Source organism: Mustela putorius, unplaced genomic scaffold (genome assembly GCF_011764305.1).
Source record: "Mustela putorius furo isolate JIRA1106 unplaced genomic scaffold, ASM1176430v1.1 tig00003853_pilon_pilon_pilon, whole genome shotgun sequence".
Taxonomy (NCBI): Eukaryota; Metazoa; Chordata; class Mammalia; order Carnivora; family Mustelidae; genus Mustela; species Mustela putorius.
The window spans coordinates 36,827,148-36,971,326 of record NW_025422005.1 but is presented as its reverse complement, the minus strand read 5'-3'; the positions used below and the strand labels follow the sequence as shown (position 1 = coordinate 36,971,326).

The 144,179-nt window shown below is 39.3% G+C and overlaps 2 protein-coding genes across 4 annotated transcripts; one reads left to right on the top strand and one right to left on the bottom strand.

Annotated features, from left to right (window-relative positions):
• Positions 1 to 21,327: 21,327 nt before the first annotated feature.
• CMPK1 (cytidine/uridine monophosphate kinase 1) lies at positions 21,328 to 57,977 on the bottom strand. Its single transcript, XM_004740361.3, has 6 exons — positions 57,721 to 57,977; positions 30,750 to 30,896; positions 26,267 to 26,419; positions 24,894 to 24,970; positions 24,562 to 24,658; positions 21,328 to 23,626 (listed from the first exon to the last, which is right to left on the bottom strand). Exons 1-6 carry the CDS (start codon positions 57,889 to 57,891, stop codon positions 23,585 to 23,587), a joined length of 687 nt encoding a protein of 228 aa, XP_004740418.1. The 5' UTR covers positions 57,892 to 57,977; the 3' UTR covers positions 21,328 to 23,584.
• An 11,777-nt stretch (positions 57,978 to 69,754) lies between these two features.
• STIL (STIL centriolar assembly protein) lies at positions 69,755 to 142,817 on the top strand. 3 transcript variants are annotated; one of them, XM_045064484.1, is made up of 17 exons: positions 69,755 to 70,311; positions 72,330 to 72,416; positions 76,511 to 76,618; positions 79,642 to 79,754; positions 80,078 to 80,265; positions 81,235 to 81,482; positions 84,717 to 84,800; positions 86,297 to 86,383; positions 92,517 to 92,667; positions 95,060 to 95,169; positions 99,985 to 100,087; positions 101,219 to 102,154; positions 108,851 to 109,016; positions 112,280 to 112,508; positions 123,461 to 123,671; positions 125,122 to 125,372; positions 140,653 to 142,817. In XM_045064484.1, exons 2-17 carry the CDS (start codon positions 72,373 to 72,375, stop codon positions 141,437 to 141,439), a joined length of 3,816 nt encoding a protein of 1,271 aa, XP_044920419.1. In that variant the 5' UTR covers positions 69,755 to 70,311; positions 72,330 to 72,372; the 3' UTR covers positions 141,440 to 142,817. The 3 variants fall into 3 exon arrangements, with proteins under 3 accessions (XP_044920419.1, XP_004740421.1, XP_004740420.1); XM_004740364.3 differs by having other exon boundaries at positions 69,909 to 70,117; positions 99,985 to 100,099; XM_004740363.3 differs by having other exon boundaries at positions 69,909 to 70,311; positions 99,985 to 100,099.
• The last annotated feature ends 1,362 nt before the right edge of the window (positions 142,818 to 144,179 follow it).

The window sequence follows — 144,179 nt, the reverse complement described above, 5'->3', positions numbered from 1 at the left end:
AAGGACTGGAATGAGTCCTTATGACATGAGGAAGCCATGTCATAAGATTCCCGTTGTTTGCAGTGTGGAAGCTGGACGGGTAGTAGTTTCTCTTTTAGGATGTTTTTGGCGGCAAGTAACAGAAAATATCAACTCAAAGTGATTTAGGCTGGAAGGAAATCTGTTTTCTCCCTGACAAGAAGGTCAGAGGGAGGATGTGGTTAGGGCTCTGGCTCCCCTTCTTTTCTGTGATTCTCTTGGCTCTCCTATCCCTCATGGGCCGACTCCATCTTCAGGCTGGTGGCAAGATTATGACAACGTCCAGAACTACAACACTGAGTTCCAAGTGTCCGGAAGAGGAGAGGTCGTCTCTTTTTACGCAGGGTCCCTTGCCCCCTCACGCCCCCACCCTGTGTCCCCTCAGTGCTCATTGGCCAGAATTGGATCACTTCCTGTTCTTAAACAACTTCTGGCATAGAGGAATAAATGAGAGTTTTGACCAAGGCCGATTAGAAACCTACCTTCTCCCATAGCTGGGAACGGCTGACTGACCCATGAGACAGGTTGCTGCATGAAGGCAGTAGATACTGAGAGAAAAATGGGTTCTCTGAGGAAAAAGAGAAGTCCTCAACAATGTCTGCTACCAGGAGAGAAGAGAGAAGCGTGGAAGCCCAGACAGGAGTCGTTTGACAGAAGTTGTGTGTCTGCCTCCCCACTTGGCTCTCAGCTCCTGGAGGACAAGGCCTGGGACTCATGCTCTGTGGATCTGGACATAGGAGTCCCCAAAGAGGAAGAAGAAGAAGAGGAGTGTTGGAAAAGGCAGTGTGTTTCCACAATAGGAAGCACGGACTCCCATCTGAGACACATCCCCAGCAGCGAGCAGGGAGGAACATCCCCGTGGAAAGTCGTTGGGCTGGGCAACCGGGGCAATCATCTGGACCCCCTGGAGCCTCAGTTTCCCCTTCAGGGAACTGGGAGAGGATGTTCTCATTCTTCAGTAACATCCACCTCCCTGCAGAATATTCAATCCCTATTGCTTTGGATGAGCCTCAGGGAGGGTGATGAATGTGGACGAGGAAGAAGGGGAACAAGAGGGAGCCACAGGCAGGTAAAAAGGTAAATCAGCTCTGACCAGCCTGTGAGATTAGGTGCATCTCATCCCAGCTCTGCTTTCCATGACAGGCTGGTGATTTGAAATTGATCACAGTGGGAGGTTTTACACCACAGAAATGGGCAAATGCCACCAACCAGAACCTACCCCCCAACCCCAGCCAGCTGTTAAACATTCACCAGCCCACCCTTCGGCAAGTCTCTAGGGATTAAAATAATAAAGCTCAGACAAGACTGATATGCTCCTTTGTGGCTGTCAGGAAACTCCAGGGATGGAGGGCCTAGCTCACACTCATGGAGCCCTGTGTCTGTGCCCGGCAGGACAGAGCCCTACATAAAAGCTCTAACACAGCCTTGGGCCTGACCCTCCATACTTTCTCCTGAGTTGTAATGCTGTCTTCTCACTGGTTGATTCAGTGAGGCCCCTGCCGGGACTTCATCCAGAGGGATGGGCTCCGTGATGCATGTTCAAGGATGGTCATCACTGGGTTATTTAGGATAGGGGAAAGTTGAACCTGAAGCCCTACAGGAAGGTGGGGATCCATTCCTCGAAACAGCAGGCAAACACTGAAAGAAAATTGGGGGGAGATTTTAATGACATGAGGAAATGTCTGTAACATAAGTTCAACATAAAAAACAGGGTACACGAGTATGCAGCATGATTCTGACATTTATGTATACATACATGCATAAAAATGGAAGAGGCAGAAAATACACCAAAATATCAATAGGTTTTTTCTGTAGTTGATGAATTTTGGGTGATTTTTCCTTTTTTTCCCTTTAGGAATTATAACTATAATATTATTCACCAAGTTGGGTTTTGAGACATATTCACTTGGCTGTGTGTGTATGTGTTAAAACTGCAACAGAAGTTCTTTTAACTTATACAAATTGAGTACACCAGAAACCCATAGCAATGATTGTCTCCGTGGAAGACAATGGTGCGGTTATGGGACAGGAGTGAGAAGGACTATCTCTGTACCATTTGCACCTTTTGAACTTGGAATACTGTGAGTGTATCATCTGTTCAAAGACGAGTTGATGAAACTTTTTTTTTTTTTAAATAGGCATGAAGCTTGTATGAGTTCTTTAACAGAGGGTTTCTTTAACCAGAAACCAACCCCAATTCACAGATGAAGGAACGGAGGGCCACACAGGTGGAGGGAGCTGCCCGGAGGCACCCAGCCGGAAGACAGGCCCCAGCTGCAGGGCTCTCCAGCTGTCTCCATCCCCAAGTGCATTCGACACTTGGCGTTTTCAAAGTATTGCTTCCCTGCAGATTCATTACCACTTGGTAGATGCAGAAACTGAACACACTCAGGCTCAGAACCCCCTGCCTCACCCAGAGATCCTAGAGCACTGGCTCCCGGCTTCCCATTGGGTCCCCTTCTCACACTGCCCTCCCCACCTCCATCAGTCAGGTCAACCTAGTCATCCTGTAGAATGACCCAATGAGGCCCAGAGAGTGTGATCACTAACCCCAAGCCCCTCAGCTGTTCTGTGTCTCCCAAAGGACTAGAACCCAAGGAAGAGAGAGCCCAGAACCTCAGGCTGGGAGAAAGAAGGGCTCTCACAGAGGCAAGAAGTAGCATCTGGAATGGTTTATGCCTTTGGAGCCGGCGTGCAGTCATTAGTCGAGTTTTGGCATATGTTTGGGGGCAATAACTGCATTTTTCCCCCCAGGATGCATTGTGAACCGCCTTTGCTCTGAATGTAATGAGTACGTCTCCTAGGAGGGGGGTGTTTGCGCTCTTCTGCCGTCTGCTTGGCGTTAGGCTCCCTGCCTTCCTATTTTTAGACAGGTCCAACAGCCCCAGGACCAGCCTCGGGAAGCAACTGCACGCCTGGCCTCCCGGAGGGACCAAGGGCCAGTGGGGCGGCCTGCAAGGGAAAGGACCATTTGCTCCAGGGTTTTACTGTGGTCAAGAGGCACTTCTTTTCTTCCCCATTCAAAGACTTCAACCTGGGGATTTTCCTAGCTTCAAAAATGGAGGTCTTATTGTTTTCGGTTTTGTTTTTTTCTCCCCTGCAGAAGTTACATGGGTGGAAAATACACATAAATCCATCCCTTGTGTCCCTTCCCTCCAGCCCCAGGCTGCCACTTTCTCTCACTCTCCTTCGGGCTCCTAAGAGTTAGCTTCTTCTGCCTACAATACCATTCCTCCTCTCTCTCTGCTCCCACCCCATCTGAAAAACTCAGCTCAGGCCACCTCCTCTAGGAAGCATTCCATATGGCCCTGAGCTCCTTTTCTGTCCTGCCTACAGCTCCTAAGCTTCCTCCAGCACAGCCATGACCACACTCAGTAGGGAATGCTTGGTCAGGGGGCCCCCTCCTGACTTTGGAAGTCTCGGGAATTGGCCTTGTGTTATTCCTCTAGCGAGACTACCAGCGTCCAATAGAGGGCCAGGGACAGAACAGATGCCACGTGGATGCTCACAAACCAACTGACGGATGAAATGAAGAAATTGATGGATGCAGTGACAGAGCATTGGAGATGAAGGTGGGGCGCACAGACTTGGCATCTTATAGGTCTGGATTCTGAGATGAGACGCAGGGAAGGCGAAGTATTATCGGGAGTCGTTGCTTGCAAGCAACAGAACCCCAACTCAAACCAACTTAATAAAAAGGAGGAGGGTGCACTGGCTCGTAAATTATGGTTAGGATGAAGCAGGATTTAGGGATGTCTGGAACCAAGTACTTGAACATCCTCTTCACGCTGGCTTCAATTTCACAGACCACTTCCTCCATGAGTTTGGGGACCTGGCTGTTGGCAGCTTTATGGCCCTGTCCTTACAGTTCTGCAAACTGAGACAGAGCTGCAGTTGGGAGAGGGGGAAAAAAGCCCCAGAAAAGCACTCCAAGGGATCTGATTTGGGACAAGCCTTCCGCTTGACAAATCATTGTCGGAGGGTGGCAGATCACAGCTAGAGGAGAAACAGTTCCCTCAAACATCCGGGGTAGCACGGCCATGACCATGGGGAAATCCCTGTGAGCTGGGAGGCTACCCCAGTGTAAACCCACTAGGGCCCCTAGCATTTCTGGAGCATCTCAGTACCCAGCCCATGTTAGGCATTCTTGTACATTCTATCTTACAAGAACTCTGTGAGATGGGTAGCCTTGCTCCCATTTTGCCCCCAGGTGAGAAAGCAGAGGTTCAGAGAGGATAAATGGTCCAAAGTCCCAAAGTTAAGGAGTCCAACAGAACTCTTTCCTCTGTGTCCGGTTAAAACTGCTGCCCAAGGGGCACCTGGGTGGCTCAGTGGGTTAAGCCACTGCCTTCGGCTCGGGTCGTGGTCTCAGGGTCCTGGGATCGAGTCCCGCATCGGGCTTTCTGCTCAGCGGGGAGTCTGCTTCCCTCTCTCTCTCTGCCTGCCTCTCTGTCTACTGTGATCTCTGTCAAATAAACAAATAAAATCTTTAAAAAAAAAAAAAACTGCTGCCCAAGAGGGGAAGGACTTGTGTGAAGTCAGAGTAGGTGAGTAGGATCATCATGAGCATTTAGTCACACTCTGTTACAGATATGTCATAGACATCTTTGGGGTATCTGCTCTGCTTGTGACAAGGTCCCTTCTGGCAGAAGGCCTGGCCCCCGACCCCCATGATTATGTGGAATGACTCCCAAAGGTGTAGACTGGCAGCTTTGTTAGTACCATGTGACCCTATTCCCCTTCCCAAAGCTGACTGGGCCAGACTGGGACACTTGTTTCAGTTGGGCCAATCACCTTCTCTTGGGAATTTGTAGACAGCTGGACCTGTCAGGTGCTATGAGCAGTCCCTTGTAATCAGTTCCCCCTTTCTTTGTTTAAACTGACTTGAGTTGGACTTCTTGTTGTAAAAATAGTATCCTAATATAGCATGTAGCAAAGAAGTTCCTGAAGAGGGGATCATTGCATGAAAGCACGGGGTAACTTCAGTCCTTCTAGGTGGTCTGATGAGGAGGCCACTGGGGCTGGAGTGGTCAGGAGGGTGTCCCTGGAACAAGCAGGACTTCTCTGTCCTTGAAGGATGAGAATCATGTAAGCAGGAAGAGAGGAGGTGGAATGCTTCTGAGGGGACACTTGAGGTGACGTGAGGGAGACTGGTCTGAAGGAGTTGAAAATGCAACCAAGCAGGAAGGTAAAGTAGCAAACAAGAAAGGTGGTAGTCTTCTGGTCCCCAGGAGCCATCCAAAGCCATCCAAGGTGTTGGGTGGGTGTAGGGAGGGATTGGGAAGCATTAAACACTGGGAGGGTCTCTCAGGCCTGGTTACAAACCAAATCACTGCATTGAAAACAATTATATCCCCCAGGGGCTCTATCTAGCTTGACATGGGACAGTTCACCATTTCCTGCCCTGTCCCTCACTGTGCCTTTGCTGGTGCTAGGAACCCTTCATCCAGTCTCGGCATGGCTCAAAGACCACCTTATCCTGACGGTCTTTCCTAGCACCCTATCCCCTCCCCCAAGCCCCAAAGTGAAATCCAGACTCTCTATAGATTCTCACTGAGATCCTCTATTGCATAGTTTATATTAGACTGACCTGTGCATCTGTTGTCCCCACTAAAATGTGAGACCTGAGCTCAGGAATTCAGATTGGATTCATGGCTTCTCTAGTGCCCAGTGCTGGGGCTGGCCCACAGTGGGGAAAATTTGCTAAACACCTGCTCATACCCACTGTCCATACTGAGCCCAGGAAGAAGTGATGTGTTTGCTGCCTCCTTAGCAGCCTCCCTCCTCGACTTACCAATCAAGAGAGAGAGCAAGGTTTGAGGGGGCGGGGAGTTCGGGCTGCATGCAGATCTTCCATGTACTGCATAGGTATGGGCATGCATAGTTCTGTGTAGGGAGCTCTCTAGGTAGTGAGGCAAGGAGGGCCCCCCAAGCGCAAAATGGTTGGCAGCATCACAGGCCCAGCTGTGTCGGCCACCCGGTGGCCCCCACTCTTGATTCTAGTCTGATCGTTCTATGGGCCACAGGCATCAGGCCCAGAGGCTGGTGGACTATATAGTCGATAGCTCCAAAGCCAACCTAGTTGGGCCTGGAGCCTAGGAGGGCTTGCGTCACAGTAGAGATCAGTCTAATCTTCTGTCAGATGATGCTCCCAAAAGCTCTGGTTAATCTCTGTTAACCTGTAGTTTTACTCAGGCTGATCAGATGCACCCTAAGGCTCACAAGGGGCCAGAAGAGAGACGGGCACAGCCAGATGAAGATACCAGCTGGTACAAGGTTTGGCAAAGAAGAAATGAACAGGAAATGAGTGAGCACTTCCTATGTACCTACACGTTCCAGCTCTGATAGACATTTCACCTGTTTCACCCAATAAGCCTGGGAGCTAGTAATCCCTTCTCTGTCTTTTTTTTTTTTTTTAAGATTTTGTTTATTTATTTGACAGAGAGAGATCACAAGTAGGCAGAGAGGCAGGCAGAGAGAGAGAGAGAGAGAGAAGCAGGCTCCCTGCCGAGCAGAGAGCCCGATGCGGGACTCAATCCCAAGACCCTGAGATCATGACCCGAGCCGAAGGCAGCAGCTTAACCCACTGAGCCACCCAGGCACCCCCCTTCTCGGTCTTATATGCAAGGAAATAAGTACCTCATCATGGAGGTGGCTTGCCCTGCAGCAGATGGCTGGGAAGTGGCCCTGTGGGGACTTGAACACAGCTGGCAGATGCTTGCCTTCTCATCATGGAGTCCCACTGCCTTTAGAGGGTGTAGAATTAGCACCCTCTCTTCCCAGAGCTTCATGGCCCAAACCTTCAGCTCCCTACTTGTCATCCCCGCACCTCACAAACAACTCTCCACAGGCTGGTCCCCCAGACCACAGTCAGATCACCCTTGTCACGGCTACCCCTTTCTCTCCAGCAGTTAGTCCTGCAGGTGACTGTGTGTCTAATGTCTGCCTCTGCCATTGGACTATAAGCCCCCCAACAGTAGGGGCTTTATCTTTGCCACTGTTCCAGCACCATCTGTTGACTCACTTAACAAATATCTACTGAGCACCCACTCTGACAGCCACTGTGCTAGGTGTTTGGTATTTAATAGTGAAAAAAAAAAAAATCCCTGACTTTTGGAGCTTACCTTCAAGCATAGGCAAGACAATCAACAAATCTTATACTGTGTTAGGTCTTCGAAGGTATTAAGCGTGATGGACAGAAATAAAATGTGGGGAGGTGATAGAAAGAGTGAGGGTGTTATTATAGGTAGGGAGGGCAGGAAGGGCCTAGAAGGAGATAAGGGAGGGAGCCATTTGGATATATAAGGGAAGGGCATTCCAGACAGTGGGAACAGCAAAAGTACAGTACAAAAGTGCTAAGGTGGGAGGGTCCCTGGTGTTTTCCAGGAAAAACAGCAAGAAAGCCAGCAACACTGGAGCAGAGTGAGCCAAGGGTCAGGGCATGAGAACCTTGAAGGGGACCATAAGGGCTTCCCTTTCCCTCTGAGTTGGGAAGCCACTGGAGAGTGACAGAGAAGTTGATCTGACTTAGGATCACTCTGGCTATTGCGGTAAGAATTGATAGTTCCAATGCACATTAGGGATTTAATAGGAATCTTCAAGGGCATGAGCAGAGGGGAGTGAGAAGGAAGAAAGAAAGAACCACTATCAAGGGGAGAAGCTGAAGAGGCAAACCCGAAGGACACTTCTGACCTTGACACTCCGTTCTTCTGAGTCCAGTTAGAAGACCTGAAAGGGAATGAACACCCACTGAGCAGATCTGACAGGGTATCTTAGAAAATGTCCTGGAACGGGGCACCTGGGTGGCTCTGTGGGTTAAAGCCTCTGCCTTCGGCTTGATCCCAGGGTCCTGGAATCGAGCCCCGCATCGGGCTCTCTGCTCAGCAGGGAGCCTGCTTCCTCCTCTCGCTCTCTCTCTCTCTGCCTGCCTCTCTGCCTGCTTGTGATCTCTGTTTGTCAAATAAATAAATAAAATCTTTAAAAAGGAAAAGAAAAGAAAAGAAAATGTCCAGGGACATTGTAAGATCTTGTCGTGGGAGGTGTGTGACCCAAGTGCTGGTGGCCTCAGGAGAACTATGGGCTATGGCCCTCCATGGGCTAGCCTGTGTGTCCCCCAACTCCTGTCCTCTAGTTCAGATGGTGCAAGTGGGTGCAGCAAGTTCCTGTCTCCTCCTGCCGGACCTCTTTTGACCTTCAGGGCAGTTGAGCATTCCTGGTACGTTTGGTACCTGCTTCCGGTGGCACAATGATAGCAGATGCCTGGGAGCCAGCCTGCAGGAGACACTGGCAGCAGAGCGTTGGAGTGATATTTGGCTGGGGCCACAAGGCTGTCCAGAGTGGCAGGCTCTCTGTGAGCTGAGTCCTGGATTCCAGGAAGCCAAGGCCAAGGCAGGCCAGGAATTTCTTGCCTTAATTTTTGACTCTAATTCCTCCCAGAAATGAGGCATGTCAGTCTTTAAATTCTCGGGTTTTTATGAGGCGATTATGGTGATTACTATAAATCTCCCGTGTGTTGTTTTCAAAGGGGCAATTAAGTGGAGGAACCAGGCACCATTTTCGTTTCTCATTAAGTGATTAGGGTTTGTTTGGCAAATCCCAACATCTGTGGCTAGAGGCTGGCTCTGCCGAGCTTGAATGGGGCAGCGCATAGCCTCCACACACAGGAAGCATCCAGCATTTCCCTTCTGCCCTGGCTTCTCCCAACCTGAAGGAATTGGAGGGGGTCCTTTCATTGCAGAGAAGAGGAAACTGAGGCACAGAATGGGACACCAATCCACCACTACTGCTCCATGAGAAAGCAAGAGAGGCAGCTTCTGCCTTTCAGAGAAAGACTAACCATTACACCATACTTGCCATCTAAAGAAGGAGTTTTCAGTAAACCTGTTCCCACTGGCGGCTTTGCTTCTGGAAGGGACAGTGAAGACTCCTTCCATGCTTAGTCATTCTCTCTTTCTGATTCTTCTTTCTCCTTGAACAACCACTAGTTTCAACAGTATGCCATACGCTGTTGGTGTCCACCCAATGGTCATTCCTATCCTCCTTTTCCTTTGCCTACCTCCCGCTAAAGTGGGTAGACACAACTTCTCTTGTGGTTAGGAGAGACTATGTGACCCAGTTCTAGCCAATGAGATATGGAAGGGGGTGGGTTTTCTGGGGGACTTCCGTGTAGATTTTCTTCCTCCTTCAAGTTACTCAAGAAGAAAGTCTTTACTCCACACTTTCTCCCTCAATTTTGCTTTTTCCATCAGTGGTCTGTAGTGATACTTGGGGCTGAGGCAACCATCTTGTAACTTGAGGCAACAAACTAGAAGAAAGCCAACTGTTGCAGTCATCTATTGCTACGTGATTAATCACCCCACAAAATTCAGTATCTTAAAGAAACAATTTATTATCTGTCATCATGCTCTATGTTGACCGGACTCGACTGGAGGGTTCTTACTTGAGGTCTCTTATGTGGCTGCAATCTGATAGAGGTGGGGGCAGAAATCATCTAAAGTCTCAAGGGGCTGGATGTACTGGTTGGCTCACTCACACAGCCGGCAGTTGATGCTGGATGTCCAGCTCCTGATGCTGGAGCTCTGCTAGGGCCCTTGACCAGGACACCTGCAGAGGGGTTCTCCATTTGGCTTGGGTATCCCATAGCATGGCTGCTGTTTTCCAAGGGCAAGTGTTCAAGCTCTAATCATTTTAAGAGGTCCAGACAGATGCTACAAAGCTTATGATATAACCTTGAAAGTTCAAAACATCATTTCCATCATATTCTATTGGTTAAGCTAATTACTAAGACCAGCTCAGATTGAAGAGGAAGATAATTAGACCCTCTCTCTAGGAGAGGGAATGGTAAGCTGACATTGCAGAAGAGCAAATGGCATGGGAGATATTGCTCTGTCCACCTTTGGAAAATGCAATTTGCCACACCCTCACCCTGAAGACCATGATGTGTTAAGCTGGAAAGAGTCATCATCCTTGTTACCTATAAGTCACTGCGGTGGTCCTAAGACTACACTTTCTGGACTTTTCAAGAAAACAAATAATGTCCTAAACGTTTAAGCCATTGTCAGTTGGATTTTCTGCCCAAATTTGGAGCAGGAGGCAAACAAGGAAGTAGGGAGCAGGATCAGGGAAGACTTCCTGGAGAAGGTGGGAATTAAACTGGACATTTCAAGACCATCTCAATCTCTTAAACTTTGGTATCAGATACCCCTCTGTTTGAGTTCTATTTCTGCAATTAGCAGTGTGTGAGGCTTTCAAATCTTCCTCTGTGGGAACTTGAGGTTGGGATGGGGCACAGTCCTCTGGGGTAGTGTGGCCAGTTTGCCTTAGTTTACCTAGGACTTTCCACTTTTTAGCATTGAGCATCTCACATCCTGGGGCACCTGGTGGCTCAGTCTGGCCCAGGCTCAGGTAGTCCTGAGATAGAGTCCCACATCGGGCTCCCTGCTCAGTGGGGAGCCTGCTTTTCCCTCTCCCTCTTGTGCTCTCTCGCTCTATCAAATAAATAAATAAATGAAGTCTTAAAAAAAGAAAAAAAGAAAGGAAAGAGAAAAGGAAGGAAGGAAAGAAAGAAGGAAAGGAAGGAAGGAAATCTCACATCCAGAGAAGCCCTTCACTCCAGGGCAAACGGAGATGGTTGGTCAGATCTGTCTGCAGGGGATCCTCTAGGGGAGCCCTTGAGGATTCAGGAAGGCCTGTGTCCCAGTGGAAGGGATAACATCCTGGCCAAGTAGTCTGTCCGCTGGACGCCCAAGATGCAGAGTCACCTCCAGGCAACCAGGCTTCATAGCCTTTCCAGGTAAGGGACAGCACAGGTCCGTCTGTAATCATAAGCCACATGTCCAGGCCTGGAGACCAAGGGTATAGTACAGAGAAGCAATAGCCTCTCTCCTGCACAGTCAGCCTGTCTCAGCCCTTTGAGAAAGTCACACTTGTGCCATTATCACCAGTGAGTAACGTGAGATCATTTTAGGGGTTCAAGATATATAAGAATGGTGCTCAAGCCTGAGATACAGCTTTCCCAAATCAAGCCCCAGAACTGAAATTCCACCATTCGTGAGGTTCAAAGCAACAGGGACTATGTTCCCAGAAGCTCTCACCTGACATGCCCACTCAGAGTGAAGAAGTCTACAGTCCTTTCCTGTGGAAAGGAGAGCCTTGAAAGATGAAAAAGAGGTGCCTGAGGGATGAGGGGATGACGGGATGACGGGATGAGGGAGCAAGCATGGGAGTCCTGGGGCACACTTTTGAGGACCTCGCCATTGGGCCAGTGTGGTAATAAGAGGGATAGAAGAGAGAGCAGGGGCTGACACATCACTGGGGACGATATATTGGAGGTTTTAGTCCCCTTTCTCCTGAGAGCCCTCTAAAATGACTGTTAAGAAATAAAGAGGAGGGGTGCCTGGGTGGCTCAGTGGATTAAGCCACTGCCTTCAGCTCAGGTCATGATCTCAAGGTCCTGGGATCGAGCCCGGCATCAGGCTCTCTGCTCAGTGGGGAGCCTGCTTCCTTTCTCTCTGCCTGCCTCTCTGCTTTCTTGTGATCTCTCTCTCTGTCAAGTAAATAAATGAAATCTTAAAAAAAAGAAAGAAAGAAAGAGGATGTAAACCCGCAATAATAAAACTAATGGGTGAGGTACAATCAGCAGGGGAGATGCTACAACACATTTCAGGACAACAGAAAGCAGGTGGAAAGGCGGTAACTGATGCAGCAAGGCAGGGAAAGCTTTGGCACGGAGCATGCAGAGAAGACACAGTCAAGGCAAGAGGCAGTCGTTCTCAGCAGAACCAGTAAGATGCAGAGCTCAAATCAGCAGATTCAGTGAAAATCTAGATAAAGGACAGTGTGACTCCACACCTGGGCACTGAGCACCAAGAGGTCAAAGTCTACAGCAGCCAGTTTCTGGAGAAATCTAATGTCCCCAGAAGGAGGATCCCAGATCGATCGATCCAAGTCCTCTGCTGTGGTGGCTGACTGCCTGCCTCATCAAATAAGGCATACCAGCTGGGCAGCAAGCTGTTCTTCATTCCTAAATATGAAAGGACAGCTAACGATTAGCACACATTTGGGAAAGCCTCCAAACTGAATGTAAGACAAACAAATAAAATGACCTCGGAGGAAATGGAAATGATGCAAGGAACAGAGAAGAACTTAAAAAAGGTCTACACTCTATTAATACCCTCACAGAGATTTGAGGAGGTATTGTGTCCCTAAAATAAAAACTGGATGGTATAAAGAAAAAAGAACCATTGGAAATATATGTATTGGAAAAATACATATATTTATATTATGTGTATATATTAGTTATATAAATATTTTTATATGTAATTTATTATATAATTTATATAATATTATGTAAATAAGCTGTGTATAACATACATAATATAAATATATATAATAGGACTAGAATGTTTTCAAGCTAAGGAAATTTTTCGGAGAACGGAATAAAAAGAGGAGGTAGAAAATATGAGAGGGGTGCCTGGGTGGTTCAGTGGGCTAAAGCCTCTGCCTTCCGCTCAGGTCGTGATCCCAGGGTCCTGCGATTGAGCCCCACATCGAGTGCTCTGCTCAGCAGGGAGCCTGCTTCCCCTCCCCCCCCCTGCCTGCCTCTCTGCCTGCTTGTGATCTCTGTCTGTCAAATGAATAAAATCTTTAAAAAAAAAAAAGAAAAGAAAATATGAGAGAATGGGGATCCTGGCTGGCTCAGTCTGAAGAGTATGTGACTCTTGATTTCAGCATTGCGAGTTTGAGCACCACACTAGGTGTAGAGATTACTAAGAAAAATAAATTTTTTAAAAATAGAAAAAGAAAATAATAAGCAACATAAAGGATCGATCCAAGACGTTAAAAATCCAACAAATGGGAATACTAGCACAGATAGCAATGGAGAAGAGGAATTATTTAAAAATGTCATAAGAAAATTTCCCTTAAACAAAGTTCAAAAAGTATCCATATTAAAAGACTTCACTACGTGTCCCCAAAATGAATGACAAAGTGACCCACACTCAGGAACAATATCCTGACATTTTTTAATACAGGGATTTAAAGAGAAGATCTAAAAGCTTTCAGAGGGAAGAAAAGTGAAAAGAAAAAAGGTCACAAAGGAATGATAATGAGACTGCCTTCAGAATTCTCAGCAGAAATGCTGAGAAATGCTTCCAAATGCTGGCAGAGCAGAGTGTCTGATCTAGAGCTCTATAAAGACTGAGCTTCAATTACTGGGCTAGAGTAAAGATATACGGAGCCTTATCAGAAGTCAAAATATTCATGTCCTATGCACCTTTCCTTATGTGATTACTTGGAGGGTTTTCTCCAGACAAACATGGAAATAAGCCATTGAAGAAAAAGGACTTAAGTTACCAAAGACTAGCGCCCCCCCCCCCCGCCTTGTGCAGAAGTTGTAAGAGGAAGTCAGGCTAACAGGTGTCCAGCAGGTGAAGACACTTGCAGAGAAACTGGAGTGGGAGAGAAGGCACCCTTGAAAGGAGGTCTCTGGGAACAGAGGAAGGCTGAATGAGAGACTGGATAAACATGAGGGAGACATAAAGGCAGTAAGGAAAGAGGAAAGGAAAAACTAGTATAAGAAATAAAATGCCATCTGGGGTCCCTGGGGGGCTCAGTCAGTTGAGTATCTGCCTTTGGCTTGGATCATGGTCCCAAGGAGCCTGGGATTGAGCTCCACATCGGCGAGGAGTCTGCTTCTCCCTCTCCGTCTGCCCTTCCTTCTCCCCCTGCTCCTGCTGTCTCTAATAAATAAATCTTAAAAATAAATGCCATCTATAAATAAATAAAATCTTTTAAATAAATAAATAAATAAATAAATAAATGCCATCTAGTAACCACCAGCTCTGCAGTGAATGATACTAACACAATGACACAAAAATTTTCTTAGTTTCTGAATTTTTGGATGCATCTATATGCATTCTATCTTGGAAGGGCCAAGTGGAAGGGACCTGAGCCCAGCCCCTAGTGCCAAGAGTGCCTTGTGACCAACAGTTAGCAGGGAAACAGCCCCCTCATTCTTACAACCCCGCAAGGAATTGGATTCCGCCAACATTGTGGATAAGCTTGGACATAGACTCTCTCCAGAGCCTCCAGATGAGAGCCCGGCCCAGCTGGTTTCTTGATTTCAGCTTTGTATATGGTGAGCACAGAACCCAGACTTCTGTACAACTGTGAGGTAACACGTGGGTGTTGTTTAAAGTTACCAAGTTTGATTATTCGTTACACAGAAATAGAAAACTAATACACCTGACATGTCTGTCCCCAAACTCCTATTTTATTTGTGATAGGAGATGTTCTGGCCTAGTGGTTAAACTGTCAGATGGCGGGCAGGCTGACCTGGATTAGAATTGTTCCTCTATGAGGATTAGCAGTCACTAAACACAGTAAGCGTTCAATAAACAAAATTGTAACATTGTTTTATTCTTTCTCTGTTCAGCCCTCACTCCCTGTGACTCCCTGGCTCTCTCCTCTGCAAAGTTCACCACACCCTCCCCTGTACTTTGTACTTGCTGCATGAAGGCAGGTCTCAGGCTGTGCTAGTTAAATACCCTCTCCAGACTATCAGCTCGGGGAAGGGCAGAAATCCAGGCCTGCCACAGCCCCTGTCATGAAGCAGCAGCTCTGGGAATGTTTCTGGAGAACATAGAGAAACTTCCCAGAAGTCTGAGCCACCCAATGAGGACAATGAGGAGGAGTGAGCAATCTGTTCCTAGGGTAGCTACCTGTCAGGGATGCTGAAAAAGACTGACTTCATGATACACTAGGTCTTTCTACCCTTGCTTATGTTTTGAAGCCAGAATTTGTTTCATAGTCCGACAGGGTTTGGAAAAAAAGGCCGGGAGGCAGGTGCTGGGGGTGGAAGATCTCTTCAGCTAGGGCTGGTAGGGAAGTTGTTGAGTTGGGCATTAACTTATTCAATTATTTTAACATGCACTGTTAACTTTGACGATCCTGCTGTGGGAGATGCTATCTCAGGCTCTGAAAGAGAAATGAAATTTTAACAGCTGCTCCTGGGGAAGAAGCTTTTGGTAGAAGTCACATTATGATTAAGACCTGACAGATCAAGTTCTCAAGAAGTCTCAGGACTGAGCAGGGGGCTCTGAAGTATGTTTGTTCGACTAGGAGGGAGGAGGAGTTGTGGCTGTTTCGGTGGTTTGGGAGAGGGAAGAAGTGTCAGCGAGTACAGTGGATCCTAGAAGGTTGGGGCTGGAAGTAAGATGCCTCCCAGCTCTGTGCAGGGAGCCGGAACAGGAAGGTGCAGGCTTGTGGGCACAGAAACAATTGACGGGCTGGCAGAACCTGCGGAAGGTGGATGTAGGACGGATGACGGGCGCCCCTTGGTGGCCACACTGAGTAACTACACCTGATACCAACCAGACACAGCCAGCACCCAGCTGATTGTTTCACTTACTTCAGGACCAGAAGGGCCCTCTTGTCCACACAAGAGGACGACTTGTTGCAGTGAAAATGCTTTGTGGAATGCAGCTGTGTCTGGGGTTGTATGTCTGTGTGCTTGTGTTGCCCAGTTGGGTGGGTGTACATGCCTATGAGTTTAGGCATGTGTATTTGTGTATGTGTCAGAGAGTGTGTATACTGGTGCTGGGGACTGGGCACATGAGCAGGTTATGTGCAGGCATCGTGAGCACTGGAACCGGAAGGTGCATCTGTATGTTTGTATGTGTATCTGTTGGTACGGCTGCTAGTGTCTGCGAGTGTGTTAATATAACTTTTGGGGCCTTGGCTTTCTTTTCTGTTACACATTGAAATAGTTAAGCTCCATAATCTTATTGTTTGTTTAAAGTTTGCTCTTGGATGCAGGCCTGTTTCAGAATAACTAGCAGATGCGAAAAGCATCCATTATGTATTTTTGCAATTAGCCGAAAACCCAGAAACTTTTCTTAAATAACAGACACAATTCTGTGGGTTGCTTATTGCTAGGAGGCGCCTCTTCTCCCCGGCTCAGGCAAGCCGGCCCCGGGCCCAGCCCTAACCCAGGCCAAGCCAGGGAGGGTTTGCAAACTGTCCCTAGTGAGATGGAAAAACCATTAAGGGTTCAGAATAGAACTCAAGGGACAGCTTACAGCAAGGAGGAAAAAGAGGAGGGGGGTGAAGAGGAGAGCAGCTTCCAAAATCGGAGAAGCCTTTATCAAACTGCCTTATCCAGCCTAGTAGCTCCCCAGCATTCAAGTCTGGACTTGACTAAACCGACATAGGAGGAGTCCACATTCTTCTACCTGCCTTTATGGTTTTGTTTTGTTTTGTTTTAAATATTTTATTTATTTATTTGAGAGAGAGAGAGAGAGAGGTCACAAGTAGGCAGAGAGATGGAAGCAGGCTCCCCGCTGAGCAGAGAGCCTGATGCGGGCCTCGATCCCAAGACCCTGAGATCATGACCTGAGCCGAAGGCAGAGGCTTAATCCACTGAGCCACCCAGGCGCCCCCTTTATGGTTTGTCCATTACATTTCCCCACCTTGTCTCTGCATGTTCCTGTTTCCCATTGTTTGGTACACACAACCCCACCCTGTTCAGCTGGGTGCATTCCCCCCACCCCTCCCTCATCCTGTCATGCTTTTGCTAGTGCTGTTCCTTTCTTCTGAGGCAAAGCAGGGACCTCCTCATTGCCAGCAGCATTACCACCAAAGAACTCTCTGGAGTACCTATTCCAGACACTGGGGAAGGGACCCAGGAGGCAGAAAGAGAAGCTTAAGGAAACTTCTCAGTATTTGGGTTCCTATGAGAAGGCGCAGGCTCCCATGATGTTTCTCAGGCTTGCCTCCCTGGTTCTATGGACAGGGAGCTATTTTGCAGCCTGGGTTTCAAGAGGGCCAGAGAATGTGGCTGGGGTTCCAGGTGGAGTTTAGACTTCAATAGCTACAGCTTGAATAGGATGGTCCCTAGGCAACAGAACCTACCTATCTAGGGCTGGAAGATTCTAAAATATCTTGCTGAGTAGGCATCCAGGCTGCTTGCACAACTCCAGTGATGGAGAACTCACATCCTCAGTTATTCCAATTCACTGCTGGGCAGATTTGTTGTTGTTGTTGTATTTGTTGTTGTGGTTTTTAAGATTTTATTTATTTGGCAGAGAGAGAGAGCACAAGTAGGGGGAGCAGCAGGCAGAGGGAGAGGAGAAGCGCTCCCCACTGAGCAGAGAACCCGATATGGGGCTCGAGTCCCAGGACTCTGGTATCATGGCCTGAGCCGAAGGAAGACACTTAACCGACTAAGCCACCCAGGTACCCCTGGGCAGCTCTAACTTTAAAAGGACCTTTTGAGGGTGCCTGGGTGGCTCAGTGGGTTAAGCCAATGCCTTCGGCTCAGGTGGTGATCTCAGGGTCCTGAGACTGAGTCCCGCATCGGGCTCTCTGCTTGGCAGGGAGCCTGCTTCCCTCTCTCTCTCTGCCTGCCTCTCTACTTGTGATCTCTCTCCGTAAAATACATAAATAAACTCTTTTTAAAAAAAAAATTAAAGGACTTCTTGAGCTGCTTCCAGGGGCTTAGCTGTGCCCTCAAGCCCACAATGAACACATCTACATCTCCCTTCAGAAGTCTAGACAGTGAGAGCAGCCCCCAGGATGATCCTCACCTTTTAAGACAGTGGCATCTGGTGAGCTGAGCCATGCTACACTGTCAAGTTAGTACCCACCTGGCGACTTCTTTAGAGGGAGAACACTTGTGATCTTCTCCTAGTCCTTCTCCTTCCCCTCCCACCCCCCACCAACCCAGGAGCTTCAGGGATGGCAGACTAGGCAACTCTTTGACTTGTGAGCTCTCATTAGGGTTGTTAGCAATTTGTCATTTATCCAGCACTAAGTACCTACTCTGTGTTAGGCACTGTGGATATAAAGACCAAGAAGACTTGCTTGGTCCCTTGCCCACAAAGATGCAAGACCCGGAGTTTCCAATATTGGCTCCTGTCGCTATTTAGTACGGTGGTTCTCAAAGTATTGGTATCACCTGGAACTTGACAAGAAACACAAATTCTTGGACCATACCCAGATCTACAGAACCAGAAGCTCTGGGGTGGGCCCCGCAAACTAAGTTGAACAAGCCCTCCAAATGATTCTGATGCATGTGAAAGTTTGAGAACCACTGATTTAGATTCACCTGGGGAGCCTTTAAAATGAAATTAGAATTTCTGGGAGTGATGCCTGAGGCACTGGTTTAAAAAAGAAATGGTTTAAAGGACATTCAACAACTGTTCTCCACATCGAATGAAATCCTATTAAATGAGTGACTCTGGAGCATCACTAGCTATGACCTTGCCTTTCCCCTTTCCAAGTTTTTGTTAGGAAAGACAGTGGATAAAAGCATGTTGGGTGTTAATTAAGAAATGTGGGCTAGAAGAAAGGAAAGCTGGGTTCTAGGCCTAATTCCTCTAGTACCTGGAGAGCTTCGAGGAAGACATGTCCTTCAATATTCAAGAGAATGTATTAAGAATAAAACGTACTAAGAATCTGTTCTGTGCCAGGTCAGTAAGAAAATACAGAGATAGAACTAAGATCTCTCAAATTTCTTTCCCAAAGACTCCACGCGTCAAGAACTACAATGCACACCCACGTAGGAGAAATTAGGCAGAAAGCCTCTCACTTCTCTCTTTTCCAGTCCAGTAAACACAGTCAAAGTGCTGAGGATACACCATAGTCTTACCAAGGCTTCAAGTAGAAATTTCTACTGAGCAGTTTCAGATCTGGAACATGAACCAGAAACTGTCAAAAGTCTTCTTCAGGGGCACCTGGGTGGCTCAGTGGGTTTAGCCTCTGCCTTTGATTCAGGTCATGGTCTCAGGGTCTTGGGATCGAGCCCCATGTTGGGCTCTCTGCTCAGCAGGGAGCCTGCTTCCCCCTCTTTCGCTGCCTCTCTGCCTACTTGTTATGTCTCACTCTGTCAAATAAATACATAAAATCTTTAAAAAAAAGTCTTCTTCATAAAGCAAAAAAATTTTTAAGTCATAGCAGAGGAACAGTAATACAATACAATACAGTACAATAAGTCAAAAATCAATCAACTAGACTGAACTATGCATGGGTGGTGAGATTTTCACCAATACATTGTTTTCTGATCCCAGTCTCTCTCTCCTGGTTTTCCTTCCAAGACAGTCAGTTACACTTTAAGTCTTCTCATAGTTGTGTGCTACAAGTAGAGGGAGGCTATGAAGTGAAAGATTAATTTCCTCTCCCATTCCCAATGCTTTATGATTCTCAGCATCTGGTCCCCTGGAGGAATGAAAATGGAATCCTAAGGAGGGGCACCTGGGTGGCTCAACTGGTTAAGCCTCTGACTCTTCATTTTGGCTTAGGTCAGGGTCCCAGGGCTGTGAGATTGAGCCCCACATCAGGTTCCATGACTCTGCTTAAGATTCTCTCTCTCTGCCCCTCAGCCCCACTCTTCCTCTCTTTAAAAAAAAAAAAAAAAAATCCTGAGGCGCCTGGGTGGCTCAGTGGGTTAAGCCACTGCCTTCGGCTCATGTCATGATCTCAGGGTCCGTTTGATGCAGTCTTGTCTCAATCACAGATACTCTGGCCAGATTCTGGCAGCTGCTTTGGAGCCACTCGTGAAAAACCTTCCCTATAAAACTAATGAACAACCTATAGTGAGCCATGCACAACAGCTTTGTGCTTTTAAATACTAACTGCTGAACTAATTCGGGGTCTTTTCCCTCTGGTTCTGGAAGCCCTTGGGAGCCAGGCGGTTGTGAGATGGCCAGCTCCACCTAGAGTCCTCAGATGGTTGCAAGCATTTGCAAACTGGCAAGGAATCTCAGCCAATTCAGGGGTTTTCTTGAAGGCCATCTTGAGTCCACTGTTATCAATTTCCCCCCCTTGAATTTCATAGAAGCAGCTACTGAGAATATATTTCTTCCAGGAAGCCTCCTGAAGGGTAGGATTTGAATGTTCCCAAAGCTCACAGACATGTTTTTTGAATTTTACTTTCTTTTTTAAAATGTCGTTATTCAACCCAAGAGAACGCATCTGCTAACTATGCAGAATGCTGCTTAACTGCTCGATTCCACCGTGTGGAAGACACTTTTTAAAGGTTTGGATTATCTACCGTTAGGGTTGAGATGTGGTAACCTGCCTCTGCAGATGTGCAGGTGCTTTCCCTCTGGTCGGTTAGGGCATCAAAGGCCAATGTTAGGAAGCTGCATGAAGTTACTTCAAAATGTATCGTAAATAAAAAACAATTTCCTGTGGCTGAAAGAACCTCCCTTAGAGAAATGTTGATTTATGACCCTTGTCTCCCCCTAAATAGGAGAAAATAATTAAACCCTCTTCTCTTATGCCTCAGTCTTAGGAGGACAAAATCATGAAAGAAAAGCCTCTTTAAAAAAGAGGGACTCAAGAAAAACAGGTTCTGCTCTCATAAGCAGGGACAGCAGGGGCCCCATACAAATCCAAGCCCTGGTGTAGCTGGCATAGCTGACCAAAGGTAAAGGGTGATAGCCAGAAATTCAACTTTGTCCTTAGCCCTCCCCAAGACAGGAAAGTTGGTGACCTGCAAAATGTAACTGAGACCGAACACACATACCACAGTCACAATAATCCCACCCATTCAAAGGAAAGCATACCTGGATCCAAGAATACGGGAGTCAGGGGTGAGGAAATAAAGGGATAGGTGATTAGGACCATTTTTACCTTTTTTCCTTGGTACACAATAAATGAGCTTCCTTGCTTTCATTAGAAAAAAAAATCCTTAGAATTAAGGCGCACTTAATTTAGCTGAAACATGCAGGTAGGCTTGGGAGAAGGGAAATAAGCTATATAATAGTGATTTTTAGCCAACAGAAGACATCTGAAGGTATGCCCATATCAGGATGTTAGTTTTAGGTGGAAAACTCTTGGAAGGCACAGAATATATTTGCAGCACCATGGCTAGTACAATTAGTATGTGTTTGAAGATGAAGGACAAAACCTCTAGGGCAAAAATGCTGACCTGCTCTGGCCAATACCTTCAGCCACTATTATCTCCAGAGACCACTGGAGTGTCAGGCAATCACTCAAATTACATGACAAAGCCACAAGCCCCCAAAACCCTGCATCCTGAGATATTGCTAGCTGCCATTCTCCCTCTCTCGATGCTGTAGGTAGGTAATAAAATACGCCATACTTGTGCCTCAATCCAAATTACTTCTTAAAGGAATGGGATAAAGTCATGCTTTCTACTTAATTCAAGATGTTCAAACACAATACACAGTGCAGAAAATTCTCCTGGATCCTGAACCCTGCTTTTGCCTTAAACCCACATGTTAAATATATGATACTTCTCGGTCTTTCAATATGCTTGAGAGAAGAGAAATCTGAAACAGCAAAGGCCATAGCACAAAATTTATTGGGATTATTTACCAATTAAGTCATACACACATCCAACATCAATGAATGGAAATAAGACTAATTAATTAAAAAAAAAAAAAAAGCAAGGCTTCCACTGGGGTCCTTCAAGGAAGTCAAAAACTTCTTGGTTACTGTATCTTTAACAAACAGAATGACCAAACTAATGAAGTCAGATGTATCACAGTCAAATCCTAAACTCAACATTGCCAACATGTTTTTCTACTCAAAAGCAAACAATAAGCAAAGGTTCATAACTTTGTAACTATTGTTTCTTGGTTTCTGTTCTCAAATGCCACAGAAGGATGTTTGATAAAAGGAAGCAAAGCACCTAGTCTCAGCAGTCTTCTTAAAAACCTTGAATTTGCTTTCCCAGTATCGATATAAATATTTAGATTTCCCCATCGGATGATTTTTTTCACTTATTGGAGTAGGAATTAAAAACCTTAGTCTTTACTCTTGCTTCATATTGCAGTTGTTTGATTAAACCACGTGACGTTCCTCTGTACTGGCTGGACTAAATCACTAGATAAGAATTCATTACAATATCTTCTAAGAAACCAAGATAATCTCAATACAAATTTTCATGGCTAATATGTTACAGTACTTACAGATACTTTGTTTCTTAATGGTTAAGTCTGTTGAAAAATGTATCATTAATAAGTGAGTCTCATAAAACACACAGAAATAAATGAACCTATTATAATGTAAGAACATCCATAAATTGCACTCACTATTCCTGATGACTTTATACTTCTTCTTCTTCTTTTTTTAAGTAAACTCCAGTTCAATGTGTGGCTTAAATTCACAACCATGAAGTCAAGAACTACATGCTGTACCACTTAGCCAGCCAGGTGCTCCTATTCCTAATGACTTTAAACGTAAAACCCAATTACACAAAGACAAAATTCCCTACCTGATTTAACCCTGTACACCAAATAGCATAAATGCTAAAAGTAAGAAACATTTTAATAAATCTCACATTAAGAACCTCGGAATTTACTCTGCATTAGTAATGGCAGAAAAAGATAAGGAGAAAACAAATTTCTCAGAGATTTTTTTTTAAAGGAAGAATGGATTTAAGGGAAAATTCCTTTAGACTCTATAGCCTTTTTTTTTTTTTTAAAATTTTGTACCTTTCAATGCTTCAACATGATGCCAACAAACAATATACTAAATGAAAGTAGCCAGGAAAGAAATCAAACATTTATAAGATATATTTATTATTTTTCTGACCAAAGTGCAATGATTTTTAATCTCCTTAAACAAATAACTAAAAAAAAAAGTATTCAAGAAAATAAAACACAAATGGGAAATTAACCATTAGATGTTTTTACTACATACCAACCCTACATTTAGTCTAAAAATCAAACAAAAACACTTTGAATGAAGTGTTACCAAAACGCTAACCAAATCATTTACCATAAACCCCGTACATGCATTTCAAGGTTCCACTGCTAGGAATTTTGTTAAGATCAATTTAAATCATTAATAACACTCTATAATAGAGCACAGGAACACAGGTCATTAGATGTGATCCTTGCCCCCTACCCTCAGATTTATGTCAGAATAAAGCTGACAAATCTGCCAGGCTCTGAACCCCCAGTGACCCCATCCCAATCCCTGGAAGCAAAGAAGATGCCCTGTCACACAACTTTGTATAAGTTGTAATAAAACAAAGCCTATTTTCTTACCTTTCTATAGGAAATGGTCAGTTATTTGTTATATACTAAAACACTTCCAGGAATTCATTTCATGAATTTACCAAACACATTTTGCAAGAACTGACTATACAAGAAGTTCCTCTGGAATTTGGTCCACAAATTCACTTTAACAGGTTGGAAATTTAAAACTTGCAAGAAAACAAGGAAATGGGGAATCCCTAATCCTAACATGTTGTAATTATTAAAGGGATATACAGACATACTAAAAAGTTTTGCTCACAGAAGGCACAAACTATAAAAGGGATATGCTTTCTGAGTAAAAACAAAGAACTAAGCTGATATCCTTCTTTGTTTTGTGAGCACCATAGCTAAGATGAAGTTAGACCCGAATTCACTGTCTACTCCTATAACCAAAAAAATCTAAGATAAAAAATTTAATTTGTCTTACTCTATACTTTCCAGCCATTAATTGAGATGTAATTATGAAAGATTAAAATTGCCTTAAAAAGGGGTTGTAATAGCAGCTATCAAAGCAATATTCAAGCATGATTTCAAGGATGCCTTCAGGTTTAGAGTTAGCCTTCTTTGTCAAAAATCTTCACAACTTCATCAAAAACCTGCAAAGGACAAAAATAATAGTAATTTTAAAAGAAGGTATTATTAAAACACTATATGGCTAAGTTCCTATTAAAAAGTCAATTTTTTATTAATTTTCAAGATGTATCATTTAAAAAATATTGTAATTCCTTGGTTTCATCTATTTTACTTTAGACAGTAGTAAGTAATATCATAAATATGTACAAAATTGTGAAAAAGTGCATTCAATTTTATTAGTATTTTCAGGACAAATTTCTTGATCAATAGCAATTATTTGATAAAATGTAAACTGCTGTGGCTTATTTTTCTAGTTCTGGTTCTAAAGCACTAAGTTCCCTGATGTATCAACTCACCTCTTGGGAAGGAGTAATGGATAAAAAAAACAAAAAAAACAAAAAAAACAGAACCATGTGATAAACAAGGAAAGTCCAGAAAGGAAGACTCCGGGTAGGAATCAGGGCAAGAGGAGCTGGATTAAGACACTAAAAAGAGCTGCTGGGCACTGAGAGATCACGGATTTTTAGAGGAGAGAAGGGCTGGGTCTGGAAGCCCTGTGCCCCTGGAGCTCTGTGCTCTGTGATGAAGAGATGGAAGCAGCCTGGGGCCCTTGAACTAAGAGGACTCGCTATTCACATTAGAGATTTTAAAAAATGAACGTGGTCCAAATCACAGTTCTCAAAATGCCAATTTTCCAGTGCTTGAGAAAAGAGGTTTGGAATTAATAAACTATCCACTTCTTGTGAAGAACAAGTCTACAGTTGTAAAATCTATTTTAGATGCTATTCAAAAAGGAGGGGAAAAAAAATCTCATTTTTCATTTAGTCTCCAGGGTCTTGAAAAGCAAACTAATCTGTCATATCTCTTTTTCTCCTGCCTACATACCCCTTTGCCTGCTAAATCACATTTTTACTCATTTTTACACATTTTTCTTTTAAGGCAAGCTAGGGATACTCACTTCATCAACAGACTTAGAGGCATCTATCTTCTTGACTTTCCCCATTTCTTCGTATAAGTCAATAATTGGCTTTGTTGACTGAAGATAGGTCTGAATTCTGCAAAAGCAGCAAATAATACAAGGTTCTACATATCCTCCCATTCTTCCCCATGTGATAGGATTGCTCAGAGCACAACCCAGATCTGACCCAACCAACTCTCTTTTTATACCAGACATTTTACATATTTAAGCATGGCATTTTCTTTCCCTGGGCAAACTGAGGTAGGTATTTAATCTGTGCCTCAAGTTCCAAACTTAGCCTAAGGTGGAGATGTATAAAATCTGCAAAGTACCTCTTCTCCAAGCTCTCTCTGTTGTCATCACTTCTACCACTACTCTTTCCCCTCTCAAGGCATCGTTCAATACAGATCTAAAAAGAAAAATAATAAAAAGTCATTACAAAAAAAAAAAATCCAAATTTGCCTTTCACATTTGCCATTCTTTTAACCTGAAAAGAGAACAAAGTTTGAAGAGATTACAAAAAAAAACCCTACATTAAAACTAATTTGTCTAATTCATTAATCAACAGGCAAAGTCCTTTTAAATTTAAACATGTGGTTCAATTTATATAAACTAGGTTAAATAAGTACAGAGCATAATAAGAATTCATTCATGACTCAGTTTTTCCCGTGCACTTTTTTTTAAACCGCAATAAAAAGAAGATCTGTATGTGTGTGCTTCCATCGAGGATATATTATTAACTTATTAGGTATGAATTACATGCCTCAAACTTTGTTCCATTTTGCTTACTTTTTGATAATTCCATAAATATCCAAATATTTAAGAATCAACAAATTTGCATTTGAATAAAGTATCCCTTGTTAATCGTGAATAAACATTCCTTAGTTATAAAGCTGTGGTGAACATTCTAAAGTTAACTTTGAAGAATAAGTGAAAACATATTTTTGGGGGTTGGAAAAAGAGACTTAGATTTTTAAAACAACTCAAAGGCTGCAGCAAGTCTCTCCACCAGAGGCACATTTGCAATTCAGCCCAAGAATAGCCAACTTCCTTCAAGGCAGTAATTTAGGTTCGTATTCTTTCAGGCTGTTGGCATTAACTTAATGAAGTTATATTACAGCTGTCAAACAGTCAGGCCTCCTAATTAAATGATCCTGAGAAATTCATTTAGCTATTCAAAGGTATGTCTGGATATGTTACTAGAAGTACCAGGAAGAAAAAGAATGCTTTCTTGCTTTTTTTAAGATCATTTCACTCTTAGAAGATAAAAATCAAGCTATCTTTTTTCCTTTTCAAATCAAGCTATCCTAGATGTTTCTTTAAAATAAAAAGTTTTCCCAACTCCCCCAAAAGTCTTTTCCTAACATCCTAAGGCAATACTCTGAAAAGAGCACATACCTAAGAGGAAACAGCACAGCCTCATTACCTAACATTATTGTAGAAGTCAATTCTTATTTCAAAACAAAGCAAATACTTGTTATCTTGAAAATCAAGCAAATTTTAGATCCACAACGTTGCTGATACCGAACAGTTTTTAGTACTCCAACAGCAAGACAGTACTGTTCCATTCATCCATTTACCAGTTCGAAGTAAAACTGCTGCCCATATAAAATGCCAAAGATAAGTAAAAAGTCACTTTGTTTTTCCCTAATAGCTGACCATCAGTTAGTGAAAGCCCATGTGAGCAGATGAAGATCTTAATTACCTCATTATTACAGTCAAAAAACAGAACAAAAGACACATCTGCCTTCCCATCCATGGTCTTGTTCCAACCTTGAAGGTTGTCCTGATTTCTTGGAAACCCATCAATCAAGAATTTATTCTTCTGAGCATTGGCAGCCATTGTGTGATCCATTTCCTAAAAGAAAAGGAAGATTCAGGTTCAAGAGGACATCAACTAAATGTAATTTCTTTCTTTCTTTTTTTTTTTTCCAGTGTTAACATGTTTAATAAAAGTATATACTAGGTACAAAAGTAGCCTAAGTGAAGGAGTGACTAGTTTTATGAGTTTTTTGGGGGTGAAGGTATAAGAAAAGTTTTGGGGGAGCCTGGGTGGCTCAGTCATTCATTAAGTGTCTTCCTTCAGCTCAGGTCATGATCCTAGGGTCCTGGGATTGAGTCCCACATGGGGCTCTCTGCTCAGAGGGAAGCCTGCTTCTCCCTCTTCTGCTCCCCCTGCTTGTGTTTCCTCTCTCTCTGTCAAATAAATAAATAAAATCTTAAAAAAAAAAAGAAAAGAAAAGGTTTGACTCAGGAGTGGTGTCTATTTGAGGCGATATTTGAAACAATGAACCATAAGCAGAAATGTAAAAAAAAAAAAAAAAAAAGCTCCTAAGGTAGATATTAATAAATGACTACAAAATGCTGACAACACAGAAGAAATTAAAATATAAAGAGTACAGAATTCTATTAATTTTAAATTGTCAGCCAAAAGATTAGTTGAAAAATGTGGTGAAAGGGTAGAGAAGTCCTTTTTTCCAGATTTTGTTTTTTTTGCTTAAATTTCAATTAACTAACATACAGTGTATTATTAGTTTCAGAAGTAGAACTCAGTGATTCATCTGTATTATGTAACACCCAGGCTCATCATATCACAGGCCCTCCTTAATGTCTATCACCAAGTTACCCCATCCCCCACCCTTCTCCCCTCCAACAAAATGCAATTATTTAAGCAGGGTGGTAGAAATAGAAGTGTTTCTTTTGTTATTATTATTCCTTAAATCATTAGTAAAGAGTGGAGGGTGCATAGGAAAAAAAAAAAAAAAGACTTAAAGGAAATGATCCAATGTAGTAACTTGGAGTTACAGGCAAGCAAGTATCCCTTCCCAATTTACACGCATACACACATACAATCTTTTTTCTGAAGTTTCTAAATTTTCTACAGTAAGCATTTATTACTTTCACATATACATTCACAAAGTTATGAATAGCAAAAAGAAAACAAAATAAGCAATAACCAGTACCTTTGCTCCAGCCACTAGAGGCCCTATCTTGCCTTCCCCTCCCCACTCCCAAGTCATTTTGCTGTAGGAAAAAGTATGCTCCTTCTGCAGGCATTCAGATTCTCTGCGATAATTCAAATCCAGCTGCACAAAGCTTTGGACAAATATAAAGAGACTGCTAGCAAAAAGATAATAAATTTTTGACTGAAGCTAATTAAACTTTAAATGCCACTAGCTACCCCATAACACAGGTAGTAGAGTTAAGAATTCAGTCAAGGAAGACAGGAAGAGCAGCACACTTCACGATCTTCCCCAAAGTTTGAGGCCAGAATGTTGAAATATAGGAACAGGAGATGCAGAAATGTAGTCTCCAAATCCTCACTACTGCCAGCCACCATGGGGGTAAGCACTGATGCACGACTCTGACCAGCTCTGGAGAAGCCCCCATTCCAAAGCTAACCAACATCCAGTCCCCTCAGTGCTCAACCTCCTTGTTCCTCAAGAAGAACACGGGTTGTCTGGCCCTCTTATTCTTTCATCTGAGGGTTGGCTTTGTCCCAGCATTTGTTTCTCCAATGTTCTCCAATAATACAAAACTTTCATAGAATGTTTTTGGGCTCTGCTATAGCATTTCTACCTCAATTATGGCAGAGAAAGATTAAGGTGCATCAATATTCTACTCATGCAACATACAGTTACTCAAGGTCTATTACCAAGGAACATGGAAAGCCACATGGCTCTTGGGGGGCTCACGGTTCAGCAGGTAACAAGTATGTGTAAAGAAATGTGCTAAGTTCTATGGGGACGTATGAAAAAACAAAGCACCAACTACCAGGAAAACAGCCTGAGAGAGAGCTTTACGAGAGGTGGCAGTGGAGAGGAGTCCTAAATAATGAAGTGGCAAGCAGACATGGATCAAGGTACTCCAGACTGAATATATAAAGGCTCAGAAATGAAAAAGCATAATAGCTTTGATGAATCTGAAGTAAGCTGAGGCAGCTGAATATTAGGACACATGTACAGAGTGCTGGGAGATAGGACTAGAAAGTCAGTAGGGGCAAGATTAATGAAGAGCTTATTATGCCACACTAAGAAACTGGTTTTTATTCTGGAAGCAACAGAGGACCACTAAGGAATTTTAAGCAGAATATGCTTATGTCACCTTCTGGGAAAAAATCACCTTGACTGGGGTGCCTGGGTGGCTCAGTCTGTTGAGGGTTGACTCTTGATTTCAGCTCATCATGATCTCAGGTTTGTGAAATCAAGCCCCGTGATGGGCTCTGTGATTGGCTCCACATGTCTCCCCGCTGGGTGTGGAGCCTGCTTGAGGTTCTCTAACCCCTCGCCCCTTCTCAAAACAAACAAACAAACAAACAAACAAATAAATCAACCTGACTGCACTGTGAAGGGTAGATTAAAAGGGGCCAAGCATGGATTAAAGGCAAAAAGACTCATGAGGAGGCTCTAGTGATGGTCCAGAAAAGGCAAAGAGGATCTGAACTAAGGTGACAGTGGTAATAGAGAAAAAAGACTAAGTCAAAGAGGGTTAAGAGGAAGAAAACTAGAAGATCCACTCACTGATTTGGGAAAGTGACGAAAGAGGTGGAAAATACAGGATGGCCCCACATCTCTGGCACAGATTGTAGAACCATTAACTAGAACAGGAGATAAAGGGCGATCACATTTTAGATGATACACTGACTCCCTGAGATACTTGTCAAATATTCAGATGGGTATCTAATAACTAGAAATGTAGGTCTGGAGTTCAGAAAAAAAAATGTGTGCTAGAGCTATAGATTGTAGCATTTGTTAGTATAATGAAAGCCTTGGGGATGGCTAAAAGCATCCAGCAGTAAATACATAAAAGGAGAGGAGAACCATGAATAAAACCCGGAGAACATCATCATTTAGGAAACTTGCAAGGAGACGTAAAAAACAACAGCTGTTGAAGCAGGAAAGAATCAAGAAAAATGGTGTCATAGAGAACAAAAGTTTCGAAAAGACAATGAATGGAGTTACGTGCTATAAGAAAAATGACTAAAAATATCCTCTAGATTTTATAAGGAAGATCACTGGTAACAACAGCAAGAACAGTTTCAGTGAAGATGGAAGCAGAACCTGATGACAGGGTTGAAGAGTAGGAAGTGAAAAAGTGAAAAATGTAGACCACTTTCACAGTGTTTAGTGATAAAGTGGAGAAAGGGCATCAAATCTAGAGAACAGGGAGAGAAGATATATTACGGAATAGAAGCAGGTTACTCCAATCTCTGAAACAAAAGGTAAGAAAGTGTGTAAATGAGCCACTCCTCCTCCTCCTCAAGTTTCTGTGGTTCCATCCAGGTGCTCATATATCTCTCTTCCACTGGGTTTCAACTATTTCTTGCTATTCTCACTCTTGCATTTCTCTTTCACCATTTCTTATATGTGAAAATACCTGTTAACAACTTGTCTTGGGAATCTATAGTGGAGAGATATCACATAAATGCAAGACACCTGCTTTTAAGATGGGACATATTTTGATAGCTGTTAATCTCTGTATTTCATACTGAAGATGGTAATACATTCACCACAAAAGGAAACATTAAAATGGAGAAAAACAGCAACAATGGGATGTCCATGGGAAAAAGGAATAAAGGGAAGGAAGGACGGAAAGGGGGGAGGGAAGAAAGAAGGCTTACAAGAAAACAGAAAAGGCGGCGCCCCTGGGTGGTTCAGTGGGCTAAGCCTCTGCTTTGGGCTCAGGTCATGATCTCAGGGTCCTGGGGTCGAGCCCTACATTGGGCTCTCTGCTCAGCAGGGAGCCTGCTTCCTCCTCTCTCTCTGCCTGCCTCTCTGCCTACTTGTGATCTGTCTGACAAATAAATAAATAAAATTTTTTAAAAAAGAAAAGAAAACAGAAAAGGGCAAGGAGGGGGAAAGGAAGAAGAGGAGGGGAAGGAAAAAAGGAAGAGAAAATAGAAATGGAAGTGAGACACCGTCTGCATGTTGGGGAAGGATCAAGGACACACATATGGATGTGAAGCTAAGCTAGCTGATCCTAGATCAAGGTAGAGAACGTTTGCTACTGTCCAATTTCTTTCCAGGGGACAGCAGAATGTCCAATACTACCATTCTCAAAACAGCATGACCACCCACCACAAGCAAGATACTTAGTACTCTCATTTTTTTTTCATTACTCAAAGGAAAGGCAGATTTAGCTTCTTATTTCATTGCTGGTTTAAACAGGTTGGCATTCACACTCCTTACCCTCTTTAACAAACTGATGGTTATCTCAACTGGCACAATCTTTCCATCTTTAATGTACTTTTCAATGAGTTCACCATACTGTGAATCTGGGTTCTTCCTTTCATCACGAAGAAGTTCTCCTGCAGAAAGGTGTGTATAACCATATTTCTGAAAGAAACAACACACAGGAAAAAAAAATCAGAATACTTTCAACACAGGGGCACCTGGATGGCCCAGTATGTTGAGCATCCAACTCTTGATTTCAGCTCAGGTCATGATTTCGGATTGGGCCTCATGTCTAGCTCTGCTCTCGGTGTAGAGTCTGCTTGTCCCTCCCCCTCTGCTCCTCCCCTAGCTTGCATTCGTGCACAAAAGCTCACACTTGCACGCTCATTCTCTCTCTCTCTTTCTCAAAAATAAATAAATAAATAAATTCAACCCAGTGGTAGGACTACCAATTTTTTTCCTTCATGTTAATTTCTATAGTCTAACTTTTCTACAATAAGCTTTGATTGTATATTAAACAAATAATAAATAAATTTTAAGAGATTTCATACACTCAAGTTTGCTTTAAAAACTTCTTAACCTCATAGGGCATGGTAGCTATAATGTTCACACACCAAGAAATCATCCTGAAATTTATGTAACTATTCAAGCCATTAACATTTCACTGTAATCCTTCAGAAACACAATCAAAGTTTAATTGCCATTAATAATGCCCAAGGGAAAAAAAAATGCCCAAGAAATGCCTAAGAAAACCAAATTCAAAGGCAAAAAAAACAAATTCAAGGCAAAAAAAAAAAAAAAAAATTCACCACTGTTGGCTGTACCCACCTTCTATAACTATAAAATGCTTCCCTTCCTTAAATTCAACACATCTAAACTGAACTCATCAGCATTTACACTACCCCTGTTCTTCGGGTCTGTTCTTGGTAAATAGCACAAGTCCTACCTCCTCCACAAAATTAACTTTCCTGACCACTGTGGAGGGTGGTCACATAATCAAGCAGTGACTTCAAATATCACTGTCTTTCTACCTAGACCAGTACATTCCTGACCATTCTTAAAAGTCCATCTCCTCCTTCTCTAGTTGCAACTAGAGGTCGAAATGGGAATACAGATACCTATTTTATAAGTTAATGGTGATGACTAAGTGAGATAACGCATATAAACTGCCTACCAAAGAGCCTGACTCATAGTATGAGATAAAAGTCATCAATTACCTCCTTGCCATTATGAAGATACTTATCTTAAATAATCTAGAAGCATTTTTATATTATATGTATTATATGCCATTTTAAATTATATATATATATATATACACACACACACACCCATATACATATACACACACAGATCTGCATACGTACTCACTTTAATGGCTTTTATGGGAAGACCAATCAAGAGATGGAAGTGAAATAACAGATACGAATAGTCTATGAAAGGTCAGAATAGTATTAATTATGATTGTGATGATCATTATTATGTAGGACTTATAAATGATGCATTAGGTCAGGGTATAGAGTAACAGTCGAACTAAGTCATAGAAGATGTACAGTGTTGTTCTGCCACTTCCTCATGACTGGAATGAAAAAACAATGCAGATCTAGGAAACAATTCTGAATAATGAAGAGCTTCTTCCACCACATGAACATACACATTCCCTGTTTTAAATAAAAAGAACTATAAAATCTATTTTTAAAACATTTTAGGGGCGCCTGGGTGGCTCAGTCAGTTCAGTCGACAATTCTTGATTTCAGCTCCGGTTACAACCTCAGGGTCATGAGACTGAGCCCCAAACTGGGTTCCATGCTCAGCGCAGAGTCTGCTTGTCTCTCTCCCTTTGTCCCTCCCCCTACTTGCTTGATCTTACTCTCTCTCTCAAAATCTTTAAAAAAAGTGTTTTTTAAATAAATAAGTAAATAAAAAAAGAACACTTAATGTTTTAGAAAAAAGTTTTTACTCTCAAGTATCAGGGCACTCAGAACATGTTCAATTTTCAGTTACTATAATCATCTTACCCCAAATTCTTAAGGCTCCCTAAATGGGCTTTTATCTCATCCATAGTTAAGTGTACAATAAAAATTTAATATCTTAAATTTATCTTTAATTTCAACATTAAGATCTGAAGAAGCCCACATTCCCACCCCCCTTTTAAAGAAGAAAGTTCCAGTTGCACAGTTCATAAAAACTCCAATTACCCAGATTATGGTGAGTCTTCTTTTTTTGGACTGCAGAAGCCATACCTTCTTACCCTTTTTCTATTTCTAAACATTGTTGGCTAAACTTGTTCTCACTGACTAAAGTAAGCTAGGTAAGGTAGTCAGCAAAGGAAAACAAACTCTAAACAGTTTACTTGCTGACTAAAATTGGGCATAAAGTTGGATGAGAATAAACAAAACTGCAGTGTCACTCATGTCTCTTAGTTATACACCCCCTTCCATTAAAATAACCAAAAGTGTATTTAGTTTTTTAATAGGCTTTAAAAAAAAACCTCCCATTGTTTGCAGAAAATGAAAATACAAAATGCTTAATTATTTAAACTGTTATTCTTAAATTATTTCCACACGACACCATTTTAAAATGCTACTTTGATCACCAAGCATAAGGAAACTTCTGAAAGATGGGTGTAGAAAAGACTATAAAAAATGAGGCGTGACCCACTTTCCCACTATTAAAATTTTCTAAAAGCATTTTGCAACTAGTGTCCATAAAATTTTATAGCAGCTCCATTTCCTACAGCTTACTTTGTTTCCTGCTTGAAAGTCTATGCTTGCTGGATGTTCTCATCTGGTCTGGAGATTATAGCATATGGTAATATTGAATAAATGCAGAGACAAACAGTACTAAACAATGACAAATGCTTAGTGAAACACCAACCACACAGACTGCTCTGTACGAACTACCTCTGCTGCATAAACAACATACATTTAGAAGCCCAGATAGTAATTTGGAAATTAGTACATATGTGTTGGTTTCCTGACACTGGAGTGCTCAAATTTGCAAGCTTTATGTTGCATTAAAGTGGGTTTTGGCCTATCACTTTTTTAAAAGAGAAACTAGTTGTAAACTGTAGAGGTATACAAATGGTATTTTTAAAAATAATTACTCACAGTTTGTCAAAGAGAGAGAAAACAACCTTATATGCAGTGTCTAAGGAAACAAGAAATTTAAGTAAATATAACAGAAATCCATACATGTGTCTTCCTATTTCTCATCCGCATTCCATTTTTTAAAATCCTCTATTTACTGCTTTTTTATACTATATTTTTCTCAAAGATTTTGCTGAAGCTTTCCTCTTACCACAGAGTTTCTATAACAAAAAAGCAACTATCACACACTAGCTATTAGGGTATTTTAGTAACAGCTAGACTTCAAGGAGCATGTTTTTAAAGCATTCTGTTGTCATTACGTAGTTACTGATGCCAATTTTGAGGAAAGCAAAAATGGCTATTTCCCTGGTTTCACCGAAACTTTTTCACATTCTCTGAAATTTCCTAGCAATTAAAATCTAGTGGGTCACTAACTACAGTCTTAAGAACATCATTCAAAACCACAGTAGGTTATAAACACTACAAACTAGGATAAATACAATTACAAGCTACTATTCAACTAAAAATAGTTTTCTAGTGACAAATGTATAAACTCAATTCATTTAGAGTAACGGTCTAAACTTTTTACTTTCATTTTCTCCTTTAAGAAACTGAAAAAACAACTCAATAAATTCTTATAAACCACATACTAAGATTTGGAGGGAGAAAAAAGAAGCACCATGTTCTCAATAAAGACAGAATGGCACTTTATTTTCTTAGGTGAATGTTGAAATTTTACAATATCGAATCTTTAATCATCTTGATGGACTTCTTTCACCTCTTAGCAATCATCTTTCCTTCTTTCTTAATTTAGGGAACGTGGTTCTATGTGGGCAAAAACAATAAAAACAATAAAAAACAAAACCACAGCAATAAAAAAGAGCTCAAGGTATAACTAATGTGGGGTGCCTGGGTTGGCTTAGTCGATTAAGCATCTGCCTTCAGGTGAAGTCATGATCTCAGGGCTCTAGGATGGAGCCCCACAGGGGGCCTGCTTTTTCCCTCTAGCTCTGCCTCCCCGACCTACCCCCCACCTCACACTCCTCTCCTACTCATTGTCAATCTCTCTCAAATAAATAAATAAATTCTTAAAAAAAAAAAAGAAAAGATAAAAATGATGCATAAATGGCAAGTCCTTGGAGGCAAGAAGAGATCCAGATGGCCAGACCCCTCCTCCAGTTGGTGTGGCAATTAGAAAGCACCATGGGACCGCTTCCGAGCCTCACAAGAAACGGCATATAGCAGATATATTAGACATAAATATATTTTTAATACAACTATGCACGTTAAAATTACTGGGTGTCCTTTAAATAGTGGACACATCTATGAAGCATTTAAGACTAAGTTTATTTTGCATTCCCTAGAAGATTAGTGAACCTTAAAATCTAAGTTTTGGTTATGTACTATCAACAATGTACCTTCAGCAGAACACCCAGAAATGCTGCAAGGACTATCCAGAGCCATCCAGATTCAACAGTCTGCTGCTTGTTGCAAACAACAGCTTTAGAGCCTACAGCCTCCCAATAACATTTTATGTAAGTCTATCATTCATTTCAAAGGTATTTTCAATAGAACTTTTTCCATTTACTCTAAATGAGATGTCTGATAAGGACATTCCAAGAACAGAATCTGCCAGTCTTGGGGAACTTACATTACTTTGAATATAAAAACCAACACAGTGCCAAGATGCTTACAACTGGTCATTCATTTCAAGTTCCTTCCGGTTTCACCCACAGAGTGTTTGAAGAAGGGTCTTTCCTATAATCACCATTAAAGAAAAGTTAGCATTAAAAGGGGATTTAAAAAAAAAAGTCTATCCAGTGTGAGAAAAGCTGAGCGTAATAGTTGAATTAAGTTGCTAGCAGATTTCCAATCTCATTTTTAGTGTGCCCTCACTGTATTTCCAAATATATGCATTGCATTTCACATGCCTATTTAATTGCAAATCTACATATTAACTATAAACTATGGAAGTTATAAACTGAGCTAAATCTTTTCTCAAGCAAAAAGCTGTAGCAGACAGATTTTAAATTAACATGAAGCATACTTCTTTTTCTAATTAAAGAGTGATATTTTAAAGGCTTATATTCTGAAAATAGGAGGGATATAATCCATTCAACTGCATACAATTATAGCACTATTCATTTTCCTCAATGTTTTCCCCTCCATATAAGAAACCTTAATTCAGGCAGTACTTGGAACTTACTTTAAATCCATAAATATTTATTGAATTTCTATGAGGTGCCAGGTCATATATGCTGATTCAAGGAAGCTAATATAGGATGTAGTAGTGACCTGTATTTATAAAGTGACCGGAGCCCTAATACTAACTAATAAGGTAATTTGTCATACTTGCACAACTCTTCCTAAGGAATTCAGTCTTTACGAGCACCTTCTGCTTGGGGAAGCACAGGTGGTGGCAAGAAGACAGACAGAACAATAAATAAATCTTAAAGCCAAGGTACATTAGAAGTCACCCAACACTGTTTCCCCATCTGTGTAAGCCTGCGTATCCCTCTAACAGCTTGTAAAAGGCTCTCAGATAACTGACGGTATATCAAATGGCCCCTATAGCAACCAAGAATTGGAATTTTCACACTCCAATTTCATTCCAGTTGGTCATTTTCAGTGTTTTTCTTTTAATTCATCTCACCCATTTCTTAATCAATCTGTATCCCCTACATTAGAAGGAGATGGAAAATGGTCAAAAGACAAGACCAGGCCCAGAAACCTCCTGGGATTCCAGGAGCTCAGAAGCAATAATTTGAAAACTTCCAATGCTAACGGACAGGCACAGAGGTCTTGCTAGTCTTAGAAAACACTCTCTGATCTTGTTAATTGAATGATCAATTCATACAGTCACTGTAGGGTCTACAAGCTAAAACACTCATATCACTACCACCCAAATATTGTTGCAGGTGGCCTAAGAGCTTCAAGTTCAGTTAAGTCATTTCCTGTGAGAACACTTGGGGGACATATATCAAACCACTCAGATGAAGCCCTTGTTTCTATTTCACATTAGAGAAGAGAGGTTTTTAAAATATTAAGCAGGCCTAATTGTATCTATTATTTAAAAAAGAAACTAAGTAACATTAAAATCAGAATATCATTACCTATGTAATATCAAAAGCAATAAAGCCACCCTAAGAGATATAACTACTTGAGAATGCAATCTGTAAAAAGCCTCATGACAAAATAATATTTTAACAGCTTAGGTTCTCCTTAAGGGGTACAATTTATTTGGATTTATAAATCCACTCTTGAGTAAAATGTGCAACGGACACCAAACTCTGAATTCAATAATACATACAAACATAGCATTTCAGCATCTGCAAAACTATCAAACTAATGGAGAAATCCACTTAGAGAAACAAAAAATTCATCAAGAACCACAAGCACATAAGAACTTTGCACGACGTCATATCCTCAGAACACTGAACTGAAAGTTAAGGGATTAGTTTTAAGACTAAACTCTGTCACAGCCTTGTGTAACAATGGAAGATTATGTAACCTTTCTTAGATCTCAGCTTCTTCATTTCTAAAACACAATTAGTATCGATACTATCAGAAATAATATCTATACTACACCATCAGCTACAGCCAAGTATTGTTATTATTACAACTCGAGGCATCTTCTTAAGAACATACTGCTAAATACATGGTCTACACTGCTAGATTTAAGACCTACTATGAGAGCATTCACATCAGGAAAAAGTTACACAAACACATTCAGGTTACTCCTGGAGCAAAGTCCACAATAATCAGTGGCTAAACTACAATTACTACCAATTAAGGAAAATAACTACCAAACAAGCTCAACAGCAATACAAATGTACAGAAGAGGGGTGCTTGGGTGGCTCAGTGGGTTAAAGCCTCTGCCTTTGGCTCAGGTCATGATCTCAGGGTCCTGGAATCGAGCCCTGCATCGGGCTCTCTGCTCAGCAGGGAGCCTGCTTCCCTTCCTCTCTCTCTGTCTGCCTCTGCCCATTTATTTTATAAATAAATAAATAAAACAAAATATTTAAAAAAAAAAAAAAGGTAAAAAGAAGGCATTCTGTGCTTCTGTGTTCCTGAACAGAAAGATCCAATACTGTAAATATTTTAAAATTCCACAAACAGGGATGCCTGGGTAGCTCAGTTGGTTAAGTGGCTACCTTTGGCTCAGGTCATGGTTGCTGCGATAGATCGCTAGATCCGGCTCCTTGTAGAGTCAGAAGCCTGCTTCTCTCACTGTCTGCCACTTCCCCAGTTTGTGAACTTCCTCTCTCCCTCTCTCTAACAAATACATAAATAAAATCTTTAAATAAATAAATAAATAAATAAAATTCCACAAATTAAAATATTAATTTATTGCAATCTCAATGGAAAGTCAACTGGAATTAATTTTTTTAATTCAACAGATTGAACTGATTCTCAGGTTCATCAGACCATAAATGTGAGGAGACTAGCCAAACCTGAAAATAATCTTAACAACTACAAGTGGGAACTTGTCTTACCAGGTAGCATAAAATATTATAAAACTACAGTAATTAAAACAGTATGACACTAGTATAAAAATAGGCAAAGAGAACAATGAAACTCAACAGTCCCAAAACAGACCCAAGTGTCAGTGGGAATTCAATAAATGATAGACTTGGGGCGCCTGGGTGGTTCAGTTAGTTAAGCAGCTGTCTTCAGCTCAGGTAGTGATCCCAGAGTTCTGGGGATCCAGACCCAGACTCCCCACTCAGCAGAGAGTCTGCTTCTTCCTCTACCCCTCACCCTACTCTCCTGTTTTGTCTCTCAAATAAATAAAAAAAAATCTTAAAAAAAAAAAGATAGATTTATTATCTAAAAACCAATAAGGGGAGTGTCTGGCTGGCTCAGTCAGTAAAGCACACAACTCTTGATCTCAGGGTCCTGAGTTTGAGCCCCACATTGGGCACAGAGAGTACTTAAAAAAAAAAAAAAAAGGTTAAAAAAACTTAAATGAAGGGGCACCTGCATAGTTCAGTCAGTTAAGCATCTGCCTTCTGCTCAGGTCATGATCTCAAAGCCCTGAGATGGAGCCCCATGTTGGGCTCCCTGATCAACAATAAGTCTGCTTCTCCTTCTCCTTTTGCCTAACCCCCACTTGTGCTCTCTTTCACTCTCTCTCAAATAAATAAAATCTAAAAAAAAAAACCAACTTAAATGAAATAGAAATCAAGGAGGAAAAGATTAACTATTTAATAAACGATACTTGTGCAACTAGCTACCCATCTGGGAAAAAATTAAATCAGATTCCTGAATCTTAAATCATCTTCCTGCAAAACTAAAACACAAGCAAAAAAAAAACCCTATGACAGTACTAAAGAAAAATAATCTTGAGATACAAAAAAGGCATTCTAAAACAAGAACCAAGTCAGCTAAGATTTATGTTTGACCACATAAATAATAAAAGCTTTGGAACAGAGAAAGAGAGCATAAATATAATCAAATAACAAGCAAGAGCCTGGAAAAAAATGTTTTCACCATACAAAGGTGAAAGGGGTAATACATACTGTACATAAAGAGATTGTACTAACAAATAAATAAAAAACCTCAATAGAGAAATGGGCAAAGGAAAAGAATAAACAATTCACAGAAAAGAACAGATGCTCAATTCACTGGTAATCATGAAAATGCAAATTAAAACAATGTGATTCCATTTTCCACCCATCAGATTGGCTAAAATAAAAAGACTGCTCTATCTGGCAAGAATAGAGGTAGGGGTGGGGAAAAACTAGCATCCTCATACTTCATGGGAGTGTGAACTGTTTCAGCCTTTTTAGAGGGCAATGTAGCAGAATCTACCAGAATTTAAGTTCACACGCCCTCTGGCTCTGTACTTCCGTCTCTAGGAGCTGTGCTACTGAAATAGTTGCACATGCACACAAAGACATTCTGTAGAGGGGCGCCTGGGTGGCTCAACCAGTTAAGCATCTGCCTTCTGCTTAGGTCATGGTCCCAGGGCCTGGGACAGGGTCCACGTCAGGCTCCTTGCTTAGCAGGGAGCCTGCTTCTCCCTTCCCTCTGCCTGCTGCTTCCCGTTTGTGCTGTCAAACAAACAAACAAAATCTCAAAAAGAAAAAAAAAAAGACATTCTATACATGAATGTGCAAAGTAAACAAAATCAAAACATTTACCAACATACAAGAGGTTAAATAGATCCACTCTGTGTATTATGAATGAAGTAGAGCTAACTATATGGAAAGCTATCCAAGATAAACTGCTAAGCAAAAAAACGCAAGTCATAAAACAATAGACAACATGTGTGCACACAGGTGTGCACGCATTATATCTGAATATAAGGTACATCAAAAAATGGACCAGAGGGGTGTGTGGCTGGCTCAGTCCATAGAACAGGCTACTCTTGATCTCAGGGCCATGAGTCAAAGCCCCAGGTTGGAAGTGGAGCCTACATTAAAAAAAAAAAAGAAAGAAAGAAAAAGAAAAAAAGAAAGGACCAGAAACACACACACAAAAAATTTTAAGTGATTACATAAGGAGTACTCTGAGATTGATTAAGAAGAACTTTCATTTTTACTTTATGTATTCTCAAAATGTTTAAATCTTTTATAATATAAATGTATACATATATGCTTTTTAAAATTTTAATTAATTAAAAAATTTAATTAAACATATATGCTTTTACATAAAGCGTATATACTATCCACACATCTCTAAATGGCAAACACCACAAAGAAAAATTAATGATTTAAGTGTTTTATTAATATAAAATCCTTGGGGTGTCTAGCTGATTCAGTCAGTGCAGCATGCAACTCCTGATCTCAGGGTTTTAAGTTCAAGCCCTACAATGGGTATATAGATTACTCAGAAATAAAAATCTTTAAAAAAAAAAAAGAGTGTATATATATATATACACATATACACACACACATATATATATGTGTATATAAATACATATATATGTATATATATGGGTGTACAGATTACTTAGAAATAAAAATCTTTTAAAAAGTATACATATATATATTCCTAAGAAAACAGCAAAATGAAACTCAAAATAGTCTCACATGAAGTATAAAATCCCTATTTAAAAAAAACATGTAATTTCAAGAAAAAAGGGGAACACTACTCGATCAAAAACTTTTTAAAATTTAAAACTAAATTATTATAGAGTATAGAACAAAAATCAATTCAAGTGTTTGAACAAAAATTTCTCTGTAAAGTGATCCATTCCTGAAACAAAAGAGAAACAAAAGCATAATATAGCAACACAAAAACATACTACATGGGCATGAAGTCAAGAGTTATAGAAGAAGACAGAAAACAGTTCAGTTTTATAGCCTAGAAACAGATGGAAATTTAGAGACAACACTCAGTTGAGAGAATCCAAAAGGCACAGCAGCAAAGGTTTAAAAGGAAACATATTTCAATGAAGTCCTACTCCAGGCACTAGAGTCCAAAATTATAAGCAAGTTTTTTCTGGAAATGACACCTTCATGGCAAAGGCAATATACTCATACTACTTCTAGTCTCCAGAATAACCCCTTGCAGCACTTTCAGAACTTTATTGTGCTAAGCAACCCCTCTCAACTGATTTTTTAGACATAATTAATCTTGCTTAACTTTAACAAAGAATCATCTTCATTTTAGTCCACCAACCTGTGCTAACAGAAGAAAGTGTGAGCAAAATTGTTATTTTTTTTCAAAGATTTTATTTATTTATGTGCCAGAGAGAGAGACCACACAAGCAGGGAGAGCAGCAGGAAGAAGGAGAAGCAGGCTCCCCGTGGACCAAGGAGGCCAATGTGGGACTCCATCATGACCTGAGCCGAAGGCAGACACTTAACCGACTGAACCACCCAGGAATCCCAAAGCTATTATTTATTTGGCTTCGAAAGATAGTACCTGTTTTTACAATTTGGGAGTATAAAGTTTAGTTTCATTACATTTTGCTCAATCTAAAAGTCGACAAAAAAAATGAATAAACGAAAAGCAAAATCAAATCTACAAATACAGAGACTAAACTTATGGTTGCCAAATATAAGGGGGTTGGGCAAAACAGGTGAAGGGAAGTGGGAGACACAGGCTTCTAGTTATGGAATGGATAAGTTATGGGAATAGAAGATACAGTATAGGGAATATAATCAATAATATTGTAATAACATTGTATAGTGACTACACTTGTGATAACTACATCATAATCTATAGAGATGTTGAATCACTATGTACACCTGAAACTAATGTAACATTGTGCATCAACATCAATCAAAGTCAGTCTAAGAATACACTTTTTTAAAGAAAAGATTTTATTTATTTATTTGAAAGAGAGAGAGAGAGCATGAGAGGGGAGAAGTCAGGGAGAAGCAGACATCCCTCTGAGCTGGAAGCCCCATGCGGGACTTGATTCTGAGACTCCAGGATCATCACCTGAGGCAAAGGCAGTTGCTTAACCAACTGAGCCACCCAGGCACCCCTAAGAATACACATTTTTAATGGCATAGCTATCAAATCCTAGCCGGGCCTGGAATTCGATGTTGGCCACAGATGACTGTGCCCATTTTTATAATGTAGAACAGAATATAAGGGACTCCCAGTTCTTGATTAGGGTCTAATTTCTTCCTATAATGGAAAAAGTGGTAAACATCTGGGAAGTTTTACAGCAAATTTTTTTTCCTGCCATGACTACACAACAGAAATAATGCTGGAGACCACCTGCAAAATGGGCAACTTCTCTCGCCCACCTCACTAATCCGACTTAACTTGGACTCAGTTACGCCCTAGAATCAGTCAAGAAAGTAGTTAAGAATCTGTTACTCCCACTCTTCCTTTCCATCCAACACTACCCCCTGCTCTCAGTCCCAAGCATAAGACATACTTACCAACTGTCCTCTTTTTTAGTTTTAAACTTATTTATCAGTCTTTTTTTTTAAGATTTTATTTATTTATTTGACAGAGAGACACAGCAAGAGAGGGAACACACACAGAGAGAGAGGGAAAAGAAGGCTTCCCGCCAAGCAGGGAGCCTGATGAGGGGCTCAATCCCAGGATCCTGGGATTATAACCTGAGCCAAAGGCAGACGCTTAACGCCTGAGCCACCCAGGCATCCCACTTATCAGTCTTTTAATTTATAAATCATAGGCAATAGAAAGCATACCATATGTTCTAATGGGCAAGATATAACACCTCATCAAAATTAAGAATTACTGTGCTTCCAAGGATACTACCAAGAAAATGAAAAGACAATCCACAGGATGGGAGAAAATATTTGCAAATCATATATCTATCTGGGTAAGGGACTTATATCTAAGATATGTAAGCAACTTTATTACTTAATAATAAAATGATAACCCAATTCAAAAAATGAATAATTTTTAAAATGCAATATTCTGGAAAAAGATGAAAAAAGGGACAAGAGATCCAAATAGACATTTCTCCAAAGCAGATATACAAATGCCTGGTAAGTATGAGATAGCTGCTCAAAATCATTAATCACTAGGGAAATGCAAAACAAAACCACAGTATGATACCACTTCACACCCACTGGAAAACTATTAAAAAAAAAAAAAAAAAAAAAAGAAGTGTGGGCCAGTACATCAAGAAACTGGAACCCTTATACCCAGTAGGTAGGAATGTAAAATGATGCAGCCACTTTGAAAGTCAAGCAGTTGCTCAAAAGGTTAAATATAAAATGTTTGCACATCATCTATCTGACAAAGGTTTAATATCTAGAATAAAGAACTCCTATAACTCAACAACAAAAAGACAACTAAATTAATAAATGGGTCAGGACTTGAATAGACATTTCTCCAAAGATATACAAATGACTGACAAGTCCAAGAAAGATGCTTATGCTAGTCATTAGGGAAATATAGATCAAAACCACAATGAGATACCACTTCACACTACTAGGATGGTTATAATTAAACAAACCAAAATTAATTAGGTGTTGATAAGGATGTAAAGAAACTAGAACCCTCCTACACTGCTGATGGGAATGTAAAATTTTAATAGCTACTGTGGAAAACAGTTTGGCAGCTCCTCAACAAGTTAAAGAACTCATCTATGACCCAGCAATTACATTCCTAGCTATTTACCCAAAAGAATTCAAAATAGACTCAAACAGATGCTTGCATGCCAAAGTTCATTGCAGCATTATTCACAATAGCCAAAAGGTGGAAGCAGCCCTGTCCCACAACAGATAAATGGATAAAGAAAATATACTATGTACATACTATGAAACATTAGTCAGTCATAAAAAGAAAGTTCTGACACATGCTAATGTGTACCTTGAAAACAGTACTCTAAGTGAAATAAGCCAGACACAGCAAGACAAATACTGGGATTCCATTTCTATGAAGGACCCAAGATAGGCAAATTCATAAAGAGAGAAAGGAGATCAGAAGTTAACAGGGACTGAGAAAAGAGAGGAATGGGGACTTACGGGTATATCAGTTTCTGTTTGTGCATCAAAGAGTTTTAGAAAAGTGGTGACAGCTGTACAAAGTGGTGAAAGGGATTAATATTGCTCAACTGTACATTTAAAATGGTTAAAATAAGAAATCTTGGTTATATTTTACCACATTTAAAAAAAATAAACAATATACCAAAACCACTGAGTTACATACACTTCAAATGGATGAATTATTTGGTTGTAAATTCTATCTCAATGAAGTTATTTTTTTATTTTTTTTAAGATTTTATTTATTTATTTGACAGAGATCACAAGTAGTCAGACAGGCGGGGCGGGGGGGGGGGATGACGAGGCTCCCCACCGAGCAGAGAGCCTGATGCTCTCAGGACCCCGAGATCATGACCTGAGCCAAAGGCAGAGGCTTTTTAACACACTGAGCCACCCAGGTGCCCCTCAATGAAGTTATTTTTTTTAAAAAAAGAACACAGGGGAACCTGGGTGGCTCAACCAGTTAAGCATCTGCCTTCAGCTTGGGTCATGATCCTGGGGTCCTGGAATCAAGTCGGGCATTGGGTTCCCTGCTCAAAGGAGAGTCTGCTCCTCCCTCTGCCCCTCCCCCTGCTCATGCTTTCATGCTCTCCCTCCTCTCTCTTTCCGAAATAAATAAATAAAATGTTTAAAAATATATATAATTTCGGAAAAATTACAAACAACAAAATTTCCAAAACAGAATACGTTAAATATATAATTTATCTCATCTATATGGTATATTGTTATATAGATTATATTATAAAAGTATATTTATTAACATGGTAATATGTTTACAATATTATAAGTGAAAAAGCAGGTTTCCAGATAGCCTGAACCTACTAAAAAAAATGTCTGGAAGAATATGCCCCAAAATAGTGATTGGTGGTAGCTTTCTCTGGATGGTAAGAACACTGGTAATTTTTATACTTTTTTTTTAACCATTTTATTTATTTATTTCAGAAAGGAGTAGAAAGCATGAGCAGGAGGAGGAATAGAGGGAGAGGGAAAAGCAGACTGCTCGCTGAGTGGGGAACTGATTTGGGGCTTGATCCCAAGACCTTTGATCATGACTGAAGCCAAAGGCAGAACTGACTGAGCCTCCCAGGAACCCCTATATTCTTATTTCTATGTATCTGTATTTTCTAAATTTTGTATAAGGTGTCTATACTACTTGCATAGTAAAAAAGTAATCAAAATAAGAAGTATGTGCATCTTTAATAACAGGACAGTTAAGATATACATACAGTACTAGCTTATGACATCATCAGGTCATTAGCTCCATTTGGCATCTAATAATCTATTTTGAATATAAATAGCATTTATCCTATAAACTTCCTTAAATCCACTCACCCTTTCTAGGTTTTTTTTAAAGGTTTTACTTATTTGTCAGAGAGAAAGAGAGAGAGCACAAGTTGTGTGGGGAGGGGGGCAAGTAAAGAGAGAAGCAGGTTCCCTGCTTCTTGCACATCATCTATCTCACATGGGACTGATCCCAGGACTCTGGGATCAAGACCTGACCAAAGGCAGACGCTTAACTGACTGAGCCACCCAGGAGTCCCACCTTTCTAGGATTTTCAAATGTAAGCTAACTCCAAATATTTTCTCTAAGCACAAAGATCTTTCATATTCCGTAGACTCTAAAATACTGTACCAGATTTTCTTGAAATTTATAAACTGATCAGTGTGAGCAATCACTCTCTGTATTATAGCAAACAATGACAATAATGCTTCCCACAACTACTTTTACCTAAATTACTTTATCTCTTTCCTACAGATCTCTTCTAAAATAATAAATGTTACCATCTACACGCTCAGCATCGTGTATTGTGCTGAACATTGTAGAAGCATCACCTCATTTCATCTTCCTAACAACTCAGTGAGGTTGGCATTATCATCACTTTACAAATGAAGATACAGAATCAGAAAAGTTGGCGAATACAGCTGCAGGTGGTAGACTGAGATTCAAACCAACGTCTGACTTCAAAGTCCACATGCTTTCTAATTCTATGGGGTATTGTAAGAAAGTTGACCCTAATACCACAATTCTTACATATTTATAATTAAAAAATACATACACACAATTCTGTTTCAGAAAGCTATTCCTTTTCCCACCTTACACATTCTTTGTTACCAGCCTGAAGTTCTATGTGACCATGAAATACTCGGGAATTGATTTAAATACAATTCCTTGGCCCTCACAATTCATACAGCACAGAAGGGCACAGAAAGTATACATATTGACAATGACTGGATAATTTGCCTCTGAATATGACTGCACTGGATTACACACTATCTAATACATACTATCTAACACTTACGTACTTGGGATACCACCTACTTCTACACCCCTCCTTTTACAAAAGGTAACATTGAAATAAACCAACTTGCCAGTTAGTGGAGAGGAAACCAGTACTTGAACCTAAGTCTGACTATTAATCCAGAGTGGGCATCCAGGGCAATGCCTAGGTGACAGACCTGGAGACAGTCTTTTGCCTTTAAGCAGCTTACTGCCTTTAAATAACAGAATCTCCTGGTAGAAATTAAAAAGGAAATTCAAATTTGATGTACTTTATCATTCGGTTGTATCCTAGCATGGGGTTGAGAGAAGTTTATCCAAACACAAAGAGCCAGGCATATTGGGCCTATCTACACCATTCAGCCAGATTCTGACAACCCTTGCTTTACTTTTGCCTTTATGACACCACTACCGTTTCTGACACCATTATCATTTCCACTTATCACCTGCCTCACCCAATAATCACTAAGTAAGTAGCAAATAAAGCTGTCCACTATATAACAACCTGTATTAGCCATTAAGTCAATTCCCAATCACATTATCAAAGCCTCTGGGCTGTCTCTCTACTCCCTATAGACACCAAGAAAATATTAATTCATATTATCTACCTAAATCATACATAGTTATAAAGGTAAATCTTATCGGTTAAATTAAACATGTAATACTTTCCAATGGCACACACCAGTGATAAATACATCACGGAAGTTCCAAACATATAGTGAGCAGGGAAGCAGTCTTTTATGTAGCCCCAAGTAAAACATATTTAATTGTTGATATAAGATACAGCCTAATGATGAATAAAACCAACTTTTGGGTCTTCTAGAGAAGACTGATGGAAACCAGGCATAGAAAGCAACTCATGGGACCCAGTCCTTCAAAGAGAAAGTTTCTGAGAATGGTAGGTAACAACTGGTGCTTTTTCCTTTGCCAAAGTAATGTTTTGTTAGCTTTATTTACCAGGCATCATAAAACTGTTGGCAAACAATATGTCTACTCACACCTGTTCTTTATTAAATTCTAGATGCTCTTATCACATGTTCAGTCTATAAAAATGTTCTTGATTTGCCAGGTTAAAGCAATAGAAATGTTAGAGCAAATACATTTACATAGGCAATTGGGCTAAAAGTATTAGCTTTAAGGTTAACATGAGTCAGCGTGATTAGGCCAACATGACATGAATAAGAAGGTTATCATCCAAGCTCACCCCTTCTCTCTTACTAAGATCTAAAAGTCCCACTACTAAAGAACTCCTCTGAAGTGCTCTGAATTTCAATTCAGGACAATTGTTAGAAAAAAAATACTGTACTCCTATGTGACTTGGAGGTCCACAGTCACTGAAGTCCTCTCCCCATTAGCATTTTAACTACAATGTGGCATTTAGAGTAACCCATTATTGTCACTGAAACTTCAACCCAAGGGGTATACATCAGGTAGATTTCAAAGAGAGTACAGATAAGGGAAAGAACAGACACTGAAAAGGTGCTAAGACTTAGGTAAAGGCATCTAATTTTCATGTGGGTAGAATATATATGTACATTCAGGGAAACTCCTCCCTGCATAGGAAACCCATGTAGTTGGATATATGTGTATGTGTGTGTATTTTTAAAGATTTCATTCTAAAATAAGCTCTACATCCAACATAGGGCTTGAACCCACAACCCCAAGATCAAGAGCCACATGCTCCACTGACTGAGCCAGCCAGGCACCCCAAATTGATTATTTTTTATAACATTTTTTCTTTATTTTCTTAAGTAATCTCTACACCCAATGTGGGGCTCTAACTCATGATCCCAAGATCAAGAATCTCATGTTCTACTTTAAGCCAGCCAGGCACCCCGTATATATACATACACACACACACACACACACACACACACACACGTATTATCCTTTTTCAATGCATGATGGAGCTGGTAGAAAACCAGAGTAACTCAGATTTAATTAAATCAAGAATGCACAAATCTAGAGTGAGTGCCTGCTAGAATTATGGCTGCCCTGAGGTCTTTTCCCACCCCCAATCTGATGGCTAGAACCTGGCATTTAATAGCCCACAAACTGGAGAAAGGGGGCAAAGACTTAGGCCTAAATAGGGCTGAAGATCAGATCAAAGAGCTCCATGTAAAGTCAGAACCCCAAAAGGATGATATTTTTAGTGGCTACCAGAAAAGAGAAGCTACCATGCAGAGAAAACAGCAAACAATTCCTAACCACAAGCCCATACTGATTAAAGAAACTTGTTAAGGAAAAAAGAAGGAAGTTCTGAGATGCAAAAATAGATGGTGAATAGACAAATTGGTATATATGTGTTATTCTACAAACATTACATCACTGTTATAAAACAATAACACATCGTTTGCAGGGATTTAAAAAAATTACTGCAGTATTTAAATCCTGGAAAACAGAAGAGGATGGAACATCAAGTTAAGCATCCTAAAGCATTTCTATTGTTTAGGAGTGGGGAGAATAAAAATATTAATCAATATTAGACTTAAGTTAAATAACATGTATGCTTAAAATTTCTAGGGCAATCATTATGAACAGACTGAAGAGCCACCAAAGTAGAAGGGAGTAAATGGGGGTGGGTGTCTCAATCAAGTCAAAGAAAGCAGATGGGGGAGGGAGATATAAAAAATTAACACATAAAAAGATGATGATAATAAAAACAGCTAACATTTATGTATGATTTACTACGTGCCTGGCACTGCTCTAAGAACTTAACAAATATTAGCTCATTTAATCTGCACACCACCCCTATGAGGTAGATACTATATAATTATTCCCATTTTACAGATGAAGAAATTTAAGCACAGAGAGATTAAATGACTTGGCTGAGGTGGCACACACACAGTAGATGTTAGGATGAAAACCAAACCCAGGCAGTCTGACTCTAGAATCTGAACTCTAAATATTGCCCAATAGACAACACTCAGGTATGACACTTTGATATTAATTCATATCCCTTCAGTTCAGTTTTTCTTCAGTATAATGACTAAGAATGTATCCATCTGTACCAACATGTACACAAAGTATAGCTACTTACACTGCTCAAATCATTTCCTTCATTGACTATTTATGGATAAGCACAGAGTAGGCAAAGGGGAGGGAGTGTGCTAACATATATGAAGTAATAATAACATGTATTAGGCACTTTGCCAGACATTTTTAATTAATCCTCATAATCACCATGAAAAGTAAATTAATACCCCAAATTTTCAGTGGAAGAAACTAAAAAGCAAAACTTTAACTCATCAAGGGGGTAGATCTGAATGGCTTCAAAATCTACTTAAATGTTCACTGAGCATCAATTTATAACAGACATTGTGCTGGACACTAAAAATATGAAAGTAAATCAGAAATTCAGGGTTCTCCTCCCATATGGAGTTTATGGTCTCATGGGCTAGTCTTTGGGGTTCCTGGACCCAATTCTAATTTGAGGGGCAGGTTCCCTTACACAATTCTCAAACACCATCAGAGTGTGTGAAAATTCAACTCAATTCTGACACTATCTACCCAGAGATTCATCAGCTTCCACAGGTTAAAGGTTCAGCTCTACAAGACTGCCCCCCACCACAATCACTTCAGAGCCCAGTCCCAAGTCCAAGGTACTGCCTGTACTTCTAACCAACTGGCTATAAATTAGAGGGCCCCAAGCCCCCTCTTTGGGTTTGATTAATTTGCTAGAATGGCTCACAAAACTCAAAGAAATATTTTACTTTCTAGATCACTGGTTTACTATGAAGAGGTTATAACTCAGGAACAGCCAGATATAAGCACAGCACAAAGGCACAGAGCTTCAGTGCCTCTACAGACAGGCGACTCCCCTGGACTCTCCATGTGTTCATCAAACCAGGAGCTCTCTGACCCCGCCCTCATTTTTGGAAGCTCCATCACATAGTCATGATTGATTAAACCACTGGCCATTGGCAACTGATTAAACATCCAGGCTCACTCCCCTCCCTGGAGGTGAAGGGGAGGGGTGAGACTAAAAGTTCCAACCCTCGGATCATAGAGTTGGTTTTCCGGTCAACCAGCACCCCACCCCCACCTTAGGTGGGGTCCAAACCCTACCTCATCAACATAACAAGAAACACTTTTGTAACTCTCAACAGTTGGGAAATTCTAAGGGTTTAGGAAGGTGTAAGTCTGGAACTGTGGTCAAAGATCACAAGTTGTTTGAAAATACCTAAGTATTGTTCAGATCTAATTTCTTAACAAATATAACTTAGATATTTATTTTGGACTAGGGTAGTTGTGAAAAAAATTACTGAGACACTATAAGGGCACCATTAACTGAGATTGTCTGGGAATCTCCGTAACAAGGTAAATCTGAAAGATGAGCAAGCATTTCAAACACCAGGTAGGAGAAGGAGTAAAAGCCAAGGTCCCCACCCTTGAAGACATTACAATAACTCAGAAGGAAGAACTACAAGATAAACAGTTTTTTAAAAATGTAATGTAAACTTGAATATTTGCAGAAGTTTTTCATATCTTTTCTCATAAAATTCTGTTAAGTGTGCATCTATCTTTACAAAAGTGAAAGCCTCAAGAAGCCTGTGTCCCCATACACAGATACAGCACAAGTCTGCATTCAGGAAGTGTTTTCTGGGTCAATCTCATATAGGTTTTCTCTCATTCGGCTTTTCTCAGAAATGAAACCTCCAATTACCCTGTTTAAGGGTAATTCTGCTTTAAGTGTTCTCTACTCCCCCACACCTCCCAGCTGCTTCTTTCCTACTGTCCTTCAAAACTGATTTCAGAAATATCACCTCCCCTGGAAAGACCTCCCTGACCCACTGGACTGAAATTTAAATGTCCCTTATCTAAATGGTAGATTTAGTACGTTTGTATCACAGAATTTACCACTCGATTCTGTAGAAGTCACCGATTAACTTCCTTGCCTCCACACTAACTAAAAGCTTTTAAGAGAAGGATCTGTGCTTTATTCATCTTAGCAACAATCACAGTGCCCAGCTCTCAAAAAACTGTTTTCTGAACAAATGACAAGTAAAAGGATATTTTTAAATTATGCCTCTTCACCTTTGAAAAAATGAGGAATTTACTCAGAAAAACTTTAGAAAGGAGAGGTACCAGTTTGCAAAAATTAAAGTGATTGATAACCATCCTGTGCTAATAAAAAACCATACACTGCTGACAGAAATGTAGTAAGTATAATGTATTTAAGAAGTATTCTGACAATTATCAATTAAAATAAAAAATGCACATATCCTCTGACTGAACAATCCTACTTTAAGGTACTTTACTTACAAAAACAGCATCCATATGCAATGTTGTATTTACAAGGAAGTTTTCTGAAGTACTGTTCGCAATAGCAAAATAATTCCTGGAGACTATCCTGAATGTCCATCAATAGGGGAATGGTAAAACCATGCTATAGAACATGCATATTATGGAATATTCTACAGCTACTACTAAGAACGAATTAAATTGGGTGCCTGGGTGGCTCAGTCCGTTAGGTGTCCACCTTTGGCTCTGGTCATGATCTCAGGGTCCTTGGGATAGAGTCCTGCATAGGGCTCCCTGTTCAACTCCGAGTCTGCTTCTCCCTCTGCATGCTGCTCACCTCCCCAACCTCACGCTCACTCTCGCGTGCTCTCTCTCTCTCTCGTTCGCTCATGCTCTAATAAAATCTTTAAAGAAAAAAAAAATGAATTTCTTTAAAGAAAAAAAATGTAAAGACCTGAAAGGATATCCATGATACATTCAGTAGAAAACAGAAGAATTCCATCTGGAGGTAAAAAAAAAAAAAAAACACATATATATATACACTAGCATTTTTAAGAATATTGAGAAAGAGATGGGGAAGCAGTAAAAACCAGAGAGCTAACATGAGTGGCATCAGAATTAGAGAGGATTTTACTTTTCCCAAACAACTATGTATTACTTTTGTAACTTAAAATAGAAAGAAAAAAAAAGAAAGTTTTCAAAAGTAGTGATGGTAATATCTCAATACATTCTCCCCTCCTAGAAGTTCTTAACCGAAAAAAAAAAAAAAAATTCTAAGTTACAACCATCTTTAATAGAAAGGTGGTAGGTAGGTACTTCAGAAGAGTCAAGAATTCTGTGGACTCTTTTATAGATAATTTAAACTTTCTATTATTTAAAAAAAAAAAAAACACTTATCTCTTACTCTATCCTGTCCCCCCAAAAGGAGAGAAAGGCTTGTTTTTAAACAAGGGAATGTTTAGTAAATCTGCCTATATCAAGTTTCTTCTATGAGCCATTATCTGCTTTGGCAATTTGTGATCAGGAGCTTGGATATTTTAGAATAGTCAGCAGATTTTCACAACCATACCATTTATTCACGGAGAGTAAGCAGAAATGTTACATAACAAAACTTAGCGGTGCCTGGGTGGCTCAGTCCTTAAGTGTTTGCCTTGGACTCAGGTCCTGATACCAGGTCCTTGGAGCAAGCTCAGCATCCAGCTCTCCGATTAGCGGAAAGCCTGCTTCTCCCTCTCTCACTCCCCCTGCTTGTATTCCCTGTCTCCTTGTCTGTCGAATAAATAAATAAATAATCTTTTAAAAGAAATCTGAGTATGGCAGAGCTAGGTCTCATTCAAGCATTTCTGTCCTGGAATTGGGAGAGCTAACCGCTACTTGGGCGCCCCCTGGGGACCAAATTTTAAAACTTTTCACATCTTAGGACAAACCAGCATCCTCTAAAACTACTAATTCAAAAAAGTATTTACTAAGCCCTTACTATGTGCCGGGTACAATGTTCAACACTAGAAACACAATGGCAAATAAAATCAACTCTCTGATTTCTACATGCTTAAAGTTAATAGCATCCCAAAATTTCTAAGCACAGTAGGTAGGAAGACCATACAAAGTAGGAGTTTCTGGTCCATGGAGAAAGTTATGACACAGATGACAAGAATGCTTTTGGGGTACTAAAGAAAGCAATCTGGCATTGAGATCAGCTTTAGCATAATTTAGTAAGCAAATCTTTAAAAGAGAGGAGGTTTAAGGGGCGCCTGGGTGGCTCAGATGGTTGAGCCCAGGTCATGATCTCAATGTCCTGGTATCAGCTCTGCATGAACTCCCAGCTCAGCGAGGAGCCTTCATCTCTCTCCCTCTCCCCCTGCTCATGCACTCTCTGTATTTCTCTGTCTCAAATGAATAAATAAAAAACATTTTAAAAAAGAGAGAGAGAGGAGGTTTAAATATCCTTCCAGCTAACACATGCAAAATTGTGGTTATTTTGAAAGACAAATTTAGGTTATGGCACCAAAATTTTTCTTGGGCCAAAACAATATAAAGCTTAATTTTAGAAATTAAAAAAATGACACAGTATCCCTGCCGTTTTTTAGTAACAAGTTATTCCACAAGAACTCTAAGCACTTAACTCTGAAAGGATTGCACTGATTTAGAAAACCACTAATTTTCAAAAACAAATTGAGTACAAGAGGACACAGATTTAGAAACAATTAGTTAGAAAATAAAACTGAGGAAGACCAGTACAAATAAATGGGCAAAGTCAAAACCCAAATCTCCCTCAAATTCTCCCATCCCAGTTCAGAACAGTTTCAGAAAATACTGCATCAGATTTGCCTTTTCTTCCTCAAGGTCTGGGAGAGTAAGTAGCAGAGATAAAACTCATCACCAGGAAGGAAAAGGAGGGAGGGAAGGGAGAAAAGAAATAGATAATAAATACATATATACCTACAATCCAGCTTCCCTCCCGTTATACCCTCATCACTAACCGCAATGTCCTAGGATACTGGAGGACCGAATAGTCTCAGATTCTATAGCCAGGCCCAAATAGGTACTTCTGGCAGCCTGAGTTGGAAATCAGTGTAATTCCCCACCTCCCCAAATTTATTTCAACTACATTTCAGGTACCCTGTGAGCTAAATTAGCATTGGCATGATAGGAATTTAACCTTGAGTTACAGAACTTTTTCCTTACAGAAAAAAAACTTAGTCCCCAGAATTATAGTTGTTTAAAATTCAGTTTATATTTGCCTATGAAATAAAAAATTGAGTCAAAACACAAAAGACTCCTGAGGGGGGGTGGACACCTCTGACTTAACTGTTCATAGACATTCCATTGTTCAATTTAGTCAGTTAGGAGATAGCAATTGCTAAATTATAAACTATATGTAATTTGTAGAAATTAACTTAATTGTTTATGGCCACTGGAATCAAGAGCAACTATTTTCATGAAAGAAGATGACAGTTTAAAACAACTTAAGCTTATATAATTGCCAAAATATTAAAGAATAATACATTAGGAAACATTTAATTATGAAAATCTTAGAGTTGATAATCAACAGATTTAAAACATTATCAGCCATTACTGAACTGAGTAAAGAATAAATACTAGTTACAGAATGTGTAGATTATTTTTAAAGCAGTGGAGTAATATGAGTATTATTAGTTTGGATGTGGATATTTAAAGCCACATTATGATTCAGAAACAAAATATTTAAATGCACTCAAATATAGCTATCAAAAACCAATTTTTAAAGTAATACTACTTCAAAGTAGAAATAACCAACTTCATAAACTCAGAACAAGAAGTCTAAAATGGAGGGAAAAAATTATCTGGTTCGATGTGTGCCAGATATTTTACCTCACTTTTTTTTAAGATTTTATTTATTTATTTGACAGGCAGAGATCACAAGTAGGCAGAGGCAGGCAAAGAGAGAGAGAGAGAGAGAGGTGGAAGCAGGCTCCCCGCTGAGCAGAGAGCCCGATGGGGGTCTCCATCCCGGGACCCTGGGATCATGACCCAAGCCAAAGGCAGAGGCTTCAACCCACTGAGCCACCCAGGCGCCCCTATTTTACCTCATTTAACATTCACAACTACCATGCTAGACAGGTATTATTTCTCTTTTCACAGAGGAAGGCCAGCTAAAAGTAACAATTTCCCTGGTTCTAAAGAAACAGTAAATGGGGGGCACCTAGCTGGCTCAGTCAGTTACAGCATGCAACTCTTGATCTCCAGGTTGTGAGTTCAGGCCCCATGTTGGGCGTAGAGATACTTAAAAATAAATAAAATCTTAAAAAGAAGAAAAGAAACAGTAAATGGCAGAGTTAGGGTTTGAACCCATATCTGTTTGGCTCTGAAATCTCTTCTCCTTCCCCTATTATGCTATATACATGTAAGAGTCATCTCAGACATTAAAAACAAAAACAAGGGACGCCTGGGTGGCTCAGTTGGTTAAGCAGCTGCCTTCGGCTCAGGTCATGATCCCAGCGTCCTGGGATCGAGTCCCACATCGGGCTCCTTGCTCCACAGGGAGCCTGCTTCTCCCTCTGACTCTTCCTTGCACTCTGTCTACCTGTGCTCGCTCTCACTCACTCTCTCTCTGACAAATAAATAAATAAAATCTTTAAAAAAAAAAAAAACAACAAAAAAAAAAACAAAAAACAAAACAGGGGCACCTGGGTGGCTCAGTCATTAAGCCTCTGCCTTCTGCTCAGATCTTGGGGCTCCCTGTTCAGTGGGAAGCCTGCTTCTCCCTCTCTCACCCACCCCCAACCGCCCCCCCCACTTGTGTTCCCTCTCTTGCTGTGTCTCTATCAAATAAATAAATAAAATCTTTTTAAAAATAAAATAAAAAATAGGGGCGCCTGGGTGGCTCAGTGGGTTAAGCCTCTGCCTTCGGCCCAGGTCATGATCCCAGGGTCCTGGGATTGAGCCCTGCGTCGGGCTCTCTGCTCATCGGGGAGCCTGCTTCCCTTCCTCTCTCTCTGCCTGCCTCTCTGCCTACTTGTGATTTCTGTCAGATAAATAAATAAAATCTTTAAAAAAAAAACACACACACACAAAAAATTAAAATAAAAAATAAAAAACAAACCTGAAATCATTCAATTGCCTCTTGTCTTAAAAAGTTAAAAGAACCAACAAAAATAAGAAGCCAAATATTTATGTGGAGTTTTTTTGTTTAATTAGTCCCACTTTCATTCCTAAAAATGATCAGGAATTATTAAGACAGCTGTAAAACAGTAATGAAATAGATGTTACCACTTCGCCTTGGATGCTCTTTAGAGAATAAAATATAGGACAGGCGTGGACTGTAGGAACATAGGGGAGGAATGAAAGCCCAAAGCTAATAATATAAGCCACGTCGTGGAACAGAAGAGGGCATTATTTTAGAGTTCTGGGTCAAAACTTTTGTGGTCACCGAGTTTCACAAGGATTGTCTGGGTGTTTCACAGCACCACTGGGCGCCTCTCGTTTCTACATACCCTGTTTTCCTTCCCTCCCAATTCCATTCCCCAGATTTTCCAATAAGCCTTTCTCCTCACAGTGTTACTGCAGCTAACCACGTTTATCTGTTCGAAAATTTACAGAATTGAACCGGTGACCTGAACACGTCGTGAAGCAACAACAAAAAAAGAAACACAATTTTAGAGCTGGGATGTATTTTACATGGAGTTTAAATCTGGGTGGAGATCCTCGTACGGTCTAGAGTGCAACTGAGACAAGAGAGGAAGTGACTTGGCCACGGACAAAAGCGTGAGTTGGCAGCGGGACCAGAGGTTGAAGCTTGAACTCCTACTCTGCTCCGCGGCTTTTCGACCACACGAATCGGGCTGAGCCTCAGAGCTGGTACTGCCACTGACAAGGCCAGAAAAGTGCTCCGGGCAGATCACAGAAGACCTTTAGCAACACCCTGTCCCCCGGGGTTCCTTTCCAGGATTAAGACCAGGGTTGGGTTAGCGGAGGTGTTTACAAAGGGCTTGCGGGAAGGGGCAGAGTGGATAAACCGGTCTCCCTTCCAGACAGCTGCGAGCGCTCACTGCCTCAAACCTGAACCCACGCTCCCGCTGCCTTCACCCACCTCACAACCAGCGACACACTGACCTCGGCGCGCCGGGAGTCCCCAAAGGCTGATCTTCCCGGATCCCCCTCCCAGCCCACTCTCGAGACGAACTTGGTCCCCAAATTGTAAGGAAAGAGGGGCGCGGGAACAAAGCGACCCCAAGCGGTCCCCCTCTATTCAGGGCGCCCCCGAGGCGGGCGGACGTGGACTACGAGTCCCGAAAGGCCGCGCGCCTCAGGACCCTTCGACCACCGCCGCGCGGTCGACGCAATGGTCGCCGGGACTCGTAGTCCGCTTAGTCCGCGGCTCCGGGGGGCGCGGACCGCCCGGCGCGGCGGGACAGGCCGTCCCGGCGTCCAGTCAAGCCCAGGGAGCGCGCCAGCTGCCCGGGCCTCACCTCGACGATGCGGGCGCACTGGGTCCCCTTGCCGGCGCCAGGACCGCCGAGGACGAACACGACCAGCGGTTTCATGAGGCGGTGAGGGCAGAGAAAAAGCGGCCGGCGGGTCAGCAGCGGGAAGCTAAGGCCCAGGACGTGCAGCAGCCTGCGGCCGCAGCAGCTCAGCATACACAGCGCCTCGGCCCGACGCTGAGGAGAGCTGACAGCGGCCGGGCCGGCGGCGGCGCGGGGCGGGGCGGGGCGGGGCGGGGGTAAGGGGGCGGGCCGAGTCGGCGCCCGCCGCGGCCCCGCCGCCGTGGCTGCCGAGGTGTTCGTGCCGCGGCCGGAAGAGGCGGGGCTTCCGCTGCTCCTTAAGCGGCTGCGCTTGGCTGCTTCCGTATGGGTACGCGTGGGTTCTCTTGCTCGCCCCTTTGCCCGCTCATTCATCCCTCCGCTGGCTGTGTGTCCAGGGCGCAGATCCTTCATCTATAGCCGTGTGTGGCAGGTCTGTGCTGGCGTCTGCAACGCGACACACGCGAGAGAAAACCTATTGTCTGCTCTCCACGAGTTTTAAATTCCAGTGGGGAAGAAGCCGAGCTGGACTAGCCAACATCAGAAGAGAGAGATGATAGACAAGAAGGAAGGAAGAGCTAAGGCTTTGAAGGGAAAAAGAGGAAGAAAAACAAGGGGTAGTTGTGATTTGTAGACGGTAGTCGGAGAAAGCCTCTGAAGAGGTGACAACCCAAGACGTTAAGGATAGGAAAGAGTAAAAGCAAGTAAAGACCAGGATAGTGTCCCATAAAAAGAAAAGCCCATGCAAAAACTCCTAAAACGGCTTGTTACTGGGAAAGGACGGAGAGACCAGAGCTGTGAGAATGAGGCAGAGAATGGAATGTGGGAAAGGTAGGCCCAGGCAAGTCTTTCACGGGCCTTTGGTTATGGAACGAAGTTGGGATTATATTCTAATTTCAGTGGGAAGCCCTTAACTACATACAACTCCATTTCTCTGCTGCCTGCATGTAAGAAAAATCTCATTAAATACAAGTAAAAATTAAGTTCTTCAGTCACTCTAACCACACTTAAAGTGCTCAGTGGTCACAAGCGGTACTGGCAGTTGTGTTGGACAGCGCTCATACAGAACATATCCACTACAGTTAAGTTCTATGGGGGCAGTGCTGTACTAGAGCTTGTGTCTAAGCTCCTGGGAATGATGTGATAGAAAGGGAGACAGGCAACCCTTGTAAAGAAATATCAGACGGGCTCCAAGGGGCAAATGGAGGCCTTAGATGACCTAAAAATTTTTTAGAAGACAGGGGTGCCTGTGTGGCCCAGTTGGTTAAGCTCTTGGTTTTGGCTCAGGTTGGTGGGGAGTATGCTTGAGATTCTCTCTCTCCTCTCTCGTTGCCCCCCCCCATGCATACATTTTCTCTCTCTCTTTCTCCATCTCGTGGATAGATAAATCTTTAAAAATATTTTTTTTTTAATTTGTCTTCAGAGACAAAGACATTAATTTGCAACAGGAGTTGCAGGAAGGGTACAGTTGCAGGAAAGTTAGAAAGTAGGAAGAGTTCCTGTCTGAAAATTGTATTTTCTCCATAAAGACAAGATGATGTCAGCTAAAGATAAAGATTTTGAGGTAGGATATTTGAGGGGAGAGAAGGTATGAAATAGACATTTTTTAAGACAGGAAAAGTTTCTGAAGAAAAGTAATTGTAGGACTTCTGAGCAATGTTAAGAGTGCACTTGGTATTTGAGATCCTGGATTTTAAATTTGAAGGTTTTTGTTCAGGTGTGGGCAAAGAGAAGACAGATTCTAGAGGTCATCCATTGTTGGGTTTTTGCCAAGCAAGCACAACAGAGGGAGAGAAGACCAGCATGGTGTTTGCACAAGCATGTTTGCAATGATGTATATGAAATCAAAACCATAAAGAAAGCAAATGATGGCATTTTAAGGGAATATGAGGAGGACATGGAGGAGAGCCAGGAAGGGGGGTCAACGTATTAGAAGCATCAATACTGAAGAATGACTGCAGTCAGATTTTGAGCAAGTGAACTGGTAGTACAGATGCCAGTGCTCTGAGTGGGATATTTGGAATTGAGATTTCAGAGATTTTATGTTGCTGATGCTGTTGAGATTCAGGGTGAGCCCACGCCGGGTAAGACTGAGGGAGGAGAAGGCTGAGACAAGAGCATGTCCTGTGGTTGGAACTGAGTGGCCAGGGTGTTAGATTTGTCATCCGAGAAGAAATTTACATCAGACAGCATTAGAGTGAAGAGAGAAACTATGAAAGGAGAACGAAGTTGTTGAAGATAGAGTGACAAGAAAGTTGGTAAATGACAGCAAACAGGAGTTTGCTATCTAATTGGTTTGATATAGCCTCTGTCTGGCTACCCCCAGTCTCTTTCCCCTCTACTACTTTCCTCTCCTCTCACCCAGTATTTCCAGCCCCCCCCCATCTCATCCTACCTCCTCTTCCTCCCTCCTCTCTCTCTCTCTCTCTTTACTTATTCCGGTCTTTCCTCCCCTTCTTTTCCCATTTCTAACTTCCTCCCATTCTCCCCATCTACTTCTCTTTTTCTGTCCTTCTCCCCACCCTGTTCTCTTTATTTGCCTCTCTTATGCTTTCTACCTTCAGTTCCTACTTCCTTCCTTTCCATAATTTCTACCTTTTCCTTCCCACCATGGAAGAGGGAATGGAATATCTCAGATCACAGCTAGAGACATCTTGTGATTAATAGTTTACTCATATTCCTTCGCAATATCTCTCTTTTTACTTGTTTATTGAGCCCCTGCACCCCTGGGAAGGAGGAGCTAGGACATAAGTCAGCTTAACACAAGAACAATTGGTCTTATTACTAAGAACTAGTAGGAGTTTTTAAAAGGCCATATTGGAGCAAATGTGCCTACTTTTCCTTTGTGCATGTTCTCTTAAGTGTCTTCTGTATCTCTTCCGGCAATTAGAGTTAAAAGATGTTCGGATATGGAGTCTATGGCAAAGGGGATTAGGAAGCTATTCACATGCTTTTAGTGAAGGCCTTAGATCATAGAGAAAACAGTCGTCTTTCTTGCTCCATGAAAGAATCCACCAGAATAAGGACTCCACACAGGAGTTTGGATCTAAAATCTGATTGTATATCATATATGGCAAGATGCAGGGACTTATTCTGTCTTTCTGGAATACTATGACACTTATTATCATATATCTTGCCCAGCTCTTTGTGCCAACTGTGCTAGACAACTAAGGAAAATACTGCTGTGGAAATATATCAAAAAGTGAAACTCATATACCCATTCCTGCCAAGGGTTTTCCAGGGAGTTATTTCCAGGAAGAACAAGGCTAGGCTAAAGAACAGTTTATTACTTGTTGGCTCTTTGGGTCTATACTGGTTATCTATTGCTACATAACAAACTAACCCCAAAACTTAATAGCTTACAACATGAAATTTTTTTGTGTGGGAACCCTGCCCTCTCTTCTCCCCTGCCCCATTTTGCCCCATATTGGTGACCTGGAATATTCAGTGTGAGTGTGCTGTGAGTAGAAAGAGGATTAACATGGAGGAGTTTTTTCCAAAATACCTATGTCACCACACCCAAGAAGTCCCCTGGGGCCAAGTCAAGGATTCATAAGACACCATGCTACTCTGATGCTTTAACATTGAACTCCTCTATTTGTCCACAGTGAAAGATCTAACTCTTAGCATCTTGTTCCCTGTGTCCCCAAAGGGTTCACTTTTTTTAAGCCATAGATCAGTGCTCCTATTCCTCGGAGGTGGCAGAGAAAAGAAGGAGTTCCGCCTAGATGCAAACAACCAAACCTTCAATAATAATATGCCTTAATAAATATATATTAGATAAATGGATGTCACCAAGTAGAGGGCCATTTCCCAACAAACCCATAGACTGGAAGTCATAGATTAAATAAATTTGATGAGTATCTATTGAATATCCACTAAGTACCAGGCATTTATTTCACTTACCTAATTTTTAGATGATATTTAAACTGTTTAATAATCACTGCAATCAGAATATCTGTAGATTTCTTTGCCAAGATTTGATATGCCAGGCATCAACCCTTTAATTGCTGGACCATGGAGAGGTCCTTGGAGTCTCAGGAGAGGGGAGGAGGGCATTTAAAGTGCTCATTGGAGTAAGTCACTGAGTAACCAGTGAGTAACCAACTCATATGAAAATAATTCACTACTTTAACCACCAATACTCGTCTTGCTAATTGAGTGTTGGTTACACATCAGCCTTGCCTTATAGAATCTTCATAATGCTGTGACATTAGGACTGTCATTTTGCAGGTGAAGAAACAGCCAGGAAATGAAAGTATTTTGTTCAAAACCGCATAGGCAGTAGATAACAATGTCGAATTCAAACTTGGTGTATACAGCTTTAAATCTGCATTCTTTCTAACAATACAGACTCCTTATATGATAAAAAGTGCCATATTGGGGCACCTGGTGGCTCAGTGGGTTAAAGCCTCTGCTGTTCGGCTCGGGTCATGATCTCAGGGTCCTGGGATCGAGCCCCACATCGGGCTCTCTGCTCAGCGGGGAGCCTGCTTCCTCCTCTCTCTCTGCCTCTCCGCCTGCTTGTGATCTGTCTGTCAAATAAATAAATAAAATCTTTAAAAAAAAAAGTGCCATATTCACAAAAGCCCTTCAAAGTTAGTTCTATTACAGATGAAAAGACTGATCTCATAAAGACATATAACAAGTGCTATCCTCGAAACACACTCCTACCCATATGTGTTTATTTATCATTTAAGTATCTTAGGTCTTTGGGGCATATATTCAGTGTATGCATATTATCTCCAGGGTATAGCTATGTTCCTAGTGAACTCTATAGGAGCTTAAAAAATAGAGCCTTGTCACCACTTATCTGTCCTATTTATCATAATTGCCCTTTAGAGATAGATCAGCTGTTCCCATTCTTTCATTTTCCCATTCTTGACCGACCAGACATACCTCTGCTGGTATGTGCCATTCATTTTTCAGGATTCCGCTCAGATTTTACCTCCTTCAGTAAGCTCTCTCTAAATTCCCAAGACTGGGTTAGATTCCCCTTTTTTGTTCTTCTACACATATCACCACCACCCATACACACTTACTCCTTCCCTCCTTTACTTCTGTTGTCTTACTGTGGTATGTTGTGTATCTCCACACTGGATTTAAAACTTCTGGAAGGAAGACATTATGTCTGATTACTTTTTGTACAGCATGATTCACTCTTTTAAAGGTACTCCAAGGTCCTTGGAAGATTTAGACTACTTTGGTTGCTGCCACTCAAGTTTTTCTTATGTTGGTTTTTGGTGGCTACTTCTCTGCAATTACAAAAACACCTTTCTTGAGTATACTTAGGAACCAGTTTCTAGGCTTAGTCTGGGTGATGAAGCAAAGACATGGCATGTGGTAGCATTGGAAGGGGGTGGGGGCGGCAGGTCATACCCTTTGCATTCGGGCCTTTGTAGCCATCTATTATATTGTGATCTATTTCCTGGAAGGATGCTTGGTGCATTACATCACCTGATGCTTAATAGAGTTTCTAAAATGAAGATTCCTGTTACTTAGATTTGCATATTTGCATATTAGATCTCCTCTTTTATCAAAGAACCTCTTATCAAAGATTCTGAGAACATTTGTTTTTTTTTTTTTTAAAGATTTTATTTATTTGTCAGAGTGAGAGAGGGAGAGAGCGAGCACAGGCAGACGGAATGGCAGCAGAGGCAGAGGGAGAAGCAGGCTCCCTGCTGAGCAAGGAGCCCGATGTGGGACTCGATCCCAGGACGCCGGGATCATGACCCGAGCCGAAGGCAGCTGCTTAACCAACTGAGCCACCCAGGCATCCCCTGAGAACATTTGTTAAAGGAAACATGGTCTTTAAAAGAACTGATACAGGGTGCCTGGGTGGCTCAGTCGGCTGGGCATCTGCCTTTGGCTCTGGTGGTGACCCCCGGGTCCTGGGATCGAGCCCTGCTTCGGGCTCCCTGCTTTTGTGGAAAGCCTGCTCTCCCTCTCCCACTTCCCCCTGCCTGTGTTCCCTCTCTCTCACTGTATCTCTCTTTGTCAAACAAATAAATAAAATCTAAAAAAGAAAAAAAAAAAGAGCTGATAGGGTAAATCTGACAACAGGCAATATGCCTAACCTTTTGGGAGTGTGTCAGCTGAGTTCATTCAGGTCTATACTGCAGAACAGCAGGCTGAACAGTGAAGGGAGATTGTCTTTGACAGGTCTTACAGTGTGTTTGCTTATTAACTCTGCAAACATGGGTAGAATGGTTAGACCTATAATTTCCTCGCCTGCAAAATCAAGATGATGTTACATCAACTCAGGTAAGCAAATACTTGTAGAGAATTTACCTATGTGTCTTATTTTGTCATTCCTGTCTTCATTCCAAACAATCGAAGCTTTTTAAAAAATAAGTAAAATAAGGGGCATCTGGCTGGTTCAGTGGGCAGAGCATGTGATATGACTCTTGATCTTGAGGTCATTAGTTTGAGCCCTGCAATGGGTGTAGAGATTACAAAAAAAGAAAAAAAAGGTAAAATAAGTTGACTGGACACATCAATTGTTGTATTTACCTCTCCCAAGCAGATTAAGAGTCTCAAAGGAATTTTACCCAAATTGACAGCTTAACAACCCCCCTAAACGATATGATATTTCTTAAAAGCAAACCTACGGTTGTTTTTAAAGAGCAGCAGGCTATCTGAGCTCAGAAGTGTAAACAGAGAAAGGGAAAATTGGTATTTGGAGAAATTGAGTAACAAAGCTCATAACTAATTCCAACTTCCCTGTTCCTGGTAATAACAATATCTCTTTAATTCCTTCAGCCAGGCTACTAGCAGGCGTGCTAGGATTTATGACATCAAACATTTATCCAGGTTAATCATAAAGACTATGTCATGTGGACAGGAACTGAAAGGGAATAAGGAAAAATGAGAACAACTGATGTGTTAAGATGTAGAATTTGGGGGGGCACCTGGGTGGCTCAGTGGGTTAGGCCGCTGCCTTCGGCTCAGGTCATGATCTCAGGGTCCTGGGGTCGAGTCCCGCATTGGGCTCTCTGCTCAGCGGGGAGCCTGCTTCCCCTCTCTCTCTCTGTCTGCCTCTCCGTCTACTTGTGATTTCTCTCTATCAAATAAATAAAATCTTTTAAAAAAAAAAAAGATGTAGAATTTGGGGTGAACGTTTCTCTTTACAATTTTTTTCTTGTTATAGCATTGAGCAACAAACGTGCATTTTTTTCCTCAAAGATTTATTTATTTATTTTACATAGAGAGACACAGGGAGAGAGTGAACACAAGCAGGGAGAGTGGGAGAGGGAGAAGCAGGCCTCCTGCTGAGCTGGGAGCCCTATGCAGGCTCGATCCCAGGACCCTGGGATCATGACCTGGGCCGAAGGCAGATGATTAATGACTGAGCTACCCAGGCACCCCAAACTTGTGCATTTTTTAAACGTATGCCATACTAGAAACAATCCTTTGTGAAGCAAATTAAAGCACTTGCAAAATTGAAAAGTATGGCTGGTCGCTTTTCTCTGTAGGGACCCATAACCAGAGCAATTCCAAAATGTCCTGAAATGATATAAATTTTAGAAAATGGGGATCAGGGGTGCCTGGGTGGCTCAGTGGGTTAAAGCCTCCGTCTACGGCTCAGGTCATGATCTCAGGGTCCTGGGATTGAGCCCCGCATCGGGCTCTCTGCTCAGCAGAGAGTCGGCTTCCTCCTCTCTCTCTGCCTGCCTGCCTGCCTGTCAGCCTACTTGTGATCTATCTCTCTCTGTGTGTCAAAAAAATAAATAAAATATTTTAAAAAAAAAGAAAATGGGGATCAAAGAAGAGATAAAAAGAATAGTATTTGTTCAGTCTATTTAAATTGCCTGCAATCTAAAAATAATTCATATTTGCTTTGGATAATTACCTCTTGTTATCCCACTTTTAAAACTGTGCCTTCCTTATTCTGTTTGTCAGATCCTTTCAGTTCCCTGTGCCATCAAGCCAAGGCTTAGTGTGCAGTAGGTCCTTGGTATAGCATTTGTAGATTTTATTTCACTAAGCCTATTCACTGATTTAACAAATCAATTCCCTTAATCTCTATGAATGTGTTGGTCATTTATTAACACTGTCAATTGTCAATACACCTGGACAAATAATAATATATGGGTACTCTTTTAATTAAGTTTAATTAACTTTCACGTTCATTAACTCTTTCCTGTAATAACGTGCAATAGGCAAATGAGGAAAGTCAATCTTAGAGAAATAAATGGCAGAGTTGAGGCCAGCTCCTCAAAGCCAGTGCTTGTTACATTATAACATAATTCAAAAAGTGTTCTCAATATCTAGAGAACTAGGCCCTTTAGACACCTCTAAGCTGTTCTAACTATGAGGTTGAGTCATTCCAATCCTAAAATGAAGTCAGTAATTACCTTTCTGTTCATTTAATTCAAATATATCTGATTTATGCATATCATTAAGTGTATATTCTGCTTAGGAATCCAGTGGTAATAAGATGTTTAATTGGAGACTTATTGGCGTCTGTCTTATTAGGCATCTGTCTTCAGCTCATGACATGATCCTGGGGTCCTGGGATCGAGCCCCACCTGGGCTTCCTGCTTGGTGGGGAGCCTGCCTCTCCCTCTCCCACTCCTCCTGCTTGTGTTCCATGTCTCGCTGTATCTCTCTCTGTCAATAAAAAAATAAAATCTTTAACAAAAAAAATTGGAGTCTTACCTATATTTGAGTTCTTATTAAGCAAAAAGAAGACATCTTATTTTATTGTTGTTGCTTAAAAAGTTAGCATATGTCAACTCTCCTCCTCCCCCTTCCTTTTTTTTAAGTAGACTTTATTTTTTAGAACAGTTCTAGATTTATAGAAAAATTAAGAACTTAGTACAGAGTTCTCATATACCCCCCCACAGAGTTTCCCCTTATTATTAACATCTTATATTTAGTATGGTACATTTGTTACAATTAATTAACCAATATTGGTACATTATTATTAATTAAAGTCCATAGTTTATTTAGTTTTCTTAGTTTGTTGTTTTTGTTTTTGTTTTGTTTATTTTGAGAGAGAGAGAGAGAGAGCACATGCGCATGAGGTTGGGGAGGAGGAGAAGAGGGAAAGGGTGAGAGAGAATCTTAAACAAGCTCCACTGTCACAGGGCTTGATCTCATGACCCTGAGATCATGACCTGAGCTGAAATCAATAGTTGGACCTTTAACTGACTGAGCTACCAAGGCGGCCCTAGATTTTCTTAGTTTTTAACCTAGTGTCATTTTTCTGTTCCATTATTGCATCCATAATGCTACATTACATTTCGTTGTCATCTCTCTTTAGGCTCCTCCCAGCTAGTTTCTCAGACTTGCCTTGTTTCTGATAACCTTGGCTATTTTTTGAGGTCAGGTATTTTATAGGATTCCCACTATTAGAATTTATCCAGTGGTTTTCTCAGGATAAGACTCGGTCTTTAGTTTACTGAAAGGAAGACCACAAAGGTAAAGTGCCATTTTTATTTTTATTTATTTATTTTTTAAAGGATTTTATTTATTTATTTGACAGAGAGATAGAGGGAACACAAGCAGAGGGAGTGGAAGAGGCAAAAGCAGGCGCCTCGCTGAGTAGGCAGCCTGATGCGGGGCTCGATCCCAGAATCCTGGGATAATGACCTGAGCTAAAGGCAGATGCTTAACGACTGAGCCACCCAGGCGCCCCTAAAGTGCCATTTTTAACACAGCATGTCCAATGTACATACTATCAACATCACTTAATGACTATTTAATGTTGGCCTTGATCACTTGGCTGAAGTAGCTTTGGTCAAGTTTCTCCAGTGTATAGTTACTCTTTCCTCTCCTCCTTTCCATGCTGTACACTATTGCTTACCCAACAGGGATAGGGAGTTATATGTTATGTTCATCCTTTCCTTTTTGTCTAATATCATCTTACATCTTTCTTTCAGATATCTTAAAGTAGTTCTAAAGAAAACTATAAATCATGAGGGTCCCACCCAAAATCCCTTTCTTTTACATCCTAAATTCAATTTCTAATCAAATCATGTTTACTTTACCTTCCAAGTCTATCTAGAATCCAACCACCTCTCACCACGTCCATTGCTACCACTCTGGTTTAAACCACCATCAGTGTCTAGGTCATTACAATAGCTTACAGTAGCTTTCTAACTGGTCTCCTTTCTTCTCCTTTCCCCTACAGTTTATTCTCAAGGTAGCAACCACAATAAACCTTCTAAAACCTAACGTCAGATCATGTTAGCTCCCTGTTTAAAATATTCCTGTGGTTGGGGCACCTGGCTGGCTTAGTTGATAGAGCCTGTGACCCTTAATCTCAGGGTTTTTAGTTCAAGCCCCACTTTGGGCAGGGAGCTTACTTGAAAAATAAATTAATTTAAAAATAAAATAAAATATTCTGATGGCTTCCTATCTAACTCAAAAGAGCAGTCAAATCCTTATCATGGCCTCTAAGGCCCTGTGTGGTCTACCAACAACATTTCCCTCTTCAACCCTTAATATTCTCCTCACTCTGCTAAGGACGTACTGGGTTCCTTGGTCTTCCTTGAAGATGTCAGGGAGTTCCCTCCCCAGAGCCTTTGCACTTAATGCAACTCATGACATCCATTGACATGTGTCACTTGGATCTTTCTCCAGAAAGATCATGCCAGTCAGCTGCAAAGCACACACTTCGCTAACAGTCTCTTGCTGTTGCCTTTAGGATCTACCTTAGCTTGGTTCTTGCTTTTTCTGAGAAGCCCCAGGAAATGGCTAAGCACAGCAGAGATTCTACCCATTTCTACCTGATGTGGGACTCTTCTAATGGGCAATCGTTGTTCCAGAGCCCCCTCTTGGGTTGGCCAACACTTTGTCAGACATGCATCACTGTCTGAGGCTCTTTGTACACGCACACCAGAGCTGAGGAACTCACCATCATTTCTCTTAAAAATGTGTGCTTTACATTCTAATAATTTTTTCAGGAAAGCAGAGAATTACATTCTATAGGACATATCTCTCTTGGCTAGGTTTTTTTGTTTTTGTTTTTAAAGATTTATGTATTTATTTTCAAGAGAAATAGAAAGCACTTGCGCACCACTGGAGCAGGTGAAGAGGGAGAGGGAGGAGAAAAATCTGAAGCAGACCCCCTGCTGAGTGCGAAGCGCGCGGGGGGGGGGGGGGGGCCCGGCCTGGGATGATTTTAGGACCCCAGATCATTATCTGAGCTGAAATCTGGAGTCGATTGCTCAACCAACTGAACCACCCAGACGCCCTTCTCTTGGTTAGTTTTATACATTTTTCAGGATAGTGTTTTAGGGACACCTGGGTGGCTCGGTCCACTAAACGTCTGCCTTTGGCCAAGGTCTTGATCCCAGCGCCCTGGGATCCAGTCTCCCAGTGGGGCTCCTTGTTCAGTGGGGAGCCTGCTTCTCCTTTGCCTGCTGCTGTGCTTGCGCGCTCTGACAAATCTTTTTTTAAAAAGTGTTTTAACTCCCTCAAAAGAGTGGACGCTTATTCAGAACAATACAACCTGTAGATGCATCTCACACTTTGACGCTCCCATATTGCTCAGGAAACTAACATAAGTTAAATATAGTGGAAAGGTAGGTGCCATTACAAATAATCACTCTGCACTAACTAGCTGTGTGATTTCTAACATTTCCTCCCTTGTTGAATAGGGATAATAATACCCACTTTGGCTGTTGGAGGACAATCATATAAAATAATGGTGGAGAAAGCTCAATTACTAACATTAGTTGTAGAAACTAAGAATAAATGGTTTATAAATTTAAATCACGTTTCTTTTTTACTCAACGGTAAGGAACTAAAACTTTTTGTTGTTATTGAGAGGAGTCTTCTTCGTTAAGAAACTAGAAGGAATCGAACTTCCCTCCCTTTTGTCCATTTAAGTAGAAAGTTTTGTCCGCTTTTAATCGCCCGGCGACAATCTGGAAAAGAGCACTTCCGACTTCCTCTGGCACTCCCCCATCCACCAGCTTGGGCTTGTCATTGCGCGTGCGCAAGGTCCACCCCACCCCGGAACTCAACCGTTGACCAAAATGTAGTGTTTAAATCCTCCGGTATTGATCCCGGAGAACGGGTGGCGCACTCTTTTCTCCAATGAGGCTTGGCATTGGCCAAGCGCCGGATTGGTGCGGAGAGCTGATTGGCTGGTGTAGCATGACGTCGGCGGCGACCGTGCGTGTTGCTTCTGGCACCGCCCCTGCCCCTGACGGGTCGGATTTCTGACCAGTCAGTAGGCGCGGCGCGGGCTTCGGTTTCGCGAGGCTGTTTGCCGCCTCGGTTCCCGCGACCCCAACGTCCCGGAGGCGGGGCGGAGGCGGCGGAGGCGCTCCTTGGAGGCGACCGCTGTTCCGGCCCAACAAACAGACCCGGCTGGGCGGAGGAAGCAGTGAGTGGGGCTTTGTGTTCTGGATTGTCTCGAAGGGCGGCAGCGGAACTAGGAGGACGGTGGGAACTTTCAGGGCCCTTTGGTGGATTCAGCCCTCCTGGAGCCTGGGGCCGATGACGTGAAGGGAAACTAGTGGGAGAAATCAGTCAAGCGGACCACGAATTCCCTAGGAACGATTCCCTAGGAATCGTTAGGTATGTGAAAGAGGTTTGCCGTCGATAACGTGGCGTTTAAAGGTGAAAGTTTGACGGCCGACGTGTGCTCGTTCCTGCATTCCTTACTTTCCGCTCATGTGGCTACGTAGTGAAGGGGTCAGTTCAAGTTTGAAGTCCGTGGTCTCCTGAGAATAGTGTGTCAACAATACAGTGTGAAAATGCTATGTGTGGACGCAGGCAGTGGTCACATCACTATGGTGTCCAGGAGATGGTTTTTACAGAGCAAAGGACATTCGATTGGGATTGTGAAGGATGATGATTTGTCAGGGCATTCCAAGTCAGGGCAACAGGCTGTGCAAAGGTGCTCAAACTCGGGGAACTGTAAGTAGTTCAATTTGGTTGGAATGTGGGATAAGGGGGGGGGTAATAAGGTGGACCAGACTGTGAAGGTGCTTTCTTCTGTATATAAAGAAGAGCCATCAGCGCAGTTTTTTTTTTTTTTTTTTTAGGATTTTATTTATTGGATAAAGACACATGGAGACAGGGAACACACACAGGGGAGTGGGAGAGGGGGAGGCAGGCGCCCTGCTGAGCAGGCAGCCCGATTTGGGGGCTCCATCCCAGGACCCTGAGACCACGACCTGAGCTGAAGGCAGACGCCTAACGACTGAGCCACCCAGGCGCCCCGAGCCATCAGCTTTTTCAGAAGGGAAAATAATGTCAGATATGCACAAATACCCTTCTGGGAACACTCTGGGACCTTTCAGTAAATCTGGTGAGTCAGGAAATAAGGTCCTAGAGATGTTAAAACAGAATATATATCGGGAAACAGGGAGAAAGGGGAGGTAAGGATAACTTGAGGGTTTCCATCTTGATAAAGGATGATGCCATTATCTGAGGAGGGTATGTTTTGCTAGGTATAGGTGTTATGTGGTTTTAGTTTCACTGACTTTAATTGCTTGCGTGATGCTGTCAGAATAAACTCATGTATTCTTTTAAAATGAGAAATAGATCAACATCATCTTTTTATCCTCATACATAAAGGAAGAAGAGACAAATTTGGAGCTTTAAGACTCTTTCATTTATTGAAGTAAAATGGCATTTTATATACTTCTTGGAGTTACAGTTATTGATCTGAATACTATTATGCGTGACAACCAAATGACATAGAAGGGCTTTCAAGATTAAAGCCTTCATTCCATAGATGATGCATGAAGTCCAGATATCTCCAAGAGAGACTTTTTAGTCAACCTTACAAGAGCACTTTAAACAAGATTTTCTTCTAGTCAATAATTTCAGCCTCTGGCTTTATCTGAAAAATCTCTTCTGCACATGCATTAATAACTCTTTCCTCCCTTATCTTGCTTCAGACAGTTCCTTCTTGCTAGAATTGAAGGGCCTAAAGAAGGCTAAGACCTAATAAAATAGTAAAGGAAATACTGAACAGTAAAGAAAAGACTATGAGCTCTGTATTTTCCTTTGATAATATTTAGATGGAGCTATCCAGTGGGCACTTTAAAATACAGGTTTGAAACTGAGAAGAGAGGTGAAAACTGAGTTTGCTTTGTACAGTATAATGGGAATGGATGAGAAGTACCCAGAGAGAGCATGTGAGACCAAAAAAGGACCACCGATTTTGTAGGGAAACAAGTCTGTTTGTAGGAATTCAGTATTTGTCTTCCATGTCCAGAAGATTTAAGGTTTGTTAACTACATTACAGATTCAATAAATATCTAGTTTGTTGTTCCTATGTACTGTTCTGCAGTTTTCTAAATATTATGAGGCTTTCGGCCAAAATTTCATATATTAAAAACTGTGCTGCCCAGATTAATATTAACATTAGTTTATAGGCAGAATGACTATAAAGTATGAAAATGATCAGAATCCACAACCATTTTCTCTTACTAATCTATAGATGAAGGTACTTCATACAAGTAACCAATTTTTTTTTTTTTACAAGTAACCTAATTTTGTCTGTACTGTTAATATGTGGTTAAATCAGGTTTCTTCTTCTTTTTTTTAATCATTCATTAGTAACATTCTCTTTACTTTTTTAGGATTCTGAGTATTTGAAATCGAATACATAATTCACCAACTGTCATGGAGCCTACATCTTCTCTTGCAGGGCCCCAGATGAATACCAGGTATAGAAGCATTTTTACAAAATGTTTTTTTCACTGCTTCTCATAACTTGGGAAGATAGGTTGGAATAGAAACAAAACAAAATAAAACTTTCAAATCAGGAAAATCCGGATCCACATCCCATCTGTACCACTTGGTAGGTGGGTGACCTTGATCAGGTTAATTAACTTCTGTAAGCCTCAGTTTTCTCATCTGTAAATGGGAGATAGTAATCTCTATGTAACAGAAATTATTGTGAAGGATTAAGTAAGATTACTAAGGTAAAGGATCTGGCACACAGTAAGCGCTTGGTAATGTTAGTTTTATTCCTACCTTCCCTTTTCTGGTTTCACAGAGCATCTTTATTAATGGGAAATAGAACCTGAGCTCTTGAGGCTAAAAATCATATACATATTTATTTACCTCCTAGACAAATGAGAAAGTGGTTGGGTTCCTTCCCGTGTCTAAACCCTAATCCTCGATGGAAGATTTCACACTGGATATACCAAGTTTCTTTAAATGTCCCTAAGCTTTTCCCCACTCATGTAGAATGGGAAGGAGGAGCTTGCCACCTGTCCTCTAATTTTCTCAGTCTGTCAGTACTGTAGGGATAAGGCAGATTGGCTTGTGTTATTTAGCTGTTTGGATCATTTATCGTTCTTTCTTTTCCCTCGAGAAAGGGACAATTATTGCTGACATGTGAATTTTTTTTCTTCTAAGCTATAATTATATCCGTGAGTTTCCTTCATTCTCTGTACTTTTCTTTTGTACCAGATGTTTTTGATGAAGACAATGGGAAACGTGACCCAAAGAGGCTATCATATTTCTTTTGTTTAATTTTGGCCCTTCTGTTTTATCCTATTAGTACTTCTTATTCTTTGAAAATTTGTCAACTTCTTTTCTTTGAAGGAACTTGCTGCATTTGCAACAAGTCAATTACATTATCTTTTCTATTTTATTTTTGGGTCAAATTCATTCCTTACATTCTAGGGAGGATAATATACTCATGTAATTTAAATTGATTATTCCTGATATATCCAACTTAGTTTTTTTACTTATTTAATGATTTTTGGTTTTCTTTTTTTTTTTTTTTAAAGTGAGAGAGAGAGAGAAAGCACAAGGAGGAAAGAGGGAGAGGGAGAAACAGACTCCCCACTGAGGGGGGAGCCTGACCTGGGGCTTGATCCCAGGACCCCAGGATCATGACCTAAGCATGACGCAGACCGTTAACTGACCATCGTTAACTTAGTTAACTGACCGTTAACTAAGCCACCCAGGTGCCCCGACCTCTGGTTTTCAATAATCTCTGGGCTGAGAGCAACAGTTCTGAATTACTTAGGGGTTGCAGACCACTTTGAATATCTGATAGCATGAATCCCCCTTTTATATGATAAAAACTTATATACATACATGTAAAATTTTTGCCACATTTCAAGATGTTTCTATTTCCCCTGCCTCTAAAGTCTACTGTGTACCTTAGTTTAAGAAAACGACTAATAACAACATTTATTGTTCATGTGTCAGGTGCTGTGCTAAGCACATTATGTGCATTATTCTTATTTAATCCTTATAACAAACCTATGAGGTATAGGTACTATTATTATCTTCATCCCCCTGCCTTTTTTTTTTTTAAATGAAGAAACTGACATAGAGAGATTAACCAATCCAAAATTATATGGTTGGTAAGTGATACGGGGCAGGATTTAAACCTGATGTGACTTCTACTTTAAACCCTTTACATATATGGACTCATTTAATATTCAGTGTAACTGCCTGGAGATACAGATATAAGTATTACTTGTTTAACAGATGAGGAAACTGAGGCACAGAGACATTTAATAATGTGAGAAAGGTCACAGAGCTAGCAGATTTTGAAGCGAGTTTTCAGACCTAAGCAACTGATTTCCAGACATTTTGCCTTCCCCACCTCATTATGCTGCCTCTCACCAACTGTTAAGTGATAAATATATTAAATATAGAAACAGATAAACTCACAAGCTTTGTGACCTTGAACAGATTTCTCAATCTCAGACTATGTCCTCATTTCAAAAAAGGGAGATTAAAGAACCTTCTTATAGATATTATGAGCTCAGATCAGACATGGGATCAGACATGGATTTGAAAGCACACAGCTAGGAGTAGTGGTGGAGTCAGAAATAGAACCCAGGTTTTAAATCTCTATACCATTCAGCTTCTGGAAGTATAAGTTTTGAAATCAGCCACACTTAGATTTAGAGCCCACCTTTGCTACTTTAATTATTGTATAAAGTTAGGAAAGTTACTGTTTGCTATCTATAAAATGGATAATAAAGTGGTTCTGGAGCAGTTTTAGTGAGAAATTTTGTGTATGTAAAGTGCCTGCTGGGATGCCTGGTACATAGTAGATGACCAGTAAACAGTCTAGTTTTATAGTTGAGAAGCTTCATTAGATGATATAAGAAAGTAAGATTTAGAATGAGATATTCTTAAAACATGATATGATAAATAATCTTTCAGTTCAGCTTTTGTGAATAGTCTACTACCATGCAAATATATTGGTGTAGTTAACTCCCTGTCAGAGCTTTCTTGCTTTAATTACATGGGACTTTGGCTGATATCTTTTCCTCAGTTCTTTCTCTCCATTGTTTCTTATGGTTTTCTCATGTTGCTCACTTACATAAAATAAAAACTTTATGATTGTGTTCTGTATGACTTAACATTGAAACCTTGCTTTACGCTGTATCTAGGATGTTTGCTTAAGGAATTACTTATTATGATGTCCTTTTGATGCTTCGGTAACAATTAAACTGAAGTGATAGGTCCCAAGTTTAGAAACACTGAAAAATTAAGACTATATTAAGTTCTTGTGCTTTTCATAATTTTATTGGATATTATCTAGGAATTAGTTCAGAAGGATAGAATTTTAAATTTAAATTTTAATGTCATTTCATGGTTTATACTTTTTCTCTGTTACTTAATGAAGATATTATAGGATTGATTCTTATCTTTTTTTTTTTTTAAAGATTTTATTTATTTATTTGACAGATTACAAGTAGGCAGAGAGGCAGGCAGAGAGAGAGGAGGAAGCAGGCTCCCTGCTGAGCAGAGAGCCCGATGCGGGACTCGATCCCAGGACCCTGAGATCATGAAGGCAGCGGCTTAACCCACTGAGCCACCCAGGAGCCCCGATTCTTATCTATTTATTTATGTATTCATTCATTCATTCATTCGTCTATTGTCTTTTTTTTTTAAAGGTCAATCCTGAATTAGCTATATAACCCCCAAAATGAAGTTTTTATTTTTTATTTTTATTTTTTTATTTTTAAGATTTTGTTTATTTGACAGAGAGAGATCACAAGTAGACAGAGAGGCAGGCAGAGAGAGGAAGGGAAGCAGGCTCCCTGCTGAGCACAGAGCCCGATGCGGGGCTCGGTCCCAGGACCCCGAGATCATGACCTGAGCCAAAGGCAGCGGCCTAACCCACTGAGCCACCCAGGCACCCCCATCTATTGTCTTTTTATTTTAAGTAGCTTCCATGCCCAATATGGGGCTTGAATTCACAACTGTGAGATCAGGGGTCACGTGCTCTACCAACTGAGCCAGCTAGGTGCCTTTTCCCACTCTTTTTAAGAAACGTGTGTATGTAAATTTATGTAAGCATAGGGAAAAAAAAAGGACATGAAAAAGCTATACCTAAATTTTGAGTGCTTCTTTTCTTTACTTTTTTTTTTTTTTTTAAAGATTATTTATTTATTTATTTGACAGATAGAGATCACAAGTAGGCAGAGAGGCAGGCAGAGAGAGGAAGGGAAGCAGGCTCCCTGCTGAACAGAGAGCCCAATGCGGGGCTCGATCATGGATAGATCAGGATCATGACCTGAGCTGAAGGCAGAGGCTTTAACCTAACACTGATCCACCCAGGCACCCCAAGTGCTTATTTTCTTAATAGTATATTTACAAGGATTTTTCTTTTCTTTCTTTCTTTTTTTTTTAACTTCCTAAAAATATTTTTAAGTTTTAAAAAAACTAACATAAGTAGTTTGAAAAGCTTCATCATTTAATGTTAAACTGCTTCTTATAAAATTTCTGCTAAGTTTGCTTTTCATTGTGTTTTGATTTAAACATTTTTTTGTTTAAGGTTTCCTTCAAGCAGGATGGTACCTTTCTACTTTCCTCCATCAAAATATGCACTTTGGAACCCAATACCAATTGGAGATTTCATCTACTTACACCTCAATTACTACAGGTATGTTTCTCTTTTCAAATCAAACCAGTAGAAACAGGAATCAAAAGGATGTATAAGCTTTGAAAATATGGAGCTACAACCTATATAAAACCATCATCATACTAATAGAATAAAGTACAATAATGATGTACAGATGAAAGAATGGGTTTTAGAAAATATATTAATATTTTTGCATTTTTGATCACCACATTAAATTATTTGAAATATTTAAAAAAAAAAAAGGATGTGTAAGGCAAAGTTGATTACTATAACTAATTCCTTTTTTTTTAAACTTTTCCATTCAGAAACTCTGCTCAAACTATCTCTTACTGCTTCTTAGATCTATTTCTTGTGCTTTTGAGAAGTAATCTTAATTTCACTGTTAAAATGGTCTGCAAGTCTAAATTTCTAAGTATTATAGGAATTCAAGAGACAAACTATAATAAAAACTGGAAGGGTTTTTGATTGTGCTTTAGCATGCTGTCTTTGTAAAACATTGAGAAGACTGAACTTACTTTAAGTGAATAGATCATGTTAGAAAGAATATAAATCATGGTTAGGGCAGGATCTTGAAAGAAAGATATAAAAACTTAAGCTTAAAGAAATAGAAAATAGAGATCCACTATGATTTTGTGTATAAGGGAGTTATTTGTTGAAAGCAGAATTCTAAGAAGGATAAGTCATAATGGGGAAAACCTGGAGTTAACTTAGCTGTGAGATGGTTTTCTGTAATCTAAGCAACATCGATTTATGCCCTAGTGGTTTGTTTAAAGTACTGTAACTGGAGTCAAACTGCCTGGAGGGTCAAATCCTGATTCTATTACTTCTTATTTATGCAACTTCAGTAAAGTAGGCAGGGATCAGTTTCTTTATTTAGAAAATGGAATAATGATACCTGTTTCGTAGCACTCTTGTTGGGATTAAATGAGACAGGCTCTGTAAAGAAGCAGTTGGCATGGTGCCTGGAACATAGGAAGCATTCAATAAATGGTTGCTATTATCAGGGTTTGGAGCAATGTAACAGTATTAAGATCAAAAGGAAAGAATGAAACAAGGCTTTTTAAAGAAATAGCTTATAGTATTCGATGATGGATTCAGTGGAACTAAAGGAGAGATACAAGTCAAAACATACTGAAGTTCTAAACCAGTTGGCAGAGAAGGATAGTATCACTGATTAAAAAAAAACAAAATAGTCTTGTGGGAGTGCATGGGTGGCTCAGTTCGTTAAGCATCTTCGGCTCTGGTCACGGTTTCAGGGTCCTGGGATGGAACCACACACATCAGGCTTTCTGCCCAGCAGGGAGTCTCCTCCCTTTCTCTGCTCACACTGTCTCTCTCAAATAAATAAATGAAATCTTTTTTTTTTTTTTTTAAGATTTTACATATTTATTTGACAGAGATGCAGCGACTGAGGGAACACGAGCAGGGGGAGTGGGAGAGGGAGAAGCAGGCTTCCCGCTGAGCAGGGAGCCCAATGTGGGGCTCATTCCCAGGAGCCTGGGATCATGACCTGAGCCTAAGGCAGACACTTAACAAGTGAGCCACCCAGGGGCCCCAATAAATAAATCTTTTTTTTTTTTTTAAGATTTTATGTATTTACCTGAGAGAGAGAGTGAGAGATAGAGCATGACAAAAGGAGAGAGTCAGAGGGGGAAGCAGACTCCCCACTGAGCAGGGATCCCGATGAGGGAAATGATCCTGGGACTCCAGGATCATGACCTGAGCTGAAGGCAGTGGCTTAACCAACTGAGCCACCCAGGCACCCCCAATAAATAAAATCTTAAAAAAAAAAAAAAAAACCAATAGTCTTGTGGAAGTTTAATTAAATATTTCTTAGACTTGTTCATTCTTTTCTTGATGTCTCTTGACCTTTTACATTTTCTATTGTTATCTTTCTGAGCTACAATGTGGGTGATTTTTTCTTCAACTCTACTAATTTTCTCTTTAGGTGTACTTAGCCATCTAACCTGTATGTTTGGGTTTTTTTACATGTTGGAAGTATTCCATATATATCAAAGATTGTTTATAATATATATGCAGAATTTATACGATAATAAAAATTCATGTACCTATCCCCTGTTCATTATATTGATTTTTAAATTGATTATATTTTTATTTCTGCAAGTTCTTTGTGGTTCTTTTTCAAATTTGCCTCATCTTTTTTTTTTTTTTTTTTTTAAGATTTTATTTATTTATTTGCCAGAGAGAGAGAGAGCGCGCACAGGCAGGCTGAGTGGCAGCAGAGGCAGAGGGAGAAGCAGGCTCCCTGCCAAGCAAGGAGCCCGATGCGGGACTCGATCCCAGGATGCTGGGATCATGACCTGAGCCGAAGGCAGCTGCTCAACCAACTGAGCCATCCAGGCATCCCTGCCTCAACTTTTTTGATAGTATCTAGTTCCTTGCTCATATATTGGAGTCCCTTTTATATATCTTTACACCTTCTTTTTCTTTTATTTAAAGATTTTATTTATTTATTTGACAGAGATCACAAGTAGGCAGAGAGTCAGGCAGAGAGAGGAAGGGAAGCAGGTTGCCCGCTGAGCAGAGAGCCCGATGCAGGGCTCGATCCCAGGACCCTGAGATCATGACCTGTGTAGAAGGCAGAGGCTTTAACCCACTGAGCCACCCAGGTGCTCTACACATTTTAATCATAGTTTTATATATTCTACATTCAATAATATTAGAATCCAAAGTCCATAGACCATATGTAAACAAACAGATGTGGTATTGCAACCAAATCTTATTTATAGAAACAGGAGGTTAGCCTCATAGTTTCTTAAACCTTGCTCTGGTTTGTGAAGTTAAGCAAAAGCTCAGAGAACGACTATAACTTCAGTGTCTGCTTAACTTCAGTTCTGGTTTCCAGGCAGCTCTCCCTACACACCCCGAACTCCTGCCCATCTTTGACCCTAGGATTTCTCAACAGTGATTTTTATGTACATATTAAAAAATGTGTGTTATATTTTAGGCAGCATTTCATGGCAGGAGGGTTTTTTAGGATATCAGACCTACCATATTCATAAAAGGCTTTTGTTATTTTTCAGAAATCCAAAGCTTGTAGTAACTGAAAAGACCGTCCGACTTGCTTGTCGTCATGCTAAGCAGAATAAAAAAAGCCTGCCATGCTTTTTACTTGGTTCTCTCATAGTAGATGAAGGTAATATACTTTAAAAAAATATTTTTGTAACTATAATAGAATTTGTGTTTCAAATTCAGCCGATTGTTATAATGTTCTTTATACTAATTTTCTTTGCAATAGACCAAGTTTATAAAGGTAAGTAAAACTTCATACTATCTATCACAGACTTCACTGGTCAGGTAGAAGAATATGTATGGGAGCCATTTTTTAAAATAAGAGCTTAGTGTACTATTAGTATGAACAAAATACTTTGTTATAATAGTAGGCTTACTTGGTTGATTTCAAATTTTTATTGTCATGTCATAAATTTTATTTATAATAACTGCTGTTTTGTTCTTCAGATGAAGAAAGTGTGACATTGACAGTAGATCGTTTTGATCCTGGTAGAGAAGTACCTGAATGCTTAGAGAGAACCCCTACTGCTTCTCTTCCTGGGGACTTTGTGATTCCATGCAAAATTCATACTCATGGACTTTGTTCAAAAGAATTAATAGTCCATGATGCAGATGACTTCAGTTCAGCTTTTAAGGTGAGATACACTGATAACTTGATTATTCTTAACTGAACCCAAGTATCAAATTATGGGTATTATGTTGTATTTCAATAAACCCATATTTAACAAGTATTTTTAATTAATTTCTGATTGAATGATTGTTGCTAAAATATGATTAAATATGGTTTCTGAAGGCAAGAATTCTAGGGAGGTAATATGTATGGGTAGTTTTCCAGAAGGGAAGGCAATATGATCAAGATAACAAAATGCAAGATGTGCTCAAGGTAATATTAAGGGTATAGATTTTTGCTGCATTTGTGGATAATCAGACTGGACTATTAGTTTGGCCAGATTGTAGAGCCTTGTCTGCCAGGCTAAGGAATTTGAACTTTGTTATATGGGCTATGTAGAGTTATTGAAAGTTTCTGAAAGAGAAAATGCTATTAAATCAAGGATAGTTAATCGATAGGGCAGCCTGACTGAAGTTAGAGTAGGTAGGCCAAGTCTGTAGTCAGATGTGTGTTCGAGAATGTGTATTAGCCTGGAGTAGAGTGGTAGCAGAATGTCTAGGAAGGACACAGTGGGCCTGAGCAACTATGCAGGAAGAACTGACTTGACAATTTGTGGAAATAAGAAAATAATTAAAGAAGAATGGACTTTAGATTTTCTTAGTTGAGTTGGAGTTAGTTTACATCTGTTTTTTTCATGTGATGAATGTTTGCTGAAAGTGACATTCTCTAATAAGAATTTTAAATGCTGCTGGGACATCTAAGTTGGCAATATGTAATGGAACTTGGTATATTAAATCTTACTTCCTTTGACATAATTATTCATGTAACTTTTTGGTCACATGGAAAAAAATCAGAATTGAAATGTTACAAATCAGAAATTGTTTAATTTTATTAGATCAAGATGTATATATGTTGTACCAGTATGAAGCAGAACATTCAGAGATACAGACAAATTTCAAAGTTTTAAAGTAATTATATAATATTGATTCCTCAGGCTCTGCAGCACCATGTATGTAGCAAAGATTCCTTGGATTGTGGTAAACTGCTTTCCCTAAGAGCTCATATCACTTCCAGGGAAAGTTTGGACATTGTGGATTTGGATTTGCATTGGGCAGCAGTAACTCTGGCAAACACCTTTAAGTGCACACCTATAAAGCCCATCCCCATTATTCCAACAGCTCTGGCAAGAAACTTGAGTAGTAATCTGAATATTTCTCAAGTTCAAGGTACCTATAAATCTGGGTAAGTAAGAGATAAATTACTTTTAAATATTGGTTAAATTAGTATGTTTTCATGGTATTCACATCATATGAAATATTTGTGCATTCAGTTTATATGCCAAAGATCTATGGTGGCTAGATAAATATCCAAGGAAAGTGAAAAAAGAAGTTGTTCAGTTTATTTGAATATAGTTCAGAGTTGTGGGCTTATCATCCCCAGAAAAATAAATGGTAAAATTTATATTTAAAATTGATTGTATTTTGTGATTTGAAATTAGGAGGCATTATCCTCTGTGTCATTTTGCCCTTTGTATTTTGCCTACGTTTGGGTTGTTGTCTGTCTTTTTTTTTTTTTAAAGACTATGAGCCTACAGAGGCTGAAAATTTTTTTATTACTTGCTTGTTTTATTACTTGTTTTAATTGTGAATAATGAGCATGGCAGAGAGAGAAAGGAGATAGCTAAATAAAATTCGTAGTACTCTTGCTTAGCAAATTGTCAACCACTTGAGGGTGGAGTTCCCCCACACAGCTGGAGCAGCATCCTCTCCAGCTTTCTGTCACCACTCTTAGTTTCTTAGGACGTGGAAGCCAAATTGCATGCTTTCTGACCTTCAGCAGGGCTGCTTCCCTGAATCCTCATCCACTTTCTTTATCTATTGTCTACTGAGCTAGATTAACAATGGAAGCACCCTCCGCTTTAAAGTCTAAGCAACTCACTTCTGGTTTCCTTTCCCACTGACTCCACCCTAGTTCCTGTTAGGTCTCTAGAGCTGAAAATGTTTGCCAAGATACACTCAACTGCAAGTCCAGTCTTCTAAAAATGTCTCTTCAAAAGAGGAAAAGAAAAAGAGAGGGTTTTCTTTTCAGAGAGTCCCTGGAATAGCAAGAAAAGTCCTATTTTTGAGTCCTGCATGCTGACCAGAGCAACGTTCTGGTTGGAGTGGTACAAAGGGAAAAGTGTGTATGTTCCAATATCATGGCCTGGTCAAAGGTGTTATTGATCAAGTGTTTGAATTAAGTGAAACATTTAATTCTCTAGGAGTAATAAGTGCTATTCAGTTGGGACATGGGAATTTTTTTAAAAAATTAACCAAAAAATTAGTTTTTCTTAGTACCCATGCCCATCTACTAGTGAAGTATGAATTTATCCTTCTTTAAATTTTCCTTCTGTGACCCCTTGGCGTGTTAGCAGTAACCCAAGATGTTCAATATTCTAATTACCTGTCTTCCTTGCCCCTTCTTACCTAGAATTATCTAATTTGTGACATTGTCCTTTTCCTTGACCACTTTCATTCATTTACCTTGACAGTTTTTAGGATCCATTATAGAAGAGGTATTGTGTTAGACACTGGAATTAAATAGATAAAAACTATATTTGTTGTTCATAAAGTATATTAATATATAAACATGATGCAGATAAATATAATGGGAGTTTTTATACAGTGCAGGGAAAGCGGGAAGGTGTGTCCAAACTCCCTGGGAAAGTCATGGAAAGCTTGAGCTAGTTCTTTTAAAGAATAGGAATTTATCAGATGGTCAAGGCAGAAGAGCTTTCAGAGCAGGTTTTTTTTTTTTTTTTTTAAATCTTAAGTAATCTCCACACCCAATGAGAGACTCTAATAACTCAACCTTGAGATCAAGTGTCAGGTGCTCTTCTGACTGGGCCAGCCAGGTGCCCCAGATGTCATTTTTTTTTTCTAAGATATTATTTTTAAGGAATCTTTACACACAACATGGTCTTGAACCCACAACCCCAAAATTAAGAGTTGTATGCTCTCTCAACTAAACCAGATAGGTGGCCCTAAGTATCATTATTGATCCATAAATCTCTCTGCCAACTCAGGCTTAATCATCTTGTCACATGGTCTGATACATTCTTTATCTTTGTGTTTTAGGGTTATTATAGCAATAAAATATATCCTCAGTGGTACTATTAAGACTGTATATCATTAATAGCATCATTTTGAAGTACAAGTATTTGTGCATCATTGAAGCACAAGTATTGGAACTAGCAAACTTTCTAACCTTTTCATTTTTGTGTTTTAAAGCCATAATGATGAAATTAACCTTTTTTTTTTGAGAGAGTGAGTGAGATACGGGGGTTGGTGTGTGGGAGTGTGAGGGGCAGAGGAAGAGGGAGGGATAGAGGAGAGAATCGTAAGCAGGTTCCATGCCTAGCGTGGAGCCTGATGCAGGGCTCAATCTCACAGCCCTGAGATCATGACCTGAGCTGGTATCTAGAGTCCCAACACTTAAGTGACTGAGCCATTGAGGCACCCAAACTCTTGACAATTCTATAGTTTTTCATATTCTTAAAACTTATTGTCAATAATAGGGGCAACTAGCTGGCTCAGTTGGTGGAGCATATGACTCTTGATCTTGGGGTCTTGAGTTCAAACCTCACACTGAGTGTGGCGATTACTTAAAAAATTAACTTTAAGCTACTGTCAATAATAAATGTAATAACAAAGTTTAAATGTGATATAATGTCCTTTTAGGAAAAAGTGAATTTTGGCGTCTCTCATAATGGTTCCAATGTTCTTTGATAGTGGTTGGAAGAGTATAGTGCATGGAAAATTGAATATATCTCACATAATTTAGCTTTGTTAGTGAGAAGTCACATCTGTTGCAGTCTTTTCAAGTCACCGAGATGCTTGAACACTTCTAGTAACAGGAAATTCACTTCTCCCTGGGAAACCTATTTGAATATGAAATTGCCTTGATTTTAATATTCCTGATTAAAATAAGTGGATACCTTTTTTTTTTTAAGATTTTATTTATTTATTTGACAGACAGAGATCACAAGTAGGCAGAGAGGCAGGCAGAGAGAGAGAGAGAGAGGAGTAAAGAGATTCACTGCAGAGTAGAGAGCCCGATGTGGGGCTTGATCCCAGGACCCTGGGATCATGACCTGAGCTGAAGGCAGAGGCTTTAACACACTGAGCCACCCAGGTGCCCCAATAAGTGGATACTTTTAGAGCAAAACTTTTTTAAAAAAGGTGTATGGTCATCAATTACTGTTTTAGTAGAAATTTTAAGATATTAAATCTCTTCAATCTCTTCCTCTTACTGGATTCTTTTTTTACATTTTGACCTATTTTCTCTGTGTGTGTGTGTGTGTGTGTGTGTGTGTGTGAAAACATTCATTTGAATCATTCCCTGCCTAAAATATGCTTCTCCAAGCCCTCAGATTATCTCTTTTAGGTAAAAAGTACATACTCTTAATTGTTTTTTACATGAATATCTTCTGTTTAGGTATCTCACCATGGATGAAACACGCAAATTGTTACTTTTGCTGGAATCAGATCCCAAGGTTTGTTCTCTACCATTAGTGGGAATGTAAGTATTATATATGAAAACTTTTTCAGCCACATATGTATTCAAATGTATATAATAAGCATGTTAATTAGTTGTAATATGAATAAATACTTAATATTTAGGTCAGCTTATAAAGCTACAAAGGCCAGTGATTTTTAAGCTTTCTTATTCTCATAGAAGAATCAGTTAAAACCAGATTTTGCTCAATCTTAGGAAGAACTCCAGTAAATAAAACATATAAAGTTGAATTCTTCTGATTGAAGTTGAAACCTTAGAACCCTGTTTCTTTAATCTTCATCACTATCCCCTGTCCTTAAAACACCTTGAAGAACACAGGGCTCAGAATAACACTTCAAAATATACTTCCAGGCAGTTTTGTGGTAATTCCCTTTGGTGTTAATGGCTTTCTCTTTAGAGTTCATGGTTAATGACATTTAGACAGATTATTCAGTCAGAAATTTATGTTCTTTGAGTTATTTATTGAGTGCTTACACTGTGCATAGCACTATATTTGGTACTGTGTTAGGATTTAAAGCTCTCCAAGAAATTTATAATCAAGGTGGAGCAACCAAATATATGTATATTCACAAGTAGGAAAATAATAAGGAAGTATATGATTTATTATAAAATGAGCGATATAGACAGTGAGCATTATTAGTATTCATTAGAGGGATTATAAGGGACATTTCCTTAAAAAAAGCAAACTTGAGGGCGCCTGGGTGGCTCAGTGGGTTAAGCTGCTGCCTTCGGCTCAGGTCATGATCTTAGGGTCCTGGGATCGAGTCCCGCGTCGCCCCCGTCGGGCTCTCTGCTCAACAGGGAGCCTGCTTCCCTCTCTCTCTCTCTCTCTCTGCCTGCCTCTCTGTCTACTTGTGATCTCTGTCTGTCAAATAAATAAATAAAATCTTAAAGAAGAAGAAAGAAAAAAAAAAAGCAAACTTGAGCTGGACCTTAAAGATTTTTGGATCATAGGAGGGAGGGGTCTGGTGGTATGTGCAGTTAAACAATGAGAATGTACAAATTTTCTGCAGACAACAAAGTCTTACAGTCTTTTTCCTGTGGTCCTTGTATTGGCTATGTGTTATACCAAGTGAAGAGCCTTGGGTTTTTGGGGCTACATATGTATGTTACAGCATTTAATCCTCTCAATAACGCTATAGTTTTAGGCTGCGTTAGCATTCTCCCCTAATTTAGCCCATTCTAGTTCAGACTAGTTTATTCTAATTGATTTTTGGTTTCATCTGTGTTATTAACCATTTTGTCTCCCACCATTTTCTTGTCCTCTGAAGTGGAAGAGGGCAGAGAGAAATATCTCTCTGTCTATATCTATATCTATATTTCTTTTAATTATTAGCATGGTCTGGTGTCCATAGATTTCTTATTTATGAGCTGTTTAATGTGTTGCTGGTGAATACCAAGACTCTCTGTTATATCACCTTGAGAAGAATGTAACCTAACGCACAGTAAGTATTAATTTGTAAGTGACTATACCTTTTAATTTGTATTTTTTCTTTTAGTTGGCTATCTGGAATTATACATATCTATAGTCCTCAGGTATGGGCTTGCTGCTTACGATACATGTTTAGTTCTTCTATTCAAGAAAGGCAAGTGATATTTTATATTTTATTTTGATCTTCTCCCTTTCATGTTTTATTGGTCTTGTTTAAAATTCATGCAGTGCCTTAACCTTTTATAATACTTACAGAATGGTAGAATAAGCACACTAAGAAAAACAAATCTTACATTAAATGGGAATAAAATCAGACAGAAAAGAAAAGGTTGCAGTATACATGGAAATGTGAAGAAATTCACTTGTCTAATCATAGTACTATAAGACAGAAGATACACTTTTCAGGTGTGGCGGGGTGGGGGGTACCTAGAGATCATCTACTATAGCATCCTATTTTATAAATAAAGAGATTAATTTTTAGTGAAGTGATTGAAAATGAGTTTGAATTTGTTGCCTTATATGTGTTTTATTAAGTTACACAGTGCTAATACTAGTACCATAAGAAATATTTGAGAAGAGATATTTAATTTTCTTTCCGGAAGTGAAGCACAAGTATTGGAACTAGCAAAGAAATTTTCTAACTTCAACTCCTCATTTAATCTTGTTATTTTGTATGTGATACCACCGTTTGCCTCTTAGCTTTTCATCTATTAAAATTTCCAGGCCTGTTTGTATCTACCTTGGGTAGCTATAATACCCATTTTTTTTTGTTTGTTTGCTTTTCTTTTTTTAAGATTTTATTTATTAATTTGATAGAGAGAAATCACAAGTAGATGGAGAGGCAGCCAGAGAGAGAGAGATAGGGAAGCAGGCTCCCCTGCCGAGCAGAGAGCCCGATGCGGGACTCGATCCCAGGACCCTGAGATCATGACCTGAGCCGAAGGCAGCGGCTTAACCCACTGAGCCACCCAGGCGCCCTACCCGTTTTTTTGTTTTGTTTTTTGTTTTGTTTTTTAAAGATTTTATGTATTTATTTGACACAAAGGGAGAGAGCACATGCATGCACAAGCAGAGGGAGAGGCAGGCAGAGGGAGAGGGAGAAGCAGGCTCCCTGACTGAGTCACCCAGGTGCCTCTATAATATACTTAAAAAAAAAAAAACTTTTTTTTTTTCAACTTTTTGAAAAGGTGGTACAAGTCTATGGCAATAAATCAAATATATGTAAAGATACTTAAGTTTCTCTTCTTCCCCCCATATCTGCAGACCCTATTCCCAGAGACAGTCAGTATTAAATGTTAAATAGTGTCTTGTACTTCTTTCCTAAAAATATCAGTGTGTAGACAGATATCACACTCTCCTATCACAAATAGGAGCATAGTGTTCTTTTCTGTATGTTGCTTTTTTTCTATCATTATACCTTAGAGGTCATTACATCTTGGCACATACAAATTTAGTCATATTATTTGACAGTTGAATAGAAAGTAAGATGTATTGGGATGCCTGGGTGACTCGGTCTGTTAAGCATCTGCCTTTGGCTCAGGCTATGATCCCAGGGTCCTCGGATCAAGTCCCACATTGGACTCCTTGCTCAGCAGGGAGCCTGCTTTCCCTCTGTTGGATGCTCCCTCTGCTTGTGCTTTCTTTTTCTGTCTCTGACAAATAAATAAATAAATAAATCTTAAAAAAAAATAAAGACTATGTAATATCTTAAAAACTAGTCCTTTTGCCTTTGCAGCAATTTTGTATATACATCTTTGTATACATATACATACACATATGTACATATATTAGCATATTTGTAGAATAAATTCCTAAAAGTGGTTTTTCTATGTCAAAAAATATGTAATTAAAATTTTTTTTCTTTTGGGGGCGCCTGGGTGGCCCAGTGGGTTAAGCCTCTGCCTTCGGCTCAGGTCATGATCTCAGGGTCCTGGGATCGAGCCCCACATCGGGCTCTCTGCTCAGCAGGGAGCCTGCTTTCTCCTCTCTCTCTCTCTCTGCCTGTCTCTCCACCTGCTTGTGATCTCTCTCTGTCAAATAAATAAACAAAATCTTTGAAAAAAAATTTTTTTTTGTAATTTAAATTTTTATAGATATTGGCCTTCAAAGACTGCCAGTTTATAATCATTCCAACATTGTTTGAGAGTGCCTGTTTTCTCCATCCCCTCACTAGCACTGTTGGACAAAACATTTATTGAGCACCTACTGTATACCAAGCACTGTTCATGATATTGGGGATAAGCAGTAAACAAAGACCCTGCAAAGATAGGCAGTAAACAGAATAAGTAAAATAAGTAGTATTTTATAAGGTGATGAGTGCTGTGTAGAAAAATAAGCAGAGGAGGTAGATGTTGTGTGTCTGGATGGTAGTGATAGGTGAAGAGTTGAAATTTTGTTTTATTTATTTATTTTTTAAAGATTTAAAAAAAATTTTTTTTAAGTAATCTTTACACCCAAATTGGGGCTAGAACTTACAACCCCGAGATGAAGTGTCACATGCTCTACCGAAAAGAGTTGGTATTTTATTTTATTTATTTTTTTAAAGACTTTATTTATCTACTTGACAGACAAGAGATCACAAGTAGGCAGAGAGGCAGGCAGAGAGAGCGAGGAGGAAGCCGGCTCCCCGCGGAGCAGAGAGCCCAATGTGGGGCTTGATCCCAGGACCCTGAGATCATGACCTGAGCCGAAGGCAGAGGCCTTAACCCACGGAGCCACCCAGGCACCCCAAGAGTTGATATTTTAAATAAGGTGATCAGGGAAGCAAAGGTTTGAGGGGAGGAGGTAAGCCATGTGGCCATCTGCAACAGCGTCCCAGTCAGAGGATACATTAAGTGCAAAGACTGTGGGTGAAAGATCACTTTGCATCTTCAAGAGACAGCAAGGAGGTTATGTCTGAGAGGAAGAAGGGGAGGGGAAAGTAGCAAACCTCAGAGAGGTAACTTTTGATCTTTACAAACCTGGTAAATGGGAAATCGTCTTTTCTGATTTTTATAACCTCTTCTGGGATCTTTACATTCATGTCTCTGGCCATTCTATTGGATTATGCATCTTTTTCACATTGCTTTGTAGTAGCTCTATTTCTCTTTCTCATTCTCTATATACATATATAGTATGTAAAGCACAGAAATGTACATTTATAAAAATGGGTGTGTGTATGTATGGTAGAGGTTATATAAATACAAAAATTTATGTGTATATGTATATGGCAAAGATTTTTTCCCCCAGACTGCCATTTTATTTAATTTTGGTTAACGATATTTTCCCAAACTTAACTTCTAAGTCAGATTATCGGTCTTCTTTTTCAGTCTTAGAAAGTAATTGCCCACTCAGGAATATTTATTGAAATAAAAAATCTCTTGTGTTTTCTTCAGGTACTTTTTGCAGTTCTACTTTTTATATTTTGTTTCACCTTTTCAAGATAATTAGTTTTATTTGCAATAAAACAAATACTCATTTTAGTATATTAGTACAACTGAGTTTTATTATCAGTGACTGGTCTTACTTTTAACTATTGACAGTAAATGCTAGGTAAAATTAGTTTTGAAACTCTGTTAGTCTGTGTTCAGTCTGAAGCATTAGGCAATTTCTTTGATACCTGAACTCTTTAATTACTGCCAACTCTGTGAACCAAAGAGAAGTCAGCACTGCTCAGCATAGCTTAGGTTGGTGCTTTGCAACATTCTGAACAGTGGGCTTGTCTGACCCAAAAGAGGAGCTGAGCAGAACAGACATTCTGCCTCTACAACCCTCATTGCCCTGTTTTATTAATGTTGTAACGTATCCCCAAATTATCTTTCATTCAGTGTTTTACAAAGGAGAGACAACTCTTAAAAGGGTTTTATTTATTTTAAGGTTTTACTTGTTTGTTAGAGAGTACATGCAAGTGCGTGTATTGGGGGGAAGGGGAGAGGGAGAGAGACTCTCAAGCAGGCTCCGTGCTGAGCCCTTAGCCCAAAGCAGGGCTCCATCTCACAACCCAAAGATCACGATCTGAACCGAAATCAAGAGTCAGATGCTCAACGAGCTGAGCCACCAGGTGCTCCTTTATTTATTTAAAAATTTTTTTTTTCTTAAAGTATTTTTAAATACAGTTTCCTTCCCCCACCCCATCTGAAAGAACAGAGCGCTCCTATGAAATCTTTTGTAAGCCGAAATGACAAAGCAAAGAACCAACTACCATTAATTTATATGGAAAATTTTTTCATTGTTCTTAGACTGAGAAAATAGCCTCTCAGGCTTTTCTGACATCTTAGGACATGTCTTACTAATGGATGCACAAAATAAATTGAGGTAAAACATAGTACTCACAGACACAGTTCAGAGCTATGGCTGCTTGATGCTGAGATGCTGAGTGTAGTTCCTGAAGAAGGAGCCCGGCACGGCTACTCTTGCTTTTGATGCATGCTACCCCTATAATGGCTCATGGAGCACAAATGCTGAACATTATTTTCAATTTTGCCTTTTTTTTTTTTTAATAAAAGCAAAAATCCTCTTTGGATTTCTCAGTTAGTGAAAGCTGGTTTTAATGTAGGTCTATAAAAGTGAAGTGGCCTAATGTGAACTTTTGAAAAGAGGATATCTCTTGTTGGTTTTATTATGCATTTTAAGGATTCTTGATGACTTTACAAATATTTGTTGAGCCATTTATTGAATAATAAAATGAATGTTTTTATCCATGCTTATAATAATGAAATATTATAAATAATTAAAATACCCACTTTTAGAAGTCTAGGTGAATAATGGCACATCTGTAAATTATAATACTTAGTAGTCACTAAAAAAGAATAAAGAGGTAGTAACATGGGAAGAAATCCAAGACAGTCAACTGAAAATAGCAATTACTAATACAGTTGACCTTTGAACAATGCAGGTGGTGGGATACTCGGTCAGAAATATAGGGGTACCTGACTGGTTCAGTCGGGCAAGCATGTGACTCTTGATCTCTGGGTCATGAGTTTAAGCCCCACATTGGACGTAACATTTACTTAAAAAAAAAAAAAAATACATACTTGCATACAACTCGATTCCCCCAAAACTTACATTAATAGCCTATTGACTAGAAGCCTTATAGATAACCTGGTTAACACATATTTTGTATGTTATATGTATTATATACTTTAAATATTCTCGCAATATTACAAGTATTCTTCAATAAAGCAAGCTGGAGAAAAAATGTTATTAAAATCATAAGGAAGAGTAAATACACTTACAGTACTGTGCTGTATTTATTGACAAAAATTTACATATGCTGCACCTTGGTGGCTCAGTTGTTAAGCATCTGCCTTCGACTCAGGTCATGATCCTGTGGTCTTGGGATTGAGGCCCACATCGGGCTCCCTACTCTGGGGAGCCTGCTTCTCCCTCTCCCACTCACCCTGGTTGTGTTCCCTGACTTGCTGTATCTCTGTCAAATAAATAAATAAAATCTTAAAAAAAAAAAAATTCACGTGTAAGTAGACTTGCATAGTTCAAACCCATGTTGTTCAAGGGTCAACTGTAGTATATATGGCACAGCCTCATTTTTGTTAGATTGTATAAAATGTTTTTGTATGCCAAGGAGAAAATTATGGAGTTGTATATACTAAACCAGAGAGTGAGGTGGTTTTCATTTTGTTTTACATATCCCTGTCTTGCTTGAAGTTTTTATAAGGAATATGTATTTCAACATAAAATGTATTTTATTTTATTTTATTTTTTTAAGATTTTATTTACTAATTTGACAGAGAGAAATCACAAGTAGACGGAGAGGCAGCCAGAGACAGAGAGAGATAGGGAAGCCGGCTCCCTGCTGAGCAGAGAGCCTGATACAGGACTCGATCCCAGGACCCTGAGATCATGACCTGAGCCGAAGGCAGTGGCTTAACCCGCTGAGCCACCCAGGTGCCCCTAAAATGTTTTTTAAAAAATAAAAATCAGTAACACTAAAAAGTAAGCACATTTGCTCCCTAGTTTTTTCTTTTCTTTTTTTTTTTTTAAGACTTTATTTGAGAGAGGAAGAGAGTGCCTGGGACGTGGGGAGGAGAGGGAGAAGGAGAGGGACAAGCAACCCCCCGCCAAGCACGGAGCTGGATACAGGCCTGATCCCCAGACCCTGAGATCACAGCCGGAGCCAAAGTCAGTTGTTCAACTGACTGAGCCACCCAATCATCCTGCTCCCTGGTTTTCTTCCCAAAATTAGACTGCTTAAGTAGTTTATTAACTAGGTTGACAGATTTATATAGAGTTGTTAGAATATACTCTTAGTATCCTCAGTAAATTTTAATTAAATGACTTTTTTTGTCCAGGGTTTTTTCTGAATCTGGAAATTTCATTATAGTTCTATATTCTGTGACACATAAGGATCCTGAATTTTATGAATGCCTCCCGTGTGATGGCAGGTCATCTGACCTTCAGTTCCAGCTACTAACCAGCAAGGAAACATTACGTCTTTTCAAAGTAAGTGATTTGATTAAGTAGCGTTTTTTTTTTTTTAAAGATTTTATTTATTTGACAGAGATCACAAGTAGAGAGAGAGAGGAGGAAGCAGGCTCCCTGCCTAGCAGAGAGCCTGATGTGGGACTTGATCCCAGGACCCCAAGATCATGACCTGAGCTGAAGGTAGAGGCTTAACCCACTGAGCCACCCAGGCAGCCTGATTAAGTAGCATATTAATGACTGTTTAGGGTTGCATGTTGGCAGTTTAAACCCAATGGTCTTTTCCCTTTAAAACAGTAACTCAAACTCTTAGGCTTTGTTTATAATTATTATTGAATATTAACTTTATTCATTTGTGGTTAGTGTCATTTTATAAATGTTAGATCATATCTCTAGGACCAAATTATAATACAGGATCAGAGCTTGTCCACAAAATAACTTACTCATGTTCTAAAGCCTTTGAAGAATATTAAGAATTTATATGTTTGTATCATTTTATGATATTGAGAGTTAATTTGTGATCTTAGCATTTGTTTTCCCTGTTGTTTTTTATTATTTATTTATTTGTTGAAAGATTTTGTTTTTATTTATTTTGATAGAGATCACAAGTAAGCTGATAGCCAAGCAGGGGAAGCAGGCTCCTCGATGAGCAGAGAGCTCAATGCAGGGCACATCCCAGAATCCTGGGATCATGACCTGAGCCAAAGGCAGAAGCTTTAATCCACTGAGCCACCCAGGCGCCCCTCCCTGTTGAATTTTTAAAAGTAGATACAACAAATGGTTTCTCACATTTGAAAGTTTTTATGTCTAATCCTAGGAATCAGAATAGATTGTTCTGTATCTCATAAAACACATAAAAAATACGTAGGTGATGGTCACAGAAAAAGTAGATATTTGAAACCGTAAGTGTAGTTATGTGAAAACATTCAGAGACTACTTTTCAGTAAAATGATTGATCGTCCTGTGTCTCAGACTAATAATTAAAAAATTCTCAAGGTGCCTGGCTGGCTCATTTGAGTGTGTGACTCTTGATTTCCAGGTCATGAGCTGAAGCCTCATGCTGGGTACAGAGCTTACTTACAGAAATAAAACTTTTTTTAAAATTCTGTATTTTAATTATAAATATAATTATCTTAATTGAGGTCTAATAATTTATTTCCATTTTAGAGACATATATCACTTATTTTTAGATCATGTTCTCAGTTCATAGTTCTTATTTTCACCGAATCCCTGGTAATTGAGTGAGTTACATAATGCAGGTAATTAAGTTTTCACTTTTGTTTATGTGGCAGGGAAATGGACAGTTTAAAAAAGGTTATATAGGGCACCTGGGTGGCTCAGTTGGTTAAGCAACTGCCTTCAGCTCAGGTCATGATCCTGGAGTCCCGGGATCGAGTCCCACATTGGGTTCCCTGCTTGTCAGGGAGTCGCTTCTCCCTCTGACCCTCCCCCTTCTCATGCTCTCCCTCTCCTTCTCTCTCTCATTCTCTCTCTCTCATAAATAAATAAATAAAAGTCTTTTTAAAAAAAGGTTATATAAAAATAGAACTAACGTGTGTTTAAGCAGTTCCACTTCTGGATATTTTATCTAAAGGAAACAGAAACACAGACTTCAAAAGATATTTGTACCTCCATGTTGATTGCAGCACTGTTTACAATAGCCAAGACATGGAAGCAACCTAAGTATCCATTGATGGGTGAATGGGTAAAGAAAATGTGGTATATGTATAAAATGTGGTGTGTGTGTGTGTTTATACACATATATACACATACATATATGTATGTGTGTGTGTATATATATATGTATATGTATATATAGTAGAATGTTATTCAGTCATTAAAAAAAGAAGAAATCTGTCATTTGTGACAACATGAATGGACCTTAAGGGCTAAAGAAGTCAGAGAAGGCCAAATACCTTATGATCTTACTTATGGGTGAAATCTAAAAAACCCAATCAAACTGAACTCATAGATAAAGAACACAGACTGGTGGAGCATTGGGGGAGGGCAGGAGGGTGAAGGGAGTCTAAAGGTACAAACTGTCAGTTATAAGACCTGAGGATGTAATGTATAGTATAGCATGGTGACTATAATTAATAATATCTTTATGAGTTGCTAAGACAATATTTTCTCAACACAAGGGGAAAGAATTATAAGTCTGTATGTATGGTAATGGATGTTAACTAGACTTATTGTGATGAGCATTTTGCAGTATACGCAAATATTGCATCACTATGTCGCACACCTGAAACTAATGTAATATGAGATGTCAGTTATATCTCAATTTTAAAAATGATTTTTTAAGAAAGGTTATAGTAGTAGAAATGTCTCCCTCCTCTCAGTGTTTCAGAGCCACTTTTCATCTACATAGAATTTTAAGTCAGCTCTCAAAGTACAACCTACTTTATTTCAGAATGTTGAACCTTCTGACAAGAACTCACTCCATTTTGAGCTGACTGCTGAAAGCCAAAATGCAGAAACAGAGTTTTTCAACAAGGTTTCCAAGCATCTTTCAACTGAAAGGTAAAAGATGTTTTTGTTATCATGTATACTTTTAAAATTATATTTACTAGTTTTTGATGAGTAATAAAGTAACTCCCCAATCTGATGAAGCTAATTACGTATCTTAGATACCATAAGATGTCCTTGCTTTAAATGTATTACTTCATACTCAGCATACTCAGATGTTGGATGATAATTTTTTTTTTTTTTTAAATTTCGTCAGAGAGAGAGAGATACAGAGCACAAGCAAGGGGAGCTGCAGGCAGAGGGAGAAGCAGGCTCCCTGCTGAGCAGCGAGCCTGATGTGGGACTCCATCCCAGGACCCTGGGATCAATGCCCTGAGCCAAAGGCAGCCGCTTAACCAACTGAGCCACCCAGGCATGCCGTTAGATGATAATTTTAATGAGATGACAACTTTAATATGGTTGTCATTTGAGTTGCTTTATTACATTGGAAGAAAAAGTGTCAAGAAATTATCTTGCTTAGGAAGAAGCATCTTGTTTTTGTTTAGTTTGCCTTCTATTCTTTTTCTTGTAGTTTTAAACCTGAGCCTATCAAAGAGACTACTGTAAAATATAACTTCTTTACCTAAAAAGGAAGATGCACTTGGGGAATAGTAATTAAATAATGACTGGCTTTTTGGGTCTGTATATACCTCTTCTGGTAAAAAAGATATTCCTTCATAGTAGGGTTCTCTAGAGAAGCAGAAACAGCAAGATGGAGAGAAAGATTTATCTTATGGAATTGGCTCATGCAATTCAGTGAAGGCTGAGAAGAGTTGTAGTTAGAGAGTTAGAGTCCTAAGGTGATCTGCTAGCAGAAGTGCTTCTTCTTCTTTTTTTTTTTTAATTAAAGATTTTATTTATTTATTTGACAGAGAGAGACACACTGAGAGGATACACAAGCTGGGGGAGTGGGAGAGAGAGAAACAGGCTTCCCGCTGAGCAGGGAGCCTGATTCAGGGCTTGATCCCAGGACCCTGGGATCATGACTAGAGCCGAGGGCAGATGCTTAACCACTGAGCCACCCAGGCACACCCTGAAGTCCTTGGGGGTGGTAATGCTTTGTTCTATTAAGGGCTTCAGCTGACTGGATGAGACCTGTCCTTATTGTGGAGGATAATTTGATTTACTCAGAGTCTACTGATTTTAATATTAATCTTATCTAAAAATACCTTCACAAAGAGACATCTAGGTGGCTCAGTCAGTTATGCATCTGACTCTTGATTTGGCTCTGGTCCTGGTCTCAGGCTTGTGAGATTGAGCGCAGCAGCATCAAGCTCCACACAGGGCATGGAGCCTGCTTAAGATTCTCTCTCTCTTTCACTCTGCCCAATTCTCCTTCTTCTCCTCCAGCCCCCAAAAAATATCTCCACAGAAACATCTAGAATAATAATTGACCAAATATCTGGTTACCATGGCCTAGCCAAGTTGACACATTAAATTAACCCTTCAGATCCGTATTCCATCTTTCTCATTTGTTCTACGATATGCCAAAGGCTGGGGATATGGTGGTATTAAAAACAGTTGTAGACATGTTTTCTTCCCTCATGGAATTTACAGTCCACTGATGAAGTGTGTTCAGTGTTCTCCGTATTATTGGAGAGGTCCACTAATGTAAGTTAGTAATTTGCCAAATGTTTAATAACCTCATTTTAAAGTTACTTTGGGGTGCTGGTTTATTCTTGATGCTGTGGGTCTGAAACTATTGTTTTTTATTTTTTAGTAAACTCTGCACCCAATGTAGGGCTCTAACTCAGGCCTCTGAGATCAAAAGTTGTTTGCTCAACTAACTGAGCCAGCCATGGGGCCCCCAAAACTATTGTTATTTTAACTAGCCCTAGCAGTTAATTTGTCCTTTTCTCAACTTTTTGACTATGGCCTTAACTTGTCTAGGGACTGCTTTAATACTGTCTGTTTAATGTCTCGCATGAGGAATAGGAGGTATAAGGTTCATTGTAGTTTATTGCAATTATTGAGAAAATGGCCTGACTTTTTTTATAGCATTCATTCATCTGTCCTTAACACTTGATTCTGTAGGGAGAAATTAACTGTGGTACAATTTTAAAATAAATGCCAACTATATGAACTGTTTATAGTGGGCACAATGTAATAGTTGTGAGCTCAATTTGGTATAAGATATCTGCATTCAAGTTCTGGTTCTAAACATCATTATTCCATCTGTAAAATGGGAGTTATGATTGAATCTGTATTAGTTTCTGGTTGTTGCTCTGACAAATTACCACAAACTTGTTGACTTAAAAACAATAAAATTTATTGTCTTCCAGCTTTGGACATCAGAAGTCTAAAATGGTCTTTGAGGTTAAAGTCAAAGTGATGATAAGGCTGCATTCCTTCCGGAAACTTTAGAATCCATTTTATTCTCTTTTCCAGCTTCTGGAGGCCATGTGCATTCCTTTTCTGGTCGCCCCTCACTCTTTCTTCAAAGCTAGCTTCTGACTTCTGCTGCTAATCCTCACATCTCCTTCTCTGACTCTGACCTTTTTGCCTCCATTTTATAAAGACCCTTATGATTACATTGAGCCTACCTGGGTAATCGAGGATAATCTCTACATCACAAGTTCCTTAACTTAATCACATCTGCACACTCCTTTTTACCAAGTGCAGTAAACATAGTCACAGTTTCTGAGGTTTAGAAAATTATCTAAAGTATACTGTCTCCATCTTTGGACATTTTAAGTTATCCTTGATATAGATTAGATCACCAGAAAACTATGTTCTTACAGCTTTTCAGGAACACCTTCACTGTCTTTTTAAGTATTTATTCAACGTTTTATTAAATATTTATGGAAGAAAAGACTAGATTAAGGAACATAATCTCTTTAACATTATTTTTGAAAATTTTGCCAAGATTCAATTCTGATCAAAGCTTTAGTAGCCATCAGTCACTTTTTGATTTTTATTTTTTTTATTTTATTTTTTTAAAGATTTTATTTATTTAACAGAGTGAGAGAGATCACAAGTAGGCAGAGCAACAGGCAGAAAGAGAAGAGGAAGCAGGCTCCCTGCTGAGCAGAGAGCCCGGATGTGGGGCTTAATCTCAGGACCCTAAGATCATGTCCTGGGCCAAAGGCAGGACTCACCAAGCCACCCAGGCGCCCCCACTTTTAGATTTTTAGTAAAATGTTTGTCTCACCTAAAGAACTGATGTTATAATTATACAACATAAGGTTTTTTTCTTTTTGCCTTGGCTGCTATAAAAGCTCATAAATGCATCTTACTGCTCGATGTCAGAAATTTTATGTGTGTTTTTATATATGTTTGTGTTATCATAAGTAAGCATATAGCAAATTTTAATTCCTGGGGCTCCTGGGTGGCTCAGTTGGTTCAGTGTTTGCCTTCAGCTCAGGTCATGATCCCAGGGTCCTGGGATAGAGCCCTGCATCAGGCTCCCTGCTCAGTGGAGAGTCTGCTTCTCCCTCTGCTTTTGTTCTCTCCCTCTCTCTCTCTCTCAAATAACTAAATAAAATCTTTAAAAAATATATTAATTCCTGCCACAAACGGGTTAAAAAAAACTCAACTTTTTTTCTTTTTAAAAGTAATTGAACTTGATTTATAATTTGACTGCCCAGTTGTTATAGAAACCAAATTTCAGTCAGTTCAAGATCTGCTTATCTTCTTTTCTGTGAGGTTATATACAATTTGGAAAACTTAATGCTGTGCCAGTCGTGATGATGTGGGAGGGCATGATTATGATCCAGCCATGCTGCCATCTGCTCAGGTGTTTTCATTTGCATCTAGTCTTTGGCAGTAGATTTGTGTGGGCCTCTGCTATGACCTCCTTACTCTAGTCATGTCACTGGCTGTCTGTCATGTCCATGCTACAGTACAGGGTGTATAATAATATTCTCCATGTCACTCTTGGGTGCTGGGGGAGAACTCTGTGGGGCCGAGTGCAGACCCTGATGCTTAAACACACCGTGCAGACATCCTGATTATTTCTTTGCAGCCCCTTGACTCAGAAGGACCTCTGTGTTTGCTTCTCAGACCCATCAGGGTCTAGGACAAAGGTCTCTCAGACCTTCCAAATCCACCTGGGGGTTTCTTTTGTGCTCGCTGCCAGGGTGACAGGATGTGAGACCCTTTCTTAGGGATTCTGTTAATGTCTACACTCTTTTAGCTTCCTTCTGGCTCTTCTTTTCTCTTCCCTGAACTCATCCTCTTGAGACTTTAGCTAGGATGCAAAAAAACCCAGTGCATATCATCTTCCAGATTTTAATCTTAAACTCTCAGCTTTTGAAACTCTGTACCAGAACTCAAAATTGGTCTCTGTTCTATTAGAGCAGGCTGCTGTGACACAATGATGACAATTGATTCAGTAGGAAGAAGCACCTCAGTTAATGTCTCAGTTTCCCATCACATAGATATAAGTGTTAAGGAAAATGGAGTAGTTCCTTATCGAGTTCTCTTTTTAACAGTGTTTAATGAGTGTTGAATGCAGTGAGTGTACAGCTTTATCACCAGTTTATAATTTTTTTATGGCAAGCACTGTGCCTTATTTTGACTGTGTTCCTCAAAGTGGTTAATCAGAAGATGCTCAGTAACTGTTGATATTTTGTGACTTTAAGAATAACTAGGTTAAACTTCCCATGATCAGGCAAAGGGAGGTATTTTATTAAGCATGAATCTGACTGGACCAGCTTTTCTAGGCAGCTAACACTGGCCTGAAAAACAAAATAATCTGTGATTTTCAGATACCAAATGAAATGATCCAGATACTACTGGGACTTATTAAAGGGCTTTTTTCAGTTTCAAAAAGAAAGAACAAATAAACAGATTACTGAAGACTTTTCCTTACTCTCCTGTATCCTTTAGGTCCTCCCAAAAGTTATCTCCAGGAAAAATGCCAATAAATGATCGTGATTCTGGTGTTGAAGATGAAGATTTTTCTCCAAGACCAATTCCTAGTCCTCACCCTGTGAGTCAGAAGGTATCACTGATCTTATAAAGAACCCACCTATGTGTTTAGAAACCTAAAATCTCTTCGTGTTAAAGCATTCAATAGTATTACTGAAACTTATTCAAGTTTTATTCAAAGATATATCTAGGTATATATCTATATGGCTATATCTGTATATACAGATACAGATACAGATGTTTTTCATGTAACTATTATATGTTATATATATGATGATACATATGTATATATGTGTACATATTATATTATATCGCTTCCAGAGAAAACTGAGGCACAGATTGGTTAAGTTGCCTGCCCAGTTTGTACTAGTAAGAGAAGAGTAGAATTCAGGAGGTTTAAAATTCAGTAAACCTAGTAATTCAGAAGGTTTGGTTTCAGAACTTGGTGCCTTTAACCCATATAGACTCAACATTCTTAACCTTCTCTAAAACTTGACGTTGTTATTACCAAATCTGAGAAAACACGGTACTTGCTTTTGGAGATTGCTAAATCTCTAATCTGTTATATAATTTTTTGATTATACAGGTAACCAGTGGGATATTGTGGAGTTGTTGTGCCTTAATTGGACCAATTACTTACTAGAAAAAAAAGGAATAGGAAAGATTTTTAAAAATTAATATCAAATTATAACCAAATTCACAACAGCAAATATTTAGTTTATTTTTTCCTGCTCTCTTCCAACTTTTAGTTGGTATTGGCAGTGAATAATTTCACTTAATAGAAAAATATTCTGAAATACTTATCAGAAGATCTTTTGTTACTGAAGAGGCAGAAACATTATTTGCTATAAGATCTATTGAAACATTTTGCCAATGACACATTTTTTGCAGAGAGAGGGTAAAAAAGTATTATAAAACAGTTTCCTATATTGTGATTTAAGCAACATAATCAGTATTCCAATAAAGGGAGTTCCATTGTTAAGTAATGTTTGTGAAGGCAAAGACCTTGTTTATTTTACTACAGTTGTATTCCTAGTGCTAGCACATAGAAGATGCCCAGAAAATATGTGTCAACTGTCTAAAGAATAAACACTTTTAAATAAGTAATTGGATATAGTTTGGAAACTATTAGTCTAAAGAAAATAGAACATCCAAAAATACTTTTCCTCTTTCATTTCTTTCCCATTTATAGGTTTCTAAGATCCAGCCATCAGTTCCTGAACTTTCCCTTGTTTTGGATGGCAATTTCATAGAATCAAATCCTTTGCCTAAGCCATTGGAAATGGTAAATAATGAAAATCCTTCTTTGTTGATTAACCACTCTGAACACTTGGAGCCATTGCAACCCCAGGTTTACGATGACAAAAGCAGCCTGGAAGCTGAAGCTGGAGAGCTTTCCTTGAAAGGGTCACCAAATCAATTAACCCAGAGCACTGTTCCTTTGAGACACAGCAAAGTAAGACAGCCATCTACCTGTAAGAATGGGAACACCCATATCAAGAACAGTATTAAAGCATCTTCTCTTAATAGACCACCTTCTGATTCAAATGTACACAAAGAAGAATATCCTGTAAGATCCTCCACATTAAATTCCAAGCAGTCTTCTCTTGCCTCAGGGTCTCACCCACACAATTTGGTTTTTTCATCCCATAAATCAGGAAGACCAATGGAACTTCACATACCTACTCTACCACCGTCTTACTGTCCTATGAATGTTTGCAGTTGTTGTCAGCATCATGCCCACGTGCAGTATAGTCCAATAAATTCTTGGCAAGGAGTGAATACAGTAGGGTCTGTTCAAGACCTCCAGTCTGAAGCCATTCACAAGCATTCATTAGTTCACCTAGGTGGATGTCCAGCTCTGTACCCTAATGCATTCTGTTCTTCAAGTAGTCCTGTAGCCTTGAGACCTCAGGAAAACATGGGTGGTTGCTCTCCCCACAACAATGTAGAACCATCGCCTGTGGCAAGACAGCCTTCATATGTGGACTCCTGTAACCCACCGCCTTGTGCAGTATGCATGCACACACCCAGGACTGGCTCAGATAATGGAATGATGGGACTGTCTCCAGATGCATATAGGTTCCTCACAGAACAAGACAGACAGCTAAGACTGCTTCAGGCACAGGTTTGTGAGCTTTCTTAGTTCTTTTAAATTGATGGTATTAATATGGTTGCTTAAAAATAACTGGCAGTTCTTCAATAACTACATTTTATGGAATAAAATTGTAGAATATCAAAACTAGAAAAAACCTTGGAAAATGAATTCTGGTTTCTTTTGTTTTACTGATAAGTAAAAAGAGGATTAGAGAGAGAAAATAATTTACCCAATGACACATTGCCAGTTAGGAGTAGAACTGGGACTAGAAAGTAAACCTTCCTTCTCTGCCTTGTGCATATCCTAATCTACAACATAACTACATTTTTCTTCCATTTGTTGCCTCTAACAGAAAAGTCTGTATAGTTTAGTAAACCTTGGTATATAACTAGATATAAAACATGCAGAATAGATTCTGATGCAGCTCTTATTTGTCAGAACCATGTAGTATATTTAGTACTTTTAGCCAGTGTGCCTTTAGAGAATATTTCTAGAACCTCTTCTGTGTATCTGTACTAGATATGTTTCACTCATTTTATTATGAAATGCTTCCTTTCTTTAGGCCTTTATGGCAGTTTTTAGTATTTTAGTTATATCCTTACACCATTCAGTCTTGTACCTTTTTTTTTTCCTTTTCTTATTGGTACCCTTCTTCCACATACCTACCACAAATCCCCTACCTATGGCATGAATGAAAACAACCTGAAATGCATTCTTCAATATTTTGCCCATGATCCTTTAACTATGCAAATATATGTGAAATGGACATTATATACATGTACAATTAAAAAAAAAACACTTTGTTTTATAAAACTGGAGTCATAGTGTTTGCATTTTGCAAAAACACAAAAAGACAATTTAAAACTTCTGCTTAGGAGCACCTGGGTAGCTCAGTCAGTTAAGCTGTGTTTGCCTTTAGCTTGGGTATGATCCCAGGGTCCTGAGTTCAAGCCCTATGGCTGCTCCCTATTTAGCAGAGGATCTGCTTCTCCCTTTCCCTTTGCCCTTGCTTGCACACTCATGTTCTCTGTCTCTGTCCCTCTCCCAAATAAATTAAAGAATCTTAAAAAAAAAAAAAAAACCCAAAACTTTAAAAAACCCCTTCTGCTTTAAAATGCTATAGATAGGACACCTGAGAAGAATATAGTTTCGCTGTTTTTTAGACCTAGTAAATTCTTTGAAGTTGTAAAATACAAGTTTGATTTTTACAAATCCTTACAAATATTAGACACTCGTTTTAATGTAGCTAAATATTTCACATTGAAAAGAAATAGTTCTAAAAAAAAGAAAAGAAATAGTTCTTATATATTTCTTGTTTTGTTTTTTAAAAAAGGCAGGATAAAAAGATCTTTTAAACAGAAATCTTAGTTACTTGGGATTAAAATAGACTAGTGAGCACATTATCTGAATCATACTTGGAGAATACCAAAAAATGATGTAGAAAATGCTTTTATGATAAATACACACACTTTTATTTTGCTCATGTGAATTTTTTGGGGAAGATTTTATTTATTTATTTATTTGGCAGAGAGAGAGAGAACACAAGAAGGGGAGCAGCAGAGAGGGAGAGGCAGGCTTTCCGCTGAGCTGAGAGGCAGATGCAGGGCTTGACTCCAGGACCTTGGGATCATGACCCGAGCAGAAGGCAGGCGCCTAATCAACTGAGCTCCCCAGGCGCCCCAACTCGTGTGAATTTTTTTAGACTTTGTTTTAGGTACCATTTTATTTACATGTAAAAACTATCTTAACACATTTTCTGTATAAGAATATATAGAACTATCTTATTCTGTATAGGATTTTGTTAAAGTGATGTACAACAAATTTTCTAATTAGTCTCCTGTTCCACAGTTTGAAGTTTCTGCTATTGCAAACAGTGTAGCAGTCAGCATCCCTGTGCTTGGCATTGCCCTGCATGTGTGCACATATCTCTGTAGCATAGATCCCTAGAAGTAAAAGTATGAAGTTGAAGGGAACACACATTTTAAGTGTTCAAAGATAGCCAGACTTGTTCCAGTTCTAATGGAGACTTGTTTCAAGTCTCATTTTGGTATAGTAGTGAAGGGATGGCACCAGCCTCCTTGGGTTCTGGTCCAGTTTCAGTGTAAAATAAAGTAATGCAATCTTGGGCAAATTACTTCACCTCTCAAACTTTGGTTTTCTCATTCACAAAATAAGAATGTACCTAAGTGTATGGAGTTCTAAGGACTGAATGAGTTACTAGAGAGAATTGGCTTAGAATAGTGCCTGGCATATAGTTAGTGCTCAGTACCTGTTAACTATTACTGTTATCATTATTAGTTCAGTTAATGACATCACTTCTCATCCTGTTGCTCAGGCAAAAATCCTGGGTATCAGAAACCCAGGTTTTACTTTCTAGGTGTATCTTGAACTTAACTGTTTCTTAACCATCTTTCCTGCCACCTCCCTAATTGAAACCATCTTCTTTTCTTATCCAACCATGCTACTTCCAGTACTGTCCCCAATTTTCCTTGGAAACAATAGAAACATGACAGCCATCTCTTTTTTTTTTTTTTTTTGAGTTTAAAGATTTTATTTATTTATTTCATAGATTGAGATCACAAGTAGGCAGAGAGGCAGGCAGAGAGAGAGAGGAGGAAGCAGGCTCCCTGCTGAGCAGAGAGCCCGATGTGGGGTCCATCCCAGAACCGTTGGAATCATGACCCGAGCCGAAGGCAGAGGCTTTAACCCTCTGAGCCACCCAGGCGCCCGACACCCATCTTCTTAAAGCTCAAGTCAGATCATAGGGCTTTGCTCTCAGTGGTTTTCATTTGCAGTTAGAAAATCCAGATTCCTTACTCTGACCCTTGAAACCTTGTCATTTGGCTCTGTGTGCCTCCTCTTCTAGCTCATCTCTTGCTACCATCTTCTGTATTCACTACACTTGAGTTGCAGGATGTGCTTTTTGTTCTTCAAAAACATGAACTTGTTTGTTTCCACTTTAGATTCTTGAGCTTGCCCCTCTGCCTATACCTTCTAATGGCTCACTCCTTCTTAAGGGTCAGGCCTTAATTATGAGTTTTTGGGTTTTGTCTCTAGGGAGCTGTAGGGAGGGAGCTTACAAGATTCATCACTGTATTTTTTTAAAAAGCACCTTGAGTAGTACTTTACTTATAATAGTTACTTAATACATACTTTGTAACTTGAATGAGAATGGCCACCCAAAAACGTTGTGCCAGTTTAATACTCCAAAGTTGTTTTTCCACATCTCCAGTATTGTGCATATAAAACTAGTAAAATTAGTATCAGTCTTACAAAAAGACACTGTTTTAATTTGCATTGTATTATCATAATCCAGATTGATCATTTTATTATTTATTGGCCGTTTATATTTTCTTCGTGTAAAGTCCATCATTTATCCATTTTAGGTCCTTTTCTAATTAATTTGTAAGAGCTCATTGTAAATTAGGAGATGGTTTTTATCATATATATGTGGTAAGCGTTTCTTATAGTTTGTCTTAAATGTTTTTTGTTTTAACCATTTGTTTTGTGCAGAATATTCCAATTTAAATATAATTAGGTTTATTGGTGATTTTCTTTCTGCATGTTAATTATGTTTAGAAAAGCCTTCTTCAAGATGATAAAAAAAATCTATTCTTAGGGCACCTAGGTGACTCAGTGGGTTAAGCCTCTGCCTTTAGTTCAGGTCATGATCTTAGGGTCCTGGGATCAAGCCCCACATTTGACTCTCTGCTCAGCAGGGAGCCTGCTCCCCATCCCCCTACCCCTGCCTGCCTACTTGTGATCTCTCTCTCTCTTTCAAATAAATAAATAAAATCTTTAAAAAAAAATCTATTCTTCATCTTCCCTCCCCCTTCAGGGTTATTTTGTTATAAATGAGATAAGAGGTTTTTCCATTTTAATCCTCAGATAACTGGCCTCATACATTTATTGAAATATATCTTTTTAATGATTTGGAAATACTTTTTATTATGGTGTAATGGAAGTATCATGTGTTTGTATCTACTTCTATACTATATTCTCCATTGATTTGCTTGTCTGTTCTAACACCAGTACCATTCGATTAATCACTATAGCTTTATTGAGTGCTTCCTGTGTGATCGCTAAACCTCACTCTTCTCATCTGTAAATTAGGAGCAGTGATTGGTATTATATGTAGATTGGATGGTTTAATGAGTTTATGTGTATGTGTGTGTGTCTATATGTATATGTATATATAAAATGGTTAGTGTAGGTCCTGGCTATAGTAAACATACAAAAAGTTACAATTCTTTTGTCTCTCTCTCTTTTTTTTTTTTTTAAGAGATTTTATTTATTTATTTGACAGAGATCACAAGCAGGCAGAGAGGCAAGTGGGGGCAGGGTGGGGGGTGCGGCGCGGTGAAGCAGGTTCCCTGCTGAGCAGAGAGCCCGATGTGGGTCTTGATCCCCGGACCCTGAGATCATGACCCTAGCCAAAGGCAGAGGCCCAACCCACTGATCCACCCAGGTACCCCAATTTTGTCTCTTAATCCTTACAACTACTTTAATTTTAAGTGATACTGAGGCTCATTGTGGTTAAATAGCTCATCCTAAAAGGTAGTAGAGTGGGATTTAAACTTATATCCTCATGATACCAGAGTCCACACTGTAAACCACTATAAATACATATGCCATTTTGTATTATTAGTGCAAGTTTTATTTCTACTGATCTTAATAATTTATTGATAATTTATATTTTCCTATATTAGTAAAGGTAATTTGCTCAAATTAATGAGACAAATTGAACACAATGGTATAATTTTTTTTTAAGATTTTATTTATTTGTCAGAGAGAGAGAGTGTGTGTGCGCTTACAAGTAGGGGGAGCGGCAGGCAGAAGGAGAAGCAGATTCCCTGCTGTGCATTGAGCCTGATGAGAGACTTGATCCCAGGACACTGAGATATGATCTTAGCCAAAGGCTAAGCCACCCACCTGAGCCACCCAAGCATCCCCACAATCGTATAATTTATAGGGAAATAGAAAATCACAGTTTAAAAAGGGAGGCTCTTCTATTCCTAAGTATATACCCAAGAGAAATGAAAAAATATGCTCACATAAAAACTTGTACATAAATGTTCATAGCAACATTATCTATGATAGCCAAAAGTGAAAACAGTCCAATGCCCATCAGCTCATGAATGGGTAGATACAATGTGACATATCTGTACAATGGGTTATTATTCAACCATAAAGTGCTGATAGGTACAACAAGGATGAACTTTGAAAATGTTATGCTGAGCGAAAGAAGCAAGATACAAGGCCACATACTGTGTGGTTTCATTTATGTAAAGTGTCCAGAATAGGCAAATCTGTAGAGACAGAAAGCAGATTAGTGGTTGCCAGAGGCTGGGTGTGGGCAATGGAAAGTGACCACTAGTGGGTACAGGTTTTTTCAGGGGATTAATGAAAATGTTCTAGAATTAGATGGCTGTGGTCGTTGCAAACTTTGTGGTGAATTTGCTAAAAACCGCTGACTTGTATACTATAAAGGGATGAATTTAATGGTTTGTGAGTTATATTTCTGTTTTAAAAGCACGGGAAACTTGGTGTTTGAACCTCAGCTTTGCTACTGGTTGAGGGAAATAATGTTGATTTCTCAACTTTTCTTATCTGTAAAGTGTGTTTAATAGTAGTACACTTCTGGGGTGCCTGAGTGGCTCAGTGGGTTAAGCCTCTGCCTTCGGCTTGGGTCATGATCTCAGGGTCCTGGGATCAAGTCCCGCATCGGGCTCTCTGCTCGGCGGGGAATCTGCTTCCCTCTCTCTCTGCCTGCCTCTCTGCTTACTTGTGATCTCTGTCTGTCAAATACATAAATAAAATCTAAAAAAAAAAAAGAACTATTAAAAAAATAGTAGTACATTCCTAATGGGTTGGATTATAATAATCATACATAGAAGCTCTCACCATAGTGTCTTATAAAACAGGACGCACTCAGTAATTGTTTGCTACTGTTATTAATAATTCCAGTTTTAGCATGGCCAAACATGGACTATTCTGATTACCTTTTATAAGAAGAACCTTGTGCAGAAATGTTCACTATCTGGTAAGGAGTTAGATTATAGCTCTTACCTTGATTTTGATTTGTAAGTGGAAGAGGAATGAAATACTGATTTGAAGTGTTAACATTCAGGCTTTTTTACACAAGTGTCAATTTATAAATGCCGGTTTAAATGCCTTTATGTTTTTACTTTTAAACTTACACTTAGCTATGGGACACCTGGCTGGCTCAGTCAGTAGAACACGCAACTCTTGATCTCAGGGTTCTAAAAGCCCCACATAAGGCATAGAGTTTACTTTTTTTTTCCTTAAAGATTATTTACTTGACAGAGAGAGACACAACAAGAGAGGGAACACAAGCATGGGGAGTGGGAAAGGGAGAAGCAGGCTTCCAGCTGAGAAGGGATCCCTGTACGGGGCTCGATTCCAGGACCCTGGGATCATGACCTGAGCGAAGGCAGATGCTTAACGACTGAGTCACCCAGGTGCCCCTAGAGTTTACTTTAAAAAAAATAAAATAAAATTTGCACTTAGCCTACTTAAGTGCTTCTTAATAATGAAAGATAGTGATTTCTGCATTGAATAAGTTTTATGGTATGATCTAACTGAATTGTGAGAGAATAGAGTTAAAAGTATGATTGGGGCACTTTGTAATTCATTTTTAAACTCTACCGCCAATTTGGTTGATTACTTCACTGCCAGTTTAAAATATGCTTTTAACTGATACAGATTCAGCGTTTGTTGGAAGCACAGTCTCTACAGCCCTGTTCCCCTAAGACAACCTCTGCTGAAGACACGGTGCAAGCTGCAAGACAGATGGAGCTGGTTTCCATGGAAGCACAGTCTTCCCCTGGCTTGCACATGAGAAAAAGTGTAAGCATTGCTGTGAGCACAGGTAATTTCCTTCTCTTTTAATTTGTAAGGAATTAAAAAAAATTCTTTTCATATCACTTTTAAATTTTTTGCTTTGAAATTGGTGCATGGTACAAACAGAACCAAAACCAAGGTGGAGAGAGTATCACTTATTTAAGTCTTTGTGTAATTTTACTCTTTATGAAAGAACTATATCAGAAAACAAATGGGAGACCACATGACATGATACTTTGTTTTGCTTCTTTTCTAGACTGGACCCAGTTCTTTTTTTTTAAAGAGTTTATTTATTTATTTGACAGACACAGTGAGAGAGGGAACACAAGCAGGGGTAGTGGGAGAGGGAGAAGCAGGTTCCTGCTGAGCAGGGAGCCCGACTCAGGGCTCAATCCCAAAACGCTGGTATCGTAACCTGAGCCAGAGGCAGATGCTTAATGACTGAGCCACTCAAGTGTCCCTGGACACAGTTCTTATAAGAATAGTCATCTGTGGTTTGAGGGATCAGGGAAGGTTTGTTTTATCTATGCAGTGGTATTGATTCTGGGCCTTGAAGGGTGTGTAGGGTTTTAGGAGGTAGAATGGAGAGATGGCAGGATAGGATGGGTAGGGAAAACAGTAGGGGCACAGGGAGAAAACACAGAGCTCTGAATTGTCTAGTAACAAAGGAGAGCCTTTATTACATCTTTCAAAAAGGAATGTCTGCTTTATTCGGTAAGCAACATTAAAGGCCTTTAAAAAATCAATTAATAATGTAATGGCCTATATTTGTTCACATGTTTGATCACCACCAGACCATGAGATCTTCAGGAATGTCCCCAAGTTCTAGCAAGACGCCTAGTACATAGGGTGATGGTGGTAAGAATGAAGAGAAAGAGTTGTGTAGGGTGTGGGTAAGATTTGGTTAACTAGTTGGATGTGGCAGTTGGAATAGGTAGGATTCTGAAGTTACTTGTTTAGATCCTGGAACAGAAAAAAGGACATTAGTGAAAAAAATCAGTGAAATCCAAATAAAGTCTGGAGATTTAGTTAATTGTAATGCACCAATATTAGTTTCCTGATTTTGAAAAATGTGCCATGGTAATGTAAGATATTAATGTCAGGTGAAACTGGTGAGGGGTATATAGGAACTCTTTCTTATCTTCTCTATAAATCTAGAATTATTCTAACATTAAAAGTTTATTAAAAATAAAAATAAAAGTTATCCTAGGGAAGGAAAGTTAGAGAAGAAGCAAAAGAGAGAGGATGAGTTCCATCTAAATATCTATTGCATTTGAGCTTCTTTGGGAAATGAAGATGGTGAAACCCAAACATTTGAGGAGTGGAGATGGGATGATGACCTAAGACTTGTAGAAGTAACAGATGAAGATTTGAACCTAGAGAATAAATATTTGAGAGGGAGAAAAGGAAAGAAGGCAGATTTCTATGTTCTATCTCTGAACCCATTTGTTAACTGCCCATGTAGAGGGGAGCAAGGAAGGAGAGAAGGAAGAACCCCTTGTACATTTATAAGTCAGATATTACTGAGTATTAGTCAAGATTCTTTGGCTGCAAGTAATGTAAACCACTTTGAAATAATTTAAGTAAGGAAGGGGAATTTACTGGAAGGATATGAAGTTGTTTCATGAGAACCAAGGCCAAGAGTGGGGCTGACTTCAGGAAAAAACTAGAACTAAAGACTAGAATACCATTAGGGCTATCCAACTATATGGCTGTTTTACTCAGTTTTTCTACTCAGTTTTTGTAGCTCACCCAAAGCTCCAAAGTGTATATGTCACACAGTTTTAGCCATGTAAACAAACCAAGTTACTCTCCTTCCGTCTTGTTTCAAATTGCAGAGAACCTGAAGGGTCTTGTTTGGATTAGGGTTTAATCCCTGGTTCAGTGGTGATGGGGTTGAGAAGCATGTAAAGGGACATATCTGCTGGAGTCTCACCTTTGTTAATTGCGGGGGTGACAGTCTCCAGGGGAAGTTTGTGTATGTTGTAGAGGGGTGGCAGACAAGGAGCTGTGGGTATTATGAGCTAACCAAACATACCAAAAAAGTGCAGTTTCCTCCTATAAACTGTGCTTTTATTATATTATAGTTGCTTCTCATCTGTATCTGTTCCTAGACTATAAGCTTTTAGGATGTTGAACATTGCCTTATTCCACAATTGTATGTCATTAGCTAACATGATGCCTTAATCATAATGTGTGCTGAATAAAAAATAATTGAATAAAGTCACTTACATGTTTAAGCTGATATTCTGAAATTATTTTGAAACCTCATAGATTCATATTCAGTTATTCAACTTGGATGACCTGGGGTAGTTATTACTTATATGCAGAAAAAAGCATTATTAATAACTGTTAGAACTAAATGGCTTTTAAAACACGTTTATTCTACAATGTTACTTAATTTCCTGAGGGTATGTATTGGTAAATATTCCAGAAGAGTAGCAGCACTTACATAACTGTCATAATTGTCCTTTCTTTTTCTTTCTTTTTTTTTTTTTTTTTTAAGATTTTAAAAATTTATTTGAGAGAGAGAGCACATGTGCATGTGAGTTTTGGGGGTGCGGTGGAGGGAGAGGGAGAGAGAGTCTCAAGCAGGCTTTTCACTGAGTACTGTCAGTCATGGGGCTCCATCTCATGACCTGAGCCAAAACCAAGAGTTGGATGCTTAATCGACTGTGCCAACCAGAGCACCCAACATTTGATATTTAAATAATTGCTGATATTACATATGTCCGATATATCCCTGAATATTCTCATAAATATTGTATTTAAAGATAGAAATCAGAGAGCCTAGGGACTCATTATTTTTTATGTTTTCCCTTGTTTTTCAGAAGAGCAATTTTCTGTACACACATAAACCTAAATCGTATTCAGAACCTTTATATATGAAACACATCATTTGAGAGCCACACCTCTTGAAGAGACAGAGCCCAGAATGTCCCCTATTCCATTTGTCCCAAGTTGTTTTTTGTTTTTTTGTTGTTTATTCTTTTTCAAGTAGGCTCCGCGCCCAGTATAGAGCGCGATATCCTTGAGCTCCTGACCCTGATATCATGATCTGAGCTGAAACCAAGAGTCAGACAGTTAGCCAGCTGAGCCACTGAGGCTCCACCTTGTACACCAGTCCTCTGGCTTTTCACCTTACCTCTTTATGGCATTTCTGAGAAGAGATAATCTGCAAACATTTCTAGGTAATTGTGTTAATATAGTTAGTCTTACTTAGAGGTTTGTCGGAGGATTATTTTTATAGTAGGATATTTGTTTCAGTATGTGCTTAATCATAACTTCCAGGTGCCAGCTTGTTTTGGAATGCAGCAAGCGATGATCGAGAGCCTGAATCTCAGCTGAGGCAAGATGATACCAAGATCTCCAGTGAGGACATGAATTTTTCTGTTGATATTAATAATGAAGTTACAAGTCCACCAGGTAGCGTGTCTTCATTGAAAGCAGTTGATATTCCCAGCTTTGAAGAAAGCAACATTGCTGTGGAAGAATTTAATCAACCACTTTCTGTATCCAAGTAAGGTGTCTTTGATTCCGCATTCATCCTCCTTTTTTTCTTTTTAGGTTCTAATATTCTTTTGGTGTTTTAACTCAGAAACTGTTTGTTTTGTAAATAGTATTTTCAGTAGTGTCTTTCCTGATATAGTTTTTACATAACTGACAATTGTGGTACTCCTAGAACTGTTCCCACATGTCAGTCATTGGTTTGTTACAGTCTAGCTGAATCAGAGCATCTGAAGAAAATTTCAGATATACATATGCTTACCTGACTGTAGAGATTCTGAAACTAGGCCCTAGGTGGAGATGGGGCCCTGAATTTTGTAAATTTTTAAAGATTCTCCAAATTGCAATTATACATATATAAGAATTTATTTCTGAGATTTACTTCAAAGTAACCCGGTGAGAAAAAAAATAGCTGGTGGGAGATGAAATGACTAGAGGTGTAATTGGAGTAAGACTGATTATAAGTAGGTAATTTTTATTTTAAAGATTTCCTCATTTATTTTAGAGCAAGAATGCGTGTGAGGAGGGTGGGGTCGGGGGAGGCTTGGGGCAGAGAGAGAGAGAGAAAGAGAACCCCAAGTTGATTCCATGCTGAGTGCAGAGTCCTACATGGGGCTCGATTCCAGGACGCTGAGATCATGACCTGAGCCAAAGTCAAGAATCGGCTGCTCAACTGACTGAGCTACCCAGGTACCCAATTTAAAAATTAGGTAATTTTTAAAACCGTGTATAATGGTTTGTTACACTGTTTTTGCCGGTGTTTGAAATTTTTCCTGAAGATTATTTATTTATTTATATTTTTTTATTTTTTAAGTTTTTTTTTTTTTTTAAGATTTTATTTATTTATTTGACAGACAGAGATCACAAGTAGGCAGAGAGGCAGAGAAAGAGGAGGAAGCAGGCTCCCTGCTGAGCAGAGAGCCTGATGCGGAGCTCGATCCCAGGACCCCGGGATCATGACCTGAGCCGAAGGCAGAGGCTTTAACCCACTGAGCCACCCAGGTGCCCCAAGGTTTTTTTTTTATTAAACAAGGATTTCAAAGTAATTTAGATCTTCAAGAAATAAGGAAAGAAATTCAAATATCTTTGAGCTTCTAATAAAAGCTGCCACAGAACTAGGCCCTAGAGATTGAGTAGTAGGTTAGAAAAAGCTGCTAACTTCATGAAATTTCCATGACTTGTTCCCATGACAAATAATAACCATATAAATAACAAATAATTTAATTTTATGTAATGACAGCTGCTCTGAAGAAAATAAACCAGGGTGATCAAATGGAGTCTAACCAGTTGGTGGCATGGGAGTGAAGGATATATTAAGTAGAGGATGGTAAAGGAAGACTTCCCTGAGCTGGTAACATTTGAGCAGTGACTAGAATGATGAGAAGGAGGCAGTTCTGAGAAAATCTGAAGAGTGTTCCTGGTAGAAGAAATGGCATGTATAGACCCTAAGTTGTGCAGAAGTGTGACAGTTCAGGAAACAATTAGGAAAGCCATTGTGGCTAGAAACAGTGACAGAGAGGGAGGCGGGGGTTGGGAGAGTGCGGGTTGGAGAGAGAGAAAGTGCTCAAGAGAGCATGCTTATAGGAGATGGGGTCAGGGATATAGGCAGAAGCCAAATTATGTGGGAGCTTTGTAGGATGTAGAAAGGAGCTTTGAATTTATTCTATGCTCATTAAATCTAGGGAGAATTTTAGACAAAAGAGTGGTGTGATCTGATTTTTCATTTTTTAAATAGCTGTTCTGTGGCAAATGAACAGAAGGAGTTTAGAGTGGAGGTAGGGAAACTGGTTAGTATAGGAAAAGCCAACCCAAGTGAGATGAAGGAGCTTGGACTTGTAGAAGTGCTAAAAGAAATCAGGTGCAGAATAAATAGAATAAATTTGAAGGTAGAGGAATGATGTAGTATAAAACACTATAGGTAACAGTTAAAAGACGTGAATTTGGTGGTGGGGTGGCATGGGCCAGACAACTGTTTTTTTTTTTTTTTTATAAAACTTGTGATAATATTTGACTCTTTTTTTTTGCCTGATACTTTATAGGTGCATTTTATTTTTATTTATTTTTTTAATGTAAAGTTTAGGTAGTTAAAATTCAATGCAATAGAAGAATTCAGTGATTCATCGCTTATATACAACACCCAGTGCTCATCACAGCAAGTGTCCTCCTTAATACGCATCACCCATCTAGCCTATCCCCCACCTACACACCTCCATCAGCCCTCACTTTGTTCTCTGTTGTTAAGAGTCTCTTAGGGCTCATTTCCCTCTCTCCTTTTTTCTTTTTATCCTTCCCATATATTCATCTGCTTTCTTTCTTTCTTTCTTTCTTTTTTTAAGATTTTATTTATTTGACAGAGACACAGCGAGAGAGGGAACAGAAGCAAGAGTAAGTGGAGAGGGAGAAGCAGGCTTCCTGCTGAGCAGGGAGCGCAATGCAGGGCTCGATCCTAGGACCCTGGGATCATAACCCAAGCTGAAGGCAGCCGCCTAAAGACTGAGCCACACAGGTGCCCCTCATCTGTTTTCTTTCTTAAATCCCACATATGAGTAAGATCATATAGTATTTGTCTTTCTCTGGCTGAATTATTTCACGTACCATAATACACTCTAGATCCATCTATGTCACTGCAAATGGCAAGATTTCATTCTTTTTGATGGCTGAATAATGTGTGTTTGTGTGTGTGTACCACATTTTTATCCATTCATCAGTCAATCTCTGTAGTTTGGCTGTTGTTGATAATGCTGCCGTAAACATTGGGGTGCATATACCCCTTCAAATCTGTATTTTTTTATCCTTTGGGTGAATACCTGGTAATGTTATTTCTTGATCATAGGGTAGTTCTATTTTTTTTTTAAAGATTTTATTTGTTTATTTGACAGACAGAGATCACAAGTAGGCAGAGGGTCAGGCAGAGTGAGAGAGGGAAGCAGGTTCCACAGGACTCTGAGATTATGACCTGAGCCAAAGGCAGAGGCTTAACCCACTGAGCCACCCAGGCGCCCCAGGGTAGTTCTGTTTTTAACATTTTGAAGAGCCTTCATACTGTTCTCCAGAGGGGTGGCACCAGTTTGCATTCCCACCAACAGTGCAAGAGGGTTCCCCTTTCTCCACATCCTTGCCAACACCTATTATTTCTTGTGTTATTAATTTTAGCCATTCTGACAGGTGTGAGGTGGTATCCTGGTTTTGATTTGTCTTTCCCCGATGATGGGTATTATTATCGAGCATCCTTTCATGTGTTTTAGCCATCTGGATGTCTTTTTTGGAAAAGTGTCTGTTCATATCTTCTGTCCATTTCTTAACTTGGTTATTTTGTTTTTTGGGTGTTGAGTTTGATAAATTCTTTGTATATTTTGGATGCTAACCTTTATCTGATATGTCATCTGCAAATATCTTCTCCCATTCCATAGGCTGCCTTTTAGTTTCGTTGATTGTTTCCTTTGCTGTGCAGAAGCTATTTATCTTGATGAACTCTGAATGGTTCATTTTTGCTTTTATTTCCTTGCCTGTGGTGATGTGTCTAGGAAGAAGTTGCTATGGCCGAGGTCAAAAAAGTTTTTGCCTGTGTTCTCTAGGATTTTGATCGCTTCCTGTCTTAGATTTAGGTCTTTCATTCATCTTGAATTTCTTTTTGTGTCTGGTGTAAGAAAGTGGTCCAATTTCATTCTTCTGCATGTTGCCATCCAGTTTTCCCAATACCATTTGTTGAAGAGACTGTCTTTTCCATCTATGATAGTCTTTCCTGCTTTCTCAAAGATTAGTTTACTATATAGTTGTGGGTCCATTTCTGGGCTCTCTATTCTGTTCCATTGATATATGTGTCTGTTTTTGTGCCAGTACTATGCTGTCTTGATGACTGCTGCTAGCTTGAAATCCAAAATCACGATGCCTCCAGTTTTGTTTTTCTTTTTCAGAATTTCTTTGGCTATTCAGGATCTGTTGTAGTTCCATACAGATTTTAGGGTTATTTGGTCTAGCTCTGTGAGAATTACTGGTGGTATTTTGACAGGGATCGCATTAAATGTGTAGATTGCTCTGAGTAGTATGGACATTTTAACAATGTTTGTTCTCCCAATCCATGAGCATGAACTACTTTTCTATTTCTTTGTGCCTCTAATATTTGTCATTTTTAATTATTCTGTTTACCATAGTGATTAAAACAATTAACATGTTCCTTCAGAAAACTAGAAACATTTATCCCCTTTGCTCAGTATAGTATATGTTTTAATCATATAATTCTCATAGTATGTACCACAATGTATTAAAAAAGTTATGTAAATATGTCTCCCCCATTAAATTGGATTCCTATAGGACAGGGATCTTATTCGTTTCTGTATCTTTAGAATGCGACCCAGTGTAGGGTCTCATGTTACCTATTTCATATGAGTTCAATGCAAGGAAGAGCAATTTAAGGTGAGCCCCAGGATAAGTCCATATTTTATTTGGAATAATTTTAGAAACTGAGAAAGAGTGCCTGGCTGGCTCGGTCAGAAGAACATGTTACTGTTGATCTTGGAGTTGTGAATTTGAGCCCCACACTGAGTGTAGAGATTACTTAAATAAATTTTTAAAAATTTAAAAAATAGTAGAGAACAAAGAGGAACTAACTATGGTTATTCTTATTTATCCTTCTTGACTTCTGTAGACTTCTTTCTAGAATTATGGGGGTTTCCCCTGAAATAGTTTCTAAGTGAGAACTTAAACATCTCCAGTCCATTGTGGTTTTTAATTGAGAAACCTGAGTTAATTGGTAGAATGTAGTTGATTGCTTTTTCGGGGCACCTAGCTCTATTGATCCCAACACATAACTAGTTGTAAATCTGATCTTCAGCATAATGTACTGATTTGGACTAAATACCGTCTTCATTGTTGTCTACAGTGTTTTTAGTGCTTCTATAGGATTCTTCCCAAATATGTGATTTTTAAAAATTAATATATAATGTATTATTTGCCCAGGGGTACAGGTCTGTGAATTATTAGGTTACACATTTCACAGCACTCACCATAGCACATACACTCCCCAATGTCCGGCAAGCTAGGCACCCGCGCATCTGACAATGTGATCTGACTCATGCTGTGCCTCCCACTGCTGAGTGTTTATACATGGCACCTAGCCACCTGGGTTCCCTGTCTCCCTTGGATAGTCTTCCTGAATCTTCTTTCTGATGTTAAAGCAGTCTGTGAGGAATAAATTCATTTGCCTCAAAGCATAATTGGTAACTGAAAGCTTTTTCCCAGTGAAGAGCAGTGGTATGTGGTATTTATAGAGACTTGAATTTGAAAAAAATCCTATTTTTCTTTGGAAGTCATACTTTGGACCTACCTACTAATACTTGTAATATTAGAATCATCTTTTAAAATTTTATTTTAGGGGACGCCTGGGTGGCTCAGTTGGTTAAGCAGCTGCCTTCGGCTCAGGTCATGATCCCAGCGTCCTGGGATCGAGTCCCACATCGGGCTCTCTGCTCAGCAGGGAGCCTGCTTCTCCCTCTGACTCTGCCTGCCACTCTGTCTGCCTGTGCTTGCTCTCGCTCTCTCTCTCTCTGACAAATAAATAAATAAAATCTTTAAAAAAAAAATAAAATAAAATAAAATTTTATTTTAGGGTGCCTGGCCGGCTCATTTAGTATAGCATGTGACTCTTGATCTTTTGTAAGTTGTAAGTTCAAGCCCCACATTGGATGTAGAGATTACTTAAGAATAAGATCTTTAGGGTACCTTGGTGGCTCAGTAGGTTAAGCCTCTGCCTTCAGCTCAGGTCATGATCTCAGGATCCTGAGATTGAGCCCTGCATCAGGCTCTCTGCTCAGCAGGGAGCCTGCTTCCCCCTCATTCTCTGCCTGCTGCTCTGCCTACTTGTGATCTCTCTGTCAAATAAATAAATAAAATATTTAAAAAATAAAAAAATTTTAAAAAATCTTTTAAAAAGATATAAATAAAATGAGATTTTGTTTTAACCTTGAATGTTTTGAGGTTAAAATCTTTAATGTTTTGGTTCTTTTATTTTTCTTTTATTTTGCTTACTAGGTTAAGCACCAAAACAGATATTTTAAAATTCTTGAAAATGAGGGCGCCTGGGTGGCTCAGTGGGTTAAAGCCTCTGCCTTCGGCTCGGGTCATGATCCCAGGGTCCTGGGATCGAGCCCCGCGTCGGGCTCTCTGCTCGGCAGGGGGCCTGCTTCCTACTTCTCTCTCTCTGCCTGCCTCTCAGCCTGCTTGTGATCTCTGCCTGTCAAATGAATAAATAAAATCTTTAAAAAAAAAAAAAAATTCTTGAAAATGTAGTATAGCTGAAGGGTTATGATTAAAATGATGAGTTCTGGTGCCAGATTGCCTGGATTTGAATCACAGCACTGTGACCATAGGCAGGTTTCATAATTTATGGATGACTTGGTTTTCTCATGTATAAATGGAGACAATAAAAGCACCTATCTCAGGATTATTGTAAGGGTTAAATAAGTTAATATATGTAAAGCACTTAGTACATAATTACTTTCACGTTTTAGCTAAAGATGATGGAGTAAGGCAAACTCAGTAACTGACCCGCACTCCTTAAAAACAAAGTGCTTTGCAAATGTTTCGTTGATAAAAATCCTGCTCAGTACAAGTAATTTCCCAAAAAGCCATAAAATCTCTATTAAAACCCAGATTTCTTCTTCTCCATTTGAGAGTTTTGGTGTTTTCATTAAAGTGAAATTAGTTAACATGGTTGAAGATAAAGGTTCAGTTTGATGTTTGGAGAACAAGGGGAAAGAGATGGGGAACAAGGGGAAAGCAACAAGAGATGAAGAGAACTAACAATAATTATGATTCACCCAGAACTGATTAACCCACTACGTGTGTCTGATACTATGCTAGGAATTTTGTATCTCCTTTAATTCTATCACATTTTTTTCAACCCAGGGAAGTGGATATCATTTTTCCCTTTTCGTGGCTGAGGAAATTAAGGCCCAAAGAGATTACAAAATTTGGCCAAAACATGATGAGCACACAGATAACTGTATTATAAATGAGAATATATGTGATATAAGAGAAAATACTTGGGATGCCTGGGTGGTTCAGTAACAGGTCTGCTTCAGCTCAGGTCATGATCTCAGGGTCCTGGGATCAGGTCTTGCATCGGGCTCACTTTCGGTGGGGAGCCTGCTTCTCCCTCTTACTCTGCTTTTCCCCCTGCTTGTGCTCTGTCTCCCTGTCAAATAAATAAATAAAATCTTAAAAAAGAAGTTTTAATCTTGGTTATACCTGAAACTGATTAACATTGTAGGTCAACTATACTAAATACATATATATATATTTAAGATTTAATTCTTGGTATTTAATTAAGTATACCAAATTTGGATACTAGAGGAAATTATACATTTGGATACTAGAGGAAATTATACAATATAATTTCACTGAAGTTCTTTCGAGTTTAGGATAAATTTACTGGGGTCCTTACTGGTTTAAGTGCAGTTTCATTTTAAGGAAGGGATGAACTGGGTGTCTTGGAGAGCTCCTTTCTGATTTTAAGAACAGTATGTCTTTATGTCTGAGATATTAAATGGTGATTATAATAATCTCTATCTATTTATAAATTTATTGTTTGTTAAAATATTTGTGCGTTATATTTTTGTTGTTTTTCCTTCTTCAGGATCTCAGACCTTTTTTTTTTTTTTTTTAAAGATTTTACGTATTTATTAGAGAGAGCACAGATGGGGCAGAGGGAGAAGCAGGCCCCCCCTCCGAGCCCGGAATCTGATGTGGGGCTCAGTCCCAGGATCCTAGGATCACAGCCTGAGCTGAAGGCAGATGCTTAACCAACTGAGCTATCTAGGCACTCCAATCTCAAACTTCTTAATCACATTTTATTTGAGAAAAAGAAAGTAAATGTAGAATTACATCTTGCTTTAAGCATTTTTATTTTTAAATTTTAGGTTTACAGAGAAGTTAGGAAAATAGTAGAGCTCACCCAGGTTTCCCTAATGTTAACACCTTATATAACCATAGTAAAATTATCTAACCCAGGAAATGAACATTGTTACATTAGTATACTAAACTGCAAATTCTGGTTGTACCAGTTTCTCCAATAATGTACTCTTTTGTTCCAGAAACCAATATAGGATTTCACGTTGGTTTATTAGTTTTGTCTTATTAGTCCAAATCCATGACAGAGCCTCATTATTTTCTTGTCTTTCATGACTTTTACACTTTTGATGAGTCAGTTATTTTGTAGAATATCCCTTAATTTTGGTTTGTCTGCTACTTTCTCATGATTAAATTGAAGTTTTGCGTTTTGGCAAGATTACCACAAAGAGGTGTTACTGCCCTGCCCTATCAGTGGGTTACATGATGTCACATTATTAACTTTGAACACTCAGTTAACGTGACATCTGCTTGTTTTTGTCACTATAAAGTTAAAAATTTTCCCTTTGTAGCTGAATAAATACCTTGAGGCAGATACTTGAGACTCTATAAATATTCTTTTTGAACTTTCTCCCTTTGACTTAAGCATCCGTCTATAGATATACCTGTCACGGTTATTACCATAGTTTGACTACTGATGATTTTGTATTTTCCTTATTCCTTCCACATTTGTAAGTCATATTTTTTCTGTAAGGGAAAGCTGTTTTCCTTCTCTGCTTATGTATTCATTTATTTATGTCTGTGTAGACTCCCAGACATTTCTTTTATTCTATGAATTATAGTTCAAATTATTTTTTATTTTATTTGCTTAAATTGTTTCAATTTTTTGTCTTTGGGAGCTCTTTTAGATTGGCTTCTGTTTCTTTTAGAAAAGCCCTCATCCTTTTTTCAAGCACGTTCTTGGTTTTTGGCACCACAAGATGTTCCAGGCTCATCTTGTATTTTCCAATCCTGGAATCAACTGCAGAAACCCGGAGCAATGGTATCAGAGAATGTATTTGGAAACCAAGATCTGAGCCGTAGGTGTAGCATTGCTACTTCGTATCTGTGCTCCTAGGTCCTCTTAGGATACGCAGGCACATACCCTTATTTATGTCTATACTTCTCTGTCTATATTTCAAAATCCTTGACCTCATACCAATCCTCCGGTTCCAATCCAACACCTCCCTTTTTCTTATTTATACCTTCTTTCCCCAACAGGGAGAAACCTGGCTTTCATGTACACTATAGTTAATTATTTGTTCTAGTGTACACATCGAGTAATTTCAGAATTGCTTAGGATTCTAAAATGGATTTACCTAGAGTATGTGTGTTTGTTTACAGTTCTTTTTATCTTTAGCCTTACAGAATCCAATGAAAATACCTTTTTCCATGGTTATTTAGGTAGGTTATTTTCTTTCATGTTGCCTTGTGTGGTTATATTATTTGTTTGTAATACCATTAGGTTGATTTGTTATTATTTGTATTCCACTTGAGGGTTGCTTCAAATTCTGGTTGACTTTATTTGTTCTTTAGGTATCTGAAACATGACTGTGGCTTTAACAGACCTAATTAGATAGAAAAGGTATATACTCAAAGAAAGTTACTCCATTCTCATTCCTACCACCCTGTTCCCAAATCCCCTCTTTTCCTATCCCTTTTCCCACCCATCTCCTTTAGATAACCAGTGTCTTTAGTTACTGGATTGCCTTTCTTGTATTTCTTTTACACAGATGAGTAAACATGTCTCTATTTTCTTACGACATTTCTTTCTTATATGAAGTGTAGAAAGGTAGCATGCTATAGGTATTTTTTTGAACATTTCTCTTTTCCCTTAACAATATGTACTGGAAATACTCCAGATCAGTGCTAGAGATCTTTCCTTATATAGCTATATAGTATTCCACTATGTGGATGTGCCATAGTTTAGCAAATGCTCTCCTACTTATGAGTATTTAGACTGTTCCCAGGGGACACCTGGGTGGCTCAGTCAGTTAAGCATCTGCCTTCAGCTCAGGTCATGATCCCAGGGTCCTGGGATCGAGCGCCATATTGGGCTCCCTGCTCAGTGGGAAGTCTGCTTCTTTCTCTCACTCCCTCCTAACCCTGTTCTTGCCATCTCTTTCTTTCTCAAATAAATAAATAAAATCTTTTAAAAAAACAAACTATTTTTTTCATGTTTAGTATAACTTTGAGCGGTTAGCTAACCTCTCTGTGCCTCATGACCTCATCTGTCAAATAGGCACAATATGTAGTATCTTACAGGTCTTTTTGGTAAGGATTTTGTAAGAGTATGCACTTAAAACAATGCCTAGCCTGTAATAAGCTTTCTGCTAGCTAATATTTATTATTACCTTTCTCTACAATAGCCACATTATTGTTCTTGTAAGAAATGTCTTTTAATATTGCTTTTCATAGTAAATTTAGAAATATGTATTTATATGCTAAGTTTAAAAGTAATAAATGCTTATTGTATTAAATTTGAAAAATAAATAAAAGCATAAAGAAGGAAAGAAATATTACCAAATATATAATGTGATTATAAATGGCAGCTTATGAACTCTTATTTGCCAGGAAGCTTTTTTTTTTTTAAGATTTTATTTATCCACTTGGCAGAGAACAAGCACGAGAATACAAGCAAGGGGAGCAACAGGAAGAAGGGAAAGGGAGAGACAGGCTCCTTAGCAGGGAGCCTGATGTCAGGCTCGATCCCAGGATGCTGGGATCATGACCTGAGCTAAATGCAAAAGCTTAACCAACTGAGCCAATCCAGCACCCCTTGCCAGGGATCTTAACTATATTTTAAAACTTAAAGTAAACAAAAAATATATTTAAAAATTTTTATACTGAAATCAACGGGTTGTTTGCCAGGTCTCAAAAAAAAAGTTGTCTGACTATAAATAACATGACTTGAAAAGGTGTTATGATCTGGTTTATGTGCAGCCTATCAAAATGAGAGCTGAAAATACAAACCAAAATGCTGTTGAATCTTATCCCTTTATTTCAAAGTTACTACACTTTGAATAAATGTATCTTGAAAGTATCTTGATAACTAACAATTATTTATATCCTTCCAAGCAGCTCTTCTCCAGGTGTGAGAAAAGAACCTGATGTGCCTGTGTTCTTTCCGAATTCCATGCTGGCAGAAAATGTAAGCATGTGCTTACAGAGTGGACCAACAGAGGGTGCCAGTAACCACTCTGTAACATCAGGGGAACCAAAAATTGAGCAAGTAATGCAACCCTTGCCTCATCAACCTACAGATAATCAGAAAATATACCAGGATTTATTGGTAAGAAACAGTAATACATTTCATCTTTTCTGAGATGATTACTTTTGGGTAGACTAGTTAAGCCTCTCCTTTCTTTAAACTGATTGGGACCTTGATATAAAAAGATTTTCTCTAAATTAATGACACATAATTATTTCTTTTAGCTCTTCGTGATTATGATAACCTAAATTCAGTAAATTTGTATAAGCATCCCAGTCATCGGGGGTTAGATAGCCGGGGAAAATCATAAAACAAAACAACAACAACAACAAAAACAGAGTAAAGTTAGTACTAGAAAAAATAAGGAAAAATTTGCAGGAAGTTGGAAAGTAGGAGAATATCTATGGTAATATTGCATTCAGGTTAAGAGATTCTTATTGAATACTTAGTCTAAGAAAGTGAACTAAGTAAAAAGTAAAGTAAGTGAACTAAGTAAAAAGGAGTGTCTGGGGGGCTCAGTCCGTTAAGTTCAACTTGGTTTCAGCTCCATTCATGATCTCATGGGTCATGAGATTGAGCCCTGCAGTAGGCTCTGCACTCAGTTAGGAGTCTGCTTGAGGATTCACTCGCTTTGCCTCCCTCCCAACACCCCCTTTTCTTTCTCTTTCTCAAGTAAAATCTTATTTTTTAAAAAAGTGAATAATATAAAGATAAGTATGATAGTCTCTGCTCTTGAGAAGCAAGGGGAAATAACACATGGATACCAGTAGCAAACAATTATAGGACAGGCTGAGAAGTGCTGTAAACAAGGCAACGTGGAATAAAAAGGATAATTCTGGTTGGAGGAAATGGTCATCTAGTCATCTTGGAAAAATTAGAATGTAAACTAAGACTTGAAGCTTAAATGACCCTGGCTGTCACTTCCATCCGAAGTGTAGACTAAGGAACATTCGATTTCTCCATACTTCGTAGGGCTCTAAGTATTCATCAGTGAACACATACTTGCTGTTTGCCTGCTGGGTCTTTTACTGGTGCTAGCAGCTGTGTGCTCAGGGAATGAAATGCGCTCTAATATCAGGAAGGCAGAGGTAGTATCATAGGTCATTCACATTCTGAGGGAGAAAAGAGAGAAACCAAATTCTGAAAGGAATCTGAAGATCTAATATATAACTCTGAAACATTACCATTTTTCAAATGAAAGCGTGATTTAAAACTTTTGTTTATAGTTCCTATAAACCCTTGAAAACACTTGAAATATTATTCAAATGCCTCTAAAGCTGTTAGCTTTAAAATGAACAAGTTCTGAGCATTCTAAACTTCCTCTAGGGTCTGATAAAATCATTCATTGAGATGGGCTTCCTTTATAAAAAACCCAAAATATAAAAAATTTTCAAATGTACTTGATTCTTTGTAGAATTTGGCTAGTCATTATTTTGCTTTTCCCTGGCCTTACTTATGCTGCTACTTACAGTTTTGTTTCCTAAGATTGCTAATAGTGGTTTTTCAAATACATCTTTTTTCTTTTCATCAGAGTCAAGTGAACCACAGACTGAATAACTCCTCCAAAGAGACTGAGCAGCCATCGACCAAAGCAGTAATTATCAGCCATGAGTGCACCAGAACACAAAATCTTTACCATACAAAGAAAAAAAAACGTGATTCAGGTCTGGTAGACAAAGATTGTGTTCTTAATGCAACTCTTAAACAACTAAGAAGCCTTGGGGTAAAAATTGATTCTCCCACTAAAGTGAATAAAAATGCACATAAAGTGGATCACGCCAGGTAACTTTCAAATTTGTTTTACTTCTTTATTTATTTTCATAATTTTATTTAAATTGTAGTTAATAAGCATACAATGCTGCAATATAGGTTTCTGGAGTAGAATTCAGTGATTATCACTTATAAATGATACTTAGTGCTTGTGACAACAAATGTGCTCCTGAATACCCTCACCCACGTCCCTCCATTAACCCTGTTTCCTATCTATCTTTAAGAATCTCTTATGGTTTGGGGCACCTGGGTGGCTCAGTGGATTAAGCCGCTGCCTTCGGCTCGGGTCATGATCTCAGTGTCCTGGGATCGAGCCCCACATCAGGCTCTCTGCTCAGCGGGGAGCCTGCTTCCCCTTCTATCTCTGCCTAGCTCTCTGCCTACTTGTGATCTCTTTCTGTCAAATAACTAAATAAAATCTTTAAAAAAAAAAAAAAGAATCTCTTATGGTTTATTTTCCTCTTTTTTTCTTTTTCCTTCTGTGTTCGTTTATTTATTTCTTAAATTCCACGTATGAGTGAAATCATATGGTATTTGTCTTTCTCTCACTTATTTCACTTAGCATACATTTTAGCTCCATCCACATCATTGCAAATGGCAAGATTTCATCCTTTTTGATGGCTGAGTAATGTTCCATTTTATATATATATCACATCATCTTTATGCATTTATTGGTCAGTGGACCTTTTGGTTCTCCATAGTTTGGCTATTGCTGATAATGCTGCTATAAGCATCAGGATGCATGTACCCCTTCGAATCTGTATTTTTGTATCTGTTACGTAAATACCTTGTAAAGCAATTACTGGATCATAGAGTAGTTTTATTTTATTTATTTATTTATTTTAAGATTTTATTTATCCATTTGACAGAGATCACAAATAGGCAGAGAGAGAGGAGGAAGCAGGCTCCCTGCTGATCAGAGAGCCCGATGTGGGACCGGATTCCAGGGCCCTGAGATCATGACTTGAGCTGAAGGCAGAGGCTTTAACCTACTGAGCCATCCAGGCGCCCCGAGTAGTTTTATTTTTAACATTTGGAAAAACCTCCATACTGTTCTCCAGAGGGGCTGCACCAGTGGCCACACCATTTTGCTTTCCCACCAACAGTACATCTTTTGTTTCTTGTGTTGTTAATTTTAGCCATTCTGACAGGGGTGAGGTGGTATCTCATCCTGGTTTTGATTTGTCTTTCCCCGATAATGGGTATTATTATTGAGCATCCTTTTGGGAAAGTGTCTATTATGTCTTCTGCCCATTTCTTAACTTGGTTATTTTGTTTTTTGGATGTTGAGTTTGATAAATTCTTTGTAGATTTTGGTTGCTAACCTTTATCAGATATGTCATCTGCAAATATCTTCTCCCATCCATAGGCTGCCTTTTAGTTTTGTTGATTGTTTCCTTTGCTGTGCAGAAGTTTTTATCTTGATGAGGTCCCAATAGTTCGTTTTTGCTTTTGTTTCCTTGCCTATGGTGATGTGTCTAGGAAGAAGTTGCTATGGCCGAGGTCAAAGAGGTTTCTGCCTGTGTTCTTCTCTAGGATTTTGATGGCTTCCTGTCTCACCTTTAGGTCTTTCGTCCATCTTGAATTTCTTTTTGTGTCTGGTGTAAGAAAGTAGTCCGATTTCATTCTTCTGCATGTTGCCATCCAGTTTTCCCAACACCATTAGACTGTCTTTTCCATCTATGAATGGTCTTTCCTGCTTTATTGAGGATTAGTTGCATCATATAGTTGTGTAAAACTCGTTTTAAAAGATGAAAAAATTGGGGCACTTGGGTGGCTCAGTTGGTTAAGCAACTGCCTTCAGCTCAGGTCATGATCCTGGAGTTCCAGGATCGAGTCCCACATCAGGCTCCCTGCTGTGTGGGAAGTCTGCTTCTCCCTCTGACCCTCCCCCCTCTCTCATGCTCTGTCTCTCTCATTCTCTCTCTCAAATGATAAATCAATTAAATCTTTAAAAAAAATAAAAGTGGAAAAAATTGTAGGGGGCGCCTGGGTAACTCAGTCTGTTTAGTGTCTGTCTTCAGCTCAGGTCATGATCTCAGGGTCCTGGGATTGAGCCCTGCATTGGGCTTCTTGCTCAGGGAACCCTGTTCTCCCTCTGCCTATTGCTCCCCATGCTTGTGCATGCCCTCTCTTTCACTCTGGCAAATAAATACATTTTTTTAAAAAACATGAAAAATATTTAGATGTATTATAGCAATATCATGAGAAAAGGTATAAGCTTTCCACTCGATTCAGTTACTTCATAATTTATTCAGGGCCTAGTAGGTGTGTGATAACAAAGAGACCATCTCTACCCTATAGTAGGAGAGTGGGTTTTACATACATAAGAGATACTGTTGGATGTCTCCTAGGTAAAGATGCCAATAAAATGCTCTGGGACTCTTGAAAAAAGAAATGAATCTTACTCATTTCTCGTGTTTGGAAGGTCTTCCTGGAGATGATAGGGTCTTTGTCAGCTATTGGATATTCAGTTACACAGTTGTGCCATCTAAAAGGCAAAAAACATTCCTTTCCTTAGGAATGTGTTTTGAACAGTATAGTCATACAAAGCTTACTCATTGCTTACCAGTTACAGTTGACCATGTTCTTCTGTTCAGATTCCTCTTTAACAAAGATGACTTAGCACATATTGGTTTTTCAAACCTGAAAGTTATATAATTAAGATTAGCATGTTTTCTGTTAATTACTTTTATTGTTTTCTAGTTGCAAAAGTAATATGGTTTCATGATTTAAGAAAGTATTAAATAGCACACAAGAATATCAGGTAAAATGTAAAAGCTCCCACTCCCCGAATTCCTCAATCTGAACCCCCTGCCAAGGTTACTTAACTGTTTTTTTTTTTTGTATTCTGTAGAAATGTTCCATGCATGTTCAAGTGTATATGGATGTGAAGAATATTGCAATTTTGTTTTGTTTTGTTTACTTAACATTATGTCTTAGATACTTTTCTTTATAGGTATATGCAGTTCTTTTGCATGCATTTAAACAGCTGCATGATATTCTCTTGTATCCATGTATGATAAGATAATGAACCTGTCCTCTGTTAATGGACTTTTAGGCTGCATCTCTTATTTCTTATCTCAAACAATGCTAAGTAAGCATCATGCTATAGGAGCTTGTACAAGTATATTTGTTGGATAAACTCTTAGAAGTAGGCAGGATCAAAGGATATGTGCATTTAAAGTTTTAGTAGTTGCTGCCATTGCTCACCAAAATAGTCGTACCAATTTACATTCCTACCAACAGTGTAATAGAGTAAGGCTAGCATTTTTAAAGGTTTTAGCTCAATACTGTGAAATAGAGGCCACATAATGTATGTTAGAATATACAAATCACCCTGCTATCTGCGTGGAACACTGTATTTTGATGCGGTGCTGGGGGCAGTGGGGGTTAAATAATTATTTCTTCAGATTGGTTACCTAGTTTTAATGTCTTTATAGTGACACATTGGAAATCATAAATTTCCAGCATATAATGAACCTGATTGGTATTTTAGATGCTTTAGAATGAAATGGAAAGTAAAGTCTTTTTGATTTATCAATGGGGATAGTCATTGTTTTAATCAGGTTTATTCTGTTCTCCATTTAAATAATCTACATTATAAATTTATACTATGAAAAGTATACATGCTCAGAGTTGCTGTTTTAGAAAATGTCATCTGAACTTATAATAACATCTGAAAAAAATTAGCTTTTTAAGAAATAGTTGCAGTTTACTATATATACATTAAAATTTTTAAGTATTTTAATATTGTGGCCTATACCCATTTTTAAAATTTGATTATGTGAGTTGAAAAACCCATGGATATATTTTCATAGATGGAATTTTAACTTCATATAAGATAATTTTCTCAAGGAGGTGAAAGCCAATATGAAGAAAATTGTTTTCAGTTCAAAGCAATATGTTAAATTAAGTATTTCCATAGAGGAGTAGGCTGGCAAAAACCTAACAGTAACATAGCTATATCTTAATATGAAAAAAAAATTTTAAGTTTTATTATACGGTATAAGTTGTATAAAATATTGTAGAGCTTTGGAAATAGAGTTTGCTATTTGTTTTGTTTTCATTGTCAAGGTAATATAAACTTACTTTGTGAAATGTAGGGAAAAAACCATATTCATACCAAACTCATTTATTATTAAAGCTTTACTTTTTCTTTTTTATTCCTTTTCTAAAACAATTTTATTTTGTTTTTATTTACTAGAGAGAGAGAGAGCATGAGTGAGGGGAGAGGCAGAGAGAGAAGTAGACTCCCCATTGAGCAGGGAGCCCAATGTGAGGCTTGATCCTAGGACTCTAGGATCATGACCTGAGCCAAAGTCAGGCCTTAACTGTTTCCTTTGTTGTACAAAAGTTTTTTGTCTTGATGCGATCCCAATAATTTGTTTTTGCCTTTGTCTCCCCTTGCCTGTGGTAACATGTAATGTAAGAAGCTGCTTCAGCCAAGGTCAAAAAAGTTTCTGCCTGTTTTCCTCTAGGATTTTGATGGCTTCCTGATTCATATTTAGGTCTTTCATCCATTTTTAATTTCTTTTTGTGTATGGTATAAAAAAATGGTCTACAATATCATTTTTCTGTGTGTTGCTATCCAGTTTTCCCAACGCCATTTGTTGAAAGAGACTGTCTTTCCACCTATGGAGAGTCTTTCCTGCTTTTTTCTTTTTCTTTATTTTTAAAAATTTTTTAAAAGATTTTATTTATTTGAGAGAGAGAGAGGGAGAAGCAGGCTCTCCACTGAGCAGGAAGCCTGATGCAGGGCTCCATCCCAGGATTCTGGGATCACGACCTGAGCCGAAGGCACACGCTCAGCTGACTGAGCCACTCAGGTGCCCCTCTTTCCTGCTTTTTCAAAGATTTAGTTGACCATATAGTTGTGGGTCCATTTCTGGGTTCTCTCTTCTGTTCCACTGATCTATGTGTCTGTTTTTTTGCTAGTACCATACTGCCTTGATGATGACAGCGTTGTATAGAGCTTGAAGTCCAGAATTAGGATGTCACTAGTTTTGGTTTTCTTTATCAACTTTTCAGTGGCTATTCAGGGTCTCTCTGGTTCCATACAAATTTTAGGATTATTTGTTTCAGCTCTCTGAAAAAAGTTGATGATATTTTGATAGGGATTGCCTTAAATGTGTAGATTGCTCTAGGTAGCATAGATATTTTAGCAATATTTGCTTTTCTAATCCATGAGCATGGAATGTTTTTTTTATTTCATTTTGTCTTCCTCAGTTTCTTTCCTGAGTATTCTGTAGTTTTCTGAGTACAGATCCTTTGCCCCTTTGGTTAGGTTTATTCCTGGGTATCTTATGGTTTTAGTCAATTGTAAATGGGATCAACTCCTTTATTTCTCTTTCTTCTATCTCATTGTTGGTGTACAGAAATGCAGTTGAGCTCTGGGTATTGATTTTATATCCTACCACTTTGCTGAATTCCTGTATGAGTTCTAGCAATTTTGGGGGGAAGTCTTGGGTTTTCCACATACGGTATCATGTCATCTGTAAAGAGTGAGAGTTTGACTTCTTTGCTGATTGAAATACCTTTTGTTTCTTTTTGTTGTCTGATTGCTGATGCTAGGACTCCTAGTACAGTTTTGAACAGCATTGGTGATAAGGGGCATCCCTGCTATGTTCCTGATCTTAGGGGGAAAGCTCTGTTTTTCCCCACTGAGAATGATGTTCGTTGTGGGCTTTTCATAGATGGCTTTTATGATATTGAGGTATGTTCCCCTATCCCTACACTGAGAGTTTTAACAAAGAAAGGATGCTTTACTTAGTCAAATGCTTTTTCTGCATCTGTTGAAAGGATCATAGGGTTCTTGTCCTTTTATTTATATATTGTATCACATTGATTGTTTTGCTAATGTTGAACCATCCTTGCAGCCCAGGTATAGATCCCACTTCTTAGTGACTAATCCTTTAATGTACTGTTGTATCCTGTTAGCTAGTATTTTGGTGAGAATTTTTGCATCCATGTTCATCAGGGATATTGGTCTGTAATTCTCCTTTTTGGTAAGGTCTTTGTCTGGTTTTGGGACCAAGATAATGTTGGCCTCATAGAAAGAGTTTAGAAGTTTTTCTTCCATTTCTTTTTTTTTTTTTTTAAATTTTTTTTTTTATTTGTTTGAGAGAAAGAGAGATCACATAGGTGGAGAGGAAGGCAGAGAGAGAGAGGAGGAAGCAGGCTTCCCGCTGAGCAGAGAGCTTGATGCAGGGCTTGATCCCAAGACCCTGAGATCATGACCTGAGCCAAAGGCAGAGGCTTTAACCCACTGAGCCACCCAGGTGCCCCTCATTTCTATTTTTTGAAACAGCTTCAGAAGAATAAGTATTAATTCTTCTTTAAATGTTTGTTAGAATAGCCCTGGGAAGCCATTTGGCCCTGGACTCTTTATTTGTTGGGAGATTTTTGATTACCACTTACGTTTCCTTGCTGGTTATGGGTCTGTTCAGGTTTTCTATTTCTTCCTGGTTCAGTTTTGGTAGTTTATAAAAGTCTCTAGGAATGCATCCATTTCTTCCAGATTGTCCATTTTGCTGGCATGTAGTTGCTCATAATATGTTCTTATAATTGTTTGTATTTCTTTGATGTAGCTTGTGATTCCCCCCCTTTCATTCATGATTTTATTTATTTGGATCCATTCTCTTCTTTTTGGTAAATCTGGCCAGTGGTTTATCTATCTTATTAATTATTTGAAAGAACCAGCATCTAGTTTCCTTGATCTATTCTACTGTTCTTTTGATTTCTATTTCATTGATTTCTGCTCTAATCTTTCTCAGTTTTCTTCTTTTGCTGTTCTTTCTCTAGCTCCTTTAGGTGTAAGGTTAGGGTGTGTATTTGAGACCTTTCTTGTTTCTTGAGAAAAGCTTGTATACTTGTATTGTTACATACTTCCCTCCTAGGACCACCTTTGCTGACTCCAAAGGTTTTGAATAGTTGTGTTTTCATTTTCATTTGTTTCCACGACTTTTTAAAAAAATTCTTCTTAATTTCCTGGTTAACCCATTCTTTAGTCGGATGCTCTTTAGCCTTCATGTATTTGAGGTCTTTCCAAATTTCATCTTGTGATTGAGTTCCAGTTTGAAAGCACTATGGTCTGAAAATATGCAGTGAATGATCCCAATCTTTTGGTACCAGTTGAGACCTGATGTGACCCTGTATGTCATCTCTTCTGGAGACTGTTTCATGTGCATTTGAGAAGAAGGTGTATTCTTTTGCTTTAGGATGGAATGCTCTGAATACATCTGTGAAATCCATCTGGCCCAGTGTGTCATTCAAGCCCCTTGTTTCCTTGTTGATCTTCTGCTTAGGTGATCTGTCCATTGCTGTGAGTGGGGTGGTAAAGTCCCCTACTATTTATTATTGTATTATTATCAATGTGTTTGTCTAATTTTGTTATTAATAGTCTTATATAATTGACTGCTCCCATGTTAGGGTCATAAACATTTATAATTGTTGGATCTTCCTGTTCCTTTAATTATGATATAGTGTCCTTCCTCATCTCTGACTACAGTGTTTGGTTTAAGATCTAATTTGTCTGCTGTAAGGATTGCTACCCTACCCTACCCTTCTTTTGATATCCATTAGCATGATAAATGGTTTTCCACCCCCTCACTTTCACTCTGGAGGTGTTTTTGAGTCTAAAACAAATCTCTTGCTGACAGCATATCTATGGGTCTTACTTTGTTATCCAATCCAATACCCCGTGTCTTTTGATTGGGGCAATTAGCCCCAGTTTGCATTCAGAGTAGCTATTGAAAGAATTGGATTTAGTGCTATTGCATTACCTATAAAGTTGCTGTTTTGTGTGTTGTTTCTGTTTCTTTCTGGTCTGTGTTACTTTTGGGTTCTCTCTTCCCTTAAAGGATCCCCTTTAACTTGCAAACTGGTTTAGTGATCACAAATTCTTTTAGTTTCTATTTGTCCTGGAGGGTTTTTATCTCTCCTATTTTGAATGATATCCTTACTGGATAAACTATTCTTGACTGCATGTTTTCTCATTTAGTACCCTGAATATATCATGCCTATCCTTTCTGGACTTCTAGGTCTCTGTGAATAGGCCTACTGCCAGTCTAATGTTTATATCCTTGTAGGTTATGGACCTCTTATCATGAGCAGCTTTCAAGATTTTTTCTCTGTCTCCAAGATTTTCAAGTTTCACTATTATATGTCAAGATATTGACTATTTTTATTGATCTTGAGGGAGGTTATCTGTACCTCCTGAACTTCAGTTCCTGTTTTCTTCCCTAGATTAGGGAAGTTCTCAGCTATAATTTGCTCCAGTATACCTTCTGTTCCCCCTTTCCTCTTCTTCTGGGATTCCAATTGTTCTAATATTGTTTTGCTCTTTGGTATCACTTACCTCTCAAATTCATCACTTGTGATCCAGTAGTTGTTTCTCTCTCTTTTCTGCAGCTTCTTTATTCTCCAGTAGTTGTTTATCTCTCTTTTTTCTCAGCTTCTTTATTTTCTATCATTTTGTCTTCTATATCACTAATTCCTCTTCTGCTTCATTTATTCTAGCAGTTAGAGCCTCCATTTTTTATTGCATCTCATAGCCTTTTAAATTTCAGCTTGATTAGATTCTAGTTCTTTTATTTTTCCAGAAAGAGATTCTGTAGTGTCTTCTATGCTTTATTTTAAGCCCAGCTAGTTGTCATCTTGAGACCGTGCTGTTCCACCTAGGATTCCACTCTGTTTAGCCACCTGAGCACCTTTCAGGCCCCAATGTCTGTCACTGGAGCAGTTACAAAAGTTTTGATTTTTGTGCTCCACTGCTCTGTCACTTGCAGGTAGCCAGCTGGTAGAGGCCTCCTCTCCTCAGCAGTTTATCCTCCCATATACTGTGTCAGATTCACTTCTCTGCACCTCCTACCTTACAGAACGTGGTTGCTTTTCTATTTGTAGAGTTGCAGCTATTCTCTTAGATCCCTGGTTGAATTCGTAGATGTTCAGAATGATTTGATGGCTATCTAGCTGAATTCCTGGGACCAGATGAGACTAAGGTCTCCTGCTCCTCCACCATCTTGGACTATCTCCTATGCAGTATTTTTAATTTAATCCTTAACACAGATAGATAGGTAGACACTATTACTTCTGTTTTATAGATAAGGAAATTAAGTATCAATTTGCTCAAGTCCCCATATCTGTGATTTTAGACCTACTCTTCTCTAATTCCAAAGTCCATAGTTTGTTTTTTGTTTTGTTTTGTTACTGTTTTGCTCTATTGCTTACTGCTTATTTAATTTTGTTGGGGTCTCATGGCAATACAGTGTTTGCTGCTTTGTGTTTTGACCATCCTGTGTCTGCCAAAAATATATTTATTTATTTATTTATTTATTTATTTGCTCCACACTGGTAAATAATGTTTCCAAGTTGTTGTAACCCTTTCTAAACATCAACTTTAATAGGGATATAATAATCCATTAAGTGGGACATAGCATTGTTTACCTTACCCTTCCCCTCTTGTCATAACTGAGAAGAACTTGTGAAGTTAGTTACAATTTCTTACTTAAATTACTTTTTTTTAAAAAGATTTTATTTATTTACTTTAAAGAGAAAGAGTGAGAGAGAGAGCATGAGAAGGGAAAGTGTCAGAGGGAGAAGCAGATTCCCTACCGAGCAGGGAGCCTAATGTGGGACTCGATCCTGGGACTCCAGGATCATGACCTGAACTAAAGGCAGTCGCTCAAACAACTGAGCCCACCAAGGTGCCCTTTAAATTACTTACTTACTTATTTATTTTTAAAAGATTTTCATTTTTGAGTAATCGCAACACCCAGCACAGAGCTCGAACTTACAACCCCGAAATCAAGAGTCACATGCTGTACTGTGTGAGCTAGCCAGGCATCCCAGTTTCTTCCCCTTTTTTTGAAGTGGGCTCCATGCCTAGCTTGAACTCACAACCCTGAAATTAACACCTGAGCTGAGATCAAGAGTCGGAATCTTAACTGACCAAGACAGTCAGGTGCCCCAATTTCTTACTGTTTTAAATGTTGTTATGATGAACATCTTTTTCCAAAGATTACATTTTTGTTTAGTTTTCGGATTATTTCCTTAGAGACTCAGAAATGGGAAGACTAAGTCAAAAAGGTCAGAAAATGTTAAAGCTGTTGCTACATCGCTTTCTGAAAGAGTAAAGTTTTACAGTCTTAGCAACTGTATATCTTTCACCAGTACTTTCACTTATTTTACTTTAATAAATATATATTGAACTTTTATTTTGAGCCAGCCCTGAGAGATATCATGGCATACAAGTTGAAGACATCTTTGCCCTCACAGAGCTTATAGTGTAGTGGAGAAGACACTAAGATAGTCAACTATAATATATTCTGTTGTCTCCTATGAAAAGGATAGATACAGTTTGTTATAGAAGCACATAGGAGAGATAACTAAAATTGCCCTTTTAAAAGATATGTGCTGGGTGCCTGGGTGGCTCAGTGGGTTAAAGCCTCTGCCTTCGGCTCGGGTCATGATCCCAGGGTCCTGGGATCGAGCCCCGCATCGGGCTCTCTGCTCAGCAGGGAGCCTGCTTCCTCCTCTCTCTCTGCCTGCCTCTCTGCCTACTTGTGATCTCTGTCTGTTAAGTAAATAAATAAAAAAATCTTTAAAAGATATGTGCTAATTTAGACCAAATATATCTTAACCCATTCTTAGTTAATTAATTTATTTCTTAATCTGTTCTTAATTTATATTTTATTGATTATTAAGAGTTCTACAAACTATTATGATTAAAAATGAAACTGGGACACCTGGGTGGCACAGTTGGGTAAGTGTCTGACTCTTGGTTTTGGCTCAGGTTGGGATCTCAGGGGCATGAGATCAAGCTCTCCATCAGGTACCATATCAGTGTGGAGTCTTGAGACTCTCTCCCTCTGCTCCCCCCAATCAATCAATCAGTCAATCAACAAACAAACCTTAGAACCTTAGAAAACAAAGGTTTTAAAATGAAACTTACCCTGAAACTGTTTCTAACACCTAGAAGTCAGATTTTGTCTGTCATTATTACTTAGACTGAGAGAATACTCCAAACATAAGACCATCTAAAGCGTACCTGTTTAATTTACATTGTTTCACAGTTTGTCTTAAACTTATTTTTTTAGTATAAACTGTCATTCTCTACCCAATTTCCAGCTTACTCAGCATTGGATATGCAAGGTTCCTTGCTTTACTTCTATGTGGAATACTTTTTCTCCTTTCTGCCTGCCAGATCCTCTTATATGTCCTTCAAAGCTGAACTCAGATGACACCTCCTTAGTCAAGGTTTCCTGGACCCCTCATCCGAATATTGATGTTTTTACTCAGAATACCTTGTTCCCAACAGATTATAGCATGTTCTTGTGATAGTCTTTCCAGCAAGATCGGGAATTTTATATATCTCTGAATCCTCTTTTCTCTTCTACTTTTTTTTTTTTTTTAAGATTTTATTTATTTGACAGATAGAGATCACAAATAAGCAGAGGCAGGCAGGGTGGGGGGAGGTTGGAAAGCAGGCTCCCCGCTGAGCAGAGAGCCCGATGCGGGGCTCGATCCCAGGACCCTGGGATCATGACCTGGGCCGAAGGCAGAGGCTTTTACCCACTGAGCCACCCCGGCACCCCTGAATCCTCTTTTCTTCTACCACATTTGGTAGGCCTCCTATGAGTCATTTGCTAAATTAGTGAAATCCCACTATTTGGGTCATCACTGAAGCTTACAGTAAATGCTTTATGTTTAGCACCTCTGTAGAATTTATTGTCAGTATTTATGGTCTTATTATCTTTTAACACATATGAGTATATAACTGGTATCCTTAAAGTTCATAAGACAGTTATGTAGAATTGAAGGTACATTGTGCTTTAGAAATAGTGTTTTAAATTAGTTTAGTATTCTAAGAAAGTACTATTTAATTCTTACAATCTGCACCATTCTCCCTAGTTCTCTATACCACCTATTCTTTGTCATTATACCTATGTGAAAACTTATTTCATGTTCCAGTTCTGGACTTCAGGAGCAGGTCCTACCACCAGATGAGTAGCTGAAACAAGGGAAGGAGGATTTCCTTTCTTTTCTTTTCTTTTTTTTTTTTTTTTTTTGTTTTAAGATTTTATTTATTTGAGAGAGGGAGCATACATAAGCGGGGTGGGGGGGCAAGGAGGAGGGAGAAGACGACTCCTCGCTGAGCGGGGAGCCCCAAAGCTGGCCTTATTCCAGGACCCTGGGATCATGACCTGAGCTAAAGGCAGACGCTTAACAACTGAGCCACCCAGGTGCCCCAGAGATTTCCTTTCTGCTTTCCTGTTCCAGAATACTGCAAAGATTAGACAGCAGAGCAATGAAAGAAAGTCTTAGACAACCCTAGAAATTGTGGGGAACATGGAGATTGTGGTTTTGGTGTCTGGCAACAGCCTTTATAGGTAGATTTCCAATTCCTTTCAAATTCGAAACAGATCTTAAGCTGTCTCTTAGTTGCTTCCTTCCTTTCTACTTATTAGTTGAAAATTCCAGGTAGGATAAGTAGGAGGTGACTAATTGGGATTCAAACAGGACAATAAAGTCAAGGTTAGTTTTCATCTTGAAGAAAGTTGGAATGATTTTTGAGCTTCCCTTAATTGTCAGGCTGTGACTCTAATATACAAACATCAATGGATTCTCATCATCCTTTTGTGACTGCCTATATAATGAGATTCTACCATAGTATATTTGGGCGCAAGGCTGTGAGGATTTGTTTAGTGGAATTGGCCTCCTTTTGCTTCTCATCTTTAATTATCCTGGTGTTTATATGCACTGGTTCTGAGGATTATTGATTTGTTTTCTTTTCAAAGTAATAATGTTTCCCCAAACCCAAATTGAAATTAGCGAGCTGTGTTGCACAATGAAACTTAAAGAACCTTCTAAACTGATATTGACTGATTTACAGATTTATATAGATTCTTTAGTTATTCTATCAAAGAAAATCTAATTCAAATTAGACCTTCTTTTTCTAAATTATTTAACATTTTGAACTAGAAGTTTTTGTCTATTCAAATTATTTAAATTAATATTATCTCTAGAGCTATTATACCTATATATATTTTTTAATGGGTACAAGTCTCCTGGTTCAGTATGCTGATTGCTTATAATTTTGAAGAAATAGGCAAAAAAAGTAGAAAAAGATTTTATAGTCAGAAGATAATGCCACTATGAATATTTCATAAAAGAATAATGTCTAGGGGCACCTGGGTGACTCAGGCAGTTAAGTGTCTGCCTTCGGCTCAGGTCATGATCCCAGAGTCCTGGGATCGAGCCCCAAGTTGGGCTCCCCTGCTTCTTTCTCTCCCTCTGCTGCCCTCGCTGCTTGTGCTCTCTCGCTTGCTTTGAAATAAACAAAATCTTAAAAAAAAAAAAAAAAGAAGAAGAAGAAGAATGTCTAGATAAATTGGTATCACTTCCATTGTATTAAGACAGTCTCCAAAGCAGAAAGTACCAAGAAGCTTAAGGAAAAATTACAAGGTGGTTAAAAACCAATATTATTGAGCATATAGTTCCATTTTTTGGTGATGACATCACTGGTTTCAGGAATATTAATGGTTGGAAATAGCTTCTTCAGAATTTCAGATGCTTCTCAGCATCTGAAATACCTTGTCATTATTTGGGTTTTAGAGAGTTGGTCATATAGACAGTGGCTGGCATATATAAAACAGCTTCATTGGCTAATAGGGAAAGTCATATCATAGTTTTTGACCGGAATATAATGTTTACCACAACAAATGGTACACAAAAGATTCTAACTTTTAGGGAACTGAAGAACTGATAGCAAAATACAAGTTGCTGAATATAGTGTAGTGAAACAGTGGTTGTAGAGCCCCAGAGAATAAGACAGACCTGGGCCTAGCTCTTCAATTCCTAGCTGTTCAGTTAGGAAAAGCAGTTAAAAATCTCTATTCCTTAGTTTTTTCAACTGTAAAATCAAGATAGTGGTACCTATTTCTTGTATTTGTGTAATAAATATTTAATGAGTGCCTATTATGTACCAGATAGTGTTTATAGCTACCAAGGATATTGATTGGGGTGGGTGTGGGGTGTTAAAAATCCCTGCCCTTATGGGGTTTCATGAACAAGTTAGATGATGAATAAGAAGTGTGAGTTAAGAGGTTCCTGGGTGGCTCAGTGGGTTAAGCCTCTGCCTTCATGATCTCAGGGTCCTGGGATCAAGCCCCACATCCGGCCCTCTGCTCAGCGGGAAGCCTGCTTTTCCCTCTCTCTCTGCCTGTCTCTCTGTCTACTTGGGATCTCTCTGTCTGTGACATAAATAAATAAAATCTTCAAAAAAAGAAAAAAGAAATGTGAGTTAAATATATGAACTGCCAGTAAATGATACAAATGTGAAGTGATGGAGAGTGGAGAATGAGAATGAAAGGGAAGATATCTCTGAGAAAGGTTTCTGTGAGGATTAAATGAGATACTGAATGTTTAGCAGAGTGCTTAGCATATAATAAGGCATCAGTAAAAATTAGAAGCTATTATTGTATTTATGGTATTAAAAAAAAAGGCAAGTAGAATTGGTTAATATTACTGAGATAACACCAATCAAAAGAGAGTTGAAGATTATATCTAATGAAAGAAAATTAGTGTATACAGAGATACACACACACTAGTCCATATCCAGAGACCGGTTGATATTTTTTATTCAAATGGAATCTCTTCGGGACGCCTGGGCAGCTCAGCTTTTAAGCATCTGCCTTCGGCTCCAGTCATGATCCCAAGGTCCTAGGATTGAGCCCCACATCGGGCTCCCTGCTCAGCAGGGAGTCTGCTTCTCCCTTTCCCACTCCCCCTGCTTGTGTTGCTGCTCTCACTATCTCTCTCTCTCTCTCTCTCTATCAAATAAATAAATAAAATCTTTTAAAAAGAAAAACAAGCAAACAAACGGAATCTCTTCTACCGTGAACAATTTAGTATTCTGAGCTACTCACAAAGCTTGTAAATGGTACATCATCAGATGTTTTTTCTGTTTGACTTTATTTTTGTTTTATTTTACCAAAATTAAATGACTTTTCATTTTGGAGTGTTGTGTTTCTTAAAAACATGATGTATGTATAAATTTGGAAAAACTAGTTTGCATTCCACTTTCAGTCTTTGAGTCGGGGATTATCTTCTAGTTTATCATGTTTATCTTTTGAATGTATCTAGATCATTAAGACTTAGATATTCGAGCACTCAGCTAAAAAAGCTGAAGACCTTTTGTTACTTTCATAGAGTGGAATATATATTTAGAATAACACAATTTTGGTACTCAAAATAAGATAAATGATGGCCTACTCCTTTTTTCTTTCAGTGTGTTGGCATGCATCAGCCCTGAAGCAGTGATTTCTGGATTAAACTACATGTCATTTGCTAATGTTGGCATGAGTGGCTTAAGCCCCAGCGGTGTGGATTTGAGCATGGAGGCAAATGCTATAGCTCTGAAGTACTTAAATGAAAATCAGCTGTCACAGCTCTCTCTCACTCGATCAAACCAAAATAACTGTGATTCATCTTTTAGCCTTCTGCATATTAATACAGACAGAAGCACTGTGGGGCTTAGTTTAATTTCACCAAACAACATGTCATTTGCAACCAAAAAATATATGAAGAGATATGGACTCATACAAAGCAGTGACAACAGCGAAGATGAAGAAGAGCCTCCAAACAATACTGAGAGCAAGAGTGAACATTTATTGACTCAGAACCTTACATCCACACCTGAACAACTTGACTGTCAGAAAGAGCCTTCTAGGAATGCCCGTGAAATCATTAATCGTTATGACTGTGAAGCCGGGAGCACCCACACAGACACGCCAGTATTGAGAAATATTACAAATGATGTTGTTCAGCCAAAAGCAACGCAGCAATTGGATGAAAACCCAGCTTTCTTACTAAAAAACCATAAACCAAGTCCTGCAATGAACCTCCGAACTGGAAAAGCAGAGTTTACCCAACATCCTGAGAAAGAAAATGAAAGGGACACCCCAATTCTTCCCAAAGGTTTGAAACCTGAAACTTTAAAGCAAATGAGTAGTATGAATTCAGTAGGCACCTTCTTAGATGTAAAGCGGCTCAGACAGTTGCCAAAATTATTTTAAACCTTAAACTTGCCACCCTCCTGTTTCAAGGATGGGGGTCTCTCTTGAAGAGGCTTAGGGAATCCGGAGCCTTTGGTAGTTTGGGGGATACCCTCAGCATTCTAGGGGCCAGTCTGTTCCTTGGTAGCAGCTGACTGCAAAGAGCTGAACAGGTGACCCGATGGTCGGTGAGATGGTGCGAGCGTAGAGGAGGGAGAAGTGCTCTGTTCACAGAGAACCATTCAGCATCCCTGCAGCCGTTGTTAAAACAAATCCTGAGATCACTTATTTGGACAGATATAGGTAAACCAGTACTATCCAACTCTGAATCTGAACTGCTGTTTTATACTGTAAATTGTGAGAAGTAACTCCATTTTCCTAGAGTGTTGCATCTCTCCATCTGCCCAGTTTCACCTGAAATAACGTAAAATAAACTTATCATGACCCTGGCTAAATTAGCTAAATCAGCCCTTATTGAATTTAAGGGGAAGGTTTTATTTTTAAAAATAACTTTAAGATCTTTTATACAATGAGTATATATGTTCTCAATTAAGATCATATTTGTTAAAATCTGTGGAGGTGGATCTTTTACAGTCTGGTGGTTTGATGTTAATGTAACATTTTCAGCTTATAGCACTAGCTATCACAAAATAAGAAAATTATTGAACATAAGTTGTTTTATAAACTTTGAGTATTTCAAGTGTTTTCATATTTTTTAATAGAACTTAATAAAAATGTCTAGATTTACTCTTTTCCTCTATAGCATATCCATCTCCCCTTGTTATTAAAAAACTGATTTGACTCCCCAAAACTTAAAAAATAATAACACAGTTTAGGTATACCCTTTACCCAGTGACCCCACAATTATGGTATCTTACATAACTGTAGCAAATGATCAAAACCAAGAAATTGACATTGGGTGTGATATTAGTAACTAAACCACAGGCCTTGCAGGTTTCACAGGTTTCTACATGCACTCATTTATTTACTTTTTGGTGTATAAGTGTGTGAAATTTTGTCACTTATTACAGACTTGTATACCCTCCACCGCAATCAGCATACAGAACTGTTCCATCACCACAAAGAAACTCCCTAGTGCTGCACCTTTAGAATACAATCCACCCCCCAGCCCTAATCCCTGACAACCAATGGTCTGTTCTCCATCACTAGAATGTTGTCATTTTGAGGACATCAATATAAATGGCAGCACAGTGTACAACTTTTTGAAATTGGTTTTTACTAAGCATGAGGTCCTTCAGATCTATCCAAGATGTTAGTGTTACTTCCTTTTTTCTCCCACCTTCTTAAAAATAAAGTTTTTAATTTTTATTTCTAAATATAAATGGAAAAAGCCCTCATTGACTTGAGAAATAAAGCTCTTCTGCTGAAGTTAACTTAAGCTGTGGTTGCCTTGTACCCAACTTTGACATGTAAGCTGGAAAGAAGGGGACTTTGGATCTCTAAGTACTTTCCAACTCATCTGGGCCTTCTGAGCTAATAATCTGATAGAACAGCCCATAGTTTGTAAGCCAAAGTGTAGTGACCTGGTGGCTTTCTGCTGGTCCCCTCTGGAGCCCTGACCAGTTGCTGCCTGTTGCCCTGCAATGTTGCTCTTTCCAGTGAAAAGTAAGACATGGAAATAGCAAGGAAAAGAAATCTGTGTCTTCCCTTTGTTTCCTTAGGTAGGCATCATTTGGCACATTAGTTATTTTATTAAAGAGCATAAAAACCCACTTAAAAGTTTCACTAGAGTCAACTTTTAAGAAACGGAATTGTCAACGCCACTTCACATGTGCTATACTTAATGTTAGCCCCCAATACCTCACCCAAGAAGCCAGTGTGGGCACAATTTATACTGCACATGATTAAAAAACCTGAGAGAATTCTAGTAAATTAGCTGACAGCCTCATTAACTCTACCATTATCACTGGGAACCCTGTCATTTTCACAGCAAATAAGAAGCTCTCTGTCTGAACAATAAAAACTGAACTTGAGGCTTTTTAGGCAAAATCTAATTCCATCCCTTCTGTTAGCTACATCTGATTTAAGGCCTATGATAAGACACTTAAGCAGTTTTGGAGACTGAATTTAGACTGCAGACAAATTCAATGAAACGTGTCTCTTTCTACTACATGCATGTTTAGAGAAGAGGTGACCATCAATGAAGCCTCCTTTAGAAAGTTTTCTGAGAATGTTTTACTCTGGGAGCAACTGGGTGGCTCAGTCAGTTGAGTATCAGACTCTTGATTTCAGCTCGGGTTGTAATCTTAGGCTCGTGAAGTCGAGCCCTGTGTGGGGCCTCGTGCTGGGTGTGGAGTCTGCTTGAGGTTCTCTCTCCTCCCTCTGCCTCCACGCCACTGCCCACATGCCCTCACGCTCACACTTTCTCTCTCTCTCTCTCTCAAAAAAAAAAAAAAGTTTACTGTGTGAAGTTATTTGGTAAATTCATTGCTATGGTGGCTTTCAGGTATCTTTGAGCAAAGCATGAGTACTGGAAAAATTGGATTAAAAGACTGGATATGATTGCCTCTCAAGTGATATCTGTCTGAATATTTTTCTTTCATTCAGTCCTGTAGCATACCATTTATAGATACATGGGTGCTATTTCAAATGAAATAAGGAAATGATGGAGCTTCCATTCCTCAGCTTCTGGAAAGCAAACCCACTCATCTAGGTCCTGGCCAACTGGCCTCTCTGCTTTCACCAAACATCCCCTCTCTGAACCTCTGAACCCTTTGCTGCCTCATAACTCTATGCTCAC

Bases quoted from the DNA above. Each gene is read 5' to 3' on its own strand.
- STIL (XM_004740364.3), top strand. From the start codon at position 72,373: ATGGAGCCTACATCTTCTCTTGCAGGGCCCCAGATGAATACCAG. The intron at 109,017-112,279 runs GTAATTTCCTTC...CATAACTTCCAG, and splicing joins AAGCATTGCTGTGAGCACAG to GTGCCAGCTTGTTTTGGAAT. The intron at 125,373-140,652 runs GTAACTTTCAAA...TTTTTCTTTCAG, and splicing joins CATAAAGTGGATCACGCCAG to TGTGTTGGCATGCATCAGCC.
- CMPK1 (XM_004740361.3), bottom strand. From the start codon at position 57,891: ATGCTGAGCTGCTGCGGCCGCAGGCTGCTGCACGTCCTGGGCCTTAGC. The intron at 26,420-30,749 runs GTAAGGAGTGTG...CTTTTCTTTTAG, and splicing joins CCATCAGTTTGTTAAAGAGG to GAAATGGATCACACAATGGC. The intron at 24,659-24,893 runs GTACTTTGCAGA...CTGCTTTTGCAG, and splicing joins AGAGAGAGCTTGGAGAAGAG to AATTCAGACCTATCTTCAGT.